The sequence below is a fragment of the Gorilla gorilla genome, chromosome X (assembly GCF_029281585.2).
Source record: "Gorilla gorilla gorilla isolate KB3781 chromosome X, NHGRI_mGorGor1-v2.1_pri, whole genome shotgun sequence".
In the NCBI taxonomy this organism is placed as follows: domain Eukaryota; kingdom Metazoa; phylum Chordata; class Mammalia; order Primates; family Hominidae; genus Gorilla; species Gorilla gorilla.
Window position 1 is genome coordinate 146,104,498 of NC_073247.2, and position 130,348 is coordinate 146,234,845.

General features: G+C 39.1%; 1 protein-coding gene across 3 annotated transcripts; it reads left to right on the top strand.

The window, feature by feature from the left end:
• Positions 1–46,421: 46,421 nt before the first annotated feature.
• Positions 46,422–102,157, top strand: PHF6 (PHD finger protein 6). 3 transcript variants are annotated; one of them, XM_004064888.3, is made up of 11 exons: positions 46,422–46,789; positions 50,895–51,078; positions 51,328–51,429; positions 66,783–66,916; positions 67,185–67,228; positions 86,856–87,022; positions 87,189–87,332; positions 88,381–88,485; positions 90,538–90,671; positions 98,564–98,693; positions 99,025–102,157. In XM_004064888.3, exons 2-10 carry the CDS (start codon positions 50,941–50,943, stop codon positions 98,691–98,693), a joined length of 1,098 nt encoding a protein of 365 aa, XP_004064936.1. In that variant the 5' UTR covers positions 46,422–46,789; positions 50,895–50,940; the 3' UTR covers positions 99,025–102,157. The 3 variants fall into 3 exon arrangements, with proteins under 3 accessions (XP_004064936.1, XP_018875269.1, XP_004064938.1); XM_019019724.2 differs by having other exon boundaries at positions 46,592–46,789; positions 86,853–87,022; XM_004064890.3 differs by lacking the exons at positions 90,538–90,671; positions 98,564–98,693; positions 99,025–102,157 and having other exon boundaries at positions 46,613–46,789; positions 86,853–87,022; positions 88,381–88,927.
• Positions 102,158–130,348: the final 28,191 nt, after the last annotated feature.

Here is a 130,348-nt window from a genome sequence, read left to right on the forward strand (position 1 = left end):
TGAGAGAAGAAGACTTTAGACGATCGGTAATAACAAACTTCTCCTAGCTAAAGGAGGATGTTTGAACCCATTGCCGAGAAGCTAAAAACCTTGAAAAAAGATTAAATGAATGGCTAACTAGAATAAACAGCATAGAGAAGACCTTAAATGACCTGATGGAGCTGAAAACCATGGCACGAAAACTACGTGATGCATGCACAAGCTTCAGTAGCTGATTTGATCAAGTGGAAGAAAGGGTATCAGTGATTGAAGATCTAATGAATGAAATGAAGCAAGAAGAGAAGTTTAGAGAAAAAAGAGTAAAAAGAAATGAACAAAGCCTCCCAGAAATATGGGATTATGTGAAAAGACCAAATCTATGTCTGAGTGGTGTACCTGAAAGTGACAGGGAGAATGGAACCAAGTTGGAAAACACTCTGCAGGATATTATCCAGGAGAATTTCTCCAACCTAGCAAGGCAGGCCAAAATTCAAATTCAGGAAATACAGAGAACACCACAAAGATACTCCTCGAGAAGAGCACCTCCAAGACACGTAATTGTCAGATTCACCAAAATTGAAATGAAGGAAAAAATGTTAAGGGCAGCCAGAGAGAAAGGTCGGGTTACCCACAAAGGGAAGCCCATCAAACTAACAGCGGATCTCTTTGGCAGAAACTCTACAAGCCAGAAAAGAGTGGGGGCCAATATTCAACATTCTTAAAGAAAAGAATTTTCAACCCAGAATTTCATACCCAGCCAAACTAAGCTTCATAAGTGAAGGAGAAATAAAATCCTTTACAGACAGGCAAATGCTGAGAGATTTTGTCACCACCAGGCCTCCCTTACAAGAGCTCCTGAAGGAAGCACTAAACATGGAAAGGAACAACAGGTACCAGCCACTGCAAAAACATGCCAAATTGTAAAGACCATCGATGCTAGGAAGAAACTGCACCAACTAATGAGCAAAATAACCAGCTAACATCATATGACAGGATCAAATTCACACATAACAATATTAACCTTAAATGTAAGTGGGCTAAATGCTCCAATTAAAAGACACAGACTGGCAAATTGGATAAAGAGTCAAGATCCATCAGTGTGCTGTATTAAGGAGACCCATCTCACATGCAGAGACACACATAGGCTCAAAATAAACGGATGGAGGAAGATCTACCATGCAAATGGAAAACAAAAAAAAAGCAGGGTTTGCAATCCTAGTCTCTGATACAACAGACTTTAAACCAACAAAGATCAAAAGAGACAAAGAAGGCCATTATATAATGGCCAAGGGATCAATTCAACAAGAAGAGCTAACTATCCTAAATATATATGCACCCAATACAGGAGCATCTAAATTCATAAAGCAAGTCCTTAGAGACCTACAAAGAGACTGAGACTCCCAGACAATAATAATGGGAGTCTTTAACGCCCCACTGTCAACATTAGACAGATCAGTGAGACAGAAAGTTAACAAGGATATCCAGTAATTGAACTCAGCTCTGCACCAAGCAGACCTAATAGACATCTACAGAACTCTCCACCCCAAAACAACAGAATATACATTCTTCTCAGCACCACATCACACTTATTCCAAAATTGACCACATAGTTGGAAGTAAAGCACTCCTCAGCAAATGTAAAAGAACAGAAATTATAACAAACTGTCTCTCAGACCACAGTGCAATCAAACTAGAACTCAGGATTAAGAAACTCACTCAAAACCACTCAACTACATGGAAACTGAACAACCTGCTCCTGAATGACTACTGGGTACATAACGAAATGAAGGCAGAAATAAAGATGTTCTTTGAAACCAATGAGAACAAAGACACAACATACCAGAATCTCTGGGACACATTTAAAGCAGTGTGTAGAGGGAAACTTATAGCACTAAATGCCCACAAGAGAAAGTAGGAGAGATATAAAATTGACACCCTATCATCACAATTAAAAGAACTAGAGAAGCAAGAGCAAACACATTCAAAAGCTAGCAGAAGGCAAGAAATAGATCAGAACAAAACTGAAGGAGATAGAGACACAAAAAAACCTTCAAAAAGTCAATGAATCCAGGAGCTGGTTTTTTGAAAAGATCAACAAAACTGATAGACTGCTAGCAAGACTAATAAAGAAGAAAAGAGAGAAGAATCAAATAGATACAATAAAAAATGATAAAGGGGATACCACCACCGATCCCACAGAAATACAAACTACCATCAGAGAATAGTATAAACACCTCTATGCAAATAAACTAGACAATCTAGAAGAAATGGATAAATTCCTCGACACACACACCCTCCCAAGACTAAACCAGGAAGAAGTTGAATCCCTGAATAGACCAATAGCAGGTTCTGAAATTGAGGCAATAATTAATAGTCTACCAACCAAAAAAAAGCCCAGTACCAGATGAATTCACAGCCGAATTCTACCAGAGGTACAAAGAGGAGCTGGTACCATTCCTTCTGAAACTATTCCAATCAATAGAAAAAGAGGGAATCCTCCCTAACTCATTTTATGAGGCCAGAATCATCCTGATACCGAAGCCTGGCAGAGACACAACAAAAAAAAGAGAATTTTAGACCAATATCCCTGATGAACATCAGTGCAAGAATCCTCAATAAAATACTGGCAAACCGAATCCAGCAGCACATCAAAAAGCTTATCCACCATGATCAAGTGGGCTTCATCCCTGGGATGCAAGGCTGGTTCAACATATGCAAATCAATAAATATAATCCATCACATAAACAGAACCAACGACAAAAACCACATGATTATCTCAATAGATGCAGAGAAGGCCTCTGACAAAATTCAACAGCACTTCATGCTAAAAACTCTCAATAAACTAGGTATTGAGGGGAAGTATCTCAAAATAATAAGAGCTATTTATGACAAACCAACAGCCAATATCATACTGAATGGGCAAAAACTGGAAGCATTCCCTTTGAAAACCGGCACAAGACAGGGATGCCCTCTCTCACCACGCCTATTCAACATAGTGTTGGAAGTTCTGGCCAGGGCAATCAGGCAGGAGAAAGAAATAAAGGGTATTCAATTCGGAAAAGAGGGAGTCAAATTGTCCCTGTATGCAGATGACATGATTGTACATTTAGAAAACCCCATCGTCTCAGCCCAAAATCTCCTTAAGCTGATAAGCAACTTCAGCAAAGTCTCAGGATACAAAATCAATGTGCAAAAATGACAAGCATTCTTATACACCAATAACAGACAAACAGAGAGCCAAATCATGAGTGAACTCCCATTCACAATTGCTTCAAAGAGAATAAAATACCTAGGAATCCAACTTCCAAGGGATGTGAAGGACCTCTTCAAGGAGAACTGCAAACCACTGCTCAACGAAATAAAAGAGGACACAAACAAATGGAAGAACATTCCATGCTCATGGATAGGAAGAATCAATATAGTGAAAATGGCCATACTGCCCAAGGTAATTTATAGATTCAATGCCATCCCCATGAAGCTACCAATGACTTTCTTCACAGAATTGGAAAAAACTACTTTAAAGTTCATACAGAACCAACAAAGAGCCGACATTGCCAAGAGAATCCTAAGCCAAAAGAACAAAGCTGGAGACATCACACTACCTGACTTCAAACTATACTACAAGGCTACAGTAACCAAAGCAGCATGGTACTGGTACCAAAACAGAGATATAGACCAATGGAACAGAATAGAGGCCTCAGAAATAATACCACACATCTACAACCATCTGATCTTTGACAAACCTGACAAAAACAAGAAATGGGGAAAAGATTCCCTACTTAGTAAATGGTGCTGGGAAAACTGGCTAGCCATATGTAGAAAGCTGAAACTGGATCCCTTCCTTACACCTTCTACAAAAATTAATTCAAGATGGATTCAAGACTTAAATATTAGACCTAAAACCATAAAAACCCTAGAAGAAAACCTAGGCAATACCATTCAGGCCATAGGCATGGGCAAGGACTTCATGACTAAAACACCAAAAGCAATGGCAACAAAAGCCAAAATTGACAAATGGGATCTAATTAAACTAAAGAGCTTCTGCACAGGAAAAGAAACTACCATCAGAGTGAACAGGCAACCTATAGAATGAGTGAAAACTGTTGCAATCTACCCATCTGACAAAAGGCTAATATCCAGAATCTAGAAAGAACTTAAACAAATTTACAAGAAAAAAATCAAACAACCCCATCAAAAAGTGGGCAAAGGATATGAACAGACACTTTTCAAAAGAAGACATTTATGCAGCCAACAGACACATGAGAAAATGCTCATCATCACTGGCCATCAGAGAAATGCAAATCAAAACCACAATGAGATACCATCTCACACCAGTTAGAATGGCGATCATTAAAAAGTCAGGAAACAACAGGTGCTGGAGAGGATGTGGAGAAATAGGAACACTTTTACACTGTTGGTGGGACTGTAAACTAGTTCAACCATTGTGGAAGACAGTGTGGCGATTCCTCAGGGATCTAGAACTAGAAATACCATTTGACCCAGCCATCTCATTACTAGGTATATACTCAAAGGATTATAAATCATGCTGCTATAAAGACACATGCACACGTATGTTTATTGCGGCAGTATTCACAATAGCAATGACTTGGAACCAACCCAAATGTCCATCAATGATAGACTGGATTAAGGAAATGTGGCACATATACACCATGGAATACTATGCAGCCATAAAAAGGATGAGTTCATGTCCTTTGTAGGGACATGGATGAAGCTGGAAACCATCATTCTCAGCAAACTATGGCAAGGACAAAAAACCAAACACTGCATATTCTCACTCATAGGTGGGAATTGAACAATGAGAACACATGGACACAGGAAGGGGAACATCACACACCGGGGCCTGTTGTGGGGTGGGGGGAGAGGGGAGGGATAGCATTAGGAGAAATACCTAATGTAAATGATGAGTTAATGGGTGCAGCACACCAACATGGCACATGTATACATATGTAACAAACCTGCACATTGTGCACATGTACCCTAGAACTTAAAGTGTAATAAAAAAAAAATCAATTGACTGTAAATGTGTGGGTTTATTTTTGGACTCTCTATTCTGTTCCACTGGTCAATGTGTCTGTTTTATGTCAGTACCATGCTGTTTTGATTACTATCAGTTTGTAGCATATTTTGAAGTCCGGTAATGTGATGTCACCAGTTTTAGTCTTTTTGCTCAAGATTGCTTTGGCTACTCTGTGTTTTTTGTGGTTTCATATGAATTTTAGGATTGTTTTTCTATTTCTGTGAAAAATGTCATTGGAATTTTGATAGGAATTGCATTGAATCTATAGATCATGTTGGCTAGAATGAACATTTTAACAATATTAATTCTTCCAATCCACAAACACCTTTTCATATTGTTTTTTGGATCTTCTTCAACATTTTCATCAATGTTTCATAGTATTCAGAATACAGGTCTTTCATCTGTATAATTAAATTTATTCCTAAGTATTTTATTTTTTGGTAGCTATTGCAAATGGGATTGTTTTCTTGATTTTTTTGGGTAGTTCCTCATTACTCAAAATCATACAAAATCATACTGATTGTATGCTGATTTTGTATGCTGCAACTTTACTGAATTTGTTTATTCAAATTTTTTTTGGTAGAGTCTTTATGGTTTTCTGTGTATATCACTCTGTTGTCTATAAGCAGAAACAATTTAATCTCTTTCTTTCCAATTCAGATGTGTTTTTTTCTGGCCTAATTGCTCTTGCTAGGACTTCCAGTACTATAGAGAATAGAGTAGTAAGCCGGGCGTAGTGGTTCACGCCTGTAATCCCAGCACTTTGGGAGGCCAAGGAGGGTGGATCACCTGAGGTCGGGAGTTCAAGACCAGCCTGACCAACATGGAGAAACCCCGTCTCCACTAAAAATACAAAAAAGTTAGCCGGGTGTGGTGACACATGCCTGTAATCCCAGCTACTCGGGAGGCTGAAGCCAGAGAATCGCTTGAACCTGCGAGGCAGAGGTTGCAGTGAGCCGAGATTGCACCATTGCAATCCAGCCTGGGCAACAAGAGTGAAACTCCATCTTAAAAAAAAAAAAAAAACAAGAGAGAGAGAGAGAATAGAGTAGTAAAAGGAGACATCCTTGTCTTGCTCCTGATTTTAGAGCAAAAGCTTCCAGTTTTTTAATATTGAATGTAGTGTTACTAGTGGGTTTATCATATGTGACCTTTATTGTGTTCAGGTACATTCCTTCTATATCTAATTTGTTGAGAATTTTTATTACAAAAGGATGTTGAATTTTGTCAAATGCTTTTTCTGCATCTATTGAGATGATCATATGGTTTTTGTCTTTCATTCTGTTAATGTGATATCACATTTATTTATTGATTTACATATGTTGATCTAGCCTTGCTTTCCAGGGATAAATCTCACCTAGCCATGGTGTATAATCCTTTAATGTGCTGTTTAATTCAATTAGCTAGGGTTTTTTTGTGTTTTGTTTGTTTTTTGAGACAGAGTCACTTTGTCACCTAGGCTGGAGTGCAGCAATGAGATCTCCCCTCACTGCAGCTTCGACCTCCTGACTCATGCAATCCTCCCACCTCAGCCCCCAAGTAGCTGCAACTACAGGTGCATGCCACCATGCTGGACTAATTTTTTGTATTTTTTTGCAAAGACAGGGTTTCGCTGTGTTACCCAGGCTGGTCTCGAAATCCTGAGCTCAAGCAATCTGCCCACCTTGGCGTCCCAATTTGCTAGCATTTTGTTGAGGATTTTTGCATTTATGTTCATCTGAGATATTGGCATGTAATTTTCCATTCTTGCAGTATCTTTTTCTGGCTTTGATATCAGGGTAAGGCTGGCCTTATAAATTGAGTTCGAAACTGCTCCCTCCTCTTCAATTTTTTGGAAGAATTAAGAAAAACTGTCCTTCAAAAATGAAGAGATAAATACTCTCCCAAACAAAAGCTAAGCAAGTTCATTACCACTCAACCTCTTTTTCATGTGTGTAAGATTAATCTATGTCATAGATTCATTTAAATAACCTAGTTATTTATATATTTTGTGCCTATACAATCATGCATTACTTAACAATGGGATACATTCTGAAAAATGTGTCATTAGGCAATTTTGTCATTGTGAGAACATCATAGTATACTTACACAAGCCTAAATAGTATAGCCCACTACACATCTAGGCTGTATGGTATAGCCTATTGCTCCTAGGCTACAAATCTGTACAGCATGTTACTGTACTGAGTACTATAGAAAATTGTAACACAATGGTAAGTATGTATATATCTAAGCATATCTAAACATAGAAAAACATTTCTAAACAGTAAGAATATGGCTGGGGGCAGGTGGTGCACACTTGTAATCGCAGCACTTTGGAAGGCTGAAGTGGGCGGATCACTAGAGTTCAGGAGTTCAAGACCAGCCTGGGCAACATGATGGAAACCTCTCTCTACAAAAAAAAATACAGAAATTAGCCAGGCATGGTGTCACGCACCTGTAGTCCCAGCTACTCAGGAGGCTGAGGTGGGAGGATAGCTTGAGCCCAGGAGGTCGAGATTGCAGTGAGCCAAGATCATGCCACTGCACTCCAACCTGGGCAACAGAATGAGACCCTGTCTCAAAATATATTTATATGTGGTATAAAAAATAAAAAATGGTGCATCTATAAGGAGCACTTACCGTAAATGAAGCTTATAGGACTAGAAGTTGTTCTGAGTGAGTCAGTAAGTGATGAGTGAATGTGAAGGCCTAGAACATTACTGTATACTACTGTAGACTTTATAAACACTGTACACTTAGACTGCAATACAGTTATTTTTTAAATGTTCTTGCTTTTATAATAAATTAACCTTAGCTTACTGTGAATGCTTATAAAGCTTACTTTATAAACTTCAAATTTTTTAACTTTTGAACTCTTTTGTATTAACACAGCTTAAAACACAAGCTCATTGTACAAGTGTACAAAATATTTTCTTTCTTTATATTCTTGCTCTGTAAGCTTTTTCACATTTTAAAATGTTTTTTTTTTCACTTTTTAAACTGTTCGTTAAAAACTAAGACACAAACACATATATCAGCCTAGGCCTATACAGAGTCAGTATCAATATCACGGTCTTCTACCTCCATATTTTGTCTCACTGGGAGGTCTTCAGGGGCAATAACGTGCAAGAAGCTGTCATCTCCTAGGATAACAATGCCTTCTTCTGGAATATCTCCAGAAGGGCTTGCCTGAGGCTGTTTTACAGTTAACTTTTTCTATAAGTAGAATGAATACACTCTAAAATAACAATAAGTTATCTCAGAATAGATATGCTTACTATGACCTTCCAAGTTTGACTTGCATAACATCGTTGTCATCTGTACTCATCTATATCACCCTAACTTCATATTTTTTGATATGCACTTTGCAGGATGGCCTCAGAACTATGTGGATTGAGTAGTAGGATTTGAATATTAAATATCTCCATAGCTAGGAAACATGGGAACAATTTAACATTGGTTTCTGAAAATATTCACATATTTTGGAATACCAGGTTGCTCAAAACTCAGTTCTGATATGTTGTGTCTTTGATTTTTATCCCCAGTGGCAGTTTTTCTAATTGGCCTTTTACCTGGATATAAAACAATAGTGCCTGCCACCACCATCAAATTGACCTGGTGCTCTAATGCCAGTTGTACATGAGAAACTTGCTGGCATGTCTTCATTGGCACTATAAAATGTGGCTACAAAGATAGGTTCTCAGAGTAAGAAGTCCATGTTGGTTAGGATTAACTTTGCCCCAGACTCTGGTATAAGGCTCCCTCAAATGTGACTGTGTGAATCTGGATGGGATGATGAACTCAGTTCTATCTGCTCAATGCCATTGTGCAGAGAAGCACCCTAATGTATAAGCTTTTTATTGCTATAAAATATAATTGCTGAAATTAAGTGCTACTTTTTCAGAAGTGAATTAATGGACAGTCTGGTCAAATTCAAAGCTTTTGATGAATAAAACTTGATAAATGGAACTATTCCATCAATAGGCAAAGTGTAACAAAAACCTGTCTAGATGGATAGTATGTAATTTCTGCACATGTCTCTGTTTAGCAACTATATCACTGTATACCGACCAGGAATCTTGCTCCAATAAAAGAACATAGATTAATTGATTAGCCATAAAAGTATAGTATAGTAAATACATAAACCAGTAAATAGTCATCTATTATCATGATCAAGTATTATGTACTGTACATAATTGTTATGTGCTGGGCTTTTATACAACTGTCAGTGCAGTAGGTTTATTTACACTAGCATCACCACAAACACGTAAATAATGTAATGGGCTATGAAGTTATGACAACTACAACATCACTAAGTGATAGGAAATTTTTAGCTTCGTTATAATCTTATGGGACCACCATTGTATATGTGGTCCATCATTGACCAAAATGTTATTATACAGTATATGACTGTAGCCTAGCTGCCCCCTTTAAAGGATGTAGTCAAGTCACAATTTATTCATTTACATAGTAGTTTGCATAGTGCCTTTGTTATCTAGAGCATTGTCTTGGTCTATTTTCTGTTGCTATAACAGACTATCTGAGCCTGGGTAATTTATAAAGAAAAAAGGTTTATTTAGCTGATGGTTCTGCAGGCTAGGAAGTCCAAGATTGGGAGGCTGTATCTGGTGGCTTCTGTGAGAGCCTTGTTCTGTATTATAACATGTCAGAGAAGCTGAAGGAGAAGAGGGCATGCAAAAGGGAGAGGGAACAAAAGAAGCTGACCTGCTTTATAATAATCTACTCTCACAAGAACTAACCCAGTCCCACAAGAACTGATTCTGTCCCGTGAGAATGAGAACTCATTCACTAGAAGGGCACCAATTCACCTATAAGGGTGGAGTCCCCATGAGCTAAATACCTCCCATTAGACCCCACCTCTTAAAGGTCCCACTTGCCAACATTGCCACACTGGGACCAAGCCTTAATATGAATTTTGGTAGGAACAAGCCATATTTAAACAATAGCAGGTAGCCTTACTTTTTAAGGAAGTAATAAAAAATAAAGTATGATACATTTTTCTATGAAACTTTCTTTTCTGGTTCATTCTGTTTCACATTTTATTTAAAATGATAAAAAAAAATGAGGATGTTTAGGACATTTACTGAGTCAAACTTCCCTGATTTAAGCTTTCTCATTACAGCAGTTACAGTCTGTGAATTCCTAAGCACTAGTCAATAAAAGTCTATGAAAGTACAAAGCTTTATTATTCATTGTGAACTCCATTAAAAATTCAACCAAACTTTACATTTTGTTCTCAGATGTCACTCCTGAATCTAAGATTAAAATTTTGAGTTTACTTTTCTCCCTGAAATGATATTTGCTTTAAGAAGCACTTAGGAACATTTCAAAATTTTGTTGTATTATTCATCAGACTTTCCTCAGCTTTCTGTATCCAGGAAATCCAGCCCACTATTTTTCTCTGTAACGATATAAAGGAATTAGAGTAGAGGCTGGGGTCTCTGATGTGATTACAAAAGAGTCACTTGTAAACTAAATAGCTGAAAAATAAATTAAAGTTTCCTAGGTCGACCTGCATTTGTTTAGGTCCAAATGAGGTTTGGTGAAGAAATTGGAAGGTAGAAGGTGAATAGACCTTATACAGTCTCTAGGGTAGGAAAGAGGGAAAGCATTTTCATATCATTATAGGCTTTTCAAGTCTGGAATAATTAAGGAACCTTAAAGATTATCTACTCAAATCACCCATCTGATGCTAAAATATCCTTTATAACACCATCACAAACTATTTGTCTAGCCTCTGCTTAGACACCTGCAACTACCGTTAATAAAGCCAATTCCAGTTTTCTGACATTGATTCAAATCTTGTGGCTTCCACCAATTAATTCTAGTTCTATTTTATGAACTCATTCAGAAAGAGATTAATGCCTCTTCCTCAAATATTTGAAAACAGCTTTCATATCCTCCACAACATGGCATCACTAGGCTGAACACCCTTAGCTTCTTCACGTGTTCCGCCTATGACAGTGGTGGTGCTTAATAAATATTTGCAGAATGAATAAATAAGTGGTTACTCTTCTTTGAATATATTTCAGCTTGTCTATGTAATTTCAAAAACTAATATTTATGAAGTACTTACTACGTGTTACTTCGTTTAATCTTCACAGCAAACCTATTATTATCTTTATTTTACAAGTGAGGAAACTGAGACATCAAGAGGTTAAGTCACATACCTAAAGTCATAGATTTAGAAATAATGAAACTGGGTCGGGTGTGGTGGCTCACACCTGTAATCTCAGCACTTTGAGAGTCCAAGGCAGGTGGATCACGAGGTCAGGAGTTTGAGACCAGCCTGGCCAAGATGGTGAAACCCCGTCTCTACTAAAAATACACAAATTAGCCGGGCACGGTGGCAGGCACCTATAATCCCAGCTACTCGGGAGGCTGAGGCAGGAGAATTGCTTGAACCCGGGGGGTGGAGGTTGCAGTGAGCCAAGATCGCGCCACTGCACTCTAGCCTGGGGGACAGAGCAAGATTCCGTCTCAAAAAAAAAAAAAAAAAAGATAATGAAACTGGACTTTGACGTATGGCAGTGTAATGACAATAAAGCTCATATTACACTATTCTCTGTTTTTAAAGGTGTAACTCGAAAATGAACACCAACACCTCAAGTGTGGAACACAGTAAAGTATGACCAGCACCTCCATTTTCGATATTGCATTTCCACTAACATAACCTAACATCAGTTTAATGTTTGAAAGGACACTTAAACACTATTGGCACACATTCAGCTTACTCTTTTAAAGGGGCAGCATTCTCAAACTATACTCAGGCCATTGGTTTTTTGAACTCAAGTATATGAACTTGTATTTTTCCCCTGTGAAATTCTTGTTTCTTGATATTTAGTCAGTCTCTCTAACTCATCAATCTCTTTGAGTTTGAATCTTGCTAACTAATACAGTTATCATTCCTCTATGTTTGTGTTGACTGCAAAACAAATTAGCTAATCATACTTTCTATATCTTCTTGAGAAAATTGATGGGCAGAAAAAGTCTACAGGAAGACCCCTGTGGCAAACCACTGGAAACTTCCTTCAAGGGTGCCATCATTTCACTTTCACTTTCATCAGCACCCTTTGAGCACAATCATTCAGCCAGTTGCCAATTCACAAGATTGGTTAAACAGTCAGCCCATTCATAGCAGCATTATTCACAATAGCTGAGAAGTAGAAGCAACCCAAGTATCCATCAACAGATGAATGGATAAGCAAAATGTGATATATGCATACAAAAAATTCGGTCTTAGAAAGTATATGAAATTCTGATACGTGCTATAATATGAATGAACCTTGAAAACATGCCACGTGAAATAAGCCAATCACAAAAAGACAAATATTGTATGATTCCACTTATATGACATACCTAGGTTAGTCAAATTCATAGAGACAGAATGTAGCATAGAGGTTACCAGGAGCCAGGGGAAGGAGGAAATAATAAGTTATTGTTTAATGGGTACAGATTTTCTGTTTGGATTGATGAAAAAGTTCTGGAAATGGAGACTGGTGATGGTTTCACAAAATTGTGGCTGTACTTAATGCCACTGAATTGTATGTGTTAAAATGGTAAATTTCATGTTTCGTGTATTTTAACATTTTTTAAAAGCCAGTCAACCCATATTTGTTCACTTGTCAAACAGCCCTTGTCAAATGCCTTGCTGAAGTCCAGAGCACTATACCTATATTACATGATCAAGCAGTTTGGTAATCCAGTCAAATCTGCCTAAATTACCCTGCCAAAGAAAGAAATGAAATTATATATATATACATAAAATTCAAATTGGTCCCTTCTCTATCCAAGTACTCAAAAACATTTTAAATAATGCTTGCTAGAATCTTATTTGTGTCAACATCAAACATGTCTTTGGGCGAAAATACTCTGTAGTGTATTAAGTATCAAGCACCTAGCATTCATCATTCAAATCATTATCTTGCATGTTAGGTATATCCTCTTTTTACACGTGGGAAAAACTGAGTCTCAGAGAATTATTTATGTGACTTAACCAAAGTCACATAGTAGTAAGAGTCAGAGCCAGGATTAATCACATTGTTGTCTACTTCCAATGACTTTATATATTCCTCAAAGCTCTTTTGCCTACTTCCACTCCTGTACGGTATTTCTTTTCTCCACAATTCTTCAATCAGAGAAGAAAGGAACACAATAAGAGTTGAAGAGTTAGGTCCTTCTCTATGTCATCTATCAAACTGCATCATCAGCTCAAAGCACTAGGTATATATCTTTCCTAATATTCCTCCTCCTGCTGCTCTGAATATAAATTTCCTAAGAGTCTTTTTAAGTTTGCAGCATTTATTGCAAGTTTCAGATCTTTTAGAGCTCCTTGTCACTATTCAAAATTAGTTATGCCACCCTTTATGTATTTGTTTTTGCTTATATGTCCTTCCCTTGTTTTCATTCAGTCATTTTTTTTCAGTCAGCAAATGTTAACTGAGTACCATATGGGTTAGGCACTGAGAGTATGGTGTTTAGCATGATGAACACCGTTCCTGTCCTCATGGAGTTTATATCTAGTGAGAAAAACAGTTGAGAAGACAACTGTTTTACAATTGTGTTACAATGGAAAAAGTGCTATGATAAGGGTAAACCACTGAGTTCTGTGAAAGCTTAGAGGAGGGAAACCGAATCTTAACCCTATTAAAGGTGCATGGTAGGATAAGTGAAGGGAGGTAAGGCAGGACCATGGAAATCTTCCAGGAAACGACATGTGAAGTGAATTTTAAAGGATTATTATTAGGCTTGGAGGAGAGGTCAGGGAAAGTGATTCACACTAGAAGGGCCAAAATGTTCAAAGGCCCAGAAGTAAAAGAGAGTTGGATGACTTCAGGGAATATGAATAATGTGGTGTGGCTGAAATATAGGATGAAAGCAGAGGAGTACATTTGTTGGAGATGGAAAAAGTAATGTAGATCACAATCATGCAAAACCTCGTAAACTATGCATAAACTATGCTAGGGTGATTGGACTTTATCCTGAAAGTTATAGGAAGTGTTTGATTGATTTGAAGCAGGGAAGTAGCATGAGATGAATGTCTTATTTTCTAGTCAATCTGAAAGCAGGGTGGAGAATGAATTGGGTAGGGGTATGAAGAATGGAAGTGTCAAGACCAGCGAAGAAGATGCTATATGGGGTAGGAGGCTAAAAACTTAAGAGAAAAATCTCTGAAAATCAAAGCAGGGTTTTCTAGTCTCCTGTTGCTGAGGAGGCAAAGAGCAACATTAAGGACTCTCCAAGGGGAGAGCCCTGGTAAGTATTGCAGGCCCTGGAGGGGTCTGCTCTGGGAACAAGTGAGAAGCAAACCAGCCCAAGCATTACCAAACTGCAACCAACCTTAACTAGCTAAGCCCCTGACTAGGATAAGATGATTGACAACCAGAGCAAGGATTCATCACAATGTTGTCTACTTCCAATGACTTTATATTAGATTGGTGAAAAAAGTTATTGCAGTTTTTGTCATTATTTTTAAATGGCAAAAACCGCAGTTACTTTTGCACCAACCTAATATATTCCTCCTGGCTCCTTTGCCTTCTTCCACTCCTGCAAGACATTTCTCTTCTCCACAATTCTTCAATCAGACTGGGATAAGATGATTGATCACTCATTCTATCTGGCTAGCAGAGAAAAGCCCTAAGAAAAGGATGAACACTTTCTGAAGGAAAAGAACACGATCAAGAGTCAGAGTCTCTACAATGTTTAGATACAACGTCCAGCATTTAATTAAAAATTACTAGGTATGTCACAAGAAATAAAACTATAGAAATGGACCCATAGGGAATCCAGAAAATTGAGTTAACAAAAACTTTAAAATAAAGATGATTGATGTATTGAAGAAAACAGAGAAAATTGATAAAATAGATAGTAAGATGGAGAATTTCACCACAGAATTGGAATCTATTAAAAAATAATCACATAGCCAGGCACGGTGGCTCACGCCTGTAATCCCAGCACTTTGGGAGGCCGAGGTGGGCATATCACCTGAGGTCAGGAGTTCAAGACCAGCCTGACCAACATGGAGAAACCCCGTCTCTACTAAAAATATGAAAAAAATTAGCTAGGCATGGTGGTGCATGCCTGTAATCCCAGCTACTCGGGAGGCTGAGGCAGGAGAATCGCTTGAACCCGGGAGGCAGAGGTTGCAGTGAGCCAAGATCGTGCCATTGCACTCCAGCCTGGGCAACAAGAGTGAAACTCCGTCTCAAAAATAATAATAAAATAAAATAAAATAAAATTTTAGAACTGAAAGTCAGTATTTGAAATTAGGAACTAAATATAGGCATTTAACAACAACATACACCTGGGAGAAGACAGAATTGGTAACCTGGAAGACAGTTAAATGCATAGCGCCCAAGTCAAAGCAAAGCACAGAGAGAAAAAAGAATGAAATATTTAGAAAAGAACAAACATATGGGACACATCGTAAATGTCTAATATACATGTAACTTAAGGCCCAGAAGGAGAGGAAAAAGAACAAATGGGGCAGAAGTAATTTCGAAGAGAAAATGAACATTTTTCTAAACTGAGTAAAGATGTCCAAGAAATTCTGTGAACCACATACAGAACAAATACACACATACAAAAAGATACATATAGGCAGGTCATCATAAAACTGTTGAAGAGCAAAGACAAAATCTTAAAAGAGGCCAAAAGAAAAAGAACAAATTACCTTCAATAAAGCAAAATAAGTTTTAAAACTGACTTCTCCGTTCCACCTTTGAGCATTTTAAAATCAACTCACTTAAAATCAGGGATACAATTATGATTATGCCTTTAGTTCTTCTCATTACAACTCCAGCTTACTGTCAACACAGTCGCTTTCTTTCAATGCTATCAACACTTCCATATTATCAACAGGTTCTTCAGAGCAAGGCGCATACTCAGTGGGAGGCATTGCAGTATGACAGAAACAGCATGGTTCTGCCTCTAGTGAGCTGTGTGACCTTGAGCAAGTTGGTTATCTTCTCTAAACCTCGGTGATGCTTGTCATCTGTAAAATGTAGACAGAATCCACCTGTTAGTGTTAGCGTAGCAATTATGTAAGAAATACTTTGAGCACAGTAGCCATTATGATATAAAAGGTCTATGAAGGTAGCCAATATCTTCTTTTTTGTTCTTTTTTAAAGACTTTTTTTTTTTGAGACGGAGTTTGGTTTTTGTTGCCCAGGCTGGAGTGCAATGGTGCAGTCTCAGCTCACTGCAACCTCCACCTCCAGGGTTCAAGCAATTCTCCTGCCTCAGCCTCCCGAGTAGCTGGGATTACAGGCATGAGCCACCACGCCCGGCTGATTTTTTTTTTTTCTAGTTTTAGTAGAGACAGGATTTCACCATGTTGGCCAGGCTGGTCTTGAACTCCTGACCTAAGGTGATCCACCCTCCTCGGCCCCCCAAAGTGCTGGGATTGCAGGCGTGAGCCACTCCACCCAGCCAGACTATTTTTTAAGAGCAGTTTTAGATTCACAGCAAAATTGAGGGGAAGGTAGAGAGATTTCCCATATATCCCCTGCCCCCACACATGCACGGCCTCCCAATATCTTCTTTTAAGATGTAAAATTTTCAGCAGAGTAAGTAAACAGTTTACCAGATGCTTCACTTTCTACAGAAAGAGAAGCAACTTCCACCATCTGATGATGAAGAGTATGATGGTGATCATGATGACTCTAACTACCATTTATTAGAGCAGTCACTATGTGCCAATTTACCTTTATTTACCCTGAACAGCAGCCCTATAAAACAAGAACTATTATCATTTCCACTCTACAACTGGGGAAACTGAGGCTTAAAGAAGTTAAGTGACATGCTTAGAGTGGCAGAGCCAAGATCCAATCCAATAGGTACCTGACCTTGAAGTTTGTGCTTAGATTGTTAGATGACCCCCACCGCTTGCCTATGCCAGGCTGGCCATGGCCCTTGGCAAGTCTGTTCACACAGTCCACATGAAAGATCTGTGTTATACCCCACAGTGGCACCACTTCCATGCCTCCTTCCATTAGCCTGACTCAGTTTACTCCATGGTTTCTTCACTCTGATCTTTGTACTTGCATATGAATGCTTCTGGAGTCCCAAACTATGATATTTCCCTGTGATTTTGTCTTTTAATGTAGTTACCATTCCACTGTGTTTTGAACTTTCCTTTCTTCTCCACCTTGCACTTGTCTCAATGGCATCTCAGTCCTTTCCCACAAGTTTTCAGTCTCCTTTAGTAAGTAGCATTGTTTCAGTTTAGTAACTAAGATTCAATCATGCCGATTTCTAAGCTTCACTCTTTGATTCCATTGAAAGCACTCTTTTCGTAGGGCAGGAAAGAGTTTCCAACAGGGGTCTAGACCAGAGTAGGGAGTTTCCTTCTCTCTTGCTTTCTCCGCCCTCTTCTCTGCACCAAGGACTTTAGAGTTGGGATAGGAAAAAGTGAGCGGAAAGCAGACTGTCATTTTGTCTGACCATCTGTGGTGAGATTCCACTCCCCTATTTATGGGTCATCCTTACAGCAGAATGGATAGTAATGATCCTCAAAATGTATAATACACCCAGAGGAGATACAAGATGTTCCGTTTGTGCTGTAAGAAAATATTAGAACTTCTACCTATAATTCTTCTAATTCAAATAAAATTATAAAAGTCAGCTTTACTAACGTTTAATGTGCATACTGACATCAGAAACTTCCCCAAATCCACATATCAGATGATCACACACAAGGCCTAGAGGATTCTTGAGTAAGAGGGAGAGTTCCACAAAGCAAACGGCTTGCCAATAGTACTCTACCACACGCCTTGGTTTTTGCTATTTATCTGTGGAGGATTGCTATGGTTTGAATGATGGCTTCCCCTCCAAAATTCATGTTGAAACTTAATTCTCAATGCAACAATAGTAAGAGGTGTGGCCTTTGGGAAGTGATTAAGTCATGAGGCTCTGCCCTTATGAATGAGATTAGCACCCTTATGAAAGGGCTTGACGTTGAAGGGAGCATTCTTTTGCCCTTCCACCTTCCACCATGAGGACACAGAGTTCTTCACCTCCAGAGGATGCAACAACAAGGCACCACGTTGGAAATGCAGATCAGTTCTTCAACAGACACTGAACCTGCCCATACGTTGATCTAGGAGTCCCAGACTCAAGAACTGTGAAAAGACAAAGACAAGGGTTAAATGTATTCGTGCATATTATCTAATTTTAGCTAAACCAATCCTAATATAATGTAAAAATGATTCGAACAGACCTTTAAAAAGAACCCATGGAAGGTGGGTGCAGTGGCTCATGCCTGTAATCCCAGCACTTTGGGAGGCCAAGTTGGGCTGATCACTTGAGGTCAGGAGTTCGAGACCAGCCTGGCCAACATGGTGAAACCCTTTCTCTACTAAAAATACAAAAATAAGCCAGGCATGATGGTGTGGGCCTGTAGTCCCAGCTACTCTGGAGGCTGGGGCAGGAGAATCACTTGAACCCGGGAGGCAGAAGTTGCAGTGAGCTGAGATCGCACCACTGCACTCCAGCCTGGGCAACAGAGTGAGACTCCATCTCAAAACAAAGAGCCCATGAATTGAAATGAATGCCAATAATGTAAGCACAAACAAACGAGAAAATGGCAAAGCAAATATTTCTCATTCTCCCAGTATAAGCGCTTCTTCATCTCTATGTCCTGGTGAAGACTGAAACCCTGTACTTAGATATGAAAAAGTCAGTTAAAAGTGTTTTTTTTTGTTTTTTTGTTTGTTTGTTTTTGAGACAAGAGTCTCGCTCTGTTCCCCAGGCTGGAGTACAGTGGCATGATATAGGCTCACTCCAACCTCCACCTCCCAGGTTCAAGTAATTCTCCTGCCTCAGCCTCTCAAGTAGCTGGGATTACAGGCGGGCGCCACCATGCCTGGCTAATTTTTTTTATTTTTAGTAGAGACGAGGTTTCACCATGTTGGCCAGGCTTGTCTCGAACTCCTGGCCTCAAGCAATCCTCCTGCCTCAGCCTCCCAAAGTCCTGGGATTACAGGCGTGAGCCACCGTGCCTGGTGCAAAAGTCTAATTATCAAGAAGACTATTAGAAATATGGATTTACATTCACATTTTATGTCTAGTTTGCTTTACTATGCAGTCTTATTCTATACACTTCAATATAAATAGTTAAAACATAAGCATCTCTCCTGATCCAATTCTGTTGTCTGTTCCCTTTATTCTTTGATACAATATAAAGAGATAGAGGGGCCAGGCATGATGATTCACCCCTATAATCCCAGCCCTTTGGGAGGCTGAGGTGGGAGAATTGCTTGAGCCCAGGAGTTTGACACCAGACTGGGCAATGTAGTGAGACTTTGTCTCACTATATTTTTTTATTATTATTATACTTTAAGTTCTGGGGTACACGTGCAGAACGTGCAGGTTTGTTGCATAGGTATACACGGGCCATGGTAGTTTGCTGCACCGATCAGCCCGTCATCTACATTAGGTATCTCTCCCAATGCTATCCCTCCCCTACTCCCCTACCTTCCAACAGGCCCCGGTGTGTGATCTTCCCCTCCCTGTGTCCATGTGTTCTCATTGTTCAACTCCCACTTATGAATGAGAACATGTGGTGTTTGGTTTTCTGTTCTTGTGTTAGTTTGCTGAGAATGATGGTTTCCAGCCTCATCCATGTCCCTGCAAAGGACATGAACTCATCCTTTTCATGGCTGCATAGTATTCCATGGTGTATATGTGCCACATTTTCTTTATCCAGTCTATCACTGATGGGCATTTGGGTTGGTTCCAAATCTTTGCTATTGTGAACAGTGCCACAATAAACATACATGTGCATGTGTCTTTATAGTAGAATGATTTATAATCCTTTGGGTATATACCCAGTAATGGGGTTGCTGGGTCAAATGGTATTTCTGGTTCTAGATCCTTGAGGAATTGCCACTCTGTCTTCCACAATGGTTGAACTGATTTACACTCTCACCAACAGTGTAAAAGCATTCCTATTTCTCCACATCCTCTCCAGCATCTGTTGTTTCCTGACTTTTTAATGATCGCCATTCTAACTGGCGGTCTCACTATATTTTTAAAAAATTAGCCAAGTGTGGTGGTGCATGCCTGTATTCCCAGTCACTTGGGAGGCTGAGGTGGGAGAATTACTTGAGCTCGGGAAATGGAGGTTGCAGTGAGCCGAGATTGCGCCACTGTACTTCAACCTGGGTGACAGAGCAAGGCCCTGTCTCAAAAAAATCAAAATCAAAATCAAAATAAATAGATGGAGAAAAAGAAGGATTCCAAAATAATATCAAAGTTTTAATCCTGGATGATTGGAACAGTTATGATGTAGAAAGTTGAGAACAAAATGCTAGATAATGTTGCTTTTGGGTAAGTTAAGACTGAGGTCAAAAGAAGATGTCTCTAAAAAGCCTCAGTAATGCACACACACACACACATACAATAGTGCACACAGAGATTATATACTTAAAGAGTTTCACTTTGAAGAACTTGAAAAAGTGGATTTGTAAATTCAAATTTCTATAAATGGAAGCGTATTGCCACAGAATGGCAAAGCAATGTACTATGTAAGACTTTTTTTAAAAATATGGATATTAAATGTTGAGTGCATTTGTAACTAATAACACATTTGGAGTGAAAAGTGTCAGTTCTAAAGTGGTGGTACATAAAAAAGTGTAAGCACCATGCCATTTTAATCACGCGTTTTGCAAATAAAACTTTTTTTTTTTTTTATTTTATTTTATTGTTTTTGAGACGGAGTTTCACTCTCGTTGCCCAGGCTAGAGTGCAATGGTGCGATCTCGGCTCACTGCAACCTCTGCCTCCCAGGTTCAAGCAATTCTCCTGCCTCAGCCTCCTGAGTAGCTGAGATTACAGGTGCCTGCCTCCATGCCCAGCTAATTTTTGTATTTCTAGTAGAGTCAGGGTTTCACCATGTTGGCCAGGCTGGTCTCAAACTCCTGATCTCAGGTGATTCGCCCACCTCGGCCTCCCAAAGTGCTGGGATTACAGGCATGACCCACCGCGCCTGGCCAAAACATTAGTTTTAAAACATGATTTCTCAACAGAAACAATGGTAGAGGAAACACAAAGTAATGGCATTGTTATAGTGCGAAAAAATGACTGCAAAATCACAAGTCCATAACCAGATAAAATACTCTTAAAAAATAAAAGTACCATAAAGACATTTCAGGCAAACAAAATCTGAATGAATTTATAGTTAGCTGGCCTGAACTGAATGGAGTTCTTCAAGCAAAAGGGAACTAATCCCAGGTAGACAATAAAAAATGCAGGAAGGAATGAGGAGCAATGGACAGATAAATATGTGGGTAAAAAGAAATCAATTTGATTGTAGAAAGCAATAATAGTAAACTTTCATAGAATTAAAATGCATGACAACACCATGGAGTTTGGACCGGGTTCATCCCAATCCCTCATTTCAGAGTTGGGCATACAATACTGACCCGGCCAATAAAATACCATGATGACTGGTTAAGTGAGGGGTATATGACCAAAGATGAAGCCATAAGAACCAGCAAGTACCAGGCCTAAAACTAATCAAAAGTATCGTGATGTAAGCATTCTTTTTTCATTGGGGTTGCTAAACAGCAGGATGTAAGCCTTGAGATTCCAAGGGCCATCTTAATGTAACAGTGAGATGGCTTATCTGAAATGAATCCAGAACAGAAGGAAGCAGAGATGATAGCTGGAGAGAGATTGATATTGGATTTAAGCTCCTTGATCCAGCCATATCCGAACCTAGTCCTACCTCTGAAATTTGTGTGTATGTGTCAACTTCTTTCTTTCTTTTTTAACAGTGAACACAATAATGGAAAATGAGAGTATAAATGAAGTTAAAGAGCTTTTGGATTATAACGTTATTGGGAAAGTGGGAAAATATGACATTATTGGGAAAGTGGGAAAAAATAATTTGTATTAGGCCCCAAGAAGTCAAAGATGCATGTGTAATCTCTAAGGTAAGCACTAAAAAGTCAAAAAAAAATGTACAACCTATCAAGCTGATAGAAGAGAAAACTTGAATAACAACAATAAAAGATTAATCTAAAAGAAAGTGAAAAAGAAAAGTGAAGGAAACATAAAACAGTATGATCAAACAGAAAAATATGTGAGAGTTGGCTGGGCGCAGTTACTCACGCCTGTAATCCCAGCACTTTGGGAGGCTGAGGCAGGTGGATCATGAGGTCAGGGGATCGAGACCATCCTGGCTAACATGGTGAAACCCCGTCTCTACTAAAAATACAAAAAAATTAGCCAGGCGTGGTGGCGGCTGCCTGTAGTCCCAGCCACTCAGGAGGCTGAGGCTGGAGAATGGTGTGAACTTGGGAGGCGGAGGTTGCAGTGAGCCGAGATCACGCCACTGCACTCCAGCCTGAGCGACAGAGCGAGACTCCGTCTCAAAAAAAAAAAAAAAAAGAAAAAAAAAAAAGAAAAAAGAAAAAAAGAAAAATATGTGGGAGTTAAAAACCCCAAATACATTGCTAATTAAAAGTAAATGGACTGGTGATGAAAACGTTCTAAAACTGATTGTGGTGATGCTTGCATAACTCGGTGACTATACTAAAAGCCATTGAATTATACACTTTAAATGGGTGAGTTGAGTGGCATATGAATTGTATCTCAATAAAGCTGTTTTAAAAGTTAATGAGGGCCAGGTGTGGTGGCTCACACCTATAAACCCAGGGCTTTGGGAAGTTGAGGTGGGAGGATCACTTGAAGTCAGGAGTTCAAGACCAGCCTGGGCAACATAGTGAGACCCTGTTTCTACACACACACACAACAACAACAACAACAACAACAACAACAACAACAACTAAAAAATTAGCCAGGGGTGGTGGTGCACACCTGTAGTCCCAGCTACTCGGGAGACTGAGGCAAGAGTATCACTTGATCCTAGGAGTTCGAGGTTACAGTGACCAGTGATGGCACCATTGCACTCCAGCGTGGGCAGCAGATTAAGACCGTTTCTAAAAAACAAAAAACAAAAGGCCAGATGTGGAGGCTCATGCCTGTAATCTCAGCACTTTGGGAGGCCGAAGCGGGAGGATCACTTAATCCTAGCAGTTCAAGAACAGCCTGGGCAACACAGTGAGACCATGTCTCTACAAAAAAAAAAAAAAAAAAAATGTAACCAGGCATAGTGACATGTGCCTGTGGTCTCAGCTACTCAGAAGGCTGAAGTGAGAGGATTGCTTGAGCATAGGAGGTCGAGGCTGCAGTGAGCTGTGTTCGCACCACTGTGTCACCCAACATGGATGACAGAAAGAGAATCTGTCTCAAAAAAACAATAAAAATAAAAAATAAAACTAATTTTAAGTGAATGGATTAAATATACCAAACAATCAAAATTATTAGACTGAATAAAGATAAAACCCAACTACATACAGCTTATAGAAGATACACCTTAAATATAAGGTTGAAAGTAAAAGAATGGAGAAAGATATATCCTGCAAGTACTAACCACAAGAAAGCTGACACTGCTGTACTATTTATAATATCAAACAAAACATGACTAGAGATAAAGAATAATATTTTATGATGATAAAAGAATCAATCCACCAGGGAAATACAACACATTTTAAAGCTACATGCACCCATAACAGACATAAAGCAAAAATTAATGGAACTAAAAGGAGAAATAGACAAATCCACAACCATCATAGAAAGTTTAAACAGATGCTTTCTAGTAGATGATAGAACAAGGAAACAAAAAATTATTAAGAAGATAAGGCCGGGCGCGGTGGCTCACGCCTGTAATCCCAGCACTTTGGGAGGCCGAGGTGGGCAGATCACGAGGTCAGGAGATCGAGACCATCCTGGCTAACACAGTGAAACCCCGTCTCTACCAAAAATACCAAAAATTAGCCAGGCGTGGTGGTGGGCGCCTGTAGTCCCAGCTACTCGGGAGGCTGAGGCAGGAGAATGGCGTGAACCCGGGAGGCGGAGCTTGCAGTGAGCCGAGATTGTGCCACTGCACTCCAGGCTGGGCGACAGAGCGAGACTCCATCTCAAAAAAAAAAAAAAAAGATATTTAAATAACAAAATTAACCATCTTCTCTTTCTCCCTCATTTTATATATATTATAAGTATATATAGAGACAGCCATGTGCCACATGACAACATTTTGATCAACAATGAACCACATATATGACAGTGATCCCATGAGGTTATAACGGACCTAGCTGAAAAATTCCTGTTGTCTAGTGACGGCATAGCCATCATAACATCACAGCACAATTACTTTTTAAAAATAAATTTAGTGAGGCCAGGCATGGTGGCTCACGCCTGTAATCCCAACACTTTGGAAGGCTGAGGTGGGCGGATCACCTGAGGTCAGGAGTTCGAGACTAGCCTGACCAATATGATTAAACCCCGTCTCTACTAAAAATACAAGATTAGCCGGACGTGGTGGCACACGCCTATAATCGCAGCTACCTGGGAGGCTGAGGCTGGAGAAGCACTTGAACCCAGGAGCCGGAGGTTGCAGTTAGCCGAGATCGCGCCATTGCACTCCAGCCTGGGCAAACTCCATCTCAATAAATAAATAAAATAAAATAAAATAAAATAAATTTAGTGTAGCCTCAATGTATAGTGTTTATAAAGCCTACAGTAGTGTACAGCAATGTCCTTGACCTTCACATTTACCCACCACTCACTCACTGAATCACCCAGAGCAACTTGCAATCCTGCAAACTCCATCCATGGTAAGTGCCATGGATGTTGTATCGTTTTTTATCTTTTAAGCTTTTTTTTTTTTGAGATGGAGTTTTGCTCTTGTCACCCAGGCTGGAGTGCAATGGTGCAATCTCGGCTCACCGCAACCTCCGCCTCCTGGGTTTAAGCGATTCTCCTGCCTCAGCCTCCCGAGTAGCTGGGATTATAGGCATGCGCCACCATGCCCAGCTAATTTTGTATTTTTAGTAGAGACGGGGTTTCTCCATGTTGGTCAGGCTGGTCTCGAACTGCCGACCTCAGGTGATCTGCCCACCTCGGCCTCCCGGAGTGCTGGGATTACAGGCGTGAGCCTCTGCGCCTGGCCTAAACTGTTTTTTTTTTTTTCTCCTGTACTTTTTCTATGTTTAGATATACAGATACTCACCATTGTGTTACAATTGCCTACAGTATTCAGTACAGTAAAATGCTGTACAGATTTGTAGCCTAGGAGCAATAGTTTATATCCTATAGCCTAGGTATACAGTAGGCTATACCATCTAGGTTTGTGTAAGTATACTCTATAATTTTCACACAATGACAAAATCACCTAATAGCACATGACCGTATATGGAATGAGAGACAGGGAGGTTTGTTAATTTTGTTATATACACACACAACACACACACACACACACACACACACATAAACACTCTACCCAACAACAGAATATGCATTATTTTCAAATGCAAATGTAACGTTTACCAAAATTGACCGTATACTAGGTCCTAAAGCGAGTATCAACACATTTCAAAGGATTCAAATTATTCAGAGTATGTTCTCTCACCACAATAAAAGTAAGCCAGAAATCCATAACACAAAGGTGACTAGGAAATTATTGACCAGGCACGTTGGCTCACGCCTGTAATCCCAGCACTTTGGGAGGGCAAGGCAGGCAGATCGCTTGAGCTCAGGAGTTCGAGACGAGCCTGGGCAACATGGCAAAACCCCACCTCTACCCAAAATACAAAAATCAGCTAGGTGTGGTGATGCACATCTGTAGTGCCAGCTACTCGGGAGGCTGAGGTGGGAGGGTCACTTGAGCCCAGGAGGGAGAGGTTGCAGTAAGCAGAAATCACGGCACTGCACTCCAGCCTGAGGGACAGTGTGAGATCCTGTCTCAAAAAAAAAAAAAGAAAAGAAAGGAAGGAAGGCAGGAAGGAAGGAAGGAAGGAGAGAAGGAAGGAAGGAAGATTCTCAACTGTGTGGAAAGTAAGCAACATATTTCTAAATAATGAATGGGTCAGACAGTAAATCACAATGGAAATTTGAGACCATTTTAACTGAATGATTATGAGCATACATTTCAAAACTTCCAGAATCAAGCAACGCTTAAAAGGATATTTATAGCCTCAAATGCATACATTAGAAAAGAAGAAAAGCTGAAAACCAGTAATCTAGTCTTCCTTCTCAAGAAGCTAGAAAAAGAATGGCAAATAGATACCAAAAAAGAAGAAAGAATGAAATGATAAAAATAAGAAAAGTAATTCACGAAAAAATGAACATGCAATCGAAAAAAATCAATAAAGACAAAATTGGTTTTCTGAAAACGATAATAAATTTTATATCCCTCTAGAAAGATTAATCAAAGGACCGGGTACGGTGGCTCACGCTTGTAATCCCAGCACTTTGGGAGGCCGAGGTGGGCGGATCACAAGGTCAGGAGATCGAGATTATCCTGGCTAACACGGTGAAACCCCGTCTCTACTAAAAATACAAAAAATTAGCCAGGCGTGGTGGCAGGCGCCTGTAGTCCCAGCTACTCGGGAGGCTGAGGTAGGAGAATGGCGTGAACCCGGGAGGCGGAGCTTGCAGTGAGCCAAGATTGAACCACTGCACTCCAGACTGGGCGACAGAGCAAGACTCCGCCTCAAAAAAAAAAGATTAATCAAAGAAAAAGAGAGAAAAAACACCAATCACCAATATGAGAATAAAAAAGCTTGCATCACTATAGGTCCTATAAATATGAAAAAATAATATCAGAATATAATGAACAAAATTTAAGGCCAATAAACTTGACAATTTGTATGAAATAATGAATTGCTCAAGAAACACAACTTAAAGCTGGGCACGGTGGTGCACACCTGTAGTCCCAGCTACTCAGGAGGTTGAGGAAGGAGGATTGCTGAGTACAAGAGTTTAAGTCCAACCTGGGCAAGATAGCAAGACCTCATATAAAAAATAAAAAGTGACACAACTTACCACAAGTGACAGCTATAATCTGAATGTGTCCCCCAAAATTCATATGTTGAAACAATTGCCAATGTGATAGTATTAAGAGATGGGGCCTTTAGGATATGATTAACACATGAGGGCAGAGCCCACATTAATGAGATTAATGATTATATAAAAGAGGCTTCAGAGAGCTGTCTAGCCCTTTCATCTCTTCCATCATGTGAGGACACAGCAACAAGATCTTGCCATCTAGGAAGCAGAGAGCAAGCCTTCACCAGACGTCAAATCTGTTCTAACGGGTGATGTCTGTGAAAATAAATACATAAAAATGAAAAATGAAAAAACAAAAAAGAATAAAAAAATCTGCTGGTGCCTTGATCTTGGACTTCCCATCTTCCAGAACTGTGAAAAATAAGTTTCTGTTGTTTATAAATTATCCAGTCTAAGGTATTTTGTTATAGCAGCAGGAATGAACTAAGATACTGACACAAGAAAAAATAGGAAATCTAGTTATCCATCACATAAATTGAACCACCTTATTAAGCACCTTCCCAAAGAAAACCCCAGAACCTGGATGGCTGTACAAATGAATGCTTCTAGAAATCTAAGGAAAAAAAAGAAAGTTAACCTTCACAAACACTTTCAGAAAATAGAAAAAATGAACACATCTAAATTACTTTTGTGAAGCCAAAATGACATTTTCCTCAAAACCTGACAAGGATTATAAGAAAAGGAAATTACAGAAAATTATCTCATGAGCATAGATTCAAAATTCCTAAATACAATATTATCAAAGAAACCAAGCGCTACATACAAAGAATAATACATCAGAAACAAGATGAATTTATTCTGGGAAGGTAAAAGTTAACATTTTAAAATGAACAAATATATTTACAATATAAACAGAAAAAGGAACAAATCTTATGACCATCTTGATAGATGCCAAACAAATTTTAAATACAACATTCATTCATGATTAGAAAAAATACTCATAGCAAATTAGTAATAGAAAGGAATGCTTTTAATCTTATAAAGTATATCTACAAAAAATCAACATTAAACATCGCTTAAGGATGAATTTTTATTTTTTAATTTTTTTAATTTATATTTTAGGTTTGGGGGTACATGTGAAGGTTTATTACACAGGTAAATGTGTGTCATGGAGTTTTATTGTACATATTATTTAATCACCCAGGTATTAAGCCCAGTACCCAATAGTTATCTTTACTGTTCATCTCCCTCCTCCCGCCTTCCCTCCTCAAGTAGACCCCAGTGTCTGTTGTTTCCTTCTTTGTGCTCATAAGTTCTTATGATTTAGCTCCCACTTTAAGTAAAAACATGCAGTATTTGATTTTCTGTTTCTGTATTAGTTTGCTAAGGATAATGGCCTCCAGCTCCATCCATGTTCCTGCAAAATACATGATCTCATTCTTTTTTATGGCTGCATAGTATTCCATGGTTTGGATGTACTGCATTTTCTTTAATGATGAATTATTCAAACATTGTTTCCTGAGATCTGGAATGAGAAACTGTTATTACCACTTCTGCTCAACATTAAACTTGGTGTCCTAACCAGTGTAACAAGACAGGAAAAAGCAATAAATAAAGAGTACATGATAGGAAATAAATAAAACTGGTATTTGTAGACAACATGATTGTACACAAAGAAAATCCAGAATAATCTACAGAAAATCTATTAAAATTAATGAGCAAATTTAGCAAGGCTGCTAGATAGGTTTATCTTTTTTAAAAAGATCAAGTATACTTCTATATGTCAGCATTAAATAAATATAAAATGAAAAAAAAATTTTTTTGAGATGGAGTCTCACTCTGTCACCCAGGCTGGAGTACAGTGGCACAATCTTGGCTCACTGCAACCTCTGCCTCCTGGGTTCAAGCAATTCTTCCTGCCTCAGCCTCCCAAGTAGCTGAGATTACAGGCACCTGCCACCACGCCCAGCTAATTTTTGTATTTTTAGTAGAGACGGGGTTTTGCCGTGTTGGCCAGGCTGGTCTTGAACTCCTGACCTCAGGTGATCCACCCACCTCAGCCTCCCAAAGTGCTGGGATTACAGGCGTGAGCCACCGCACCCAGCCGAAATTTTTAAGATGTCATTTACAATAGTATCAAAAAATCAAATAATTAGGAGAAAAAATCTAATAGGATATCCAAGGTCAGTAGTTGGAGACCAGCGTGGCCAACATGGTGAAACCGTGTCTCTACTAAAAATACAAAAATTAGCTGGGCGTAGTGGTGGACGCCTGTAATCCCAGCTACTTGCAAGGCTGAGGCAGGAGAATTGCTTGAACCCAGGAAGCGGAGGTTGAAGTGAGCCGAGATTGCACCACTGCACTCCAGCCTGGGTGACAGAGGGAGATTCCGTCTCAAAAAAAAAAAAAAAACCAAACCAAAACAAGGCACTAACCATAAAAGAAGAGCTGATAAACTGGACTAAATTAAATTTAATACATTATTTTTATTACGGGATACTATTCAGATAATGAAAAGTAAGGCACAGAGTGGGAAACCATATTTGTAAATTAGCTGACAAAGGGCTTACTTCTGTTCAAAATATATATGGAATTTCTGTAAATTGGCTGGGCGCGGTGGCTCATGCCTGTAATTCCAGCACTTTGGCAGCCTGGGGCAGGAAGATTGTTTGAGGCCAGAAGTTCGAGACCAGCCTGGGCAACATACTGAGATCCTATCTCTACAAAAAAATTTGAAAAATTAACTTGGCATGGTGGCGTGCACCTATAGTCCCAGCTACTTGAAAGGCAGTAGGATCCCCTGAGCCCAGTTTGAGGCTGCAGTGAATTATGATCACACCACTGCACTCCAGCCTTGGTGACAGAGTAAGACCCTGTCTCTAAAATAAATAAATAAATATATATATAAATAAATAAAATTTTAAAAAAAGAATTCCTGCAGATAATTAAGAATAGGGCAATCATGTAGAAAAATGGGCAAACAACCTAAACAGGCATTTCCCTTTTAGCACTGCTTTAGCTACATCCCACACAGTTTGATATGTTGTCTTTTTATTTTAATTCATTCAAAATAATTTCAAATTTACCTTCAAATTTCCACTTTGATTCATCGATTGTATAGAAATCTGCTGCTGAATTTTTAAGAGCTTGGAGAGTCTTTTGGGTTTGTTTGTATCTTTCTGGAATTGATTTCTACTTTAGTTCTTTATTACAGTCAATGAAAATCTCAATTCTACCAAATGTGTTTTGTTTTTTGACCCAAGATATGGTCTAGCAGGCTTACTTTACAACAAATATTAAAGGAAGTTCTTCAGGCTGAATATAAGTGACCCCAGATGGTAATTTGAATCTACTTGAAAAAACAAAGAGCGCCAATAAAGGTAATTTTATAAATATGTAATTATAAGAGACAGTATCAATGTATATTTCATCTCATTTCTTCTCTTAATTAATTTAAAAATCATTTTATTAAACAATATGTGTATAATTATATTGTTGTACCTATAACAAAAAAATGGCATATATTTGACAATAAGGGCACAACACAGATGGGTGGGAGCAAGTTGTATTGGAGTAAAAAAATGATGCTAAGTGGTAACTCAAATCCACAGAATCCAGTGGAGAGAACCAGAAATGGTAAATAAGAAAGTAAACTCCATAAATATATACCTGTTTTCTTTTCTCAGCTTCATTAGTAGACATAAAATTGTGTGTGTGTGTGTGTGTGTATATATATATATATATATATTTTTTTTTTTTTTTGAGATGGAGTCTCACTCTGTCTCCCAGGCTGGAATGCAGTGGCATGATCTTGACTCACTACAACCTCCATCTCCTGGGTTCAAGCGATTCTCCTACCTCATCCTCCTGAGTAACTGGGATTACAGGTGCTCTGCCACCACACCCAGCTAATTTTTGTATTTTTAGTAAAAACAGGGTTTCGCCATGTTGGCCAGGCTGGTCTCAAACTCCTGACCTCAGGTGATCCACCCGCCTCGGCCTCCCACAGTGCTGGGATTACAGGCGTGAGCCACCACTCTTGGCCAAAATTACATATTCTAACAACTATAACATTGTATGTTTGGGTTTGGAACACACATACATGTAATATGTATAACAGCAGCAAAAAGGGGGAAGAGAGAATAGAGCTACATAGGAGTAATGCTTATTATATATGTCACTGGAATTAAGCCAGTATAAATGTGAAGTAAATTCTGATTAAGTTGAGATGTACACAAGAAGACCTAGAGCAACCACTAAAAAAATAAATAAATAAAAATAAAAAACTCAAAAAATACGGTGAAAAAGATCATCAAAGGAATGAAATTGTTAAGCTAGAAAATATTCATGTTGTGCAAAAGAAAGCAGTAAAGAAGGAATACAGGGATGTAAAGGACATGGGATATATAGAAAACAAAATGTGAAATTGCAATGTAAATTCAACTGTATCAATAATAAAATTTAAAATAGATGGACTAAACAATCTAATCTAAAGGCAGAGAATGTCAGACTGGACAAAATAAAACAAGATCCAACTATCTGCTGTCTACTGGAGGAGACACACTTTAGATTCAAAGATACAAATAGGTTAAAAGTCAAAGGATGAACAGAGATATATCGTGCAAACAGCAACCGTAAGAAAGCTGGAGGGGGTATACTAATGTCAGACGAAAATCATTACTATTGACAAAGAAGGATATTTATATAAATAAAAGAGTTAACCCACCAAAAACATACACCAAGTGTAAACTTATATGCACTTACAACAGAGCCCCAAAATAATACAAGAAGCAAAAACAAGAAGTAAAGGGAGAAATTAAATAAATCAACAATAATAATTGGAGACTTCGGTACCGCCACTTTCAATAATAGATAGTCGGCCTGGCGAGGTGGCTCACTGCTGGTAATCCCAGCATTTTGGGAGGCCGAAGTGGGCGGATCACTTGAGATCAGGATTTCGAGACCAGCCTCGCCAACGTGGTGAAACTCTGTCTCTATTAAAAATACAAAAAGTAGCCGGGTGTTGTGGCACATACCGGTAGTCCCAGATACTCAGGAGGTTGAGGCATGAGAATCGCCTGAACGCGGGAGGCGAAGGTTGCAGTGAGCTGAAATCGTGCCACTGCACTCCAGCCTGGGTGACAGAGCAAGACTCCATCTCAAAAAATAATAATGATAATAATGGATAGAAAAATTAGGCAAAAGATCAAAAGAAAATAAAAGTCTTGGAAAATGCTATAAACCAACTAGAACTAACAGATGTATATGGAGAGAACACACCAAACAAAAGCACACGCATTTTTTTCAAGCGCACATGGAACATTTTCCAGGATACACTATATGTTAGGCAATAAAACAAGCCTTAATACATTTTAAAATATTAAAACCACAAAAAGTATGTTTTCTGATCAATATGGAGTAAAATTAGTAGACTTTAACAACATAAAGAAATTGGGAAGTTCACAAATTTGTGGGAATTAAACCACACATTCCTAAATAATGAGCCAAAGAAGAAATCACAAAGAAAATTACAAAATACTTTGAGGTAAATGAAAATGTAGATACCACATATTGAAATTTATGGAATGCAGCTAACATATTATTTGTAGCTATAACCACCTACATTAAAAAAAGAAGATTCAGATCAATAGCCTAATCTTCCACTGTAAGAAACTACAAAAGAAGAGTAAACTAAACTCAAAGCAAGTAGAAGAAAATAATAAAGATTAGGTTGGAAATGAATGAAATGGAGAATAGAAAAAGAATAGAGAAAGTCAATGAAGCAAAAAATCAGTTATTTGAAAATAGTAAGAATATTGAAAACATTTAGCTAAACTGGCCAAGGGAAAAAAAAAAGAGAGAAAAGTCAATTCACTAAAAACAAGAATGAAAGAGAGGACATTACTACCAACTTTCCAATCTAAAAAGGATTATAAGGGAGTACTATGAACAACTGTATGCCAACAAATTAGATAACTTAGATGAAATGGACAAATTACTAAGAAGACACAAACTGTAACTGATGTAAGAGAAAATCTGAATAGACCTATAATTAGTAAACAGATTAAATTAGCAATTTTAAAAGTATTCACCAAAAAAAGGCTGCACTGGGCTAGGTGCAGTGACTCACGCCTGTAATCCCAGCACTTTGGGAGGCCGAGGCAGGCAGATCACCTGAGGTCGGGAGTTTGAGACCAGCCTGACCAACATGGAGAAACCCCACCTCTACTAAAAATACAAAATTAGCCAGGCATGGCGATGCACGCCTGTAATTCCAGCTACTCAGGAGGCTGAGGCAGGAGAATCGCCTGAACCAGGGAGGAGGAGTTGCAGTGAGCCGAGATTGTGCCACTGCACTCCAGCCTGGGCAACAAGAGCGAAACTTGTCTCAAAAAAAAAAAAAAAAAAAAAAAAAAAAAAAAAAAAAAAAGGCTGCACTGGTAAATTCTACCGAATACTTAAAGAATGAACAGCAGTCCTTCACAAATTCTTCCAAAAAATAAAAGAGGAGGGAATACTTCCTAACTGATTTTATAAGGCAATATTACTCTGACACCAAAACCAGACAAAGTCATAGCAAGTAAAGGAAACTAAAGACCAAAAATTCCTTATGAAAATAGGAAAAAAATCCTCAACAAAATACTAGGGAAGTAATCCAGCAACATTTAAAAAGGATTATACACCATGACCAAGTGGGATTCATCCCAGGATTACAAGACTGTTTTAATACCCAAAATCAATTAATGTAATGCACCACATCAATAGAATAAAGGACAAAAACCACATGATCATCTCAATAGATGTAGACAAAGTATTTGACAAAATTCACCACCTCAATGATAAAAGAACTAAACAAACTAAGAATTAAAGAAACTTTCTCAACCTCATAAAGGACAACTGTGAAAAACCCATAGCTATTGTAATATGACTCTTAATGGTGAAAGATTGAAAACTTTCCACCTAAGATGAGGAACAAAACATGCTTGTCTCATCTCAACACTTTTATTCAACATTATATTGGAGGTTTTAATGAGAGCTTTGGCAAAGGAGAAAAAGGCATCTGGATTGGAAATGAAGAAGTAAACCTGTCTCTATTTGCAGATAACATAATCTAGTATATAGAAAATCTTGAGGAATACACTACAAATGCTAGAACTTTTAAGTGAGTTCAGTGAGGTTGGGGATACAAGACCAACATACAAAACTCAATAGGATTTCTATATACTAGTCATGAACAAATTGAAAATAAAAATTTTAAAATTATTCAATTTACAATAGCATCAAGAAGAATAAAATACATAGGAGTAAATTTAACAAAAGAAGAGCAGACTTGTACACTGAAAACTACAAAAAAGTACTGAAAGAAATTAAGGCCAGATGCAGTGGTTCACACCTGTAATCCTAGCACTTTGAAAGGTCCAAGTGGGAGGATCACTTGAGCTCAGAAGTTTGAGACCAGCCTGGGCAACATAGTGAGACCTCGTCTTTATAAAAAATTTTAATCCGGGCGTGGTGGCTCACGCCTGTAATCCTTTGGGAGGCCGAAATGGGTGGATCACTTGAGGTCAGGAGTTTGAGATCAGCCTGGCCAACATGGTGAAATCCTGTCTCTACTAAAAATACAAAAATTAGCTGGACGTGGTGGCACATGCCTGTAATCCCAGCTACTCAGGAGGCTGAGGCATGAGAATGTCTTGGACCCCAGAGGTGGAGGTTGCTGTGAGCCAAGATCATACCACTGCACTCTAGCCTGGGTGACAGAGCAACACTGTCTCAAAAATTAAAAAAAAAATAATTAGCTGAGTGTAGTGGCACATACCTCTTTTACTACATTCCAAAAAAAACAAAAAAGAAATTAAAGACCTAAAAAATGAAAAAGCATACCATCATGGATCAGAAGACTTATTATTGTTAAGATGGCAATACTCCCCAAATTGATCTACAGATTCAATGCCATCTATTATAAAAATCCCAGCTTGCTTTGTTGCAGATTTTGATATGCTGATCCTAAAATTTATCTGTAAATTCAAAGGACCCAGAATAGCCAAAACAATCTTGAAAAAGAACAAAGTTGGAGGATTCACACTTGCTTATTTCAAAACTAACTACACAACTATAGTAATGAAGATAGTGTGGTACTGGCATGAGGCTAAAGATATCAATCAATAGAATAGTACTGAGAGTCCAGAAATAAACTCTCACATTTATGGTCAACTGATTTCAACAAGGGTGCCAAGACAATTCAGCAGGGGAAAGAATGGTGTTTTCAACAAATGGTGCAAGGACAACTAGATATCCACATGCAAAAGAATAAAATTGAATCCCTACCTCCCAGTATATACAAAACTTAACACAAATTTATCAAAGGCTTAAATGTAAAAGCTAAAATATCCTCTCAAAAGTGTTTGAGCATCGAATATATATATTTTATTAAGCAAAAATATCAGGTTTTTAGACTTTTAGGAATTAGTTCCCAGCTCTTGAAAAATATTCATTCGCTTTATAGTGTCAGGCTGCTTTTGGTAGACCAGCTGTTTGTCAATCAGGTTCTCAGCATCTATAAATTAATCATATAGATTCATTCGTGTCCGGAATGTCCGTCATTTTTAAACACTGCAAACCACATTGGATGCCATCATAAGTTAATCCTCTCTTTCTTAGAGAAAACGGCTTTAAAGTACAGAAATAACTTGTAATTGTGAAATCAAAATTGAATTCCAAATAAGTTAGTGGTTTAGTAAGGAAACTGAGAAAGTTCTATTTAATTTGACTGTCCTTTTCTGGTGACATTTTATTTGGCGTTCTAAAGCTGTCTGATTTCCAAAATTTACATTTGTACTGTCTGCTGAATATGCAAATAGATGAGCAAAGTTTAGTTTGTTTTTAGACAAGATATCAACAATCTTTTTTGTTTTATATTTTCTGCAGTTTCATTTTGATCATCATAGAAATCAAGAAGGTGATTTGAAATTCTATTTTTCAAATCAAAGTACCTAAAAGGTAGGAGAAACAGTGATTTGACAAGTCGCTTGATATACTACTGTACAAAGCATGATATCTGGTAAAATCTGACAAAATCAGAGCTACATTGTATGAGGCAAACACATATCGTACCCAAATTTACCCTTTTGTTCACCCACAGGACATTTAAGTTGCAACCTCTTAAACAGGAAATGTAACTTTATTCAGTTTCATGTATGAATGATACAATGATACATGTTTCCGCATGTGGCATATTTAGGCTAAATCAGCGCCATCAATTTCGAGTTAACATTAGTGTCTTTGGGGAAGATCAAAAGCTTTTCATTGGTTTATAGTACTTATCTGTCTCACCCTGGACTGTGAGATTCAGTTTCCGTATGTGCTTTCATATCCCTGTCTCTGTCATGCCTAGTCCCAATTTGTTTTCTGCTTATTGCCCAGTATGCTCTGTTTTGGTTGTTTACCTCCCTAATGCAAGTTGTATGTGTCCTTCTATCTATTATTAAAACAACATGGTCACTTAGCCTTATTTTTTGGTAATTTCTGGGTCAAGCTGGGGTTAGTATTGTAATAATTCTCTTTTTATCTGAACACTTAGAACACATGGTTAGCATATTTATAATGTTAAAAATCAAAGTAGCCCTATCTCCATACAAATCACACCAGGTAATCCACAGGCAAAGTCAAAGATACAATGTTAACTGTTCACGACTGCAGTGTCCAGAAATTGCACACTTAAGTTGCATCCCTTGGAGCAATGCAACAATGGATAATCCATTATTGTGAACTGCAAATCATGGTTGCCATCATGAGTGGTCAGGGTTAAAAACAATAACAGGGCCTGGAGCAGTGGCTTATGCCTGTAATCCCAGCACTTTGGGAGGCTGAGGCAGGCGGATCATCTGAGGTCAGGAGGTCGAGACCAGCCTGGTCAACATGGTGAAACCCCATCTCTAGTAAAAATACAAAAATTAGCCAGGCATGGTGGTGCACGCCTGTCATCTCAGCTACTCAGGAGGCTGAGGCAGGAGAATCGCTTGAAGTGGGGCGCCAGAGGTTGCAGTGAGCCGAGATCGCACCACTGCACTCCAGCCTGGGCAACAGAGTGAGACTCCATCTGAAAACAACAAAAAAACAAAAACAGTGACAGTGACTACGGGTATCTATGCCATATCCACTTGACACTAAAAACAGTGTTGCTTTCAACCCTTATTTTGGGAGACAGGGTATGGGTTTGGTACCTTTGCCCTAAAACTTGAGCAACCATTGCTGAAAAATGAGACTTTTTTGCATCCTGGGGAGGGCTTTCCTGGAATACAGGGTTTTTAAGCACTAAAACTGGGATAGTAACAAGGAAATTAGGATGATTGGTCACCCTACTATGCCTTTGGCAGCTTTCCAGAGCACCGAAAGAATTGTTTTTGACATTTTTGTCCAGCTTTATAGTAGTTGCTTTTGGAGCTCTGTTAACTTCTTTAATTCATCATGCTGGAAGTGAATCTCTGACACTATTACGTATTTTACATATTATTTTTAGTGTGTCTCTGACTCATTAAAATGTGAACCTGATGAAAATAGAGATTTTTGTCTGTTCTGTTCACTGCTGTATTCCATGTACTTGATACATAGTAGGCACTAAATAAATATTTTTTGATGACTAAATCAATTAATGACATTTGAAGGAATGTGGAGAATAGACTAGAGGAGAGAATAATCAAACTAGGATAAACTAGTTAGTAAGCTAGTAGAATGGTCCAGATTAGAGATGGTAGAGATGCTGGAGATAATGAAAAATACACTGACTCAAGATTTAGTTAAGAAGCAAAATTGCAAGCTGGGCACGGTGGCTCAGCCTGTAATCCCAGCACTTTGGGAGGCCAAAGCGGGCAGATTACCTGAGGCCGGGAGTTCAAGACCAACCTGGCCAGCATGACGAAACCCCTCTACTAAAAATACACACACACAAAAATTAGCTAGGCGTGGTGGCAGGCGCCTGTAACTCCAACTACTCGGGAGGCTGAGGCGGGAGAATCACTTGAACTCGGGAGGCAGAGGCTGCAGTAAGCCGAGATAGCACCATTGCACTCCAGCCTGGGCGACAAGAGCGAAACTCCGTCTCAAAAAAAAAAAAAAAAAAAAAAGAAAAAGAAAAATTGCCATGATTAATGATGAAGTGGAGATGAATGTGGGGAGTGAAGTAGAGGGCAGTGTCAAGAATAACTCCCTGGTCTTTGGCCTGCAGAACTGGGTGGATAGAGGTGTAGTCACTGAGTTAGGAAACAGTGGGCCAGTACCAGGGAGAAGATCATGAGTTCTCTTTTAGACATATTGAGTTTGAGATGCCTTTGAGATAACTAAGCAATTTCAAATAAGCAGTTGGATATATGATCCTAGCATTTAGGGGAGAAATGTTGGCTAGAGAGATATTGGCTGGAGAGATAAACAAGTGTGTCGTCAGTCCCAGTGATAATGAACATGGTAAATAATGTGATGGGTGTGAATGATTACCAAGAAGAGAGAAGAGAGGGCCTAAGATTAAGCTGCAATTGTTACTCTGTATGCACTCAATTTTTACTTGGATTAATGAAATAATTTGATTGTAAACTGGAACCTAAGTTAGGATTTTAAATCACAAATATCTTAAAGATTTTGAAATGCAACAATTAGAAGAGATTTTCAGGTTTTCTCCTATTTTTCTCTTAGGGCTCATTTTTAGAGATAAGGTATGTTTCACAGTTGAGTTTAGTGTCCATTGGTTATTTTGTTTCATTTTTATGTTGGTTATAGGTGGCTATTGAGCGTGATGGTTCTAACTTTTTAGGTATTTATCAAATCCTCTTGTGTGCGCAGCACCATGCTAGGTGCTATGAAGATGTACCTAAGACATATATTTGTGCTTACTCGAGGAATTTTCAAACTATTTGGAGGAAGAATTGTATATTAAACTTGAAGGAGGGCCGGGCACGGTTGCTTACGCCTGGAATCCCAGCACTTTGGGAGGCCAAAGCTGGTGGATCACCTACGGTCAGGAGTTCAAGACCAGCCTGGCCAACATGGTGAAACCCTATCTCTACTAAAAATACAAAAAATTAGCCGGGCGTGGTGGCGGGTGCCTGTAATCCCAGCTACTTGGGAGGCTGAGGCAGGAGAATGGCTTGAACCTGGGAGGCGGAGGTTGCAGTGAGATGAGATCGCACCATTGCACTCTAGCCTGGGCAACAAGAGCGAAACTCCGTCTCAAAAAATAAAATAAAATAAAAATAAAAATAGAAAATAAACTTGAAAGAGACTTTAAAGATCTTCTGGTCTTCCTTCATACTTTACAGAATATAAAAGCATGTCCCAGAAACAAGAAGTGACTTTCCAAGTTCAAAATGAAGTGATAGAAATCTGATTAGAAGCCAGGGCTCCCGATCTCTAGCCTAACCAAGTGCACTGCTCTTTTTATGAAATTATTTATTCATTCAACAAATATTTCTTGAATGCCTACTGTGTGAACGTACTGCTGCAGGCAGTAGTTTTAAATCATGCTACTTTTTCATCTGCATTCACCTCTGGTGACTAATAGTTGTATTCATAGTGCTGGGGCATTCAGTAAGCAGAGTTGAGTGACAGCTGGGTGTGGCTTACAGCTGGATCATCCACTTTCAATTTATAATCACTTCTTAGTGCCTAAAGGAAGAGGAAATAAGTGGTGGATTAACATATGAAGCAATTAGAGAATAATATATGTTATACGATATATAATTAAGTGCTAAATTGCATGGCATGACTGTAAGTGCAACAGGGAGGAACAGGAGCCAAGGCCCAGAGTATGGACAGCTATCTTAGATAGGACAAAATCTTCCAAAAGTAGTAACCATCGGATCTCTCACATGTTCATCTGAGAAAGCTCAGCAAATATTTATTGGGCAGGCACTGTGCTAGGTGCCTAGGGATATACAAAGAATAAGACATGGTCCCTTCTCCCAAAGATCTAGTGGGAGAGACAGACGAAATACTTTTAATTTAAATATAATACAGTAAATGATGAAATAGAAGTCTGGCCAGAGCGCTATGGAAGCAAAGAGGAGGGCAGCTTCACCTAATCAAAGGATAAGGTCAAGACTTTTTGGACACTGACATGTGAACTGAATCTTCAAGGCCGCTAGGTCTCAGCTAATCCAAGAAAGTTGCCAAGAGGAGTTCTAGGAAGCAAGAACAGCATGAATAAAAAACAAAGACCTAGGCCGGGCACGGTGGCTCAAGCCTGTAATCCCAGAACTTTGGGAGGCTGAGGTAGGTGGAATACAAGGTCAGGAGTTCGAGACCAGCCTGATCAACATGGTGAAACCCTGTCTTTACTAAAAAATACAAAAATTATCTGGGCATGGTGGCAGGCGCCTGTAATCCCAGCTACTTGGGAGGCTGAGGCAGGAGAATCACTTGAACCTGGGAGGCGGAGGTTGCAGTGAGCCGAGATTGAGCCATTGCACTCCAGCCTGGACATCAGGGCGAGACTCCATCTCAAAACAAACAAACAACAACAACAACAAAAAAAAACCCCCCGAAAAGAAACAAAGACCTTTTGTCTCCTATTCCCCTTATCTGGAAAACTGGAGACAATCAACTTAGCTATTCCTAAGTGAAATAAGATAAAAACCACTCAGTATCACTGATTATAAACTAGCTCTTGTAGCTAACTTTTATTAAACTCTATGAGCCAGAAATTGTGCTAAGTTTTTCACACAATCCTCATAGAAATCCTTGAGAAAGGTACTCCTAGCATCCTTAGTTTACAGATGAGACAATGAAGACACTGAGAAATTAACCCGAAACCAGGATTTGTGTCCAGGCCATTTGGTTCTTTGCCTCCCTGTCAGGATTATGTCCTATTGTGAATATTAGCTTCCCACAAATCTTATCCATATGGAATTACTCTACCTTTTAGACTTATTATTATAATATTTGAGAGTAGTGTAGATCTGTCTGATCATGTTATTTAACCAACAACCAAAATAGGGCTGTTGGTTAAAGGAACAAAGGTTCTCAAGGTCACTGGAGACCCAGTGGCAAAGCTAGTTATTCCTGTGTGTCCTCACTAAAATATATGCCTAAAAATGATATTAATCAGAATGAAGTCTCTTGGACATTCCAATGTAACTGATGAGACAGCCATGTTATTTTTTTTTTTCTGTTTTCACTTTGATGGCTGCAGGTCAGCGGTTCTCATATATTTGTGTATATCATGATCTCACCTGGGGAGCTTGTTTTAAATATATAGTTTCTGGGCCCCATTTCACATATATGCCAGTGTTGCTGGGGTAGGAATTGGGCTGCTAAATTACAAACAAATTCGTGAAATGATTTCATTCCATTTCAGTTCCACTTCTCCCCATTCTTCATTAGATTCTCCTTCTCTCTCCAGGGCCTCACTTCAGTAGATATTTACTAAGAGCCTACTATGAACCAGGCACAGAGTTCTATGGGCTGAGGATAGAGCAGTGGACACGACAAAACAAAGCTCCTGCTCCGATAGAGCTTCATTCTAGTCGAGAGACAGATAATAAACACACGAACAGGTAAATAAAAGGCAGTACAGCACAGTGATTAAGAGCTTGTGCTCTGGAGCTAAAACAAATGTAGCCCTGAAACATGGTCCTTCCTCTTCCTGGTTGACTTTGAGTAAGTTACTTAATTGCTCAACACTTTCTTCCTCTGTGAAATGGGACTAATAATATTCCCTGCTTCTCAGTGCTATTGTAAGGATCTAATAAGATCATATACATAAAGTACTGAGTGCAGTGCCTGATACATTGTCTGCAGTCAGGGTTAACTCCTTTTGAAATGACTCATGATTGCACCAGTACTGTGAAGTTTAGTTACTTCTGCAATATTGCCATCAACGTATTAAATTAAGTTCAGCTTCTGTGTTTATTCGGCACTCAATAAACAATGTTCTAGAGATGTTGCTGTGTCTCTAAAGCATTTCCTCTGCCACAGTTGCTGGTTTCCTGAGCTGTCTATACCATACCCAGGCTCAAATTGCTAAACAAGGAAGAGATATCAACAACAAAGTACATCAGAGTCCCCAGCTCCTCAATTAGGTAGCTGAGTAGTTCCATAGGCTGGATAGAATTAAGAATGTTGACCGGGCACAGTGGCTCATGCCTGTAATACCAGCACTTTGGGAGCCCGAGGCGGGTGGATCATCTGAGGTCAGGAGTTCGAGACCACCCTGGCCAACATGGTGAAACTCCGTCTCTACTAAAAATAAAAAAATTAGCAAGGCATGGTGGTGGGCACCTGTAATCTCAGCTACTCAGGAGGCTGAGACAGGAGAATGGCTTGAACCTGGGAAGCAGAAGTTGCAGTGAGCCGAGATCGTGCCATTGCACTCCAGTCTGGGCAACAAGAGTGAAACTCCGTCTCAAAAAAGAAAAAAAAAAAAAAAAGAATGTTATAAAGCCTCACCAATACAGTAAGTGAAAATTAAAAAATAAACAACAAAAACTAAGTAGACGCTGGGAACCAACACACTAGTAGGTAGATCAATCAGATGATATGACAGTTAAGGGATATATTTCAAAAAACCATCCTTCGTATTTGTTGGGACAAGAACATTCACAATCATCATTATCTCTCTTGTGTCTCATAACAACCTTGCAATTCTCATTTAATTGATGTGTAAATTAAAGCTAAGTGCAGCAAATGAATCACCCAAGTAACCTCTGCTAGTTAGTGGCAGGCCAGTGATTAATACTCAGGACATCTGAATCTTATACAGCATTTCATACAAATAAATAGCTTTTTTTTCCCCACAGAAACATTTAAAATGCTTAGTCCATCCACTTGAAAAATAAAGAATAAAAAATACAAAATGTATTCCATATACAAAATGCAAATATATAATACTTCATTTTCTTTTTGTATTTGTCATGTTTGCAAGTTTACATTTGTATATGTGATTACATGATTTAGGCCCATCTCCTCTACTACACCAAAATGAATCATATCAATTTTTATCTAACACATAGTAGGTGATCAACATGTATTTAATGAATACATGAGTGATCTATTGGTGTTGATTATAGCCAGGAGGCCACATGTAGGTGAATTTAGTTGTTGGTTTAAGCAGGAGCAGAAATGCTAGCGGTATCTTATACGGAAACACTGAAAATGGGCAAAGGAGTCACTTCCTAGTTGCTGAAGAGAATGATTTGCATGTACTGGAGTTGGTGATTTGAAGTCAAGAGCAGGGCTGATCTAAGCAGAGCAGATGCAGTTGCTAAGCATTGGTTTACAGGGTAGTGAAAGTCAAGAGGCTGTCTGAATCTAAAAAAAAAAAAAAAAAGGCAGGGGCAGTGACAAAAATTCTGCACGTATAACAAGCTCTCTAGGTAATTCTCACTTCCAAAGTTTAAGAACTACTGGGCCTGGAAGGTCTAAGACTGTATCTGGGGAAGAGTCAGCCTTATATTAATATTATAAAGTAAGAAGAAGAGAAACCTATGAAAGAAAAAAAGAGCAGCCAGAGAGCCAGAGTCAGGGCATTGTTGTTATGAGTCAAGGGGGGTGAAAGTTTAAGAACAAGTAGATGGCCAAAAATGTCAAATGTAACAGAGATGTCAAGAATGAAGACAGACCAGCCTAGGCAACATGGCGAAACCCCGTCTCTACAAAAAAAAAAGTACAAAACTTAGCTGGGCGTGGTGTTGTGTCCCTTAGTCCCAGCTATTCAGGAGGCTGAGGTGGGAGGATCACCTGAGCCCAGGAGGTCGAAGCTTCAGTGAGCTGTGATTATGCCACTGCATTCCAACCTACAGAGGTTTAATTGAAACCTTGTCTCAATTAAAAAAAAATGAAGATAGAGAAAAGCTGTTGAATTTGGCAAAAAGATCAACTGTGGCCTTGGAGTATATTTTTTGTAAAGTTGTGATGATAAAATACAGATTTTTCTGGGCCCTGACCTGTCCTTCAAGACTCAACTAAAAACATTGCCTCCCAGTGATGTATTTCTTGGACTGAGTCCACCAATCCCTGTGGTAGATAATTCTATTATAGCAGTTCACCTATTATACTAAAATTCTGCTCACCTGTTTTTCTTCCTGATTAGACTGAGAATTTATTGAAGGCAGAAGCTGTGCCTTTTTTTTTCATCTCTTTCTCCATCCCCGACCAGCTTTATTGAGATCTAATGGACAAATAAGAATTGTACATATTTAATGTATACAATTTGGTGTTTTGATAAGAAGCCATATCTTGTTCCTTTTCAAATCTCCAGGGTCTGGCATAATACCTGGCATACAGAAGATGTCTGTAAATGCCTGCTGAATGAATGATTGGAGAGCAATTGGAGGCAAAGGAGCAACTGCAGTCTGGCAGTGAAAGTAGATGAATCCCATAGTTTGAAGGCAAATGAGAGCAGGGCAGTAGATGCTGCTGGAGCAGGTAATAAGCAGGGAATCAGATCCTCCAGAGCATGGAAAAGATGTAATTAAAAGCACAGCTTTCAAAAGCTTTAGAAAGCAAGAGGGACAGCTCTTTCTCTGAGTCTTGAAAGCAGCATGAGAGGGTAGGTGTATAAGATAGAGTAGCTTAGCTCAGATGGCCCTTTGCTAAATTAAGTCATAAAGTTAATGCCTTTGCTGAGAATGAGGTGGAAAAAGTGAGATCTGGAGCCTGAAGAAAAAAACTGGAAGAGTGTTGGTGACAGTGTATTGGTGAATCAGTAAGAGATGACTAGATCTCATGCTATATCCCCAGGCATTAAGGGCATGTTATCACAATCCGATTCCTTTCTGTAGGCCTTGAAATAACAGGCTGCATCTATCAGCCATGCTAATTGGGACTGGCTACCAGACTTGGGGCCTGGAAGTAACTGGAGCTACTGATATCTCCCTCTCCTGAACTCTCTCTGCACTTCCTTTCCACCTTTTAAGGCACTCAGTGCACTTTATCTCCTATTGTAACTATCTTTTTCTTGGTAGACTGTAAACAATTGAAGGCAAGGGCTGTGTCTTAGTTACTGTTGTGTCGTACCTCAGCATAGTGCTTTGTACATAATAGGCAGAAGATGTCTGTACCAGCCATAGTCTGTAATACAGCATTTATCACATCATACTGTCTATGTTTGCTTGCTGTCTCTTCTTTTTGACCATGAGCTCAAGGGCAGGGATTGAGTTGTATTGATCTAGGTCTCCATTGTGTTTGGAACTTAATAGTTTTGCAAGTGTTTATTGAATCAAAGTTTGTTGAAATGAATGCATGGATGAAATAATGAATAAAATAGCAAAATGTGGGGATTTGGGGGGAAACTTAAAAAGATGGCATACTGCATAGGCATTGCATTTTGTCAGTTACACAATCATCTGTCTCATCCTGGCATCAGTAAGTGTGTAAAGCTGGTAGAAAATGATGCTGGGGAACCTGTCTTCATATACACCATAAATGTTTGGAATACACATTCTAGATCTTCTTATGCAAATCTTTAGCCACTCCCTTTCACAGCATAGGGCCTTGGGTTAAAGGGCTAAGGGTTCCTTGCAGCTAAATGGCTGATTTGTCCACCCTTATTAGGTATCTATTTGAAGAGTTCAACGTCACACCACCACGGTCACTGTTTGCTTGGGAAATTACACTTTAAAGTTGACATTGCAGAGAAAAGTAAAAAGATTGACGAAACAGTATAGAAACAGCGTTGGATCAAGACAGTGGAAATCCACCGCCACTACAGGAAAAATGGCTCTTGAAGAGCATCTTTAAATTTTCACTGGTTTAAGGCTTTTTTTTTTGGTTAAAGTCTGTGAAGCCCATAGAAAATAACAAAAGCTAACCCTTACATAGGGCATACTATGTGCCTAGGCATTATTCTGTGTGATTTACATATATTATCTCATTTCTCACAACTACCTTTTGAGACGAATACTATTATGATCTCCATTTTGGACAGGATGAAACTGAGGGACTGAGAGGTAATAGAAAGCGATCAAGGTCATAGAGCTAGAAGTGGCGGAGCTGGAGTTCAAACCCAAGCATGGCTCCAATACACCAAAGAGGAAAGCACTCGTCTAGGTGTCTGGTTTACATGTGTAGATTATAAAGAAAATCACCTTATCTTTTCTGATTGTGTTAATCCCAGCATTTATGGAGAGTCTGTTATATGCCAGGGATGCTAATAACACGCTTTAGTTGCATTATTTCATTTCTTCGTTACCACAAACCCGTGAGGCACTATTTTTATCCCCATTTTAAAGACCAAAAAAAAAAAGGTATAGAGGTTAAAACGATTCGCCCAAGGATTGAAATGCAGGCAGGGTGACTCCACTACAAGCTTCTCAGTCATTCCTGGCAATAAAACGAACGGAGGACCTCAAAGAGATGCCATGAGAGTACAATGAAATAATGGATGTGAAAAGGCCTCGGCGAACAAGTGCAAGGGATAAGGCCTGTCTACGTGAATCACTGTTGTGAACTGGTTACCCAGGGCCCCTGTCCAACGGTTTCCGTCCCAATCCTGCCCCTTCTCCGCCCAGCCCACAGCGATATCTTTGAATCTCTTTCTCTATCTCCTCTGATCCTGCCCCCAAACACTCGGCGGAGCGGCGGAGCGGAGAATAGAAGGTCCGCGCGCGAACAGGAGGCGGGGCCTGCCGCCTTCAGTCGTACAGGGGGTGGTTTCTGCACATGCGCTGTGGCTCTGCGGCTTCAGCTGCCCCCTCTCTGCGGCCAATCAGGGCCCGCGGCGCGCTCGGGACGTATCAACGCTCTGTGGGTCGTGTGCGTGCGAGGGGGGCGACGTAAGGGCGCTCCGCGAGCCCGTCTCTCCTCGAATGAAAGGAAACAACCTCCGGCGACAGAGCCCCGCTCTCAGGCACTGCTGGAGAACCGAGACCGACTTCTTTCTCTTTACCCTCATTGGCGCTTCTCTCCTGCAGTCCGCCTCTGGGCCCTGCCGGTGAGTCCCCACGGAACCCTGGGGCCCCCCATTCTCTCCCCGGCGGGAGAAGACAAGGAGGATGGCGGTGGCCAGGCCGCCGCCCCTGCCCGTTGTTAAAGGGGACTCTTGGTGGTCTCGCTTTATTGTCAGGGACCCCAGAAGCGCCGCTCATTGTAGGCGCTTGGCGGAGAGGCTGCTGAGAAAGTGCTTTGGAGGTGCAGAAGGAGAGGTTAGGCTTACGCCTAGACTTCGGGGGAGGGGGCGCAACATTTGAGGAGGGAAAAAACTGGGAATTTTTAGTTTTTGCCATTGCTTAGAACATATTTGGGAAGGAGGGAGACTCCCAGTTTGGGAAGAGTAAGAGGAAGAATTGTTAGGATGGCAAGAGAGAGAGCCTTACGGAATGAGGAAAAACTCCGGGGTGGGGGGAATTAGGGGTGAAACTGAGGTATAAGGGGAAGCTTACAACGAAGACTGTGAGAGGGCTAACTCTTGGGGGAGGGGGCATAAAGAAAGTGGTAGGATGATATTTTCCTGGATTCGGGAGGATTGGAAAAGGACGATTAGGGGACCCTGACTTTACGACGGAAAGGAACCTGCTGAAGTGTTTTAGAGGAAGATAGTTTTGTGACTTTAGCGCTTGATTAGAGGGAGATCTTGGAGTCTAGTGTGTATTGGGGGAATAAATAACGGAGAGGATCCGGTACTTTATGTGTACCGTCTTTCGTTATATGGATGAACACCACGGTATTCTTTTCCAATTTCCATTCGTTTTGATATTCTGCGTGGAAGTTAAAAAAATCTTTTGTTTTTAGAAAATCTTTTATTTTCATCGCCTTACTACCTAATGTCAGGTCTTATTTATACTGTTCAAATTCTTTCTCTACCCTTGGGTTTGAAACAACTGGAAAATTCCTTTAGTTTCCTTTTGAATAACCGCAAAAAGCAGTGCGAAGCATGTAATAATATCGTGCAACCAAATTCAGGTGCCCTTCCGGTACATCTTATTCGTTTATTTCTGTCCACTGTAACTTTCCTGTTAGAAATACTGCTTCTTTGGGGAATCACGTTTGTTATCTATTTTGATTTGTATATTTCAGCTTGCTTTCGCGTGGAATGTTTTAATCTTCCGGAACTGCAGTTTTTGTTGTTTTGTTTGTGTTTCTGTGAAAATGCTTTTTCAGATACCAGGCATTGATGAGCTCTGGAGTTGGTTCTTGAATGCTCTCTCTGATGTTTCAGGTTATTTCTACCTTGGTGCTTCGCAGCATCTTGGAAAATCAGAAATGCATTGATTGCTTCAGCTTAACTAATCTAGATTTTATTTTTTTTCCAGGCATTTAAATTATGTATTTCACGCTGTTACTGTTGCCTCTTTATTTCTGCTTTGTAGTATTTTCCATAATGCGATGTTTCTTTTAAAGAAAAGGCTTCATTGTTGCGTGAAAGCATCAAACTTTGATCTCCGCATGGCCTGAAAAACCTTTTAGACTAAAATTAAAATGCCATATAGCTGTGGATCATTATGAACCCCTTAGTATTGGTCCTTGGAATGCCCTTATTCTGCTTAAGTAGAGACCACAAATGTGACAACATTAGATAAAAATCTGTACTTTTATGATAAAGACATTTTTGCTAGGAGTCATTGTTTCCATGATGTTCTCCACTTCATGTTTTACAAGGAGACAAAAAATTACCAAGATATGCGCAGATGTATTATTTGAATTTTAGTGGAAAAATCCATTTAGTCATTGCATATTGGGGAAAGTTTTTAATTGGTTTGGTGCACTTTTTTTGTGGCTCTTCTTACTTTACAAATTAAATTTAAGCTGATTACAGAAAAAATACACTAGAATATTTTTTAATGCAAAATAAAGTGTACCTTTTTTCTCTTTTAGATTTTTGGGGTCTTTGATATCTAGAAAAGCAGGTTCTCAAAATTAGGATGAGAAATTAGCCTGTTTATAAATTGGAAGAGGCAGAATTAAATATAGACAGAATTTTGGGGATGCCATTTCGGAATTAATTTTAAGAATATGAAGTGATTTTTTTCCATTCTAGAAATTTTCTTTATCTTAAGCCAGCTTTATAGCCAGTGCTAGGATTGTATGGAAATTACACATTAAAGATGTCTGTACGGGATTTGATTTATACTGTGCCATCCTTTCAACTGGCCAGGATGACCGGGAGTAATGCTGAATACATTATTATGGTGATTTCAGAGTGCGTACTATTCATTGCATAGTAGTAAAGAAACTAATTTAGAACTCAAAATATAATAGCAAATTCTGATGCTATTTATGAATTTTGGTATTTTGCATAGTTAATTCTAAAAATTTGGGCAGGTATACTCTTGATAAAGAAACCGAACACAGATACTTGCCTGAGCAAATGCAAACACACTTCCCTTTTGTTTCTTTTGTTTCTCTGTTATGTCCTTTTTTTTCCTTTAATCCTAAAAGTATTTGCTGCCTGTTTTCAATCAGTTTCACGGTTTATAGCCAGTGCTATGAATACAGTACTATGGTAAAGTATCCGTTGTCATTTGGAAGACTGAGATATTTAAAATTATAGATAGCATTAAGAGTTTGTTAAACCTATCAAAGCAGAGACTGTCAGGGCCTTTGAAGTTGTGTTAAAAAGAAAATTCTAGACATAAATGGATGAGAAGACATGTTTTCTTTGTGGCTTCAGGTGAAATTTTGATTAAGTATCTGAATTTTATATTGAAAAGCACTGAATAGTTTGTAGATATTACCTTCCTAGCATACAGCTGCTACTGTTCTTGTTGGTGAACGAATGCTTCTCAGCTGCAATGTAGTGTTAGACAATTTTTTTCAACATAGTATTATGAAGCTGTTCAAATGTATAGACAAATTGAAAGAATTTAGTAAATTAATTTTAAGACAAAAGTTTGAGATTTTTCTTGATTGTGACGTGTGTTGTGGCAACCTGGATCTTGAACTGCTTAGTCCTGTTGATTTGGGAAAACTGTACAAATCAAGTAACTGGTTTTAAATTTCTTCTGAAGAATCCATATTAAGATTGATGATCTAAATCTGAAACCTTTCATGTTAGAGCTTTCCTTCCCTTTTTTTGACTACACTGTACTACCTATAATTAAAATGTGACCAAATTTAAGGCTCATTCAGAAAAAAATTTCTTCCTTTACACAATATTACTAATTTAAGTACGGAAGTTACTACATTTAGAAGACCACTATCAGTTTGTGACTTTAATTGATAAGCAGGCTTGGAGTAAATCTTAGTCATATAATATGGTTGTTTTATAAATAATTGGGTCTTAAAGTCTGCATTTTTAAATAGACTGTCAGAAGCCTAACTTTTTATTTACTTGAAAATGGAATAGAATAGCAAAAATTAATTTATTAAAGACATATTCCTGATTTTTTTAAACTCAGAAATAATTTTTAAAGTACACCAAAGTCATAGTTAGGTAAATTCGTTTTACTTTTATTGTTTTATCAATATGTGAACTTTAAGAAATTGTTCAATTACAGAATTCTGTTCCCACGGAGTATTCTGAAGTTTCCTTAGTAGCTTTTACCGTGTTCTTAAGAGGTATAATTCTTTATCGCCTTGAAAGGGCACCTAGTTACACATGAAAATATTTTACGTTAATTATGCCAGCAGGGGATAATTTAATATTATACATTGTACATTTTTCTCCACACAGAACTAGTGTCAGTTATTTCACATATCCTCCAATTTGGAAGCAGTTTGATTTTTCTCAATTACTCTAAACTTCATTTAGCTGTCTGTTATCTATCTATCTGTAGTTATTACGGAGGCATCTTAGGTTTTAATGTTAATTTATGTATACTAAATAACCGTTTAAAAATGTATATATTAAAACCTATGTCAGACATTAAACAACTTACATGAGTATGTATAAACTGATTTTAAAACAAAATGAACTTTGTTACCCTTCTTATTCTCTGTAGCATTTCTTGTGGCTTAGAGTGGCTTAATTTGTCTATACTAAATAAACATTTAAAAATGTGTGTATTAAAACCTAGGTCAAATTTTTAACAACTTTCATGAATATGTATAAACTGATTTTAAAATAAAATTAACATTGTCGCCCTTCTTATTCTCTGTAGCATTTCTTGAGGCTTAAAGTGGCATTCTAAAGGCAATTTAAAAATCATGTCAAGCTCAGTTGAACAGAAAAAAGGGCCTACAAGACAGCGCAAATGTGGCTTTTGTAAGTCAAATAGAGACAAGGAATGTGGACAGTTACTAATATCTGAAAACCAGAAGGTGGCAGCGCACCATAAGTGCATGGTAAGTATACCGGCAGCAACAGAGACCTTGAAACGATTCATGAGACTCTTAATAACACATGAATGTTCCTGAATACTAAAAAAAAAACAAAAACCAAAAAAAAACTCAGTTAAATTTTAAGAAATGGTTTATCACTAATGCTATGCCATTTTTACTAGAAAATTACCATTTAAATTTGACATCTTATTTACTGTTTTACTGTAATTAATTTATATATGAACCTTAATTTTTTTTAAATGTAATTTATAGCTCTTTTCATCTGCTTTGGTATCATCACACTCTGATAATGAAAGTCTTGGTGGATTTTCTATTGAAGATGTCCAAAAGGAAATTAAAAGAGGCACGAAGCTGGTAAGTTGGTATTTCTGCCTCTTGAGAATAAAAATTATTTAAACTCATTAAAGAGGAAATTGCTTATTTTAGAGTGTATTGCATTATTAACTGAGTATAATTTTAAATTGCAGGCTTTTTTTTTTTTTTTCTGAGCCAGCAAAATCCAAGGTCGGGTTTATCTTATTTACCACTCAACAAAAAGGAATGAGTCAATATTTATACTATTCAATTTTTTTTGCTTTTCAAAGAGAATTAAAATCTTTTTGGAGGCTGTTTACTTAGAAAACAAACAGTTTGGTTAATTTGAGTATATATTGTGTTAAAGTCTTCATTCAAGTTTATTTTTCATAATTCTGATATGTTTTCATCTCCATCATAAAGTTATGGTCATTACAAATGAACATGACAGTAGCCTCTCAAAAGGAAAATGTTAGCACTTGCTGAACAAAGTATTTTACTGTAGTTCAGCTGTATAACACAACATTTATGACTTTGGATAACTTTCAGTGAATTTCACAGGAGCTTTTCTGAAGCTGCGTTAGAGTAATGTTCCTGTAGTTGTCTTCACTACCAATAACCATATTAGTAAGATATTACATTGCTCTGTTGGAATAGTAATGTCATCTCAGTTGGTACTTATGACACATTATGGTTTACTTTGAAATGATTATTTTTTGTCTTTTTTGTTTCCTTCCTTTTTGTGGAGAACGGGATCTCGCTATATTGCCCAGGCAGGTCTCGAACTCCTGGGCTCAAGCTGTCTTCCCGCCTCTGCCTCCCTGAGAGCTGGGATTACAGGCGTGAGCCACTGTGCCCGGCTACTTTGAAACAATTAATGGGAAGATTTATTTTTATTTTTCTCATTTGAACACTTTATTAAAATTACATCCATAAATGCACCTTTAATAGCTTTGCTATCCAGTTTCATTTTTTAAAAGATGCGTTTTGCCAAACATACAACTGTGTTTGTAGTTACTAAATAACCTCTTATTTCACAAAGACTCTGAGATGGTAGTTTTTGGATGAAATGGTAATGGGAAGAGGGGGGCTATCATTTTGATGATCAGGAATAATATGTTTTGAAAAGTAGTCTTCTATTAATCGTTTTACATAAAAAGCAATATGAAGAAATATGGGCTCAAAAATGACATTTGGGATTTGCTTTAGGATAGTCTCAAATCCTAGTATCAGTATTAGTACAAATGAGAATCCAGAGGTGAAACCATTTCTGTTGTAGTGAGACCTTAACTGTGAAAATGTTTATCTTCCCCATCCCCAAAACTGTAGATATTAATAGAAAGCTTTTTTTCCTTTTTCTTTTCTTTTCTTTTCTTTTTTTTTTTTTTTTTTTGAGACAGAGTTTCACTCTCGTTGCCCAGGCTGGAGTGCAGTGGCGCAGTCTCAGCTCACGGTAACCTCTCTCTACTGGGTTCAAGTGATTCTCCTGCCTCAGCCTCCCAAGTAGCTGGGATTACAGGCATGCGCCACCATGTCTGGCGAATTTTGTATTTTTAGTAGAGATGGTGTTTCACCATGTTAGTCAGGCTGGTCTTGAACTCCAGACCTCAGGTGATTTGCCCACTTTGGCCTCCTAAAGTGCTGGGATTACAGGTGTGAGCCATCACGCCCAGCCTAGAAAGCCCTGTTTTTCAAATGTGAATTTTATTTGGTGGTTTTAGGTTTCTTCACGTTACTGTGCTGATTTCTGAGAACCATAGCACTATGTTTTTATTTCCTAGTCCTTAAAATAAATGCAGATATAAAAAAGAATGATACTTACCTGAAAGTGATTGTGCTGTAAACCTTATTACCCCTTTATTTATTGCTTGACATTATGACTATCCCTGGAAAATATTTCTGTATCCTGACTTGTTAGCATTTTGTCACTTGACACAGCTTGTATAGTCAGAACAAAAGCAGTTTTTGTCCCTAATGTTGAAACATTATTAACAAATGCAGTGCCTAGTGTTACACTATGTGAAGCAACAGCATACATCTGTCAATATTGCCAAGTTCAGTGGAGATTTAATTTATTTGGGCCTTTTTTTTTTTTTTTTGACAGAGTCTCACTCTGTCGCCCAGGCTGGAGTGCAGTGGCGTGATCTCGGCTCACTGCAAGCTCCACCTCCCAGGTTCACACCATTCTCCTGCCTCAGCCTCCCAAGTAGCTGGGACTACAGGCGCCCACCACTGTGCCCAGCTAGTTTTTTGTATTTTTAGTAGAGACGGGGTTTCACCTTGGTCTCAATCTCCTGACCTCGTGATCTACCTGCCTCGGCCTCCCAAAGTTCTGGGATTACAGGTGTGAGCCACCGCGCCCGGCCTTGGACCTATTTGTTAAAGCATCAGAACTTTGTATGAGTTTTACTATTATAAATTGTTTTGATTAATTTTTAGTGTTATAGTGTAGGGAGATAATTTTTTCCCCAAATGTAGTGTGTTACAAATAATGAAATTTGTTCCTTGATCTAGGGAATGGAACAATACTGGGAATTGAGAACACAAGCTTTAGTAACAGACTTGAGTTTGAATCCCAGCTCTGTCATTTACTAGCTAGGTGATCCTGAGTAAGTTATTTACTTCTCCAGGCCATGTTTTCCTCACCTGCAAAAGGGGATAGATAATGACAGTACTTGCCTCCCAGAATTATTGCCAGAATTAAAAGAGGAAGTATATAGGATTTAAGGTGGTGCTGGGCACATGGTTAGGACTTGATAAATAGTAGCCACCACTTACTGTTTTTGTTTGTTTTTGTTTTTGAGATGGAGTCTTGCTCTGTTGCCCAGGCTGGAGTGCAGTGGTGCGATCTCAGCTCACTGCAGCCTCCACTGGGTTCAAGCAATTCTCCTGCCTCAGCCTCCCGAGTAGCTGGGACTACAGGTGTGTGCCACCATGCCTGGCTAATTTTTAATTTTTTTTTATTTTTAGTAGAGACAGGGTTTTGCCACATTGGCCAGGCTGGTCTTGAACTCCTCACTTGAGACCGTCTGTCCGCCTCGGCCTCCCAAAGTGCGGGGATTCCAGGTGTGAGCACTGAGGAATAGTGGCAGAAGGGAAGAACTTTTGCTCCGTTTCCTTCCCTTAGAATGTCAGTTTAAACAACTTATATAGGGGATAGGAATGTAACATACGTTTAGGTTTGAAATAATTTTTGAAACTCCTTTTAGCCTTCAGTTTTGCTTCTTTCATTATATCATTTTTACATGATGTGCTGTCAGGTAACCAAAATTCTAGATTTAAGTTTGATTCTCTACTATTCCCTGTGTCAATTTGTCTAAGCAATAAAAGGGCTATGAATCAGATAGGAGGGGGGAAAAAAGAGTGAAGAGCTTAATGTAACTAGATAAACTGCATATAAACTAGGTAATCAGCTTCCCTAATTGACATTTTTTTTTTTTTTTGAGATGGAGTTTCGCTCTTGTTGCCCAGGCTGGAGTGCAATGGCGTGATCTCGGCTCACTGCAACCTCCGCCTCCTAGGTACAAGCGATTCTCCTGTCTCAGCCTCCCAAGTAGCTCAGATTACAGGCATGCGCCACCATGCCCAGCTAATTTTTTTGTATTTAGTAGAGACGGGGTTTCACCATGCTAGGCTGGTCGCGAACTCCTGACCTCAGGTGATCTACCAGCCTCGGCCTCCCAAAGTGCTGGGATTACAGGTGTGTGCCACCATGCCTGGCCCCTAATTGACTTTTTAAGGCATTTTATCCCGTGAGCCTGTTTGCTTTGGCTCCTGTTCATCTGGATTTCTAGGTGCAAAGTAGGTCATGAACACTCATTCAAAATCATCGAAAACTGGAGTACTGAACCCTGAGTGCTTTCAAGACAAATTTCATTCTGTACCTGGTGTTGACTCCAAAGTTGCTCGCTTGCCCCAAAGAAAAGAACAGAGAGATAAGGAGGCTAGGGCTTGAGGTTAAAGTGTACGTATCAATAGCCAGGTGGGTCAGAGTTGAGGATGAGAGGGCTCAGTAGAGCAGGAGGTGTGAGTGTTTGGTTTTTATGTTCTTGCTGCCACAGGCAGTTTTCCAAGGTTCATGTCAGCCACAAGGATCAAAGGAGGAAAGCCATTCTGCATGAACATTTTCATCTCCTTTACACGGTCTTTAATTATATAGCACCAAGATGGACCAGGAAAAATTTGCCAGAGTACTAAGGCTTTTATGATTTGATGCCCTGTTTTTGCAGTTTAGACAGATATATATTTTTCCAGTATGATTTCCAGTTTCTAGTGAAGCCATATGGAGATACCACATCTGTACCATCTATTCTTACTTAACTCCAGTCATCTAGCCAAGAAATGCAAATTTCCAAGTAAAATTATGAGTTAGCACTGCTTTTTTGAATTTAAGGAGATACTTGAAAGAAGGATATTTGAAGAATTTACCATTTCTGGATGAAGCTAGCTGGTGAGATTACTAAGGGTATCTACTATCTACATTGGATAGCTATTCTTCTTTTTTTTTTTTTTTAAGATGGAGTTTCCCTCTTGTTGCCCAGGCTGGAGTGCAGTGACGTGATCTCGGCTCACTGCAACTCCGCCTCCCAGGTTCAAGCAATTCCCCTGCCTCAGCCTCCCCATTGGCTGCGATTATAGGCGCCCACCACCACGCCCAGCTAATTTTTTGTATTTTTAGTAGAGACAGGGTTTTACCACGTTGGCCAGGCTGGTCTCAAACTCCTGACCTCAGGTGATCCGCCTGCCTCTGCAGATAGCTATTATTCTAATTGGTACCAGTGTCAGATTATATCACAGATTACAAGAAGAGAAAGAGTTCAGAAGGCCATTTAGTTCACCTGTCTTACCCCTATGCAAGATTTCCTACAAGCCACTCAAGATAAGATTTTTTAATCCTAGTGCTTTGGGAGGCCGACTGGGAGGATTGCTTGAGGCCAGGAGTTGAAGACCAGCCTGGACAACAAAGTGAGACCCCATCTCTACAAAAAATTTTAAAAATTTTGAAATGTGGCGTGTTCCTGTAGACCTAGCTACTCAAGAGGCTGAGGTGGGAGGATTGCGTAAGCTCAGGAGTTCGAGGCTGTGGTGAGCTATGATTGTGCCACTGTATCCATCTAGCCTGGGTGATAAAGTGAGGTCCTGTCTCAAAAAAAAAAAATTTTTTTTGCCCTGTTCTTAAATATATCAAGAAATTGTAATTCTACCCAAGTAACCTGAAACAAGACCAGTAATATATAACACTCTTCAGAGTTGAGAAATTCATCCTTCTGTATAAATTAAGTATTTCTCTTAATTTAAAGCCATTTTAGATCTGTCTCCTTCCATTAAATAAATATTTGAGTTTTTTTTTTATTATTAAAAAACCCTTCATATACTTGATGACTGTCCTCAGGTCACTCCTAAACGTTCCCTTTTTTCACACTAAATTTTACTCGTGTCTTATGAAATCCTCTGAACAGTTTTCCTGCTTTTTCTAGTAGTAGAAATAGAAATAGCTAACATTTGTTAGACACTTAACATGTGCTAGGGACTATGCTAAGTTTTTTAATTATATGATCCTTTTTAATGCTGATAATCATGTTGTGAGATAGAGAAGTATTCTTATCTTACATGTGAGGAAATTGAGGCTCAGATGAGTTAAGTAACCTGACTGTAGCTAGTAAGTGGCAGAGCTGGGATTTGAATCCAGGGTCAGTTGACTCCCAAGCCAGAACTCCTAATCACCAGGTTACGCTAGACTATCTTTTAAGCTACCGACTCCAAAATCACATTTAAAGAAACATAAGGATTACAGCTTAGCAGTTTTCTAATAAAGATGGAAATAGTACTGAATTTAGGACATAATCAGACTCCTATTAATATGTTCTGTTAAATAGTAATATCTTGTTAATTTTTAGGACAAAAACCCTATACACATCCTATGTAAGAATATTGTGATTATTACCCTCCAGATACTTTTTAGCCTCTGAAAATAAAAAGACCATTTCCACATAGTCTTCACTTTGTTATTTACTCAGTACCACTGGAGTACTTAGCATTTTAAAGAAACAGGGTGTCTTCTGTCTGGGAGGAGTCTTACCTATTGAGATAGTTCAGACTGCTTCCTAGAGCTGGTAAGGTTAAAAAAATGGAATGAGTCTAGGAAATATTAATAGGTTAGCCATACCAGAATAGGTCTTTGAGACCCATTCCAGTTGAGTAAGGTGGGATGATTGCAGGGTCTTCCAACATTAGAGAAGAATTTCAACTCAGATAGGAAGGGATGGGGAAGGGTAAAAGCAGGATTTTTCAGGAGACAGGTGATATACAATAGTCACTGTGGAGAATGAAGTATAATAATGGCAGCATATTTGTCTACTCTACATAGATGTCCTGCAGGCATCTTAAACTCAACCTGTCTTAAACCAGTATTCATCACCATTCCCCCCCACCACGCCCACTCCCTGAAACCTGATTCTTCTTCTGAATCCTTTACCATCAACTCTTCCTTCTTCCATATCAGTGACGTCAATTCTATTTGTGGGATATCTCTGCCTTTTCTTTCTTTCTTTCTTTCTTTTTCTTTTTCTTTTCTTTTTTTTTTTTCGAGATGGAGTCTTGCTCTGTCGCCCAGGCTGGAGTACAGTGGCACGATCTCGGCTCACTGCAAGCTCTGCCTCCTGGGTTCACACCATTCTCCTGCCTCAGCCTCCCGAGTAGCTAGGACTACAGGCGCCCACCACCACTCCTGGCTAATTTTTTGTATTTTTAGTAGAGACGCGGTTTCACCATGTTAGCCAGGATGGTCTTGATCTCCTGACCTCATGATCTGCCCGCCTCAGCCTCCCAAAGTGCTGGGATTACAGGCGTGAGCCACTGCGCCCAGCCTGCCTTTTCTTTCTTAATGCTACCCTATGTCCAGTCTTGCTTCTCCCACCCTTCCAACATACTACTGGTAGTTACTTGATCTCTGCTTTTAAAAGCTAATGCCACTCCCTAACTGGAAACCTTTCATGATTTCTTACTGCATACAATATAATGTCCAGAGGCCTCAGCCTGCCATTCAGAAGTCTTGTCTTAACCCACTTTTTCCATCCTTATCTCATTCTCTCTCCTCTAGGTTTTCCAAGCATCCTGTCTCTGTCCCCGCTGCGGTGCCTATACTGATGTTCACCTCTGCTTGCGGCTCTTTTTTCCTCCTAGCTGCCTCTCAAAAGTTCTGTCTGTTTTTGAGATCCAGCTCAAACTTCACACTTCATTTCTGTCATATAGCATAACACAATATGCATTGTATTTGATACACATGTGCAAGCCTTTTTTCTCCACTGTATTGTTGACTCTGGGAGAGTAAGACTGTATTCTCTTTGCCCAGCCTAGCATGATGTGGGGATAATGCATAGAAAACTCTTAATATGGTGCTTGATGTCTTCTTTGTGCTCAATAGTGTTCTAATAAATAAGTGGGCGCTCATTGTTGGTGGACTTTGAAGATGGAAAGGGCTTCAGCTGGATAATAGTGTGAAGCCTTAATAACAGGCTAGGTATAAATTGAACAGGGAAGTCATGGCGTAGCACAGAATTCCTCTCTTTTGGTTAATTAGTATTTTAGTGTTGTTTACAACTTGAGCAGTTTGAAAAGGGAGGAGAGTAATTTAGAGGGAAAAATGAGGTTGGTTATTTTTTTCCAGAGAGTAGAGAGCTGTGTATGCCTCAAACATGAGAGTTTTCATGTTTCTTCAGCCTTCACTCCCTCAGTATGGTTTTGTGTTTGTTGTTTCCTTAGGTATTATATTTGTCAAGGCCCCATATAGTATAGAGTTTAGAATTCACCTGTTTATCAAATACTTTAGTGCCCACTTTCTACCAGCACAATGCTAGGTACTTTGAATGTAAACATGAATAAATATGGTTTAACCTTAGAAGTATTTAAAGAATGGCACAGGAGAGCTGGGAAGGAGGATCACAATTAATTATGAGAAGTCAGAAGGCTCCATAGAAAACGAGAGTTGAAATGTGTTCCACCAGGAGAGTGATGCTATGGAAGTCAAAAACAAACAATTTCAAGGAGGAAGAAGCGGTCAAAAAATATTAAATAAGTATTAAATGCCAGTGCTATTTATAGTAGATTGTGTGACTTACTTAGCGTTCAGTAGGGGCAAAATGGGATACCCACATTGTATAGAATGCTGCCACTTTGCTTTCTGCAATCACAGAAGCTGAAGATTCTGGATGACTATTGGTGCTACTAAATCGTTAGAGCAGTGGTACCTAACCAACTCTACTAAATCAGAAAAGGGGCAGGGGTGAGGGTTGTGTTCCAGACACAATGTTTTGAAAAAGGTTCCCAGATGATTTTTTTTTTTTTTTTAGACGGAGTCTCACTCTGTCGCCAGGCTGGAGTGCAGTTGTGTGATCTTGGCTCACTGCAACCTCCGTCTCCCTGGTTCAAGTGATTCTCCTGCCTCAGCCTCCCGAGTAGCTGGGATTACAGGCACACGCCACCACGCCCAGCTAATTTTTGTATTTTTAGTACAGACGGGGTTGGGAGTTTCACCATGTTGGCCAGGATGGTCTCGATCTCCTGACCTTGTGATCCACCTGCCTCGGCCTCCCAAAGTGCTGGGATTACAGGTGTGAGCCACCGTGCCTGGCCTCCCAGGTGATTTTTGATGAACAACCCTGGTTATGGACCATTGCCTTGTGTCAGGGGTTGGCAAACTTTCTGTAAAGGACCAGACAATATTTAAGGTTTTGTAAGCTATGTGGTCTCAGTTGAAATCACAGACAATACACAAAGAAATGAGCATGACTGTGTTTTAATTAAACTTTTTATTTACAAAAAGTTTTTTTGTAAATAAAACAAAGTTTGTAAATCCCGTGGATTAGGCCCACAGGATGCCTTCTGTAGGGAGGAAAAGAGGTAAATTTTCTTCCTGAAGATTTATTCAGTGGCCTCATTGTCATCTGTGTAGCTAAGTGTACATGCATTGTGAATGTATTCATATAAATGTGATTTTTTTTAAAAGCTCCAGTTAAGGCATGCAGATTAATTTTAATGTATGCAGATATTTTACCAGTCATTTATATTAAAATGAACTTTACTTTTGAGGTGATAAAGGAGAATGAATGTAAGGTCAAAGAGAAACTTGGAAGTGTAATGATGGAGAAAATTGGGTCTTTGGCTATTACTGAATACATTTTTTTAATGCATAATTTTTTTATTTGCCTCCATTTAATACTTTTTGGTAACTGGGAATACTGTCAATTAATTTCATTATAAAATCCTCATTTATTTTTGCTAATGGAGGAGATCCAAAACCAATAATATAAACAAAATGTATTCTTGGTGTTGGGGGCTGTCTTGGTACTTATTTGAACATAGGTGTGGACGAGGTGTTCTTCACAGACTAAATATAGCAAGCGGCATAGCAGTTTAGAGTACCCTCAGCTGGAAAAACCCATACATGAGAAAAGCTTGGACATAAAAATCTGAGCTCAGAAAATGTCTGTCTGAATCTTTCAGATACACAAAAAGAAACTTCAGAAACTCCAATAAGATAATTTATATTCCTCATCAATCATGATGCAGAAAGTCAGATAGAGTTGGAGTATGTGATATTCTGAGCAAGATCAGGAGATGAGGTTAAGGCTTAGTTCATTTCCCTCCAATTTCCAAGACATCTGAAATAATCTATTCAGTAACTACTTAGATTTAGTCTGTTAAATCTAGTAAAAATTTAATGAGTACTTTTCAGTGGCCCTAGTTTTTAGAAGCACCTGGAATTTAAGGTCCTAATCTGTTTTTCAAGCAACTTGTCACTTTTCAGTGACTGACAGCTTTCAGATTTCACTGTTTTCTGGCTTTCCATTTAAACCTTAAAAGTAGTGTTTAGTTTGTGTTTTTATGAGACCTCCTTCAAAATGCTGTATTTTTAAAAAATAGTAACTAAAGGATCAAACAGAAACAGTTATGAGTTCGTATTCCACCCTCCCATGAAGTGGCACTTTTTTAGGAATTTTTAACACATAAATTTAACAAATAAAAACTAAAACAGCAGTTAACCAGATAATTCAGAGCCACTCTGTTGTCTAGTTATTTGGATATGTGAGGTATTACTATAAATAAAGCAATGAAGCTGGAGTTAAGGAGCATTTTTGGGGCATCTCTGAAAACTTGCCCCTAACTGTACTGTCACTTTCTAGTTTTTATTGGAGGTAGTATTACCTGTTATTAAAACAAAAAGCCAAGCACCTGAGTAAGGTAAGCTGCTCTCACTTTGTTTTTGGCTTGTATCTCCTGTGCAAATATCCTCAGTACAGCGTTCCCTACTCCAAGAGCTTTTGGCATTTTTTTTCTTTGCCTACAGGCTCAAGAACGTGACCTCTTTTTGTACCCTCCTTTGCCTTGTCTGTGCATTTGTAGCAGTTTTCTGGGAGCAGGTTTCTTCAGAACAGTTAACTGCTTGGCTGTGAGAATGTGTATCTATACACTGATAGTCAGTTACTGACAGACATATTAGATATAGGACGATGAAGCTGGACAAAGCTAAGTTGCAGACAGCCTTTCCTCCATCAGTTCCCTATGGCTCTATCTGACCGTTAGGTTCCAGCTTTTCCCCAAGAGCCTTGTCGTAGAAGTTGGCAATCTCATTTTCATTTTACTCCCCTATAGTTACTGAGAAAGCAATATTTTTCCTTTTGTTCTTTAAGACTTCTTTTTGCAAACTGAATTTCAGTCCTGTCCTAGTTAAGCTGACTGAGGAGCAGGTATGCCCCAGCCTCTGGCTCCTACCCGACATTAGCTAAGTCTCAGTCCATTTAGTTCCTTGTGTCTCCTCTCATGCATGACTTAGTTCCTCTTTCATCAGTGGGTCAGCTCCTTGAGACTCTGCTTATGTTGCACAATTTAACCTTAAGTTAGTGTACCTTCTAACAATACGATAGAGACGCCATGCAAATATCTGTAATAAGACAGGACCTCTTTTTCCAGTATCCCTAATTTGAAGCTGGTAATTAATTATTAAGGTTTACTAGGTCGACTAGGTAGCAAACTGAATAGGGGAGTAAGAGAAAAATTATTATTAATGAAGAAGTTTTCACCTCTATCTAAATCAAGAACTTGAAATCAGGATACAAGCAGGATAAGCTGAGAATTAACATGTATGCCTATGTTGGAGGCAGGAAATTAGCCCTCAACAGAATATCTGATACATGGGGCAGGCTTTTTTTGCGGGGAGTTGGGGAGAGGTCTTCCATTGTTTTTGAAAAACATGTTTCTGTCAGGTTAACTTTCATTTTCCCACGTTTGAGGGAGCCATGGATACTGTGCAAGCATGATGGTACATGGCAGCTGACAGTCATTCTGCTGAAGGCCCAGTAGGGACTGTGGTAAATTGGAGAGCAAATGTTTTGTGTGAAGGGAGATACTGGAGCCATTATTAGGGTATAACCAACCAGGTGCCTTGTGGTAGAGGGGTCCCCATTTTCCAGTTATTTCACCTTTTTCTAGGGAAGGCCTCTTTGTTTTATTTTTATTTCCTATAACATTTTTTAAGCTGGACTAGCCACCTATCTGGTTTCTCAGCTTCTTTAATTTTTCTTTTTATCTCATCTTAGTTTTCAACCTTGTTTCTAGCGGGGCTAATCTTTTCCCTGAAACATTCTCGCCACGTTCATTCTGTGCTCCTCCAACTGGATTGATCTCCCCAATTTCACCATTCCCAGTCCTAGATCAGAATGTTTAAATATTTTTAGAAGTAGCTGAAGATAATTATATTAAATCTGCAGGTATTAGAAACATGAATGAGAAAAAATATGCCATAAGATAAAGATCTTCAATAATAGAGTATGTTTGCAATGTCATACTTACTGAACACTACTTTGTAAGGCACAGTGTTAGTCTTCAAAACAAAATTCTGTCTAGAATGAATTGATTGATAAAATTTATGTATTTATAAAGATAATCAGCCATATAATGGAGTAAAATGATAAGAGCCAAAATGAACAGTATATATCTTGAGTCCCATAGGAGTTTAGAGAAAAAGGATTATTTTAGAGGTTGGAATATAGCATGGTAGACTAAGATAATTTTCCCTTTTTGTATTCATAGGTAAGCAAGCAAATGTAAACATTGTATTTTGGCTTTATTATGGATAATTTTTGCTATTTTGTTAGTACCTTGCCAGAAATTTGACTGCTTGTATGTGAATGCTGCATAAAATAGGTCCTGGGAATTCTAATTTAGCAAAATTCCAACTCCTAACCTTGTAAAGAAGTTTCCACTCCGAAAATATTTTTTATTGGTATGTCTTCCTCTTTCTTGTCTTTCTTGAGTGAAACTGACTATAAAAACAAAGTAAGCTTTAAAAAAATTATCTGTCCTGAGTTGCTGTATTTAACTGGTTATTTGCAAAATGCATGTATTTCACTATAGCAGCTTAAAACCAGTTACTTTGGGCAGATTTAAATTTATAACCAGCCAAAAACTATTTTGGTATATTTTGGGTTTTTGGTTCCCATCTTATTCTCACCAGACTGAGAGACGGATATTGAAAGCATTTACTAGAGTTTTCCTAATTTGTTTTTTAAATAATATTTTTGCATATAAAAGTACTTTTGCCCATTGTAGAAAAATCAAAATACAGGGCATTATGAAGAAAACCAGCCACCCAGAGATAGCCACTTAGCATTTTGCTGTTTTTACTTGTACCTGTTTTAAAGAATCTATGTTATAAACATAGTTGGGTTCATAATTCACATAGTTTTGTATCCTGCCTCATTTTTTTTAACTTAACATTACACATAGATCTTCCTGAGCCATTCCAATTTCTTTGAAGAGTGGCTGTAGAACATTCTCTCATATGTGTATACTATAATTTATTTAAACATTTTTCTTTTTCTTTTTTTCTTTTTTTTTTCTTTTTTTATTTTTTTGTGATGGAGTTTCACTCTTTTTGCCCAGGCTGGAGTGCAATGGTACAATCTCAGCTCACCGCAACCTTTACCTCCCAGGTTCAAGTGATTCTCCTGCCTCAGCCTCCCGAGTAGCTGGGATTACAGGCATGTGCCACCACACCTGGCTAGTTTTGTATTTTTAGTTGAGATGGTGTTTCTCCATGTTGGTCAGGCTGGTCTTGAACTCCTGACCTCAGGTGATGCGCCCGCCTCAGCCTCCCAAAGTGCTGGGATTACAGGCGTGAGCTGCTGCACCCGGACCTAAACATTTTTCAATTGTTGATAGGTGGTTTTACATTTTAGACTGTTCTAAATAATTCTACAATGAATGTGCTTGTGCATTAATTGCTTGAGTGTGATTATTTTTTAGACTAGGTTTATAGAGTAAAATTACTGGCTTAGAGAATACAAATTTTTAAAAAACCTTGTTGAATAGGGCAAATTGCATTCTAGAGAGTATGTACCAATTTCCAGCTGTATACAACGGTGCCCATCTTAGTTGTATCTTGTCAATGTTGAGCTCAATATAGTATTTTAAATGGCACCTCTCTTCAGTTTTGCTCGCTAATTGAATTTAATATATTTTTTTCAAAATGTACCCATCTAAACCTGTTTTGGATGTAAGTTTCAAGATAAACTACTTTCCCTAAGGTTCTTAGTGAAGTGGGATAATGTTTGATGCGTTAAAAAAATAGATTGCAAAATAGTATGTGTAGAATTACGTTTCACATAAGCATTGTAACACTGTGAGGCATGTCTGCTTGGTGAGTATGAGTGATTTAAAATTTTTCTTTGTGCTTTTTTGTTTTCCAAAATTTCTTTAATATAATAGAACTTTGTAATTAAGCTACAGTTCAAATGCTGTACCTCCTTAGGAATTTATAAGCCATCCAAAAGCTTTGCCTTCTTGATAATTTGGCATAGTATTTCTTTTTACAGTAATACTTTGAAGTTTCTGTATTTATTTAAGGAAGAAAGGGGTATTTCTTGTATCAATAATGGGCACTGGCCCTCATGTTTTCTGGGAAACAGCTGTAGTGAGACTGTTGTTTCTGACATATGAATATTTTTTAAATGATAGCCTGAATGAGAGTTTTAGTGTTTGACTTGCTTAGAGAAATGTAAGAAATTTTATTGGAATTTATATTAGCCTCTTGGTACACCAATATTGCTTAGAGGCCGAGTAATCCAAAAGTTAGGAATGCTAAGTGTTCTTTATGTTCAAATTAATAAAAAGAGGGATGAGAACACTTTAGAACAAGGTGCCCAGCAACCAAGAAGCAAGTGAACAGTTTTTTAGATTTAGCTTGTTGTGAATCTATTTTGGCATGTCATGTACAGTTAAATGGCCTCATTATAAAAGTTCACTTGGTACAGTACATTATGATATGTTAATCAAAACCACTGAAAGTCATTGTTATGTAACTTTTTAAAGATAACTTTTTTCCTAAATGTAGAGCATGAGCTAGTTAATCAATATGAATTATCCATTAAATTCAAAAGGTAAGGTATAATAAAATACATTGAAAGAATCTGTTCTTTTATCTGTTTGCCTGAATTCATAGTGCAAGAGGTAAGTGACATAGATTAAATTGAAATACTGTGCATATTTTCACAATATAATCAACTTGACATCACAAAATAGTCTCAGAGCTCAAGGTATTAAAAAAACTACCTAATTCTTTCACCTTGTCTCCTTCCCTCACTTTAAATGGATTTTACCAGGTTCTCAAATAGTAAGTTATGTGAGATATTCTTCCCACAGAGTCTCATTAATTAAGTGGATTTTTTTTTTTTTTAGACGGAGTCTCGCTCTGTTGCCCAGGCTGGAGTGCAGTGGCACGATCATGGCTCACTGCAGCCTCCACCTCCTGGGTTCAAGCAGTTATGCTTCAGCCTCCCAAGTAGCTGGGATTAGAGGCATGTGCCACCACACCCAGCTAATTTTTTTGTGTTTTTAGTAGAGATGGGGTTTCACCATATTGGCCAGGCTGGTCTCAAACTCCTGACCTTGTGATCTGCCTGCCTCTGCCTCCCAAAGTGCTGGGATTACAGGCATGAGCCACCGCACCTAGCAATTAAGTGGAAATTTTAAGGAAAACTTTTTTTTTCTGGTATGAGACATTTTCTCCAGTTACTTGTACCTAGGAAGATCTGGATTACATAAAAAGTCTCTTTTATAATGTTATATACAGCTCACATTCCTGAATTACAGTATTTCAAATTTTCTCTTGACCATAATGAAACAATAGACATTAATAACATTCTGTTAATTTTGTCAGTGTTTAACATGGGAAAAAAATACCCCAGAAGAATTTTATTCCGGTTATTCTAAGGAGAGAAAACAAGAAAAGTAGCATTAATTACAAAACTTTTCAATAACCAATTTGTTTTCCTTGACAGAAATTGATATGCCTCTAATCTGATATACAGCCTTAGAAAGTCACATACTAATAATATTATTTTGTCGTTTTGCTGTAGATGTGTTCTTTGTGCCATTGTCCTGGAGCAACAATTGGTTGTGATGTGAAAACATGTCACAGGACATACCACTACCACTGTGCATTGCATGATAAAGCTCAAATACGAGAGAAACCTTCACAAGGAATTTACATGTAATTATTTAACTTCTCTTTAAGTTTTTTTTTAACAATAATACTGTCTTTGGGCTTTTGTAAAAATTTTTCCCATTTCAAAGCATTTCATCATCATCATAAAGGGTGTTTTTGATAAGAAATTTAATACTTAGAGAAATAGTACAGGAAGTTTAATAATATATTTTGAACCAGCTAGTGAATGGGGTGAAGTGTACTGCTCGTTTTCTTAATTTGAAAAGTGAGTTTTAGTTTGCTTACTAATTTTTGATTTCTTCATTTTTTATAGGGTCTATTGCCGAAAACACAAGAAAACTGCACATAACTCCGAAGGTACATCATTTAGCCACGTTTCAGCCACTTTTCAGTTTCAAGAAGAAATTTGAGTACAGATTAGTGAATTATACTATATTAATTTTAACCATAAGACATATCTCAACATTCAGTACATTTAGAAGAATTGAGAAAAGTGTTAGGATAAACTAATGTGCATAGTGAAAAAGATCTGAACTTCTTTTTTTTTTTTTCCGAAACGAAGTCTTGCTCTGTCGCCCAGGCTGGAGTGCAGTGGTGTGATCACAGCTTACTGCAACCTCTGCCTTTCAGGTTCGAGCAATTCTCCTGCCTCAGCCTCCTAAGTAGCTGGGATTACAGACGTGCGCTGCAATGCCCAGCTAATTTTTGTATTTTTAATAGAGACGGGGTTTCACTGTGTTGGCCAGGCTGGTCTTGAACTCTTGACCTCGTGATCCACCTGCCTCAGCCTCCCAAAGTGCTGGGATTACAGGCGTGAGCCATCATGCCCGACCAAGATCTGAACTTTTAAGAAAACTTTTACCCCAAAGTCCTTGTAAAGTATATGCTGAAAATCTATCTTTAGTAAGAAATTATGCTGGTGGCTGCGTGTTTCATTTCTTTGTTTTTTTTTTTTTTTTTGAGACAGAGTCTCGCTGTGTTGCCCAGGCTGGAGTGCAGTGGTGCCATCTCGGCTCACTGCAAGCTCCGCCTCCCGGGTTCACACCATTCTCTGCCTCAGCCTCCCGAGTAGCTGGGACTACAGGTGCCCGCCACCACGCCTGGCTAATTTTTTGTATTTTTAGTAGAGATGGGGTTTCACCGTGTTAGCCAGGATGGTCTTGATCTCTTGACCTTGTGATCCGCCTGCCTTGGCCTCCCAAAGTGCTGGGATTACAGGCGTGAGCCACTGCGCCCGGCCTCGTTTCTTTTCTGTTTTCTTTTTCTTTTTCTTTTTCTTTTTTTTTTTTTTGAGATGGAATCTCGCTCTGTTGCCCAGAGTGCAGTGGCGCAATCTCGGCTCACTGCAACCTCTGCCTCCTGAGTTCAAGCGATTCTCCTGCCTCGGCCTCCTGAGTAGCTGGGATTACAAGCACCCGCCACTACGCTTGGCTAATTTTTGTATTTTTAGTAGAGACGGGATTTCACCATGTTGGCCAGGCTGGTCTGGAACTCCTGACCTCAGGTGATCCACTCACCTCGGCCTCCCAAAGTGCTGGGATTACAGGCGTGAGCCACTGTGCCCGGCCAGCTGCGTGTTTCTTTAAGGATGATAAATGGGATCCTTGATACTGTCATATTATAAATGATGTGAGCTTGGTAATAGTAGTACATTTTGTGATCACCAGGCTTTCTGTTATATTTTTATTCACATCTGTAGTACTTTAAAAAATGCCAATGTGTTAATAAGTAACCAAATTTAAAATATAAACTTTAAAAATTATTTAATAGTTTGTTTCTACTTAAATTTATATAAAACCAGGTTAGTCATGTTTATATATAGTTAGCCAAGTTGAACTTGGTCTGTAAAAAGTATGGGAAAACTCTGATACTGAGTTCTGACTTGTTTCAAACCTTTTCAAACAGATGGTTTTGATACTTTTACTAGCAATATAAAATGGCTTAGATGTAATCTGCGATTGTTCTATCCCTTCATTTAGATTAGAGATCTTTAAAATTTTTGTTCGCTTTTGAGAATATGTTGCTTAGAATTATAATGGTTTGAGCACTGTTGTTTTAGGAAGCTGTTTCTTTTATGAAGATTTACCTAATTATTGGTATTCGCATGTTAAAATTGGTGGCCCTTTTTGATCTCTAGATCTTGGCTTTTATAATACAAAACAATATTGTTTCCACTTCTGGACTCGAGATTAGTCCAGATACTTTAAAGTGTTGGTTAAAAATACAGTCGTTAGCAAAATCTAGTCTTTAAGGTAAACATGCTGGATAAATAATAATTTTTTTTGAGGTGATAAAATATGACGGAAAAAACCTTAGTAGTGCTTTTCTTCTGTTTTCTCCTCACTGAATTCTAGAATTGAATTGGAAAATCCTTTGTGAAAGATTGAGTACGCTTTTCCACCTTTCATTATTTCAGATTTTAACAGTGCATTTATTTCATTCTCTTTAAGACTGTAGTGGCCCTATATGGTTTTTTTCTTAATCTATTTTTAATTTTTGTGAGTACAGAGTAGGTGTGTATTTATGGGGTACATGAGATATTTTGATACAGGCACACAATGTGAAATAAGCACATCATGTAGAATGGGGTATCCATCCCTATTTCAAACAATCCAAGTTAAGCTGAGGATTGAGACTATGTTATGCTGTATGTTAAGCTGAGGATTGAGACTCATGATCTGATGAATACAAGTATGAGCACACCGAGACAGGATATTTGAGATAATTAAGAAGGATGATTAATATATACTGATTATGTAGATAGCTCCCATTTTATTCCCTGGATTTCTGAAGCTGACAGTACCATCTAGTGGTAGGGAGAAGTCACTGCAAACTATATAAAGTAGAATAATTTTGGCCATGTTTTAGCACTGTGACACTTAATAGAGATCTAAATTCATACTTTTCAAGACAACTTTTCTTTTAATGTAACTGGCAGCATTATTATAACTTCAGATTTGTGATACAATTAATTTGAATTTGGGATTCGATGTGTACGTCTATAGAACAATGGGCGGGGGGCTTGTATCATTTTTATATATAGTGTGTTTATACTCACATTGTGGACCTTGAAAGAATAATTTTATAATTTAAAGTATTAAAGCTTTATATTTATTGATTTCTGCTTTTATCACATTGATCTAGCTCAAATTTAGTTGATTTTGAGTGCTTTGTCAGAAACAGAACTTCCAATTATTCCATTGTTCTAATGGGAAACATATGTTCTCCTTTATGATCATGGTTTATGATGGGAGGTTATAGGATTGTATTTCAGGGACTGTCTTTTAAGAATTGTACTGCACTAAAAAAAAAAAAGAAAAGAATTGTACTGCACTAGTCTCCAGAACAAAGATGAATTAATATCTATGGTAATGTCTTGGTCATTTGCCATCTGTGGCTCAATACTTACTTTGCTAATACTTAATATGATAAATGCTATTAATATATAATTCAGTCTGCCATGTTAGCTTTATATAAAATGAGCTGTTTTGAAATATTAAATTTGAGAATAATTGCACAATATAGCAATTCAGTTTTCCCATCACAAATAAAATATTATTGAATATTAAATACCTAAAACCTATGTCATCAGTTTTGCTTCAGGAAAAAATGGACTGTGAATTTGAAAAGCAATTTTAAAAATCTATATGGAGTTTATAGCTATCATTATGTCACTAGGTTATTAGAATGCCCGTCCCAGGAACTGTATGTATTTACCTGTTAGTGGTGATGGGCTTAGATAAGTTGCCTATAAAATGATTCGAAACATATAAGAAAGCATTTCTGGGCTGGCGCGGTGGCTCACTCCTGTAATCCCAGCACTTTGGGAGGCCAAGGATGGTGGATCACCTGAGGTCAGGAGTTCAAGACCAGCCTGGCCAACATGGTGAAACCCCGTCTCTACTAAAAATACAAAAATTAGCTGGGTATGGTGGCACACATCTGTAATCCCAGCTACTCAGGAGGCTGAAGCGGGAGAATTGCTTGAACCCAGGAGGCAGAGGTTGCACTGAGCTGAGATTACGCTATTTGCACTCCAGCCTGGGTGACAGAGCAAGACTTGGTCTCCAAAATAAAAAGAAAGCATTTCTGATAAAAAAAAAATCTCCCCTATCAATGGTGACAGTTAACTGAGGACAGAGTCCTTCCAGAATTATATACAAGCTGGTAAATATATTTCAGCTACTATTTGCCAGGCCTGTTAGGTAATTGGGAATATAGGGATAAATTAGATGGGTCTCTGCCCCAAAGAGCTTGAAGTCTAATATGAGAGATGTACATTAAATAAATAGTTGCACAATTAATAGGTTACAATTGTAATAAATGCCATGAGTGAGAAATTAGGGTGCCATGAGCAAATGTTTGGGGGGACCTATGAGGAAATTTCATTTAAATTAAGTCTTAAAAGACTAAAGAGGATTGGAAGCACATTCTATGCAGAAGGAACAGGATCTTTGAAGACTTAGACAGGAAGGAACTTGATGCTTCCAAGGAATTGGTAGAAAGCTATGTAAGTAAAAGATTGATAGAGGCAGGCATGGTGGTTCATGCCTGTAATCCTAGCATTTTGGGAAGCTCCAGTAAGGAGATGGCTTGAGGCCAGGAGTTTAAGACCAGCCTGGACAACATAGCGAGACCCTCTCTCTACAAAAAATTTAAAAATTAGCTGAGTATGGTGTGCACCTGTAGTCCCAGCTACTCGGGAGGCTGAGGCAGGAGGATTACTTGAGCCCAGAATTTCAAGGCTGCAGGGAGCTACAATCATGCCACTGCACTCCAGCCTAGGCAACAGAGTGAGACCCTGTCTCTTATTCAAACAAACAAAAGTGATAGGTAGAGTGGCATATGAGGTTGGGAGAAGAATACATGGGCCAGAATGGTAGGGATTTTGAATATTATCCTAAGAACAGCAAGAGGTAATTGAGGGTTTTAAGCAAAGAGAATGGCTTGTTGCAGGAATCCTGGTTAGTAGTGATAGAAGGCTTGGACTAGAGTTGTAACTACGGAGATGAGCAGAAGTAGACAAATTTGAGAGAGTGTTTGAAGATAGAATTGATGGGACTTAGTAGGTGCATCCAATATAGGGATAAGGGAAAAGAGATATTGGAGATGACTCCAAGGTTTCTGGTGTATGCAAATGGGTGACGGAGGGTGCCACTTGCTTAGATAACAGGAGAGGTAAAGTAAGCTTATGGGGAAAGTTGATGAGTTAAGTTTGAAAGATCAAGTTTGAGGTACCTATGAGCTAGCTAAGTGGGGATATCAGAGAAGCAGATGGATTGATTTTATGGTTCTTGTTCTCAGAATAGAAATCTTGGCTAGAGATAGAAATTTGCCAAGTGTGAGTATAGATAATTGCATCCTTGTGAGTGGAGGAAAAATCCCCTAAGGAGAGCGTTCAGAAGAGGAAAGGGCCTAGGACTGAGCCTTGAGGAACTTTAACAATTAAAGGCTTGCTATAGAAGGATGGGCCTGCAAAGGGAGAGAAAAAGAATGGCTAGAGAGGTAGGAGGAAAGTCAGATTAGTGTTACATCCTGGAAACCAAAGGAAGGAAGAGAGTAGTTCCTAAAGGAACCAAATGGTCAACTTGGTGGGCTGTTGAAAAAGTATCCATTGGATTCAGTGACAACGGAGCCATGGGTGACCTTAGAAAATAGATTGGGTAGAGTAATAGGGGCAAAAGCCGTATTGATATGCACCTCGACAAATGGGAAGTGAGAAATTGGAGATTTGTGACATGGCATGTTACATTTATGTCAAAATCCATAGAATGTACCACACTAAGAGTACCCTAATGTAAACTGTGGACTTCAGGTGATAATGATATGCCTATATTTGTTCATCCATTGTAACAAATGTATCACTCTGGTGTAGGATGTTAATAGTAACACGGGTAAGCCTCCTAAAATGTTTGCTTGTAAAGGGGCAGGGAATAGTTAGAAGGAAGTTAAAGGGTGGCTTTTTCCCCTAATTAATAGACTTTATTTTTAGAACAGTTTTAGGTTTGTAGCAAAATTGAGCACAAAGTACAGAGTTCCTGTATATCTCCTGTTCCCCAAACCCTAACACACACACACACACACACACACACACACACACACACAGCCTATCCACTATTAACATCCCACACCAGAGTGGTACGCTTATTACAATGGATGAAGCAATATTGGCACATCATTATCACCCAAAGTCCATAGTTTAAATTAGTGCACTCTTGGTGTGGTACATGCTATGGGTTTTGACATGTGTATAATGACACGTACCTACCATTACAGTATCATACAGAATCATTTCACTGCCCTGAAAATCCCCTGTGCTCCACCTGTTCATCCCTTTTCCCTCCCAAACCTCTGGCAACCACTGATACTTTTACTGTCTCCATAGCTTTGCCTTTTCCAGAATGTCGTAGTTGGAATCATACAGTGTATAGCTTTTTTCAGATTGGCCTCTTTCACTTAATTGCCTTTTATTTTTATTTATTATTTTGAGACAGGGTCTCACTCTATCACGCAGGCTGGAATCCAGTGGCTCAATCACGGCTTACTGCAGCCTCAACCTCCCAGGCTCAAGTGATCCTCACACCTCAGCCTCCTGAGTAGCTAGAACCACAGGCATGTGCCACCACACCCGGCTAATTTTTTTTACATTTTTTTTTGTAGAAACGGGGTCTTGCCACATTGCCCAGGCTGGTCTCGAACTCCTGGGTTCAAGTAGTCCTCCACCTCAGCCTCTCAAAGTACTGGGATTACAAGCGTTGAGCCACCCTCCCAGCCTTTGCCTTTTTTGTTTTTTTTTTTTTTTAGGAGGAGAATTAATTGATACATAGACCCTTAAGAGAAGGGATGCTATGGGCAGGAAGAGATTGAAGGTAAAGGAAAAAGGATTCAGCACCCAAGCAAAACAATTGGCCTGTGATAGAAGGGCATTTCCACTGTAATAAGAGGGAACAAAGAGGATAAGTGGCTCCTTTCTGGTCTGCCTTCTCTGTGAAGGAGAATGTAGCAAAAGGTGTGAGGGTTGGAAGCTGAAGGAAAGAGAACCGTTTGAAAGAATAGCTCTGAAGACTGGGAGAGGAAGTTTGCCTGGAGAAATGTAAGGTTTCCAGAATAGGTTGAGGGCCCTGTTGAGGTTAGTACCCATGAGTTTATGTAGTGGTTCCCAACAGTCAAGTGATGTGACTTTTCCACCAGTAATTCAGGATCCTGTATGTGCATAGAGAAAGTGGCTAGTTGGGTAAATAAAAATTGGGATCTTGCCAAGTGAGTTTAACGAAGTAAAGGGATATGGGAGTTTAGGATATTTGCAAGAGAGCAGTTTGAGCAAGATAGGGAGGGAAGTGACAGCAGGAGAACAAGAAACAAGAAGGCATCAGTGGACTGGAGGTCCTAATAGGGTTGAAGAACAATGAGAATGAAAGTACTTAGGAAAACAAGCATTTGTGGTCCCAGAGTGTGACATAGGGATGTCAGAAATAGAACCATTTTATGTGATTATAAGGTTTTTGAGTGTGGTAAATTGGAGAGAGTAATGCCCAACTTACCAGTACACCAACGCTCCTCCTAGTATTCTAAAGCCCTGTCTGTCCCTTTTCTGATTGTCTTCTCTTCTTAACCACTGTTTTCCTCATCTTACATCTTCCTAGTTTATGCTCCATCTTCCTCCTCCTAAGTTCTCACATCATTTAACAGTGTGAAGTAGAAAGGGTATCTGGACAGAAAGTCTGAAACTGCCACCCACTAGGTATTAACTTGGTTAACTTATTCACAAGGCAAAGTGTCCTCATGTATCAAATGAGACTAATATATATATAATTTTTGTTTAGGGGGAGTGGGGGAGGACATAATGAAGTGACAGATATGTGACAAACATTAAAATACAGTGGTGACATCATGGCTGCATCTTACTCTTAAACCTTTCAGGAAAAAATGTGTATGGATATCGAGAGAGAATGAATGATAAAGCAAATGTGGTAAAATATTATTTTTAGAATCTGGGTGAAGGGTATACAGGAATTTTTATGACAACTTTTTTTATAAGTCTGAAATTACTTAAAAAGATAAAGTGGTGATAAGTGTTAGAATTACAGTTACCACAAAATCCCATGCTTTCTGAGATGGTGTAAAGGAATCTTTTGTGCCTAACCTTGGAGGCTATAGTCTGTATTTTATTCAAGGACCTGGTGGATTCCCTAATGAACAGTTCTGAAACTTTATATTAGAAATTGCTTGTCAAATGATATAACTCAGTTTATGTTTCAGGAAATAGGGTCACCATAGTTATATTAAAAGTATCTTAAAAATGTTATAATTTATGTAGATTTGAAGCCTTTACCTGCTTTAATATTCACTTATTGGTTGTTTTTTGTTTGTTTGTTTGTTTGTTTTTTTGGTTGAGATAGAGTCTCATTCTGTTGCCCGGGCTGGAGTGCAGTGGCACGATCTCAGCTCACTGCAACCTCTGCCTCCCTGGTTCAAGTGATTTTCCTGCCTCAGCCTCCCGAGTAGCTGGGATTACAGGCAAGCGCCACCACGCCCAGCTAATTTTTGTGTTTTTAGTAGAGACAGCATTTCACCATGTTGGCCAAGATGGTCTCCATCTCCTGACCTCGTGACCCGCCCACCTTGGCCTCCCAAAGTGCTGGGATTACAGGCGTGAGCCACCGCACCTGGCCACAGTTTGCATTACTTTTATTAAATGGAAATATAGGGAGATTCTGATGTTGGTATTAAGCTCTTTAAAAACCTTTAAGTTGAGTAGCATTGAATAGACTTATGAAGTACTGGGAAGGCAGTATTATACACTGGTTAAGAGTATGGGCTTTGAAATAAGGTCTGTATTTGAATCTTAGCTCTGCCACATCCTAGGCACATGATCTGGGGCAAATTATTTGATCGCTCTCAGAGGAGAGCCTTAGATATTGCATCTGTAAAATTTGGGGGATTTTTTTAAAAACCTACCTCATAGGATTATTCTAAGGATTAAATGAAAAATAATGCGTGTACAACTGTAAACAATGGCTCAGTACAGGCATACCTTATTTTATTGCACTTCAGTTTATTGTGCTTCACAGATGACTGCATTTTTTACAAATTGAAGGTTTGTGGCAACCTTGCATTGAGCAAGTCTTTCAGCATCATTTTTTTCCGACAGGATATGCTCACTTTGTTTCTGTCACATTTTGGCGATTCTCACAATATTTCAAACCTTTTCATTTTTTTATCCGTTATGGTGATCTGTGATCAATGATCTTTGATATTACTATTGCAGATTGTTTAGGGACATCATGAACCGTGCCCATGTAAGACAGTGAACTTAATTGATAAATGTGGTGTGTGTTCTGGCTGCTTCCCCAACCAGCCATTCTCCATCTCTCTCCCTCTTTTTGGGCTTCCCTATTCTCTAAGACATAACAGTATTGAAATTAGACCAATTAATAACCCTCTAATGGCCTCTTAAGTGTTTAAGTAAAAGGAAGAGTTGTACCTTTCTCACTTTAAATCCAAAGCTGAAATTATTAAGCTTAGTGAGGAAGGCATGTCGAAAGCTGAGACAGGCCAAAAGCTAGGCCTCTTGTACCAAACAGCCAAGTTGTGAATGCAAAAGAAAAGTTCTTGGAGGAAGTTAAAAGTGCTATTCCGGGGAACACACAAATGATAAGAAAGTGAAACAGCCCTATTGCTGATATGGGGAAAGTTTTAGTAGTCTGGATAGAAGATCAAACCAGCCACAACATTCCCTTAAGCCAAAGCCTAATCCAGAGCAAGCCTCTAATTCTTCAATTCTGTGAAGGCTGAGAGAGGTGAGGAATCTACAGAAGAAAAGTTTGAAGCTAGCAGAGGTTGGTTCATTAGATTTAAGGAAAGAAGTCTCCATAACAATAAAGGTGCAAGGTGAAAGCAGCAAGTGCTGATGTAGAAACTATACTGAGTTATACAGAGGATCTAGCTAAGATCATTGATGAAGTTGCCTACACAAAACAACAGATTTTTAATATCAATGAAACAGCCTTGTATTGGAAGAAAATGCCATTTAGGACATTCATAGCTAGAGAGATGTCAATGCCTGGCCTCAAAGCTTCAAAAGACAGTCTGAGTCTTGTTAGGGGCTAATGCAGCTGGTGACTTTAAAGCCAATCCTCATTTACCATTTTAAAAATCCTAGGGCCCTTAAGAATTACAATAAATCTACTCTGTTTATGCTCTATAAATGAATGATAGCACATCTGTTTATAGCATGGTTTACTGAATATTTTAAGCCCACTCTTGACACCTACTGCTCAGAGAAAAAGATTCCTTTCAAAATATTACTGCTTATTGACAATGCATCTGGTCACCCAAGAGCTCTGATGGAGATCTACAAGGAGATGAATGTTGTCTTCATGCATGCTAGTACAGCATTCATTCTGCAGTTCGTAGAGCCCATGGATCAAGGAGTACTTTGGACTTTCAAGTCTTATTATTTAAGAAATACATTTCATGAGGCTGTAGCTGCCATACATAGTGATTTCTGTGATGAATCTGGGCAAGGTAATTAAAAACCTTCTGGAACGGATTCATAATTCTGGATGCCATTGAGAACATCTGTGATTCAAGGGCAGAGGTCAACGTATCAATGTTAACCGGAATTTGGAAGAAGTTTATTCCAACCCTCACGGATGACTTTGAGAGGTTCAAGACTTCGGTGGAGGAAGTCACTGCAGATGTGGTAGAAATAGCAAGAGAACTAGAATTAGAAGTGGAGCCTGAAGATGGGACTGGATTGCTGCAGTCTCATGATCAAACTTTAACAGATGAGGAGTTGCTTCTTATGGATGAACAAAGAAAGTAGTTTCTTGAGATAGAGTGTACTTCTGGTGAAGATGCTGTGAACATTGTTGAAACGACAACAAAGGATTTAGAATATTCCGTAAACATGGTTGATAAAGCAGTGGCAGGGTTTGAGAGGATTGATTCTAATTTTGAAAGAAGTTTTCCTGTGGGTAAAATGCTATCAAACAGCATCTCATTCTATAGAGAAATCTTTCACAAAAGAAAGAGTCCATCAATGCGGCAAACTTCAGTGTTGTCTTAATTTAAGAAATTGTCATGCCACCCCATCCTTCAGCCATCCACCACCTTGATCAGTTAGCAGCCAACAGCATCAAGGCAAGACCCTTCACCAGCGAAAAGATTACAGCTTACTGGAAAGCCCAGATGATTGTTAGCATTTTTTAGCAATAAAGTATTTTTAATGAAGGTACATACCCTTTTTTTATACATAATGCTATTATACACTTAGTAGACTACAATATAGTGTAAACATAACTTTTAAATGCACTGGGAAATGAAAAGATTCATGTGATTTGCTTTATTGCGATAACTTGCTTTACTGTGGTAGTCCGGAACCAAACCCACGATATCTTGAAGATGTCTGTAAATACTGTGTTCTATATCATTATTATTCCTTTAAACTTCCACCTGCTTTTATCACCATCTTTTCATGTGCTCTTCCTTAGATGACAATGGAATTTAAATTCTTTGTACTTTAATTTGGAAAATTTTAGTAGTGTATTCATATTGTAGTCTTCGCACCATGTAAAACTGACTCCATATTCTTTTTTTGTTTGTTTGTCTCATTCTGTCGCCCAGACTGGAGTGCAGTGGTGCGATCTCGGCTCACTGCAGCCTCCACCTCCCGGGTTCAAGCGATCCTCCCACCTCAGCCAAGTAGCTGGGATTACAGGTGCCTGCCACCACGCCCAGATAATTTTTGTATTTTTAGTAGAGACAGGGTTTTGCCACGTTGGCCAGGCTGGTCTCGAACTCCTGACCTCAGGTGATCTACCCACCTCAGCCTCTCAAAAGTACTGGGATTACAGGCGTGAGCCACCGCGCCCTGCCGACTCCATATTCTTTCTGATTCACCCATGTGCAGAGTACTGTGTTAGGCATTGTGTATGCTCATCTGTGATTTGGCACACTGTACAAGCTTTCATTATAGGAAATTTCAAACTTAGGCAAAAGTAGAAATAACAGCATAACGTTTCATCTTTACCCCCCACTAACTTTCTTCATTTGGATTATTTCGAAGTAATCCCAGACATCAGATTTCATTTTAGCACACTTTAGTAATAATATATTTTGGGTGTATGTTACAAATTTGTATATTCATGTGTATGTATATATGCGTGTTTGTATGTGCATGTGTATGTATATAATATATACATACATGTATATAATATATACATATACGTATATACATATTACATATACGTATAATACATATACATATAATATATACATACTATGTATATATTATATACATACATGTATGTATATATTATATCAAGTGTATCAAGTAAATGATTTATATATAATAAATCATTTATATATATAAATCATTTACTTGATACCTTTCCTGAAAAAGCAGGAAGCTGAGTTCACAAATGACTCCGCACATACAGAGTAAATGCACATCACATTTACACTGGAAAAGGCAGGGCGAATGTCCTCCAGTTTTCCTTTTGCAGCAACCATGAAAATTCAAAGCAGAGGTGGTGATGCTTGCCTCAATCTTAATGCCTGTCCTTTTTCTTTCTTTCTTTCTTTCTTTCTTTTTTTAACTCTGACAAACATTTATTGAGTACCTACAAGGTGTGAGCACCTTGGAGAATTAAAGTCCCCATGTGGACAAAGAGCTTACAGTCTACACAAGATATGCCAAGAGTATTAACTAACAATTAAATAGAATTTTATAGTTTACAAAGCATTTTTCACAAGTAATTTCTTAAAGCAGCCTTGTAAGAAAGGTATTAACATTAGTCCCATTTGACACATGAAGACACTTGTGAATGGTAAGTAACTTAACCAAGTTAAGACCTAGTAAGTGGCAATTTCAGATGTTCTGTCCAGATATCCTTTCTACTTCACACTGTTAACTGATGTGAGAACTTAGGAGGAGGAAGGTGGAGCGTAAACCAGGAAGTTGTAAGATGAGGAAAACATTGGTTACTAAGAGAAGAGAATCAGGAAAGGGACAGACAGGGCTTTACAATACTAGGAAGAGAGTTGGTGTCCTGGTACGTTGGGCATTCCCCTCCCCATAGAGGCCATACCAGAGGAGAACAGAAGGGTAATAGAGAGGGGCCTTGCCATTCTAACGTGACACAGACATCTGCAAGCTGTGCTGATAAGAGGCTGGGAATGTTTGGTGGCTCGGGAAGGAGGGCAACCCTATTTTGTCGCCTGCCTTATCAGCCTGGATTTTTAGAAATTGCAGCTGTGAATATAAGTGTAAAGTTTTACTTTTTATCGTATTTATTTTGAATAGATACATGAACATTGTACAAAAATCAGGCTTTCCTGTCACCCGTGCCCTTGTATCTATTTCTGAATTCTTTTGCTAAAAGCAAACACTGCTATCTGTGAGTTTCTTGTGTATCCTTCCAGACCAATTATGTGCATACATAAGCATAACTGTTCTTTTTCTAACATCCAGGAGCATATGGAAATGTGTATTTCCATGACAATGAATATTACTATTTTAAGAGCATACTTGTAGTTATTCACTGACATATATATTTGTCCCAGCTCTGCCATTCTCTAGCTTTGTGACCTTGGGCAAAATTACTTAACCTTTCTAAACTTCCTTATCTGTAAAACAGGGTGATGGTGGGTGGAGGGGGTGTTGGGAAGACAACCGTTACAACTTTGTGGAATGATTGTGAGGCTCAAATGAGATAATGCATATAAACCACATAGCGTATCTGGTATAGTGAAAACTTAAAAGCTCAAATGTTAGCTCTTACTATTCTATTTCCAACTTATACACACATATTTACAAATGAAAGCTGTTAAGATACTGTACAAGTGAGCAAAGATAAATGGAGAAAGTGTTCATCACATTTGTAACAGCAAAAACACTGAAAACTTACAAGTCATAACCATAAGGGGCTGGTTAAATACGATGGATTACTATTAGCTCTTATATGGAAGGAGGTAAATTCCTATATACTGACATGGAAAGTTGTCAAGCTATATTAAGTGGAAAAAGCAAGATGCAGAATAGTGTGCTTAGAATGCCATTTGTGTGTATATCATTTTAAAAAACGTGCATATGCAGAGAAAATAATAGCATTTATTGAAAGCATCTTATGTGCCAGGCACTGTTTTAAGTATTTTACATGCACTAATTCATGTAATTCATTTAAGAACCCCCTGACATAGGTTTCAGGTCCAAAGATACACAGTATGTGGAAGATCCAAGATTCAAACTGAGGCTCTTTTACACTGAGGTTGAGAAAAGAAGCAGTTAACAGTGCTTTTCTGGGTGGGAGGTCAGGAGGTCAGGGAGGGAGGCAGGTTAGGGAACTGGGGAGCCAACCGGGAGCACAGAGCAGGTGGAAGCAGAAGGTGAAAGGAAGATTTTCACTTTTTTAAAATTTTTATTTTGAGACTCGCTCTGTCTCCCAGGCTGGAGTGCTGTGGCGTGATCTCGGCTCACTGTAACCTCCAACTCCCGGGTTCAAGTGATTCTCCTGCCTCAGCCTCCCGAGTAGCTGGGATTACAGGCATGTACCACCACACCCGGCTAATTTTTGTATTTTTAGTAGAGACGGGGTTTCACCATGTTGGTCAGGCTGGTCTTGAACTCCTGACCTCAAACAATCCACCCGCCTTGGCCTCCCAAAGTGCTGGGATTACAGGCGTGAGCCACTGCGTCCAGGCCTAAGGATTTATCTATTAATAAAATTGGTTATATCTGCTTTTTCATCATTACAAATAATACTGCAACAATTTCCCTTGTACATAATATACTTATGTACTTATATGAGTGACTCTGTAAGATAAAAGTCTTAGAAATGGGGTTGCCAAGTCAAAGGGTCTATGCATTTAACACAGGGAATGAGTACTGTCACGTGGCTTCTGAAACGTTTACCCAGTTTATGTTCCCACCAACAGTGTCTAATTCCCATACCTGTGCTAGGTATTATGTCTTTAATTTTTGTCTGATTATTTCATTTAATTTTAATTTCCATTATCACTGGTGAGGTTGGGCCTCTGTTCATGTTTTTTTGTCATTTATATTTCTTTTGTGAATTGCCTTTTCCTATGCTTTGTGCATTTTTCTCTTGGGGTTTGTCTTTTTAAAATTGATATACAGGTGTTCTCTATGATATAGATATTCTGCCACTATATGCAAATGATCTTCCAATTTATTTATTTATTTATTTTGAAACAGAGTTTCACTCTTGTCACCAGGTTGGAGTGCAGAGGTGCGATCTTGGCTCACTGCAACCTCCACCTCCCAAGTTCAAGCGATTTTCCTGCCTCAGCCTCCCGAGTAACTGGGATTACAGGCGCCCTGCCACCATGCCCGGCTAATTTTTGTATTTTTGGTAGAGACGGGGTTTTGCCATGTTGGCCAGGCTGGCCTCGAACTCCTGACTTCAGATGATCTGCCCGCCTCGGCCTCCCAAAGTGCTGGGATTACAGGCCTGAGCTACCGCACCGGGCCCAATTTATTTCTTTTAACTTAGTTTATGGTGCCTTTAGCTGTACAAAAGTTACTAATTTTTAGTCAAATCTCCCAGTCTTTTCCTTTAGGGCTTCTTATATGTCCTGATCCAAGATTATTTTTTAAAATTCTCCTCTATTTTCTCCTACTATATTCGTAGTTTACTTTACAATTAGATTTTTAATACATCTCCTAACTTTTTCGTATAGTATGAGGTATCCATTTTTTAAAAATGGATAGCCAGTTGTGCCATTATGTCTTTTCCACTCATCTGAAATGCCACCATTATCATATTTTCAATTTTCATGTGCACGGGGGTCTGTTTTCAAACTTGGAGATTCTCTTCCACTGATATATGTCTATTCTTGTGCCAGTGGTTTAACTGCTATTGCTTTATAGTATATTTTGATATCTTCTTTTCAAAAGGATACTCTTGTGTATTCTTTTTTTCATCTTGTGTATTCTCGTCCATTTTCCAGAAAACCACAGAATCAACTTTAAGTTTCATTTCATTAAGTCAGATTAGTGAGAGCTGATTTTCTGTGTATCATGTTCATTCAGAAACATAGTCTATCTCTCCATTTAGGGGCACTTGTTTTATATTTTCTTTCTAACACATATTTTGTTGGGTTTATTGTACCTTTTTTTTTTTAACTTCAGATTCAGGGGGGTGCACGTGCAGGTTTGTTACCTGAGTATACGATATGATACTGAGGTTGGAGTATGAATGATGCCATTACCCAGGTACTGGGCATAGTACCCAATAGTTAGTTTTTCAACCCTTGCCCTTCTCCCTCTCTCCTCCCTCTAGTAGTCCCCAGTTTCTATTACTGCCATCTCCATGTTCATGAGAACCCAGTGTTTAGCTCCCACTTACAAGTGAGAGCATGTTGTATTTGGTTTTCTGTTCCTGCCATATCCTTATTGCCACAAAGGACATGATTTCATTCTTTTTTATGGCTACAGGATATTCCATGTAGCAGGGTATTCCACACCAAACCACATTTTCTTTATCCAGTCCACCATTGACGCACACCTAGGTTGATTCCTTGTCTTTGCTATAATGAATAGTGCTGCGGTGAACATAGCAGTGCATGTGTCTTTTTGGTGGAACGATTTGTTTCCTTTTGAATGTATACCCAGTAATGGTGTTGCTGGGTCAAATAGTAGTTCCGTTTTATGTTGTTTGAGAAATTTCCAAACTGCTTTCCACAGTGGCTGAGCTAATTTACATTCCCACCAACAGTGTATAAACATTCCCTTTTCTCCACAGCCTCACTAGCATCTATTGTTTTTTGACTCTTTAATAATAGCCATTCTGACTGATGTGAGATGGTATCTCATTGTGGTTTTTATTTTAGCTTTTAATAACTATTTAAAGTCTGCTGTTTTGATAGGTGAAAATGATATATCACTTAATTTGCACTTTGATGCTGGAGAAGTTAAATATTTTTAAACTATACTTATTAACTACTTATATTCTGAGAATTATCTGATTATATCCTTGATCTGTTTTTCCATTTGGGTCTTAATCTTGCATGAGCTTATCATATCATAATGATACTAATTCTTTGTCAGAGGTACAGCAGAAGCAGATATTTTTCCAGTTTATTTTATTTTATTTTATTTTTGAGACAGAGTCTTGCTCTGTCACCCAGGCTGGAGTACAGTGGCATGATCTTGGCTCACTGCAACCTCTGCCTCCCGAGTTCAAGCGATTCTCCTGCCTCAGCCTCCCTAGTAGCTGGGTTAACAGGCACGCGACACCATACCCAGCTAATTTTTTTTGGAGTTTTAGTAGAGACAGGTTTTCACCTTGTTGGCCAGGCTGGTCTCGAACTCGTGACCTCAAGTGATCCAACTGCCTCAGCCACTGCGCCCGGCCTTTTTCCAGTTTATTGTTTGCCTTTTAATTTACCACTTTTTTTTTTTTTTTTTTTTTGAGATGGAGTCTTGCTCTGTCGCCCAGGCTGGAGTGCAGTGGCACGATCTGGGCTTACTGCAAGCTCCGCCTCCTGGGTTCACACCATTCTCCTGCCTCAGCCTCCTGAGTAGCTGGGATTACAGGCATGCACCACCACGCCCAGCTAGTTTTGTATTTTTAGTAGAGATGGGGTTTTTCCATGTTAGTCAGGTTGGTCTCGAATTCCTGACCTCAGGTGATCTGCCCATGTTGGCCTCCCAAAGTACTGGGATTACAGGTGTGAGCCACCACACCCGGCCCAAATTTACCACTTTTTAATTTATACTTTTCAGTTTGAAAGTCTAATATAGTTAAATATATGAATCTTTCGTGACTTTTACTATTGATGTTAAAGTTGTTAAAAATTTTTGTGGAATGATTTCATATTTAGAACAAATATGCCATGTGGGAAACTAATCATGTTGGCTTGATAATGGATTCAGTTCTTAAGTAATTTTTATAGATGTTTAATAAATAACATTATTAAATGTTATAGATGTTTAATAAATAACATTATTAAATGTTATAGATGTTTAATAATGTTATTTATTAAACATCTTATTTGTTTATTGTTATTTATTAAACAACTATTAAATGTTATTTAGTAGTGTTATGTATGGTGTTAGTGATGCTTATTTTCATAATAGATAACAATATATTATGTGTATACATACGTATAAAACAATGTTTTATATATACATACACATAGATGTCAGAATGATTGAAACAGTTATGATTTTTCATTTTGAGAATTTTTAATATTTGGCAAGTGCAAGTAATTCTTTTTTGAGATGGAATCTTGCTCTGTCACCCAGGCTGGAGTGCAGTGGCACAATCTCGGCTCTCTGCAACCTCCGCCTCCCGGGTTCAAGTGATTCTTCTGCCTCAGCCTCCCGATTAGCTGGGACTACAGGTGCGCGCCACCACACCCGGCTAATTTTTTGTATTTTTAGTAGAGACGGGGTTTCACCATATTGGCCAGACTGGTCTCGAACTCCTGACCTCGTGATCTGTTCACCTCGGCCTCCCAAAGTGCTGGGATTACAGGCGTGAGCCACCGCGCCCAGCCAAGTGCAAGTAATTCTAACAGCTTTTAGTGAAATTCCATGTCTTAAAAATTGTCAGTTTGAATATTTAAATTAAGTAGTATATTCTGACATGAAGTTTGCTATCATGTTAAGGAGAGAAAACATCTTTAATTGACTTCTCTGTCTTCACAGGAAGTTATTCACGTGAATTTATTTTGTTGCCTATAAAACACTATGCAATAACTTTTACCTTTTTCCCTTAACTCCCTCAAGTCCCACCAGAGCTATGTGAAGTTGCACTCATGTAAATTGTTATTAACTGTTTTGCAAACAACCTAATACTTGTAGTTCCCTTAATTTATATATATATTCAAGTATACCAACTGAATTGCCCTTTTCTTATAATAAATGTGCTTTCATTTCTAATAAACAACCTTCAAAGTGGTAGGAAAGATATTAACATCTGAGCATAGGAGTTGATATGCTTTCTCATTGAGAAATAGTCTCTAGAATTATAATCAATAACATGGTAAAGGAAAAAATGGCGAAAATATTAGAGCTGTGCCTAAAACTTTCCATAGTTTGAGCCTATGGCAAGTGAACATTTGGTTTTTATTACCCTTTTAAACACTAAATATTAATACATTATCTTATACAGAGGCCTTCAATAAATAAAATATTTATAGTAAACTACTGATGAAACACCTTTCATTATGGTAGAAATTCTTTTCAGATTACTGAGAAATGCAGTTCTCAAATTTCTGCGTAAGTTTTGCTTAATTCATTAAAGCATATGCAACTAACTTGCAACATACTTTTTTTACTGCTTGTATTAGAAATTCTTTTTGTACTTAATATTTGTTTAATTACTTGATCCATTAGTTCAATTGTAAATGACTTCCTTGTTGAATTTGTTCATTCAGTTTTCATGATCGTTTGAAGAGTAATCTAGACCAGTGTTATCCAATAGAACTTTCCTGTGACAGTGGCAACAGTCCTGTATATGTGCTGTCTAATACAGTTGCAACTAGCCACATGTAGCCAATAAGCTCTTGCAGTGCGGTCAGTGTGACTAAGAAACTGAAGTTTTAATTTTATTTAATTATAACTGACTTAAATTTTTTAAAGCCACATGTTGCTAGTGGCTACTACATTGAATAGCACAGATATATCTACTTCATTTTCATTTAGTTTTCCAAGTTACAATAAGTGTATTTTCTAGGTAAGTGTTCTAATTTTACAAACTCTTTGAAACCTGTGGTAAAAAAAAATAATGCAAAAGCAAACTCTAAAAATTAATTTACTAAACTATTTGTATTTGATTTTTATTGCATTTATCTGAAACATTGGGTGGCTTTATTGAACATACCACAGACCATTTCTCCTCATTTCTGGAGACAGTTTCATTCTAAGGAGAAACATATGTCCTAAAGACCCATGAACTAATACTTATTTTGAAATTGGTCCATAAAAAGTTTTTTGTTCATTTTTAAGCAGCTGATTTAGAAGAAAGTTTTAATGAACATGAACTGGAGCCCTCATCACCTAAAAGTAAAAAGAAAAGTCGCAAAGGAAGGCCAAGAAAAACTAATTTTAAAGGGCTGTCAGAAGATACCAGGTCCACATCCTCCCATGGAACAGATGAAATGGAAAGTAGTTCCTATGTAAGTAAAAAAAACTGTTGGATTCTTACTTTTGTTGCACCATGAATATTTCATTTAAACTATCTATAGGTAAAGTTCATCATTTGAAATGTTAAGTAAGCTTGAAATACCGATAGCATATTTTCATGATTTTTTTTTAAGTTCTTTTTTTCTTTTACATTTGCAGAGAGATAGGTCTCCACACAGAAGCAGCCCTAGTGACACCAGGCCTAAATGTGGATTTTGCCATGTAGGGGAGGAAGAAAATGAAGCACGAGGAAAACTGCATATATTTAATGCCAAGAAGGCAGCTGCCCATTATAAGTGCATGGTAAGCATGGTTCTTTTAAGCCCAATTTTGTTTTTTTTGTTGTTTGTTTTTCTTTGTTTCCCCTGTGATCTAAAGCCCAAATGATTTTTTTTTTTAAAAATCATTTAGCTAGTAACCAAAAAATTTCCCCCCACCAGCATTAGTATTTTAGAGTTATAAATAGTATGTCTTGTAATCCCAAATCTTAAGTTTAGATTTTGTTATATTATAGCCTTTATGTTTTAGTAGGATTTGAAGTAATTCTAATTATAGTTACTGTAGTTAGGATAATCTGTAATTAATTATTTCATAACTATAAAAATTTTGTCTTTATAAGCATGTCATGAAATATATTTTAGACTTTCACTATAACCTAATAATTATCTCTGTTGTACTTAACACTCTATATTACAACTATTCATTTATGAACTTATCTTCCCTAACAGACTCTTAAATTCCTTGAAGATAAGACATGCTTATCTTGACATCCTTAGGTCCATGCCTGACTTACAGTACACATAAATATCTTTGACTTAGATTGTATTGAATGACTCATCCCATTGATAAGGTTTTTAAAATTACATTATTTATGTCAGAGATTCTTAACCAGAGCACATGTCAGATTTACCTGGTGAGCTTTTTCCAAAATATGTGCATCTAGGAACCCTGTGGAATAGATCTCGTACATGTCTAGTTTGAAAAAAAAAAATCCGCGAGTGATTCTAATCTGCATCTATGGTTGAAATTTGCCAATTTAAACTATTTTTTAAAACTTTGTGGAAATGTAAAATAGTTGAGAATAGAGTGACATTGTTGAAATTTTCATTGCTTAAAGCAGGCTATTTAATCTTGGCTCCACACTGGCAGTCCTCATTTTATTTCAGTGTCCATAATTTTGGTTATATTTTAATCAGACTTGTAAATATATTAAAAATATTTGAGCAAATACTTGATTATTAAGGAAAGATTATCTTTCTTCGGAAATTAAATATAACACACTTGTTATCACATTTAATGTTTCTCTCATAAGGATTCTGAATGTTAATGTTCCTGCATTTTTCTTCTCTAGTTGTTTTCTTCTGGCACAGTCCAGCTCACAACAACATCAAGAGCAGAATTTGGAGACTTTGATATTAAAACTGTACTTCAGGAGATTAAACGAGGAAAAAGAATGGTCTGTAGTTTTTATATTTGTTATGCAACATTACACTTGGTTTGCTGCTTTAAATTTAGAGTACATCCCAAATTTATCCAGTCATCAGAAAATTTAAAGTAGTTCGTATGTTAAAGCAAAGTATATATTTGACTTATTTGTAATATAATAAAGGATGCTGATGTTACTGAAACTTATTTCTCTTTCTATGTAACTTCATTACTTTAAGAGAATTATACTGAGAAGATTTATATACATTTCAAGGCATTTGCAAGCCGTTTAATAAAATAAATGAAGATATGAATGTGACAAACTTCATTAAGTTTAAAATGTTACATTGTGTAAGCTTGCTTAAAGGAAATTTTTTTCAGGGCTTTCTGTTTAAAGTACACATACACAGGGCTGCCTCTTAAAATGTTTGTCATAGCTTTAAGGTTTTTTTAATAAAATAATATAAAATACGCCTTAGTCTCATGTTGTTAAACATACTGAATTACCAACAAGTAGCTCTAAGAAATGTTGGCATCTTTATTGATCGCTTACTCCTTTAACACTTATGAATGCTATGTCGGTTATTTCTAGAAATTAATTTTTAAATTTTTTGGGGGGGAAAATTTTCAAACATACCGCAATTGGAAAGCCTAGTAACATGTATCTATCCATCATCTTGCTTCATCAGTTACCTAAATTTGTGGCGCTTGTTTCATATAGGCCTTTTATTCTTGCTGCTTGAAGTATTTTAAAGCAGACCTCAGACTTCGTATCACTATACCTCCATGTAGTTGAGTATGTATCTCTTAATAATTGGACATTTTCTTACCTAACCACAATGTCATTATACCTTACAATTTTTTTATTTATTTTTTATTTTTTTATTTTTTTGAGACAGAGTCTCACTCTGTCGCCCAGGCTGGGGTGCAGTGGCGCGATCTCGGCTCACTGTAACCTCTGCCTCCCGGGTTCAAGTGATTCCTGTGCCTCAGTTTCCAAAGTAGCTGGGATTACAGACATGCACCAACACGCCTGGATAATTTTTGTATTTTTAGTAGAGACAGGGTTTCATTATGTTGGCCAGGCTTGTCATGAACTCCTGACCTCATGTGATCCACCCACCTCGGCTTCCCAAAGTGCTGGGATTACAGGCGTGAGCACCCGGCTAAAAATGAAACTTTCGTAACAGAGCCTGTAGTACTGAAAAAAGGAAAAACCACTTTATCATATTATTCAGAGCAGTGTTGTATAATACAGCTAAAGTCCAAACAGGTGACTAAGATAACAATTCAATTATCTTGCCAACTTATTGTTTACCTCTGTACCATTGAGGATTGGGGTAAACACTAACCTAGCATTTCCCCCAAGTGTGCTTCAAAGGAAGTTAGTCCATCAAGATGTTCCCCCACCCCTCCAGAGATAAAAGGGCATCTAGATTTCAATAAACTTGAAAACTGTTTACTCTGTGCCCCCTCCCTTGGAGAAAAGGCTGTGAGAAGTCCTGCAATAAAGTGATCTGCTTAACCTATCCTTTCTCAAACTTATTTGACTTGAAACCCCCTTTTCAACAGGTACCTTTTAATCTCCGAACATTCTTCAGGCAAGGTTTATCTAGGCCAAACTGAGAAGTCTTGAAAAGATTTCAGCCCCTTTAGTCTCCCTCTGTACTTTTGTCTACTGGTAGTGATTCCTCTGTGGGAGGATTGCTTTTCTGGTTTCTTATTCTTTCCCCTAATCATAATAGGAAAGGATCTGATCTTAGGGAAGAAAAGAAGCCAACCACTAAGATATACAACATCATTCTTTTTGTGTATTTGGCAGCACTGAGGAGAATCTTATCTACATTTAGATGTCAGACCTGGGATGGTCAGTAGTTTTTCTAATAAGCCGGCAGTTTATAAATGTTAAATAAGGGAAACATCAGGGGATGACAATATTAGAGGGCTTATCAAAGTATGGTTTAAGTTGCAGCATTATTTCAGTTATATGCTATGTGATAATTTCAGTGTACTCTTTTTCAATAGAAAATAGCTGCTGTTTTCTTGAAATACTGCTTACGATTATTTCTCTTTCCTTATACAGAAATGTACACTTTGCAGTCAGCCTGGTGCTACTATTGGGTGTGAAATAAAAGCCTGTGTTAAGACTTACCATTACCACTGTGGAGTACAAGACAAAGCTAAATACATTGAAAATATGTCACGAGGAATTTACAAGTAAGAAAACAACAGTTGTCTATTTCCCTAAACATGTTAGTAACCGTCCTTAAATAGATGACATTAGTTTACTCAATCTCTGTTCTTAAGTGGTGTTTAGTTAAGTATAGAATACTGAGCACATTATGTAAGGAATGAGTACTACAATTGGCATTTTCCTCTGACTACATATCCCTGGATTAGCATTCATTCATCCAATATTAGTTAGGCTTCCTATGTGCCAGCCATTGTGCTTGAAGCTGGGCATATGCCAGTGATCAAAACTACATACACTGGGCCGGGTGCGGTGGCTCACATCTGTAATCCCAGCACTTTGGGAGGTCGAGGCGGGTGAATCACCTGAGGTCAGAAGTTCGAGACCAGCCTGACCAACATGGTGAAACCCCGTCTCTACTAAAATACAAAAATTACCCAGGCATGGTGGCAGGCACCTGTAATCCCAGCTACTCGGGAGGCTGAGGCAGGAGAATCGCTTGAACCCAGGAGGCAGAGGTTGCAGTGAGCCAAGATTGCACCATTGCACTCCAGCCTGAGCAACAAGAGTGAAATTCCATCTCAAAAAAAAAAAAAAAAAAAACACTACATATACTCTCCTCATGAAGCTTACAGTCTATTGGGAGAGACCTATTATTTAAGTGGCCAAATATGCAATTACAACATAGCAGCGTAAGTGTTCTAAAGAAGTTACAGAGTGTTATGAGAGCGTATTAAGAAGGAAGAGCTAACCTAGTCTGTAGTGGGGAGTATTTAAGAATGTTCTGAAGGAAATAGTGCTCAGCTTTAAGCTGAGATATTAAGGACAAAGGTGAGCCTTGGTGGGGGGAGGTATTCTGGGCAGAGAGAACAGCATATGCAAGAGCCCCGGGTGAGACAGAAGCAGAGGTGGAAATGGGGAGATGTGTTAGGAGGCTAGTGCTGGTGGTCCAGGTGAGAATTATTGGTAGCTTAGAATAGGATATGGTAGACAGAAGGCAAAAGATTCTCTTGAGAAGATGGTGAAAAAGTAAAGTATGAAGATTTGGGATTGGGGGTCACCCTCTTTTTTATGGGTCTTCCACTTACCTGTGCTGCCTTGGGCTAGGTGGTGTTAATGTATATCTGTAATGGTTCCATTTGTTTAATCGACTGGAGTATAAGTTGGTAGGGACTCTTGAAGTTTTGATTTGCCGTCCAGAGTTGTAAAGCACTTCCTTACTCTCACATGCCTAGAATCCAATAAACCAATGACTTCCGGGTCTAGTATTCTGTGTAAAAGACAATGTACACAAGCAGTCACCAAGTCATTTGGGTGCCTACATAAGGCGCTATGCTGTATAATAAAATTTGCCAAATTCTGTTTAATAATAAAGGCACAAATGTTTTCAAGTGAGTTCTATAAAGCCTTTAAGGAACAAATAATCCCAATGTTATTTAAGAGGTCCAGCACATAGCAAGAGATGGAAAACTTATTGATTCATTCTGTAAAGCTTACATAACTGTGGTACCAAACCTAACAAAGATACGTTAAAAGAAAAACAAACAAACTGTAGACCAATCTCCCTTTTTTTTTTTTGCTTTGAGACAGGATCTGACTCTGTTGTCCAGGCTGGAGTGCAGTTGTGTGATCATGACTCACTGCAGCCTTGACCTTCTGCCCTCACGTGATCCTCCCAATTCAGCCTCCCGAGTAGCTGGGACTATAGGCGCATGCCATCATGCCCAGCTAATTTTTTTTTGTTTTGTTTTTTGAGGAGGAGGAGGGGTTTTGTTATGTTGCCCAGACTGGGCTCAACTCAGTCTTCTAAAGTGCTAGGATTACAGGCATGAGCCATGCCCAGCCACAATCTCACTTTTATAAATATACAAAAATTCTAAATAAAATATTAGTAAATCAAATCCAGCTCTGTATTCTAAGAATTGAAAGACTGTTCAGGCTGGGCACAGTGGCTCACACTTATAATCTCAACACTTTGGGAGGCTTAGGTAGGAGGATTGCTTGAGGCCAGGAGTTCCAGATCAGTGCGGGCAACAAAGCGAGACTCTCGTCTCTATATAATTTTAAAAATAGAAAGAAAAAAGACTGTTCAAAATTAGGAAATATATTAATATAATTTATTAGAATTAGTAGAGTAAATAATCTTATCACCTTCCTTATAGATGGTGAAAAGACATTTGATAACATTCAACATCAATTTCTGAATTTTAAAGTAACGAGTGCTCTTGGTAAGCTAGGAATCTTAATAGGTGTTTATGAGAAAAACAACAGCAAATAACTTATTTATTGTTAAAGTGAAGGAGCAATGGTTCTTAACCAGGAGTGAGCCTCACAATCACTGTGGGGTGGATAAGGCCCTCTTTTAAAATGTTCATGTCTAAGCCCTACCTGTAGAGATTTAAATTTAGTAGGTCTGGGTTGGGGCCCAAACCATGCACTTTTCTGACTCCCCAGGTGATTCTTATGTTCCCCTCTAATTGAGAACCATTAGACTATACTTTAATTCAGATTAGGAAGAAGACAAGGATGCCAACTACTAGCATGACTTTTAACATTCTTCTAGAGGGTTAAGCTGATGCAAGACAAAAAGAAAGAGGCCCAGTGCATTGACTCATGTCTATAATCCCACACTTTGGGAGGCCAAAGCGAGAGGATTGCTTGAGGCCAGGAATTCGAGACCAACCTGGGCAACATAGTGAGACCCCATCTCTACACAACATTTAAAAATTAGCCAGGCAAAGTGGCACACGCCTGTAGCCCCAGCTATACAGGAGGCCCAGACTGGAGGATTGCCTGAGCCCTGGAGGTAGAGACCAGCCTGGGCAACATAGTGAGACCCTGTCTCAATTTAAAAAATAAAAGAAGGCTGGGCACAGTGGCTCACGCCTGTAATCTCAACACTTTGGGAGGCCGAGGCTGGCAGATCACGAGGTCAGGAGTTTGAGACCAGCTTCGAGATCGCCCCACTGCACTCCAGCCTGGGCGACAGAGCGAAACTCTGTCTCAAAAAAAAAAAAAAAAAAAGAAAAGTGTATAATAAAATGATCAATATTTGTTAAAGTGTATAATAAAATGATCAATATTTGTTATTCATATCATTGTCTACCAAGAAAATTCAAAGGAGTCAACTTTGAATTTATTAAAATTAGTAAGAGCTCAGTAAGATTGCTGAATATGAGATGACTTTTAAAAAACAATTCCAGTAATAACTAGTTAGAAAATGTAAAGGAAAACCACCTGCCATACCCCGCCAAACACACGTACACTAAAGATGAATTTTTTCCATTTAAAAAAAACACACACAAAGCTTTGTTTTGGGGTGTGGTTGGGGAGACAGGGTCTCACTCTGTCACCCAGGCTGGAGTGCAGTGGCATGATCACGGCTCACTGCAGCCTCGACCTCCTGGGCTCAGGTGATCTTCCCGCTTCAGCTTCCCAAGTAGCTGGGACTACAGGCACACGTGACCATGCCTGGCTAATTTTTGCTATTTTTTGTGGAGACAAGATTTCGCCTTGTTGTCCAGGCTGGTCACAAGTGTCCTGGACACAAGTGATCCACCCACCTGAGCCTCCCAAAGTGCTGGGATTACAGCTGTGAGCCACCATGCCTGGCCAAAAATTACATTTTACAAAGGACTGAAATGAGTGGTGAAATATATTATGTTCCTTGATAGAAAACTCAGCATCAAAAGACACCTATTCTCACCAAATGTATAAATTTAGTACAGTTTTGATCAAATCCAAATTTTTTGGCAGTTTTATTTAGAAGGCTAAATGTGATATAATTTTCACTTTTAATGGTTGTGTTTACCTTATATAACAGAAAAAAAATAGCAGCTTAACAGGATAGAGGGTTGCTTTCTCACCTAAAAGACATGCAGAGGAAAGCAATACAGATGTGGTAGGCAATTTTTCAGTGTCATCAAAGACCCACATCACCATCCTTCTGCTCACCCCTCCTTAAGGTCTCCTTCCACATATGTGTGTGTAGGTCTCCTTCCACATATGTATGTGTATGTTTTTGTGTATGCAGAAAAATCTCTAGAAACATATTCAACAAGCTTAATGGTTATATTACTTCTCATTAGTTGCATAAGGATGCAGGAGAAGAGGCAAGTTTATATTCTCCATGATAGGATTCTGTGGTGTTTGAATATCTTCATGAGAAGTATATTATTATTAAAGTAGCCCGTAACATTTTAAAATAACAGACTGATTTTAAATATCCAAAATCAGATTGTATGGAGAATTATTGTATTTAAAAATGTAACTTTTAGATGATTTTTTTATAATAGTTTTAAATGGAAAATATTTAAATATTTCCATTTTCATTTTGGAAGAAAAATGGAAATATAGATGAGAAAAAATACTTAATGTCAACTTTAACTCTACCATGCAGAGGTAATAATTTTAAATCTTTTGGAATGTTTTCTCTTAGACGTTTATGTGATTATGTGTGTGTATTTATAAAAACAAGATTTTCTGCTGCTCTGCCTATGGGGTAGCCATTCTTTTATTCGTTTGCTTTCTTTAAAAAAAAAAAAGATTTTCTTATCTATGCTGTTTTATAATCTCTTTTCCACTTACTAGATCAGAGACATTTTTGTGTGACATTAAACAATTTTACATCTTGTTTTTTGTTTGTTTGTTTGTTTGTTTTTGAGACAGTCTCACTCTGTTGCCTAGGCTGGAGTGCAATGGTGCAATCACAACCCATTGCAGCCTCAACCTCCCAGGCTCATGTGATCCTCTCACCTCAGCCTCCCAAGTAGCTGGGACCTCAGGGGCACCCCATTATACCCGGCTAATTTTTTTTGTGCAGACGAGATTTCACCATGTTGCCCAGTCTGGTCTCAAATTCCTGGGCTCAAGCGATCCACCCGCCCCAGCCTCCCAAAATGCTGGGATTACAGCATGAGCCATTGTGCCTAGCCTACATCCGTTTTAATGATTGCATAATATTCCATCATATAGGTATATCAGTTTATTCTATTGGTTCCTTTTTCAGACATCTAGGTTGTTTTTGCTTTTTAGCTATTAGACAACCATATTTCAGTGACAAAACAAAAATATTTGTACTTGGATCCATAATGATTTGAATTGCTCTTTTTCTTTTCTCCCATTGAGATGTGTTTCTGCAATCCATTTGTAATGTGGATTCCAGATAGACACAACTGAGTTCAAATGAGAGCCCATAGGTGGGTAGTTTGGGGAGAGAAGAAGCGACAAATAAGAGGAAATGCAGGGAGGAATATTTCTGAATGAAGTGGCTTCCCTGTCTCCTAACTATGGCTTTTCTTCCTTACCAGCCCTTTCTGGGTCCTGACTGTATTCCTATTCAAAGGACTAGGGAGGGATAGATAATAATTTTTATTTATATTTATCCTGTTTTATTGTCTTTATTGTATTTTTAACTATTTCAATATGGATTTTTTTTAAATGTCAGCCTCCCACCATAAAAAATGGAGTTCTGTGACAGCAGGGACCTTGTTTGACCAGTTGACACCTGTAACCTTAGCACCTAGACTAGTGAAGGCCATATAAGGGCCTATGGGAAATATTCTGCAAGTAAAAAATAATCCCGTAAAATAATTAAAAGTTGCTCCAACAACAAAGCACTTGTCCTGTTAGAGGGAACTTTCTATTAAAAAGACGATTTTCAAATGTAAGCAAAAACAGAATAGTATAACAAGTCCTCATATCAGCAGTTAGCAAGTTATTGCCACACTTGCTTTATCTATTGTTTATTTTCCTGAAGTATATTGTTTATTTTCCTGAAGTATATATATTAAAGCAAAATCCCAGATGTCTTGTCATTATATAATTATTATTCCATTATCACACTTTGTAAAATTAACAATTATTTCTTAGCATCATCTTATACCCAATCCATTTTCACATTTGCCCAGTTGTATAAAAAAAATCTCATTTTAGACTTAATTTGTTGAAATCTGGATACATGCAAGGTCCATCCATTGCATTTGATATGTCTCTTAAGTCTAAATACGGACATACTTGTCCCCTTACTTATTGAAGAGCCTCGATAAATTGTCCTAAGTCCCACATTCTAGATTTGTCTCTTTGCCATTTCATGATGCCATTTAACTTGTGTCTCTATCCCTCTCTCCCATTTCTTGTAAACTAGAGGTTGGTTCAGAAGTTTAATTAGATTCAGGTTATATTTTATGGGAAGATTATTCGTAGGTGCCATTGTGTAGGAATCTCACTCTTGATATTTAAACTCATGATTTAAAAATTTAAAAAGAGGTAGTTCCCAATGTGTAGTATTTGAAGTGTACAAATTCTCCCTAGCTTTTTGAAAGTTATTGAAAATGTTTTAAGACTAAAAAGAGAAATAATGAACAAAACTAGATTAAAGTCAGTTGTTATTGTTGTCCACTGTGTCCTGAACCCCACCCCTGCCTTTTATTCTACTCAAATATTAGACCTAGTTTAGATAATCTATTTGTAACATGTGAATTCCTAGATGATTTTTTTCATCTATTGCTGACCACAAGAGGGCATCCAGTGAACATGTTCTAAGCATTCTTCCATTGTCGTCTTATGTATAATAGACATAAAACTGAGGAATCGCCTTACACTCATAGGTGGGAATTGAACAGTGAGAACACTTGGACACAGGGTGGGGAACATCACATACCAGGGCCTGTCGTGGGATGGGGGGAGGGGGGAAGGGATAGCATTAGGAGATATACCTAATATAAATGATGAGTTAACGGGTGCAGCACACCAACATGGCACATGTATACATATGTAACAGACCTGCACGTTGTGCACATGTAACCTAGAACTTAAAAGTATAATAAAAAAGAAAAAAAGAAAAAAAAAACTGAGCTCAAATCAGCCTGTCCTTGTTTGATTGTCCAAATCACCTATATTACAGTTTTTATTTAAAACCTAATGAATTTTAAATATACAATCTGTATACCCAAATAAAAGGTTAGAACCAAGCATGATATCAAATTAGCACTCCAGAGATAACTTTCCAGATTTAAAGGGGAAAACCTACCTTTACAATGGAGATAGCTGGTCATCACCACTACTTTAACCAAATGATCAAACATAGTGTCACCCAGTAGCAGGACATTTTGAAATTAGATACCTCCTGAAATATGCAGGATTACCTACAGAGTGTCTTGACTGAAAAAGAAAAGCTGAACCTGAAGCTAACCAAGCCTTTAGACCTTATTCCCAGTGTATAGGAAATACAGGGCGAGAGAGAACCAAATAAAACAGTACCACAATTAGACAAGTCCAGAATTTGCTACAGTTGACAGACTGTCTGGTCTAATCTCATCCTAAAAAGTCAGTGTCGTGTAAAAACAAGAAGTTGGAAGGACCAGTCTAGATTAAAAGAGACATAGCCAAATGCAGTGCCGGAAAACTGTTGGATGGCTCATGTAGGTATTCCAGTGAAGGCTAGGATGCTAATAATGAAAAACCATTTGAAGAGTTTGAGTAAAATTGTTTCATCAAATGTGAGCAGAAGGCAGCAGTATAGATAGAATATATATTTCCTGAAATGTGATTTTAAATTAAATATATGAAACAAATTTATAGAATTTGATTATTTCATCAATATACCTGAAGGTTGGTATTTTTAAGTTGGCCAAAACTTTGCTTTTAATCTCATTGGGCAAAGTGAGGAATTGCTTTATGATAACTGTCATCCTAAACCAGAGATTTTGTTTCAGATGAACTTTTATTATCTCAATAATAGTGTGTTTTCCTATCTGTTAGATTAAAATGGGTCTGTAACTAATTGGGGAGTGTTTTTTAAAGTGTGGATGAGGAAACCCATGTTTTAAATGGGCACTAGCCTCATCCACTAATGTTGGCAGGAATGTTCATCAGCAGTGACAAAGCATTTTGAGATTTTTGTCTTTCATCATTGTAGACTATACTGTAAAAATCATAGTGGAAATGATGAGAGAGATGAAGAAGATGAGGAACGAGAGAGTAAAAGCCGAGGAAAAGTAGAAATTGATCAGCAACAACTAACTCAGCAGCAACTTAATGGAAACTAGGTATGAAAGTTAATTATATGGGATCTGTTGTCAGGATACAATACACACTGATATATACATGTTGAAGTAATGGTATGCAGTGAGATTTTTTTTTAATCCTATTATGTTTAGTTAAGAGCATGTTACTAAAATGCTGAGGATTTTGTAGGCTTGCATAGTAGTTGTTTTTTAACTAGCTGATTTTGTAACCATAAAAACAAGCTATCTGCTTTATCAGTAAGTGTAGTTGTAATGTCAAATCAATAAGATATTCACACTCCTCAATAACATTATATTGATTGTGTTCCCCTCAAGCATCATATTTTACATTTTTTTATCATCTTTTAAACAGGTTCATGGGACAGAGTTAGAAAACTGGGAATGAATAAGACATCCATAACTACTATTCTTTTTTCACTGTTTTCTAAAATCAAAAAGGGTTTGTAACTTTTTACTGCCCAACTCTTAGATCCTTCATTGAACTGCCTAAAAATGTCTTGTTTGTTTTATGAGCCCTCACTAGAAGGCTGAGTTTGACATGTTAATATTACGTAGCTATAGTTTGCAGTTTCTGGGAAGCAATTGAAACACTATTAACCCTGTGTATAGTGTCAACAGTTAAAGCAGACAAAACGAAGTAAGCTATATTTCTGGACTGAACAAAGTTCTGCTGTTTAGAGCATTTAAGTTTGTTTAGTGGATCCATACTCAAAGGAAAGCATAAGCAAATTTTCCTTTACAATGCAAACATGCCACTCGTGGCAGCACATGGTAATTTGTGGATTTTTTTTTCATACTCAAGTAATGGAGGCTAGAAATGAAGAGAACCTTCTTTTTCTCTTGACTTTGACAGCACATGCTAAAAATCTCTTCCAAGAAGTATGCTAAAGCTTTTCATTTGGTTCCTGTTAAAGTTGTTCTCACTGACCAGCATGGACTCAGGCAACTGGTAATGATAAGCTATGAGCTCCAGTGCTTTTGCCAAAATTCTCTTGACAGCACACCTCCTCTCTTTCCATGTTATACAAAGGACTTCTGGCAAAATGATTGAGTCCTTCAAGTTTAAACTAACATTTGGCAACAGCAAATAAAACGTTTTTAAGATGTAAAGAAAGGGTTACCGCTTGCTAAGGACTTCAGACACCATGTCCGAAACCTGTTCCTCTCAAGTGCCCTGTTGTGTGGAACACTTCACATATTGGCGCAAAGTACGTAAGGAGGTCTCATGTGCTGTAGGAGTAAAAAAGTCTTTGCATAAAACAGTATTTATTTTTACTTTCGTGACCACTATTTTAGAAACTTTATTTAATATTTTAATGTTTTCAGTCATTGCTTTGGTTATCTATAAAATAGGCTTTTGTGCCCTACTTTTCTTCTTGTAGGGCTTGGTGGTGTTTTATCGATTGTCAGAATTGTTTTTGAAAGCGTAAGAACCCAGCTTTTTAGAAAGGATTTTCACACTGGCATTTCTAGGTAGTGATATTTTCTTCCACTTACCTGCTGAAGCACATTTATGCATTTCTTTATGGCAAAACCAAATAACTTTAGTTGTGGTCTGCCTGATACTACCATAGCACCTCAGTACCAAGGGGAGGGATTTTGACTAGTTGAATTATTAAGCCACCACAATAAAGCAGATTTTTAAATAAGAAATAATAATGTTAACTTGACTGTACATTGAGATATTCTGCAGCTGATAGAGCAGCATTTTAAAAATGTAACAGGTGGAAAATTACACTGTGCTTAATGACTGATTTTTTTTTTAAACTGCGAGTCCCTTAAGATCACGTTTGTCAAGTGTGTATTCACACATTTACTTAAATCAAGGGACTCAATGCTTGCTTTTATTTTAACCATCTTTTACTATTTTTAGAAGGAAACTAGCTTTAGTAGTGGGTTGCCCTATATGTTTTCTCTTTTTGCTCTTAATATGCTATTGGGTTTTTGTGTGTATGTGATTTTCAAAATTCATGACTTGAAGTGCAAGGACAGATCTAGATGTTTGTTTACCAAGCTATGTGACTTCTCCCAAAGGATCTGTACTTTCTTTCCTTACAACAGCTTGAAAATCATTATTTTAAAATCCTTAAATCACTGTGTCTAGATCATTTTTTACATTGTGTGCCATAGACTTACCCATGGGACAACAGAGCTCCTTCATTTTTGGACAACTACTGTAATCATTTTTTTTTTTTAGGAAAAATGGAAGGTGCCGGGGGTAATCATGGCCAGTCAATAATTATATAAAGGAGTTCAAATACTATAGCTGTCAGTTGATGAATTTGTTATGTAGTAAAATGTATGACTTTGTATGGGTTTCTTCAGCCCTTTTTCTGCCACTAGCAACCAGAATAGCACTTTACCTTTTGGTTGGCTAGATAAGTGGCTGACTACCTGTTTTTCTCACTGTGGTGTGATTGGCTAAACAATCTTGCATTAAAAATTCAAATGTAAATTGAATTCACATGAAAAATCATGTTTGGTTGTAAACCTCCAATGTTTTGATTCTCTAATCATGTTTTTGTCACATGCTGAGTAAAAGTGCCTTACAATGTAAAAATTGTACAGTACTTATGTTCCCAAGTAGCATCATCATCTTCTGGGTAGTAATTACATTGTGGTATTAATATTTAGAAAAATGGACCTCAGCAGTGTATTTACTGTACATCTCTTAAGTCCTTAACTGTAGTTTTAATAAGCATGACATTATTTGATAAGTATATAACATTTACATCATTTCAAAAAATACTGCCGTTACTGTCTTTTATGCATATTTTAGCCTGAAATTTTGAAGCGTCTTTTTTCTTTCTTTTTTCTTTTTTTGTTTTGTTTTTTTGTTATTGATATTAAACAGTGTAATCTTTGCAAGCGTATATTGAAGATTATTCTGGAGCATTTATTGCCTTACCAGAAATGTTAGTAGGAAATGTTCTTTAGAGTAGAAAGATAGACTTGAGTTTCTATACTTTTAAGAAGAGCTCTTTGTTCCTGGGGGAGGGGGGCAGGGGGTGAATTTTACTTTCATCTCAAGTTATTAAAAACCCACAACTGAAGTAAATTTTATTTCAAGAATCAGCAGTTTTAGAATTTCAGATAGTACTTGCTCAGAAGTACATGCTACTCAAGATATTAAGAGATAACAAGATCTGTAGATCTGCTATTGAATCAGAATCTGTGTACTTGAACAAATGTGTGAATCTCAAATATCTCAAAGCAAAAGAAAAAGTGTTCTAGAGTGTTGTTGCTTTTTTAAAAAAGCGCTGAAGTTAGACCAAGGTATACAGTTTTGTTCTAACAGACATTTAGGTTAATTGTAAAGATAAGGAATGCATTATGGGTCAAAAATCAAACATTCCTCTCATGTTATGTATATTTTGTTCCTGTTATATTGGCTTTATTTTCAAAATTGTAGTTTGTAGTATTAGTTTCCTTTTATTGGTATTCTTGCATATACTATTCATTCAATAAATGACTTATGACTTTCATATTTGTTTGTCTTTTTTGTGAAAGTGTATACTGAAGCTTATTTGATAACAGCAATAGTATTGTGTTCCTTTTAGTCTTGCTTCATTTCAGAGTAAAAATGCCTTAATAACTTTTCATTAAACAAGTATGGGAGGAAAAAAAGTGTGAATTTGAATTCAGTTCAAAGTTTCACAATATAAAAGTTTTATCATGGAGAGAAACTGCAATCTTGTAAGTACAATCGAACTGCATTACACTTGGTTTTTTTATTACATGGTTCAGATGCCCATCGTTTAAATCAGATCCTCTGAAACCTAGTTAGAAGGTTATTTTGAAAATAAACCAAAACTCCTAGTACAATTTATCAGATTGGTAATATGGGTGCAGGATTAATATCCTTGTCATAAAGGGATTTTACCTTATATCTTTAAATGTACTCCCATTACCATGGACAGTGTGCTTCTAGTACAGTGCTCATATATTGAGGTTTGTCACAGCCAGGGCAGAAATCAAGTTGTAATTAGTAGGATATGCTCATTCCATACACACAATTCCTAACCTGCAGAGTGGGGGAAAAAATCAAGTAACATGTTCTAATTAACTCCGGAACATAGGATAGTGTACTTCACTGCAAATGTTACTTAGTAGTGCCTGGCACATATGTGCCTGTGTGTGTTTAAAATCCATTATTAAGTCTCATTTTAATTGCCACCAATTTTTAAAGTCTCATTTTAATTGCCATAAAAATATGGAGATGGGAAGTTATGTGCTATTCTTTAGCGAATTGAAACTATTTAAGCTGGTTTTTGTTTTTGTTTTTTTTTCCAGCTGCAGTCACCAGCAATTGCTAAGGTTACTCCAAAGGATGGACCTGGTAGAATTTCTTAGGAAAATTCTATGGCCAGCAGATGGCTAGTTTATCTTTTTAAGAGAAAAACCCAATCCCTTTTATGTTTACATATTAGACTAAGTCCTCAGTTGTGTAGGCAAAATGGTGCTTTATACATCAACCAATGTTACATAATACTGCCTTGTTCAGATAATGAGGTAACTAAATATTAATGATGTAAAGCAAAAATGTATTTGTGATTTTTATTCAGAAGATGAAAACTATAAAATAACCAATTACTGTACAAGTTAATGGTGGCATTTGGAAAGTGTTACATGATAGCAGACATGCTCTACATAGGGTCAGTGTACTGAAGTCAGTCAACCAGACCTGCATCCTTGTCAAAAGACAGCAGATCCGTAAACATCCAAATTATACCTTTGCCTATACCTCTCAGTGGCTATAAGTGGGTTTTTATGCTGGTTGTGGGGCAGTGGTGGGGAGATAGGGAAAATAAAATGTAGCTGGGCAAAGAGCTAGCTAGTTCTACTGTGTGAACGATAATATTCCAATGAAAACAAGAGTACTGTTTGAGGGGGTAGCCTTTTAAATGGAACCTGAGAAACTAGATATTGAAGACAGTATTAGGAATTGGGAGACAGAAACTATGCTTTTATATGAGACTGGATTTAGAGTTGTTGTTGAGTTTCTATGAAGTAATTGGTACAGAAGGGTAAGTTGTTTCTGAGTGTTTTAAAAATCAGACCTGTTTACAGATTTTGTATTAAAGTAATATATGGTCATAAAAAGGAATGAATTACTGATACATATGCCAGTGTGTATGAGCCTTGAAAACATTATGCTAAGAAGCCAGGCACAGAGGTCACATATTGTATGATTCCATTTATACGAATTGTTCAGAGAGGCAAATCCATAGAGATGGAATACAGATTAATGGTTCCCAGGGACTGCAAACATGGGGGAATGAGAAATGACTTTTATTGGTTATACTGTTTCTTTTTGGGGGTGGTGAAATGTCTGGAATTAGGTACTGGTTGATGGTTGCACGACTTTGTGAATATACTAAAAATCATAAATTATACCCTTTAAAAGAGTGGATTTATTTATTTATTTATTTATTTTTTTTTTTTGAGATGGAGTTTCGCTCTTGTTGCCCAGGCTGGAGTGCAATGGCCCGATCTCCACTCACCACAACCTCCGCCTCCCGGGTTCAAGCGATTCTCCTACCTCAGCCTCCCAGGTAGCTGGGATTACAGGCAGCTGGGATTACGTGCCCGGCGAATTTTCTATTTTTTTTAGTAGAGACGGGGGTTTCTCCATGTTGGTCAGGCTGGTCTCGAACTCCCGACCTCAGGTGATCCACCTGCCTCGGCCTCCCAAAGTGCTGGGATTACAGTCGTGAGCCACCACATCTGGCAAGAGTGGATTTTATATTAATTTTATCTCAATTTTTAAAGTGCTATGTAGCCATTTTACAAAATTAAAATACAAAGGTATATAAAGCAAAATGTGAAAATCCCCCCTTCTGTACAAGTCTACTCCCTAGAAGTATTTGATACATATTCTTCTAAATGCTTCTGTACATATATAACATAAACACTTTTTTTACGTAAACAGAATCATGCATAACATAAATAGAATCATGCATAAAAAAATAGAATATTTTTACCATAAATAGAATCATACATACAGTTCTGCACCTCGTCTTTTTTACTTGAACAACATTACAAGGTGTCAGTACATCTAGATTTCTCAATTTTTTTTTTTTAAATCGCTCCATGGTATTTCAGTGTATGGATGAACTGAAATTGTTCTCTCCAGCCTTACATATATCCTTTATGCAAGTAATTTCTTAAGATAAACTTCCAGAAGTAGAACTGCTAAGTCAAGGGTATGTACATTTAAAGTTTTGATAAAAATTGCCAGCCAGCCATTTTTGGCTCACATCTGTAATCCCAGCACTTTGGGAGGCTGAGGCAGGAGGATTGCCCAGGAGTTCAAGACCAGCCTGGGCAACATAGTGAGAACCCCATCTCTACAAAAAAAAAAAAAAAAAAAAAAAAACCAGAAAAAATAGCCACGTGTGGTGGCATGCGCTTGTAGTCCCAGCTGTTCAGGAGGCTGAGGTGGGAGGATCGCTTAAGCTTGGGAAGTCACAGTTGCAGTGAGCCGTGTTGGCTCCACGGCATTCCAGCCTGGGCAACAGAGCAAGACTCTACCTCAAAAAAAAAAAAAAGTTACCCATCCATTCCAGGGATTAAGCTTGCCCGCTTCTCCATTCCAGAAGAGTGCTTTTAAGTGTGGTGCCTTTAAGAAAAAACACACACACTCCAGAAAATTCTATGGGGTTTGATTGTATTGTAAAACCCATATAGACTATATCTGAAAGTGACATATGAATCATCATTGGGAAATGGGGCACTACATTTCATTTGTGAAAAGGCTAAATTGAAAGGTTTATTTCGTATGTATTAACAGCAGTAGCTGGTGAATCACTTCCCTTCCTGCTTTCTGAAAAGTAACAGATTGCTCATCACTGTCTGTTGTTTCCAGATGGACCTGCCCGGTGTCCAGAGTCATATGTAGCTCAGTTCAGGACACCTGAAGGGGCTGTGTACTGTTTTGTTGAAGAACTCCTATGACCTTTATCTGTCATATGATGGTTCTTATTCCCAAAATTATGACTGTGCCTAACAAATGGTCACTTACATGAAACAAGATGAAATCATCTGAAGTTTTCACTTCAAGTAGTTGTTTTGTCCTTTTATGAATAAAATCTAAGCCTAATCAGAAAAATTGTCAAGATACTTTCAGCTCATTTGCCAAAAATGAGCTATTATTTTTGTCATTTAGCAATTTCAAGCAACAGTTACCTCTGCATGTCTGAAAATAAATTGGTAAAAATAACATGGGTACTGAATTATGCTGGTCAGTCAGCATGGAAGTTTTAAAATAAAGAATAAATTGAATGTAGTGAAGGATGAATTAATGCTACATGAAAATTAGTTTTAAAATTCTCAAAATCACATTTGGCGCTAATTAGTATTTATAACATTAGCCAAACAACAATTTTATTGAAAAAGGTTTGTAACTTACAACTGTAGCAATCATGGAGACTGCTGTTATTTTTATTTCAGAGGCTAGCCAGACAATTTAACACAAAGGCTTATTTTCAAACGTTCCTGATCCTTAAGCCCAATAGGCTTATGTTCTATATTTAGTATTGATTTAGTATTACCAGGAAGCAATAATTCTTTGGACCCTGTTCTCATATGTTCCTGGTTAGAGAGCAAGCACGAAAGATAAGCAGTTTCTGAAAGTTCCAGATCAAAGAGCTGGAATTTTGGCATTATCCTTAAATACAACATTCTTTCTGGACGTCCCTTAGAAGAATTGTTATTAAGCGCTTCAACCTATTCCATGTGCCCAAACAGCTTAGGGCAGCTAGCCAGTGTGCTGGGGATGCAGGGGGGAAGAAAAGCATTAAAGAAAACGTATGTTGCTTAGCAAAGAGGCAGGGTAGGAGAGAAAAACTTTAGGCAGCTTTTACTGTGGTCTTTGGAGCATTTAATAACTGGGGACACACCATTGCATGGAACTTGGAAATGCACCTTACAGTTTATAGGCCACTTCCTTGAAAGATTGATGCAAAACTTCAAACAGTCACAACTTTATTCTTTTTTTCCTTTGATGCCTTCTGGGAAACTCTCTTTCCTTAGTTCCCGTATCTGTACCACCCCTTCAAGACCACTCCTTTTCTGACTCTTCTCCCTACCTCTAACATAAGTGTCACCTGGTTCTGGTCTTTGCCATCTTGGATTATTCTTCCCTATCACCACGATCTGCTTACAGGTGCCACCTGTGTGTTCCACATGATTATCTTCCACTCATTGCAGCTTCAGGCTAAGTCTCAACACTTCTGGACATGTCTACCCAATCTGGTGGCTACCCAAATGTGAGTCCCAAACTAAGTTGTCCTGAGCTGAATTTTATCTATTTGTTAATGACACCATCAGTCAGTAGGGTTACAATTGGTCTACTTGGATTTCCACATCCACTTGCTAAGTTCCACAAAATCTACCACTCTGCCTTTTGGATCCATCCTCTCCATTCTTATTGCTGATAAGCTAGTGTGGTTTCTACTTTTTTTTTTTTTTTTTTTTTTTTTGAGACGGCGTCTCACTCTTGTTGCCGAGGCTGCGGTGCAATGGTGCCATCTCAGCTCACTGCAACCTCCACCTCCCAGGTTCAAATCATTCTCCTCCCTCAGCCTCCCGAGTAGCTGAGATTACAGGCGTGCACCACCACGCCCAGCTAATTTTGTATTTTTAGTCGAGGCAGGATTTCACCATGTTGGCCAGGCTGGTCTCAAACTCCTGACCTCAGGTGATCCACCCGCCTTGGCCTCCCAAAGTGCTGGGATTACAGACGTGAGCCACCGCACCCAGCCGTCCATTAATTACCTCTTGATACTACTGACCTCAGCTTCCCCACTTCTCTCATTTTACCTCCCCATGCCTAGAATTCACCCCACTCTTATATCTGGGGAAGATGACCTGCTAAAGAAAACCACAACAATGCAGACTGATGCCACCACAGACATTTGGCATTTGGTCTCAGGTTCTCCACATCAGTCTTCTGTCCTTTTTACCTACTTGTCTTTCCCATTATAGTACCTAGAAACTATTACAAACATAAGCGTGCAGACTCTAGATTTTGGTGGCCCGGATTCAAATTCCATGGAAGCTTGCTTAATTTATTAAGCCTCTCTCCACTTCCATGATCTCATCTTTAAAATGCAGATAGAGGCAAGGCACGGTGGCTCACACATGTAATCGTAGTAATAACTGATTTGGGCAAGAGTCATCAATGGGTGCTAAAAGTAGTGGGTGAAGGCTCGATGAGGAATAGGATACTTACATACCCCCAAACTAAGCCACAAATTGTTAATTACAAAGTGGAAAGTAGTAATTTTACAATGGCAAGACACCACTGTAAATGGATAATGAAAGAACATCAACAATAATGGGAAAAAAATGATGCTATTTACCTCCTGCTATGCTGCTCTGAGAACAAATATAATTTCTGTGGTAGTCCTCCAAAAATGCATAACCTGAGTCTGTTCGTGGGGAAGCATCAGACAAACCCAAATTGAGGGACATTCTACAAAACAACTGGCCTATATGCGTCAAAAATGCCAATGTCATGAACTCTTCCTGATTCAGGAGACAATTTAATGTGTGATCCTGGACTGTGAAAAAAGTAACTATAAAGGATGGTATTGAAACAGTTGTCAAGATTGGAGTACAGTAGTAACATCAAGGCTAAATTTTCTGATTGTTCTCTGGTGTGTAAAAGAATGTCTTTGTTAGAAAATACACACTGAAATACTCACAGGTCAAGGAGAAAAAATAGCTCCAATTTACAAACGGTTCTGAAAAAATATATATACAGACACATACCGGTAGAGAGAGCGAGAAGGCAAATGATAAAGCAAGTGGGACAAGATTTTTTAAAACTGGTGAATCTGAGCAAAGGGTATTCAGGAATTCTTTGTACTATTGTTGCAACATTTCTGTAAGTTTGACCTTACATCAAAATTTAAAGTTTAAAAAGGAAATAAGAGAAGGCATAAACAATATTAAAAATAAAACAGAACATTACTATAGATGTAGTAGAGATTTTAAAGATCATGAGGAAAACACTAGAAATAAGAGTGTATCTTTTAGATATACATACTGAAATACTTATTGTAAAGTGGTGGGATAGCTGAGATTTCCTTGAAAATAATTCAGGGGGCCAGGTGCGGTGGCTCACGCCTGTAATCCCAGCACTTTGGGAGGCTGAGGTGGGCGGATCACTTGAGGTCAGGAGTTTGAGACTAGCCAGGGCAACGTGGTGAAACCCTGTCTCTACTAAAAATACAAAAATTAGCCAGGCGTGGTGGTGAGTGCCTGTTATCCCAGCTACTCGGGAGGCAGAGGCAGGAGAATTGCTTGAACCAGGGAGGCGGACGCTGCACCACTGCACTCCAACCTGGGCGACAGAGCTCAAAATAATAAATAAATAACTCTAAATAAATAAAATGCAGATAGAAATCATACTTCGCTCATAGACTTGTGAGGATTAACGGAGTGAGCATAGACCCAAGACTCTCCCATCCCCCAATACATTGGCCCTTGTACCTGTGTTCCCAAGTCTAGCTTTTCTCCTCTTCTCATATAATTCCCATTTCTCTCCTCATATAATTTTCTTGAAAGTCAAGTTACCACTTGATATCTCCATTTCTCTATTTTTATTATTTGTTCATCAACCCACTGCACTCGCTTCTGTCTCCCCACCTTCACTTCTCTCAACTACACAAAAACTGCCCCAGCAAAGTTTACCAATGACTGTTGTGAAAACCAATAGGTGTTTTTCCAGTTCTTTTTTTTTTTTTTTTTTTTTTTGAGACAAGGTTTTGCTTTGTCACCCAGGCTGGAGTGCAGTGTACAATCACAGCTCACTGCAGTCTCAACTTCCTGGGCTCAAGCAATCCTCCTGATTCAGCCTCCCAAGTAGCTAGGACTACAGGCATGTTACCACCACACCTAGCCCTTTTTTTTTTTTTTCGAGACAGAGTCTCGCTCTTGTCATCCAGGCTGGAGTGTAATGGTGTGATCTTGGCTCACTGCAACCTCTACGTCCTGGGTTCAAGTGATTCTCCTGCCTCAGCCTCCTGAGTAGCTGGGATTACAGGCGCATGCCACCACACCTGGCTAATTTTTGTATTTTTAGTAGAGGCGAGGTTTCACCATATTGGCCAAGCTAGTCTTGAACCCCTGACCTTGTGATCCTCCCACCTCAGCCTCCCAAAGTGCTGAGATTACAAGCGTGAGCCACCGCGCCCAGCCTGCTTTTTTTTTTTTTTAATTTTTGTAGAGATGAGGTTCTGGTATGTTGCCCAGACTGGTCTCAAACTCTTGAGCTCAAGCAATCCTCTCACCTCAGCCTCCCAAAGTGCTGGGTTTACAGGCATGAGCTACTGTGCCCAGCCAGTTATCTTACATCTTGACTCTACTTGATGTCGCTGACAATCCAAGTGCTGTCGTTTGGTCCTCTGCTAATCTGCTCTTGCAGGTGACCCAAGAATAGAAGTAACACATTTAATAATAAAACCAACGTTGCAAAGTCCACTGGCTGGGACCCTCCATGAACTATCTACCCACCCCCTACCCTGCTCGCAGAGATTTAATAGGAATCTACATAAATTCTGCTATTTCCTTGGCAAAGGTAAAATGTCTAGATGAAGAGTGGGGTGAACTATACAGGGAGGTGAAAGGGTAGAAGAGAATTGAGAAAAGTGGGAGGTTGGGGCCAGTAATATCCAGGGGTAATGGAGGTGATTAACCAATTTGCTTACAAAAAATGCCACATGGCAGAGACAACTCAAAGCTCGAGGTGCATTGGGAAACCAAAATGCATTTGTGTACATATGTAGACATATGTAATTCTTGTCTAGTCAAGAAAAGAACAGTTGAAACACATACCTTCTTATGAAACTGTGAAAATCACCAGATGAAAGGTTTTAAGACCAAAATATGGAGAATTCTAGTCAAGATTCCAAGCCCCATATCCAGATGGAGTCAGGCAGCAGACAGCTGAAAAATGGTGCTGCCATTCTTCTCCAGGAGCCCTTTCTGCCACATCCCTCAATGACATCTGCCTTCTACTGCAACATTTCTAGGTACAGAGAGTTCAGCCCATTTCACAATTCTTCAATTCTGCTGTTCAAAAAATCGCCTCTTTATGGCTGTCATCCCAGCACTTTGGGAGGCTGAGGCAGGAGGATCATTTGAGCCCAGGAATTTGAGACCAACATGGGCAACATAGTGAGGCCTCATCTCTACAAAAAATTAAAAAATTAGCCTGGGCAACATGGCAAAACCATGTCTCTACAAGAAATACAAAAATTAGCAAGGCACGGTGGCATGCACCTGTGGCCCCAGCTACTCGGGAGGCTGAGGTGGGAGGATTGCTTAAGCCCAGGAGTGAAGCTGCAGTAAGCTGAGACCATGCCACTGCATTCCAGCCTGGAAAACAAAGCGAGACCCTATCTCAAAAAAAGAAAAAATTAGTCGAGAATGGCAGCACGTGCCTGTAGTCTCATCTACTGGGGAGGTTGAGGCGGGACAATCGCTTAAGCCCGGGAGGTCAAGGCTGCAGTAAGCCATGATCATGCCACTGCACTCCAGCCTGGACAACAGAGCAAGACCCTGTCTCAAAAAAAAAAATCAACTTCTTGCAACTTCCACCTGTTGATTCTCCTAGCCCTGCCTTTCAGGAGGCTACACAGGAGCAATGTGAGGCGGAGAAAAATAAGGGTTTTATGGTCTGAAAGACCTGGGTTTGAAAACTAGATTGGCCACTCATAACTGATAACTCTAAGCAAGGTACCATTCCCCTTCTCTCAGCCTCAGCCACCATCCCGTCTGTCAAAATGGGGGTGATATCCCTTAAACCACTGCATTGTCTTAAGGAATATAGAAGATAAAGTGATTGTAAGTGAAATTAGCTGGTTCGTAATAGTAAGTCCTTTTTATTCTTTCTTTTTAACAGAAAAGTAATTTGTATTCCCTTTTCCACACCATGATCCTTCACATATAAAATCAAGAAGCTAGCCTCATTTTAAGTGTATTTTTTTCTACTATTAACAGGTGAATTGATGTTTATTACACATAAATTATACAGATAAGTAAAAATAAAAATTTTAAATATCCCATAATTCTAGTACCCATAGGCCACAATTGTATGTTTTGTAAAATCTTTCAGACATTTCTACAAAAAATAGGTTCATACCTATTAAGTTATAATCTACTTTTTTCACTTAAAAATTGGAAGTATCTTACCAGGTCAGTATACTCTGTCATTCTTATTGGCTGCATAATAGTCCATTTTGTGGATGTATCATAGTTTACTTAACCATTTCCCTATCATTGGACAGTTGTTTCCAGGTTTTATGGTTGCCATTTTGTTGTTGCAAATAGTGCTGATCTAATCACCAAGAAATAGCCGAGACTCCCAGATTGAAAGATGTTCCACAGAACGACTGGCCTGTACTCCTCAAAAAAAAAAAAAAAAAAAAAAATGTCCTGAGAAACAAAGGCTGAGGAACTGTTCCAGACTAAAGGTGACTAAAGACACATGACAACTAAAAGTAATGCTTCATCCTGAATTGGATGCCAATTCGGGGTCGGGGGAACCCTTGCTCTGAAGGACATTTTGGGGACTATTGGCTAAATGTAAATATGAATTGAATATTACATAATATTGTGTCAATGTTAGTTTCCTGATTCTAATCATTGTACTGTAGTTATATAAGAGAATATCCTTATTCTTAGAAAATGCATACTGAAGTATTTAGGAGTAATGAAGTGTCATGTCTACAATTTAACTGGTTCAGGAAAAAAATGTGTGTGTATATACGAAAAGATAAAGCAAATGGTGCAAAATGTCACAAGTTGGTGAACCTTCGTGAAGGATATACAGGAATTATTTGTGCTTTTCTTGCAACTTTTCTATAATTTTCTTTTTAAAATTTTATTTTATTGATTGATTGATTGATTGAGACAGTGTCTTGCACTGTCACCCAGCCTGGAGTGCAGTGGCATGATTGTGGCTCACTACAGCCTCAACTACCTGGGCTCAAGCCATCCTTCCACCTCAGCCTCCCGAGTAGCTGGAACCACAGGCACGCACCACCACACCCCGCTAATTTTTGTATTATTTGTAGAGATGGGGTTTTACCATGTTGCCAAGGCTGGTCTCGAACTCCTGAGCTCAAGCAGTCCTCCTCCCTCAGCCTCCAGAAGTGCTCAGATTACAGGCATGAGCCACCACGCCCAGCACCTTTCCTATAATTTTTCAATTTTGCTTAAAAGTTAAACACACCAGCAGAAACAGCAGCTCTTTCCAAGGGAGTCTGAAGAAGGTTCAAAACTAGGGTCAGCAAACTCAAGGAACAGGAATAACCCTTGAGGAGGTCATCAGGATATTTAACTAAAGAGCCATCTGAAGGAAAGAGTACAAACTATTTGGTTCAGATGAGCTAGAGAGAACATTCTTCTTCCCCAGTACTCAGAATGATTCTCAACCTTTTCCACTGAAGTGCACTCAAAATAGAGGAAATTGACCTTCTGCACTGTTTTCACCCTTAACTTGTGACTGTTTTGTTTTGTTTGTATCTCCTGTCCTCATCTATCTTAGATTCCTTTTTCATTTTGCTGAAGTAACACTTCTTTTTTTCTTATAGGACACGTGGGCTAAAAATAAACAATACTGAGATGAACATTCTTGTACATAGAGCTTTCTGCCCTTGTCTGATTTTTCCCTTAAGATAAATTTCTAGAACAGAAATTCCCAAGTCAAAGAGTTTTTGTTGTTGTTGTTGTTTTGAGATGGAGTCTCACTCTGTCACCCAGGCTGGAGTGCAGTGTCATGATCTCGGCTCACTGCAGCCTCCGCCTCCTGGGTCAAAGCGATTCTCCTGCCTCAGCCTCCTGAGTAGTTGGGACTACAGACATGCACCACCACGCCTGGCTAATTTTTGTATTTTTAGTAGAGACAGGGTTTCACCATGTTGGTCAGGCTGGTCTCGAACTCCTGACTTCAAATGATCCACCTGCCTCAGCCTCCCAAAGTGCTGGGATTACAGGCCTGAGCCACCGCAGCTGGCCACCAAAGTTTTATACATATTTTTTAAAGTCCATTGATTCATATCACTAAATGCCCTGCAGAAAGTTTTTACCATGAACACATTACCCAGCTTCAACAATTATGAACTAATTTCCCATCTGGTTTCATATATATTCCTCCCAATTCCCTGTCCCCACACACCATGGTTTATTTTGAAGCAAATTCCAAAGACATCATTTCATCCTCATATATATCATTATATGTCTCTAAGATGCATACTTTTAAAAAATGCAATCACAATACTATTATTGAACACCCCTTCCCCACCAATTTTTAACAATCATCTCTGATTGTCTTCAAACATCCGGTGTTTAAATTTCTCCAATGGTGAATGCTATTAAGTGTTTGCCATTGTTATGGAAATCTCTGCAGATGGTGGGAGGAGCAAATGCATGTTCTTGGAGTTTTCTTTGAAATCGAGGTGAAAATTCACATTATATTAACTATCTACATATTATTTGTCATATATATTACAATTTATATATGTAAAGATATGTATGAATATAGGCATATACTACAGGCAATTCTGGTAGACTATCAAATCAAATGCCCATTATTCTAGTTTTATACTAATTTAAACTTCCCAAAGACACTTAAGAATATTAGGAGATGCAATCAAAATAACAGATAAAAGACAATTGCTAAATAATTATTAGAAAAAGGTGTCAGGAGGCCGGGTGGAGTGGCTCATGGCTGTAATCCCAGCACTTTGGGAGGCCAAGGCAGGTGGGTCACTTGAGGTCAGGAGTTCGTGACCAGCCTGGCCAACATGGTGAAACCCCATCTCTACTAAAAATACAAAAATTAGCCAGGCATGGTGGCGCGTGCCTGTAGTCCCAGCTACTCAGGAGGCTGAGGCAGGAGAATCGCTTGAACCCAGGAGGCGGAGGTTGCAGTGAGCTGAGGTTGTGCTACTGCACTCCAGCCTGGGCAACAGAGTGACACTCCATCTCCAAAAAAGAAAAAGGTGTCAGGTATTAAGTCTTTAAAAGTCCACCCACAAAGTGGAAGTAGAAACATTTCTATATCATGTAGTTTTTATAGTTTTATCTAGATTCACCTATTAAAATAAGCTATTTTAAAAGGCTTTTTAAATTCCCTTTTTTTTTTTTTTGAGATGGAGTCTTGCTCTGTTGCCCAGGCTAGAGTGCAGTGGCGTGATCTTGGCTCATTGAAACCTCTGCCTCCCAGATTCAAGTGATTCTTCTGCCTCAGCCTCCCAAGTAGCTGGGATAACAGGTGCCCACCACCATGCCCGGCAAATTTTTGTATTTCTAGTGGAGACGGGGTTTCACCATGGTGGCCAGGCTGGTGTCGAACTCCTGACCTCAAATGATCCACCAGCCTCGGCCTTCCAAAGTGCTGAGATTACAGGCATGAGCCACTGAGCCCAGCCAAGGCTTTTAAAATTTCTAACAAATGGGCCAGGCGCGGTGGCTCATGCCTGTAATCCCAGCACTTTGGGAGGCCAAGGTGGGCAGATCAACTGAAGTCAGGAGTTCGAGACCAGCCTGGCCAACATGGTGAAACCCCGTCTCTACTAAAAATACAAAAATTAGCTGGCCATGGTGGTGCACACTTGTAATCCCAGCTACTTGAGAGGCTGAGGCAGGAGAATCGCTTGAACCCAGGACGCATAGGTTGCAGCAAGCCGAATTTGCGCCACTGCACTCCAGCCTGGGTGACAAGAGTAACTCCATCTCAAAATAAATAAATAAATAAATAAATTTCTAACAAATGGTGGAAAATAGGCATAGTCTTAATTATACAGTACACATAGTCTTTATTAGCATTATATTCATGCAGATATTATTCGTTTAAACTGGTTTCTTATATTATGAAGGTATTTCCAAATATATCCATGGTGACTTATGTTCAGTAGTATCCATCTGATGTAGCCTGTGGACCTGGGTGTAGTAGATGCTATTGGTGCCCTGCCCGGCTCTCTTCACCAGCTAGCACCCCATCCCACATCTGTTTCAAGTGCAGCTTACCTCTGCGACCTCTGATTATCTGCCCTTGCCTGATGGGAACCTAGGAAGCTATACTCCCCTTATAGCCAATGAATGATTCTGGGATACAAAATCCCTGGCCCCTGCCTCAAGCAGGACTACTGCAAATGTTTCCTGCTGTGGACGCCAAGGCTAAACTGTATCTAAGACCATGTCCTTTCTCAGTTCTCTACCGTTCCCTATCCCACTTCGCGTCCTCCCTCATAAGTTTTCTTTAAGTGCACCCCTTCCAAAAATCAGATAACCGAAACATCATACCAACCAAGGAAGGAATTGTGCTTTTAGTTTAGAAGTTTAAGTTTTGGTTGGAGGTCTACTGGTAATGAACTTTTGAGAGAATGTGTTCGTCCCAATGGCATTGTTACAGACTATAAAACTGAGCGTTAGAAATTGAGAAAGAACAGCCTGGGTAACGTGGTGAAACTCTGTCTCTACAGAAATTAGAAAAATTAGCTGGGCATAGTGGTGCACACCTGTAGCCCAGCTACTTGGGGGGCTGAGGTGGGAGGATTGCTTGAGCCCAGGAGGTAGAGACTGCAGTGAACCATGATTGTACAGCTGCACTCCAGCCTGGGTGACAGAATGAGACCCTCTCAAAACAACAACAACAACAACAAAGAAGTGGAGCAAGAAAGAAAGGGGCTTTGTCTATGCCTGTCAGAAAATAGAACATAAAAACCAATTCCCAGGCAACCACAACTAGATTTCTGTTACTGATTTACTCAGCCCTACTTCGTCTTCCAATTTTAGTAGCAGTCTACCTTCATGAAGCCATCTGCCTCTAGGCTAAAATAGTTCTGGAAATCCTGAGTCTTAGGTGCACTGGAGCAGTCTGTCAGTTTTATGCACCTGGTAGCAGTATCAGCTTACACTGAGAAGCCTGTTTCTAGTATAGTCCTTCCTCCTGAGGCTCTGAGACTATTCTTTGTCATTCTTTCCAGAAGACTGACTCTCTGGCCCAGGGCTGCTGCACAGGATTTTCCACAGTGATGAAAATGCTCTATGTCTGCACTGTCCGATGCAGTAACCACTAGCTATAAGTGGCTATTGAACATTTGAAATGTGGCCAGTAGGACTGAGGAACCAAATGTAACATTTTAATTTTAATTAATTTAAACTTAGATTTAAATAGCCATGTGTGTGGCTAGTGGCTGCTATATTGGGCAGCACAGCTCTAATTTTCTAGCAAGGACATTTAGGCCATTGTGAAGGGAAAGCAGAGACCGCCTACTGAAAGGCCAGATTGTTCTGGCTCCTTGCTTATAGTAACCAAAAGTATCCAAATGGAGGCAATGAATGGGCCTACCTGTAACTATTTAGTCTATGATAACCATGGGGGCAAGAACACGGGAACAGAGAAGGCCTAGTGAAATCTTCAGGGTGTTAGAATCTGTCCTGTACAGAGTGTACTATGATCAGTAGCAAACAATAGAAGTATTTTAAACTTAGCAATCACATCTTTACAAGTTGATTTGTTAAGTTACTTTGTTAGCCCTGACATGTGAACGTAAGTTTGTCCTACCCTGCTTGAAAAGATATAATTTCATTATAATATTTTACCTACACAAAATTAACCTAAAGAAAGTTGAACCTTTTTTTTAATTTGACGGCTTTCCCTATATCGTGAGCCTGAAATATAAAAGTTTACTATAGAGTTCATAAAGAAAATGAAGCGGCCAGGCGAGGTGGCTCACACCTGTAATCCTAACAATTTGGGAGGCCAAGGCAGGAGGATTGCTTGAGTCCAGGAGCTTGAGACCAGCCTGGGCAACAAAGCAAGACCCTGTCTCTACAAAAAAAAAAATCTTTTTAAAAGTACCTGGGTGTGATAGGGCATGCCTTTAGTCCTAGCTACTCAGAAGGCTGAGGTGGGAGGATCACCTGAGCCCAGGAGGTGGAGGCTGCAGTGAGCCATGATCACGCGACTGCATCCCAGCCTGGGTGACAGAGCAAGACCCTGTCTCTCTCTCTCTGTCTCTCTCTATCTATATATATATGCAGACCTATCATACCTATTTATTTACTTATTTATTTTGAGATGGAGTCTCACTCTGTCACTCAGGCTGGAGTGCAGTGGCACAATCTCAGTTCACTGCAACCTCCGCCTCCTGGGTTCAAGCAATTATTCTGCCTTAGTCTGCCAAGTAGCTGCGATTACAGGCGCATGCGACCATGCCCAGCTAATTTTTGTATTTTTAGTAGAGACGGGGTTTCACCGTGTTGGCCAGGCTGGTCTCAAACTCCTGCCCTCAAGTGATCTGCCCACCTCACCCTCCCAAAGTGCTGGGATTACAGGCGTGAGCCACTGACCTGGCCCCTAATTATTTCTAATACATGTCCTACCCCCATTTTTGCTTGTGATGCCATTGTGGGTCACAGGATGAGGAAGCAAGCAGCCGTCTAGGAGAATGCAAAAGATGGTTTGGGTGTAAGATACTGTAATAGGAAAAAACAAAAAAAAACCAAAAAAACCCTGTTTTCCTACTCTCTACTCTTACTCAGCACAGAACACATCTGTGACAAGATGTGTTGGGGTTTTCCCCACACACCAAGCTATTCTCCAGCAAACACCAGCTAGATGCCCTATAATTCAGTTCAGTTCAGTTCTAACACTACCTGGAGATAGCATCAGATGCCACAAGGTAAGGGCTCAGTCCCACAAGACTGCCCCCACCCCACTCCAGACGCCAATTGCAAGTCCCAGGTTGTGACCTTTACTTCTGACCAACCAGCTGTAAACTGGGGGTTCCCATTCAATTAATTTGCTAGGACAACTTACAGAACTCAGGGAAGCATTACTTAACATTTACCAGGATATTTCAAAGGGTACAAATGAACAGCCAGATGGAAGAGTGTCAGGGCAAGGTGTCGGGGAAGGGCATGGAAGCCCCATGCCTTCAACTGGTGCTATCCTCCGGTACCTCCACGTGTTCAGCAACCCAGAAGCTTATCAAATCTTTCAGTTTTTGTAGAGCTTGATCTCTAGCCCACCCCTCTGCACCTGCCAGGGGTGGGGCTGAAAATTCCAACCCTCTAATCACTTGGTCTTTCAGGTGACCAGCCTCATCCTGAGATTATCTAGGAGCTCTATCCAAAGTCATCTTTTAGCCTAAACTCAGGTATGATCAAAAGGGGCTCATGAGGCCAGGCACAGTGGCTCAAGCCTGTAATCTCAGCACTTTGGGAGGCCGAGGCTGGCAGATCACCTGAGGTCAGGAGTTCGAGACCAGCCTGGACAACATGATGAAACCCTGTCTCCACTAGAAATACAAAAATCAGCCCAGCATGCTGGCGCACGCCTGTAGTCCCGTAGTTGGGAGGCTGAGGCAGGAGAATCGCATGAGTCCAGGAAGCGGAGGTTGCAGTGAGCCAAGATTGCACCACTGCACTCCAGCCTGGGTGACAGAGCGAGACTGTCTCAAAAAAGGGGTGCGGGGAGGGGGCGGGGCTCATGAATAACAAAAGTCATTCCTATCACTAGGAAATCCTAAGGGTTTTGGGTACTCTGTCAGGAACCAGGGACAAAGACCAAATATATTTATCATACTACAGATACCTTGTCAGTTTTATTCTGAATTTGGGGCCTGATCCTGAAAAAGAGCAACATTCTAAAGAGATGTCTGGTCAGAATACAGATACCTGAGAACTCCAAGTAGCCACAGCCTTATCTATATTAATAACCAAAGTGACGATGCTTTCTGAAAATCACAAGAGAAGGTAACATAACTTTAAGGATTTTAGCTCCTCTAGAAGTTAGGAACCCTTACTATTGTTTTGTTTGCTGATTTTTCTATAGTTTTCTATAGCAGAAGCATTCAAATGCAGCACATAAACATGAAAACTAGTAGATATATATATATTTTTTTATTTTTATTTTTTAAGGTTTTAGATTTTTCTTTTTCCCTAGACTTCTCAGCAGAATGCAGACCTTTTAAAGAGTACACGTTTAAGTTAGGGGAGGTAAAACCTCTCTGCTTTCTATGTGGAAAGTGAATTCTGTTGGGGGTGGGTGGTGTGCCCCTGTAGTCCAAGCTACTTAGAAGGCTGAGGTGGGAGGATGGCTTGAGCCAAGGAGTTTGAGACCAGCATGGGCAACACAGCGAGGCCCTGCCTCCAAAGGAAAAAAAAAAAAAGACAGTAATTGATTGCCTGATTGACAGAGTCTCACTCTGTCACCGAGGCTGGAGTGCAGTGGCGTAGTCATAGCTCACTGCAGCCTCGACATCCTGGACTCAAGCGATTTTCCTGACTCAGCCTACCAAGTAACTGGGACTATAGGCGTGCACCACCATGCTCCACTAATTTTAAAAAAAATTGTTTTGTAAAGACGGGGTCTCTCTATGTTGCCCAGGCTGGTCTGGAACTCCTGGCCTCAAGCAATCTTCTGGCCTCAGCCTCCCAAAGTCCAAAAAGGATTACAAGCGCGAGCCACTGCACCTGACCAGGAATTTTTAAAATTGATACATAATAGAGGTACATATTTTCAGGATACATGTCATAATTTTTTTTTCTTTTTGAGATAGGGTCTCACTCTGTTGCCCAGGCTGGAGTACAGTGGCAGGATCATAGCTCACTGCAGCCTCAGCCTCCTGAGTTCAAGTGATCTTTATGCCTGAGCCACCCAAGCAGCTAGGACCACAGGTGCCCACCACCACGCCTGGCTAATTTGTTATTTTCTGCAGAGATGATGTCTTGCTGTGTTTCCCAGGCTGGTCTCAAACTCCTGGGCTCAAGCAATCCTCCCACCTCAGCCTTCCAAAGTGCTGGGATTACAGGTGTGAGCCATTGTGCCTGGCCTTCATGTGATAATTTAATACATTCATATAATTTGTTTTCTTTGGAGTGTTTTTTTTTGTTTGTTTGTTTTGTTTTGTTTGATGGAGTTTTCGCTCTTGTTGCCCAGGCTGGAGTGCAATGGCGCAATCTCGGCTCTCTGCAACCTCTGCCTCCCAGGTTCAAGCGATTCTCGTGCCTCAGCTTCCCAAGTAGCTGGGATTACAGGTGCCTGCCACCACGCCCAGCTAATTTTTTGTATTTTGAGACGGGGTTTCACCATGTTGGCCAAGCTGGTCTCGAACTCCTGACCTCAGGTGATCCACCCGCCTCAGCCTCCCAAAGTGCTGGGATTACAGGCATGAGCCACGGTGCCCAGCCCATTCATATAATTTGTAAAGATCAAATCAGTGTAATTGGTATATCCACCACCTTAGAAAGTAAATTATTTATTGTCTTACATTGAGAAAAAACTGTATATTCAATGCAGTCTCAATATTTTTATTGATGAGCTACTAGTTTTCTTTATTGTACATGTTTCTCTTTTTCTAAAAGAATTTAATATACCTCAATATATACATATTTAAATATACGAATTTCAACATACATATACTAAATAATGATAGGGTGCATTATTTAAGCTTTAAACTTTAGTTTTAAGATACAGTTACTCTTAAAAAGCTTATTATAAGACACTGTTAATTTTTACATCATAGCCAGGCGCGGTGGCTCACGCCTGTAATCCCAGCACTTTGGGAGGCTGAGGCAGGTGGATCACGAGGTCAGGAGATGGAGACCATTCTGGCTAACACGGTGAAACCCCGTCTTCACTAAAAATACAAAAAACAATTAGCCGGGCGTGGTGGCGGGCGCCTGTAGTCCCAGCTACTCGGGAGGCTGAGGCAGGAGAATGGCGTGAACCCAGGAGGCGGAGCTTGCAGTGAGCCGAGATCGCGCCACTGCACTCCAGCCTGGGCGACTGAGCAAGACTCCATCTCAAAAAAAAATTTTTTTTTACATCATAATTTAAATGTTATAACTACTGCCCAGAGCTTGGTTTCTAATAATACCATTTTCCAATATAAGAAACCAGAGCTCCTGGTGCAGCGTCTGCTCTGGCCCCTGGTCCCCTCGCTCCCCGCCCACCCAGGCCCCTTCCTCCGGAGCTCACCTGGGGCCTCCATCCCAGAAGCGCAGGGTTTATTTTTCTGATTAAAGAAAATAAAAAGTGCCGTGCCACTATTTTTTATAATAGCATCAGCGTTTATAATTTAAACAAAAACAACAACAACAACAACAACAAAACAGAAAAAAAAAAAAAACCAGAGCTCTTTGTAAAAATGGCTGACTCCAAGGCTAAGGCAGGAAAAGTAAAAGATGAGACTGGAATATCTTGTGGTGCCAGAAATTAAGTAAGTGCTCAAAGAGTGATGAGGACATATTGAAAGGACACAGGAGCCAACATGGAGGGACTCCCAGTAGCCAAATCTTGGACAACCTGGGCAACAAAGTATTAAGTACTACTAATGGATCATTCCCTATAGGATAAAATCAGAATCCCTGAGTTCATGATGATGTAAATAATTTCATTTAAAAAAATGAGGCCTGTTGGCCGGGCGCGGTGGCTCACGCCTGTAATCCCAGCACTTTGGGAGGCCGAGGCGGGTGGATCACGAGGTAAGGAGATTGAGACCATCCTGGCTAACATGGTGAAACCCTGTCTCTACTAAAACTAAAAAAAAAAAAAAAAAAAAAAGAGGCTTGTAATACCAGCACTTTGGGAGGCCGAGGCGGGGCAGATCACGAGGTCAGGAGTTCGAGACCAGCCTGGCCAACATGGTGAGACCCTATCTCTGCTAAAAATATAAAAATTAGCCAGGCATGGTGGTGCGTGCCTGTAATCGCAGCTACTCGGGAGGCTGAGGCAGAAGAATTGCTTGAACCCAGGAGGCAGAGATTGCAGTGAGCCAAGATTGCACCACTGCACTCGAGCCTGGACAACAAGAACGAGACTCCATCTCAAAAATGAATAAGTAAATAAATACACGGGGAGAAGGGAATTCGCTTCATTGCAGTAACATTCCATCTAATAAATGAAGAAAGAATGATTATAATGGAAAAATCAACATTCAACACTTCGGTAATAGTTATTTCAGGCAACAATCATCAATGGAAATGTTAAGTATGTGAGTTGATGGATTTGTTAGACTGGTTTAATCATTCCACAACATATACCAAAACATCACATTGCACCCCATAAATATATATACAATTATTTGTCAAAATAAAATTGAAAAAAATGAATTTTCATGGAAAATAACAGTGAGCATAGATATAAAGATTAGGGGATAACTTCTGGCTTCAAATATTAAAAATACGAGTGCAAAAGACTTATGGGAAAATAAAAATAAAAGTAAAAATAAAATATTTAAAATACTTTCTAGTAAACTACCTGGTACACAGTAGAGTTCTAAATGCAAAAAGGATTCTACATGTAGTTTGGATTACAGGTGTGTAATCCCAAAGGATTCTAAATGTAATGATTAAGGGTGCATTCCAAAAAAACAAAACAACAAAAACAAAAAAGGTCCATTCCATTGTTTCTCAATTTCTCCTCTCAAATGCATGACCACAGCTTCAGAATTCAACTTTCTTATAATTCACTTCTTCTTTTTTTTTTAGACAGAGTCTCACTCTGTTGCCCAGGCTGGAGTGCAGTGGTGCAGTGGCACAAGATCAGCTCACTGCAACCTCTGCCTCCTGGGTTCAAGCGATTCTCCTGCCTCAGCCTCCCGAGTAGCTGGGATTACAGACATGTGCCACAATGCCTGGCTAATTTTTTGTATTTTTAGTAGAGACGGGGCCTTATCATGTTGGCCAGGCTGGTCTCGAACTCCTGACCTCAGATGATCTGCCTGCCTTGGCCTCCCAAAGTGCTAGGATTACAGGAATGAGCCACTGTGCCCAGCCTATAATTCACTTCTTAAATTGAAAAGTACACACACAAGAAGAATCATCAATGGATGCTAAAATTAGTGGGTCAAAGTTTGATGAGGAACAGAATATTTACACAGTCTCAAACTATCATTCCTCATATTAATTACAAAGGGAAAAATAGTATGTTTATACTGAAGAGATCTGGCAGAGGCTGTCTTGACAAAGTAATCCAGATTAACATCATCATTAATGAAACAAATTGACATCTCGGGCCTCCTAATATGAAGCACTGTGAAGGACAGGCACACTATTACTACTGTTGTATTTCTGGCCCAAAATGGAACACATGAAATTTTGTTGTTTTATTTGTTTTGTTTTGTTTTTTAGATGGAGTATCTCTCTGTCGCCCAGGCTGGAGTGCAGTCGCACAATCTTGGCTCACTGCAGCCTCTGTCTCCTGGGTTCAAGCAATTCTCCCACCTCAGCCTCCCGAGTAGCTGGGATTACAGACATGTGCCACCATGCCTGGCTAATTTTTTGTATTTTTAGTGGAGATGGGGTTTTACCATGTTGGCCAGGCTGGTCTCGAACTCCTGACCTCAGATTATCTTCCTGCCTCGGCCTCCCAAAGTGCTGGGATTACAGGTGTGAGCCACCGCACCCGGCCCGTTTACACTGGATGTTAACAACACTGAAGAAGGATAAACTGAAAAGTCTGAGAGTGAGCGAGCGTGAGAACTCATGAGCAGGAAGAAATAGGGAAGTACAGAAGGAGGATCAGGAAGGTGGCGTTCCAGAAGCCAAAGAAACAGATTCAAGATCAAAGTGGTAAATTTTATCAAATGCAATAGAAAGGACAGTTATATAAGGCCAAAAAAGTGTCCACTGGATTTGGCAAGAAAGCAGTCACGCAGTCAATGATGTCTTTTGCCAACAGTTTTTGTACAATGGTGGGTGCAGAAGACAGATCACAAAGAGTTTGAGGAGAAAATGGAAAATGAGGAATTGGATAGAGCAAGTAAGGACAACTCAAAAAGCTAGCTGTAACCAGAGGAAGATGCATCGTCAAGAGAGGGCTTTAAACATGTTCATTCATTCAATTATTTGTTTACTTACCTTATTTTTAGGATAGGAAAAACTTGAGTGTTTACAAACCTAAGGGGAAAAACTAGAAGGAAGGATAAACAAAAGCTATGGGAGAATAAAATCAGCATTTGATAGAGGCAAGTACCAAAGGTGATGGAATGCAGGGCACAGATGGATCTGCTGGCCAGAGAAGGGACACCTCACCCCTGGGCCTGGAGGAAAGCGGGGAAGAAGCAGTATAGATGTGGATGGAAATGGATGTGGTTCACACTTGAATCCTTCAATCTCTTCATAAACTAATGGGTTGAGTCTATTTTTCTACAGTGAGGATGGTGGAGGTTGAATGGGGATGCATGTTTACATTACTTTTTAAAAAGTCTTCACACCTGTAATGCCAGCACTTTGGGAGGCTGAGGCAGGAGGATCACTTGAGCCCAGGAGTTCAAGACCAGCTTGGGCAACACAGTGAGTTTCCGTCTCTGTAATTTTTTTTTTTGAGACGGAATTTCCCTCTTGTTGCCCAGGCTGGAGTGCAATGGTGCAATCTCGGCTCACTGCAACCTCTGCCTCCCGGGTTCAAGCGATTCTCCTGCCTCAGCCTCCCGAGTAGCTGGGATTACAGGCATGTGCCATCACGCCCGGCTAGTTTCGTATTTTTAGTAGAGACAGGGTTTCTCCATGCTCGGCCTCCCAAAGTGCTGGGATTACAGGCATGAGCCACTGCGCCTGGCCCTCTATAAAATTTTTTTTAAAAATTAGCCAGGCATGGTGGCACACGCCTATAGTTTCAGCCACTCAGGAGGCTGAGGTGGGAGGCACCTGAGCCCAGGAGGTCGAGGCTGCAGTGAGCTATGATTGTGCCACTGTACTCCAGCCTGGGCGACAGAGCAAGACCATGTCTTGAAAGAAAGAGAGACGGGAGAGAGAGAGAGAGAGAGAAGAGGGGGAGGGAGGGAGGAAGAGGAAAAAGGGAGGGAGAGAGGGAAGAAAGGAAAGAGGGAGGAAGGGAGGAAAGAAGGAAGGAAGGAAGGCAAGAAGGGAGGGAGGGAGGGAAGGTCATGGTTTGGTCCAGGCATGGTGATTCACACCTGGTAATCCCAACACATTGGGAGGCCAAGGTGGGAGGATCCCTTGAGGCCAGGAGTACAAGACCAGCCTGGGCAACATAGCAAGACCCTGTGTCTAAAAAAAAAAAAAATTAGCCAGGCTAAGCAGGATCACTTGAGCCCAGGAAGTAGAGGCTGCAGTGAAGTGAGCTATCATTATGCCCACTGCACTCCAGCCTGGGTAACAGAGCAAGACCCTGTCTCAAAACATTTTTGCCTTTTTTAACCTTTTTTTTTTTTCCTTCAGGGAGGTATGGCCTTAGACTATTCAGAACGTTACTGGTGGGAATAACAAAGGGAGCTGACCGAGGATTTGTACAGGACCGTGGAGGGGTGTTTAGAGCCAAGTTGAGATCTGAGCCCATGAATCTGTACCAGTCTCCATGGTTGTGGGGTTTTCTCCAGCAGTACTCAGCAGCCTAGTATATGGACAGAGAAAATGGGATGTGTTTTGAGCCAGGGTGTGGCTTAGCCATCTTGGCAGAGCTGAATCATAGGGTACAAAGGGCTTCCAGGAGTCAGGGAGAGTGATTCAGGTGGGATCCAAACAGAACTGGTAAGTAAAGGAAGTCAGGAACAGGGTGGGAGACCGTAGAATTGGAGATCTCCATGAATCTGAAGCACAATTAGGGTGGCTAGAGAGAACCGGAGAGGAAGCAAATCGCAGTCAGAGATTAGGATACTACAGTTTAAGGGCTGCCATGAGCAGCACTGGAAAGCATCCCCATACCTTATACCACTGTAGGAGGCTATACATTCTAGTTTCCCTGAGACAGTCCCAGTTTACATGTTATTCTAACATTTTGTCTAATTTAGCATTTGTCCCAAACTTCATTTTCTAACAAAGTTTAAGTATTCATAGTTGCATTTAAATAAGCCAGGATGAGTCTATTGGGCCACCATATTTTTATTTTTAGAGACAGCGTCTCACTCTATCGCCCAAGCTAGAGTGCAGTGGTGCAATCACCGTAACGTAGAATTCCTGGGCTCAAGCGATCCTCCCACCTCAACCTCCCAAGCAGCTAAGACTACAGGCGCACATCACCATGCATGGCTATTTTTTTTTATTTTTTGTAGAGACAATGTCTCGCCGTGTTGCCCACTCTGGTCTGGAATTCCTGGCCTCAAACGATCCTCTCACCACAGCCTCCCAAAGTGTTGGGATTACAGGGGTGAGCCACCTTGCCCAGCCTAGGACTACAACTTTTTAATTCCAACTTCTGGCTTGGTCTCATCTACTAGTTTGTGAGATGCATATACAGAGAACCAAGCTCTCACTTTAACACAGGGTTAAACCTAAAAGACAACCGGTGATAACCCTTCTCCCTTTCTCTAATCTTTTCCAAATACAATATAACTAACACCTCCCGCTCAAGGATAGCATGTAGGGCGTTCACTGATAACAAAGCAAGTGCAATCAGGCACTAGGGGTTAGGGACAACGAACTCATTTTACTCCCAGGTGGGAGTGAGAGGAGTATTCACCATTGTGCGCCTTGCTGAATATGTGGTGTACCAGCCAGCTGTCCCCATGCCAAAGCCTGCAAGATACAGGAAGCTGCCAGGCCACCAGTTGGTAAGTCAGTGGATGCAGGAAATTATACATTTACATGTATGTAAAATATATTCAGGAAATAAAGGCAGAGGAGTCCTGCCATAGAACATATATCGAGTAGTCTGAATACTTTTGGTATAACAGTTATTCATTATACAATGTGTATCTACAACTCATGTTTTTATTTTTTTATTTTTATTTTTTTTCTGAGATGGGGTTTCACTCTCCACCCAGGCTGGAGTGCAATGGTATCATCTCGACTCGCTGCAACCTCTGCCTCCTGGGTTCAAGTTATTCTCCTGTCTCAGCTTCCCGAGTAGCTGAGATTACAGGTGCCCGCCACCACGCCCAGTTAATTTTCATATTTTTAGTAGAGATGGGGTTTCACCATGTTGGCCAGGCTGGTCTCAAACTCCTGACCTCAGATGATCCACCCACCTCGGCCTCCCAAAGTGCTGGGATTATAGGAGTGAGCCACCACACCTGGCCCAACTCACGTTTATAATAATTTTTTTTTTCTAGAAACAGAGTATCACATTGTTGCCCAGGCTGGTCTTGAACTCCTGGCCTCAAGCGATCCTACTGCCTTGGCCTCCCAACACTGGGATTACAGGTGTGAGCCACTGTGCCTGGCCTATTTTATTGTTTGGTAATGCTTTTTTAAATTTTGGAAACAACTTTTCCAGCATATAAGTTCGAAAACTAAAGTGCATAATTAATGAAAAAGTAAATACTGAATCTCTTTCTCAAGAAAGTTGATGATAAACGTATAACATGCATAAATCATTTGTCTGCATTTATCAGCCACTCACAGGGCACAATGATATCACTGACCACATGAAAATCAGAAGACATAAATCTGCAGAGAAAGCATCAGCATCTACCTCAAAAGTTTGTCGTTTGTTTTTTGTTTGTTTTGTTTTTTTGAGACAGAGTCTCGCACTGTCGCCCAGGCTGGAGTGCAGTGGCGCAATCCTGGCTCACTGCAACCTCTGCCTCCCGGGTTCAAGCAATTCTCCTGCCCCAGCTTCCCAAGTACCTGGGATTACAGGCGCCCGCCACCACTCCCAGCTAATTTTTTGTATTTTTAGTTAGAGACAGGGTTTCGCCATGTTGGCAAGGCTGGTCTCGAACTCCTGACCTCGTGATTCACCCGCCTTGGCCTCCCAAAGTGCTGGGATTTCAGGCGTGAGCCACCGCGCCAGGCCGGTTTGTAGTTATTTTAAGACTGTAGCCAAAGAGGTACAGCTGCAGAGAGGTATTTACATACTGCTCTGTGAAGGACTTTTGTTTAGATCAAATGACTTATTTAGATCAAAATTCATTGGTTCATTTTCCATTTTATGTTGCCTTGTACATGATGAAAAGTGAAGCACTACTTGTAATGCGTAGCTCTATTAGCAGAACTTCACAGTTAAATGATGCCAGTTTAATGTTGATATCTTTAGATGGTTCCAATAGAAAATCAGTTGTATTAGTCGGGGTTCTCCACAAAAACAGAAGCAACAGGATGTACCTGGATCTATCTCGATCTATCTATATGTCTATATGCAAGGTTGGGAGAGATTCATTTATTTTAAGGAATTGGCTCACGCAATTGTGGAGGCTTGTTGAGTCCAAAATCTGAAGGTGTAGGCCTGCGGTCTGAAGACTCAGGGAGGAGTTGCAGTTCCAATCCAAAGGCAATGTGCTGGAGAATGCCTTCTTGATCAGGGGAGGTCAGTGTTTGTTCTATTAAGGCCTTTAGCTGATGAGGCCCACTCACATTATGGAGGGTAATATGCTTTACTCAAAATCCACTGATTTAAATATTAATCTCATACAAAAAACACCTTCACAGAAACATCCAGAAGAATGTTTGACCAAATATATGGGCCAAGTTGACACATAAAACTAACCATCATGGCCAGGCATGGTGGCTCACGCCTGTAATCCAGCGCTTTGGGAGACCGAGGCAGGCAGATCACGAGGTCAGGAGTTTCAGACCGGCCTGGCCAACATGGTGAAACCCCATCTCTACTAAAAATACAAAAATTAGCCCGACGTGGTGGCACGCATCTGTAATTCCAGCTACTCAGGAGGCTAAGGCAGGAGAATTGCTTGAACCCAGGAGGCGGAGGTTGCAGTGAGCCCAGATCGCGCCACTGCACTCCAGCCTGGGTCACAGGGCAAGACTTTGTCTCAAAAAAAAAAAAAAAAGAAAGAAAAAGAAAGAAATTAACCATCATGTTAGTTAATTCCAATTATGGTTCAATTTTACACCCCATTTATGGAATAAAAGTAAAGTTTATGGAGGCCGGGCACGGTGGCTCATGTCTGTAATCCCAGCATTTTGGGAGGCCGAGGCGGGCAGATCACCTAAGGTCAGGAGATCGAGACCATTCTGGCTAACACGGTGAAACCCCGTCTCTACTAAAAAATACAAAAAAAATTAGCCAGGCGTGGTGGCAGGTGCCTGTAGTCCCAGCTACTCGGGAGGCTGAGGTAGGAGAATGGCGTGAACCCGGGAGGCAGAGCTTGCAGTGAGCCGAGATCGCGCCACTGCACTCCAGCCTGGGTGTCAGAGCGAGACTCCGTATCAAAAAAAAAAAAAAAAAAGTAAAGCTTATGGAAAGTTATTCTGATGAAAGTGAAACATCTGACATTATTGAGAAAACCATTATCAACTCATTGAAAAAGTAAACATTTAGTATAAATATTTGTGTGATGATTGTTTTTCATAGAAATACAAATTTTGGTGGAGCACAGCACCATGGTTAAAAACAGACTTCTTAATAAAGAAATTTCTAGAGAAGAAATACAGTTGGACTTGGTTGTGGCGCACAAATAATTCATAATTGTGTTCAAACAAGTCAATTACAAAATTGTTTCTGGCCGGGTGCAGTGGTTCATGCCTGTAATCCCACCACTTTGGGAGGCCGAGGCAGGCGGATCACCTGAGGTCAGGAGTTCGAGACCAGCCTGATCAATATGGTGAAACCCTGTCTCTATTAAAGATACAGAAATTAGCCGGGTGTGGTGGCGTGCAACTGTAGTCCCAGCTATTCGGGAGGCTGAGAAAGGAGAATTGCTTGAACCCGGAAGGCAGAGGTTGCAGTGAGCTGAGATCACACCGCTGGACTCCAGCCTGGGTGACAGAGCAAGACTCCATCTCAAAAA

What these genes read in the sequence shown, in the direction of transcription:
- PHF6 (XM_019019724.2), top strand. Translation starts at nt 50,941, where the DNA reads ATGTCAAGCTCAGTTGAACAGAAAAAAGGGCCTACAAGACAGCGCAAA. An exon ending in AACTGCACATAACTCCGAAG is followed by an intron (nt 67,229 to 86,852) that starts GTACATCATTTA and finishes TTCATTTTTAAG; the next exon opens with CAGCTGATTTAGAAGAAAGT. An exon ending in CTGCCCATTATAAGTGCATG is followed by an intron (nt 87,333 to 88,380) that starts GTAAGCATGGTT and finishes TTTCTTCTCTAG; the next exon opens with TTGTTTTCTTCTGGCACAGT.